Consider the following 144,179-nt stretch of genomic DNA (forward strand, 5'->3'; position numbering starts at 1 on the left):
GGCAACGTACAGACATCCACAGGACTTACAGCATACCACCGAGGTACCCCTTTGGAACTAGCGGGACGCCACTAGATCTCCCTGACTAAACACTATACTTTAACCATCTATCATATTGACTATTCAGTTGGCGGCATCTAAGGTTGAGACCAGTACCAGTGCCTATTCACAAATAGATCGGCACATTTGCTATTTATATTTTGTCTACATTTGTCTATATTTTGTTTATTTTTGTTTATATTTGTTTACTTTTCCTTCTGACAATTTTGACATATTGCAGCATTGTCCATTGTGTTTATTTGTTTGTTTAATCTGTTGGTGTATAACCAATGGTTTACAGGCACCATATTATATTGCATTACAATTGTAGTGACTATTATTGTGAAACTTTTATCAGTAAAAGCAACATTTGTTTCTTAGTTGGTACCCTCTCATCATTTTGGGTTCTACTGCTTTAGAATATATTTAGAATATACAGAGTTCAGGAAATATGGTGACACTGATGAAATGTTGGCAAAATGTACCTGGTTATCCAGTGATCACTTACCTGGATCAGTGGGTGCTGCAGCTCCAGCTATGTCTTCTGGGTCAGCGGTCAGCTTACAGTGACACCCGACTGTTCCTGCAGCGATACCGTCGGTAAGTATCACTAATACCTAACCCTTCCTTTAGTGCCTGACCCTAACCTCCACTCCCGCACCCTAACCATAACCTTCCTCTTCCAAAGCCAGTTTGTTTTATGAAACTCACATATATCGCACGAAATGTGAGATCCAAGAATGCCAGTCTGAGGTACTTGCAGTAAGGTTTTGCGACTTTTCCACAAAAAAATTAAATGGGAGAAGTACATGAAAAGTGGGGAAGCCATTCTGGACCTCATAAAAGTGACAACTGAGATACTCTAGCAGAACCATATACACTGAAGTGCCAAAAGTCATGTTATAGCAGTATGTAAAGGTAATGGTAGGTGGCGTCACCATACTGTGACTTCTTAGAAATGCCCAGACCTGTATAAATTGTAATCTGACATCTCGTGAGTCAGTTTGAAAACCAACTAAGCTGCTCATGGCATAGAAACGTGAATTATCGGAGTTCGAAAGGATCATAATAGTGGGTGCCCAACGGATGGTACATTTTATTTCCGTAGCTGTGTGGACATTTAACATTCCTCGTTCTATGGTGTCACGTGTGTACCGAGAATACCTCATGGAAAGCATTACCACCCACCGTGGACAGTGCAGTGGCCGATCACGGGTTCTTATTGATTGTGACCAGTGGCATCTGGCCAGAATTGTCTGTGGTAACAGACAAGCAACACTGGCTCAAATCACATCCACATCCAATGCAGGAGGTACCAGACGTATATCCAGCAGGTCAGTGCAGCGTTCTTTAGCTTCCATGGGATATGGGAGCAGAAGACCCACCACAGTGCCCCTATTAACACTATGACGCCAGACACAATGGCTCACCATGGCTAGTGATGTCACTAATTGGACCCTGGAGGACTAGCAGCATGTGGGATGGTCTGATGAGCCATGGTTCCAGTTGTCCGCTGGACATCATCATCACCTGACTGCTGGTATGTGAAGACCCACCCACATACTTACCAACATTTGTTATCTGCTCCCCGGGAGAAGCCCAGAGAGCAGACAAAGCAGGCCACTTTGCGGGGCTGGGCCGGGTTTCTATGTAATTAGGCCCCACCCCCAAAGTGACCTGCTGTGTTTGCTCTGGACATTTTTGCATCATTTAGCCCCACACTCTTCATACGGAGTTGCAATTTCCGGCAATCATCTCCCTAATCTTCCCACTTCACTAGGAAGTGGACGGGATGTGGGAGATCTGGATCCTCTTCCGGGGGTGCAGGGGGCTCCCCGAAAATTCAGGAGCCTCCCACAACTTCTGGGAGCGTAGATAAGTATGCCGTACCTGTTGTAGAACCAACACAAGAAAAAGAAAGTATTGTTGTAGGTGCACTTGAGACTACTTTATAAATTAAAAATGATGGTTTTATTGGTATACATTAAAAGATATCACAAAGATATCAATAAAGCAATGGTGAAATATTTAAAATTGAAAAGTGTATTAAAGTATTATTCAAAACTCCTTGGCTGCTGTGTAAGAGGGGCAAGGGGTGGACTGCTGTGTGCGCCTGCTGCCGTGCAGGTGTGGCGGGGCACTTACCTCTCACACCCCGTGGCTCTCACCTTCAGGCAGCCTTGGTTTCTCCTACCGACGGTCCTGGGTCTTTCCGGTTCGACACAGCCGGGGACGGTCTAATCTGTAAGATAGGTCGGACACGCTGAGCCTATGGACCGGACCTTGGTGCCACAGGACGGACTGACGGACAGGTGTGCGGGGATTAGAGGATGGTCATCATTGGCACTTGTGGCCTCAGACTGGTATACACCCGCGTGCCAGGCACATGGGTGCAACCCGAACGGAAACGTCCGAAAAGGGGAGAGGGGATGACACACGACAATGATACGACACACAAACACAGAATGCGCTCACCGGGTATACCCCTTGTCTCTTTGCTGGGCGAGTAGTCCTGGTCTCCGCTCCTATAAGAGAGCATGGCTGCCTGGCGCCGCGTGAGAACAACACCTGCAGCCTAACACCATACGGTGATGGTGCAGTGGATATGTAGTAACCTAGCACAGATACAGTGGTCTCGACCTAGCGCCGCACGGTGGTGGTACAGTGGGTACACAATAACCTAACACAAGGGTACAGTGGTCTTGGCCTAGCGCCGCACGGTGGTGATACAGTGGGTACACAATAACCTAACACAAGGGGACAGTGGTCTCGGCCTAGCGTCGCACGGTGGTGGTACAGTGGGTACACAATAACCTAACACAAGGGTACAGTGGTCTCGGCCTAGCTCCGCACGGTGGTGGTACAGTGGGTACACAATAACCTAACACAAGGGTACACAATAACTTAACACAAGGGTACAGTGGTCTCGGCCTAGCACCGCATGGTGGTGGTACAGTGGGTACACAATAACCTAACACAAGGGTATAGTAGTCTCGGCCTAGCGCCGCACGGTGGTGGTACAGTGGGTACACAATAACCTAACACAAGGGTACAGTGGTCTCGGTCTAGCGCCGCACGGTGGTGGTACAGTGGGTACACAATAACCTAACACAAGGGTACACAATAACTTAACACAAGGGTACAGTGGTCTCGGCCTAGCACCGCATGGTGGTGGTACAGTGGGTACACAATAACCTAACACAAGGGTACAGTGGTCTTGGCCTAGCGCCGCACGGTGGTGATACAGTGGGTACACAATAACCTAACACAAGGGGACAGTGGTCTCGGCCTAGCGTCGCACGGTGGTGGTACAGTGGGTACACAATAACCTAACACAAGGGTACAGTGGTCTCGGCCTAGCTCCGCACGGTGGTGGTACAGTGGGTACACAATAACCTAACACAAGGGTACACAATAACTTAACACAAGGGTACAGTGGTCTCGGCCTAGCACCGCATGGTGGTGGTACAGTGGGTACACAATAACCTAACACAAGGGTATAGTAGTCTCGGCCTAGCGCCGCACGGTGGTGGTACAGTGGGTACACAATAACCTAACACAAGGGTACAGTGGTCTCGGTCTAGCGCCGCACAGTGGTGGTACAGTGGGTACACAATAACCTAACACAAGGGTACAGTGGTCTCGGACTAGCTCCGCATGGTGGTGGTACAGTGGTTACACAATAACCTAACACAAGGGTACACAATAACCAAACACAAGGGTAAAGTGGTCTCGGCCTAGCGCCGCATGGTGGTGGTACAGTGGGTACACAATAACCTAACACAAGGGTACAGTGGTCTCGGCCTAGCTCCGCATGGTGGTGGTACAGTGGGTACACAATAACCTAACACAAGGGTACACAATAACCTAACACAAGGGTACAGTGGTCTCGGCCTAGCGCTGCACGGTGGTGGTACAGTGGGTACACAATAACCTAACACAAGGGTACACAATAACCTAACACAAGGGTACAGTGGTCTCGGCCTAGCGCCGCACGGTGGTGGTACAGTGGGTACACAATAACCTAACACAAGGGTACAGTGGTCTAATACCAAGATACAAGGGCCTCACTGAGGGCTTACCTGGACTGCCAGCTCGCGTTTGGGACTCCCTCAAGCGACGATCTGCCTGCTCCGAAGGCTCCTCTGCGCTCCCTCTCCTGGCCGCGTGCGGGGGTTTTAAATATCCCCCCGCGCGGGCTTCTGGGCTTGATGACATGGCGGGCCAATGAGGGGTCCGGTCCTTACCGGCGTCATGGCCCCGCCGCGTCGCTTGGTGATGACGCGCCACAACACGTGGGCGCGTCCGGCAATGAGGGGTCCGGTCCTTACCGGCGTTTTCGTGGGAGGGGGGTGCACAGCCCCGGACCTACCACAGCTGCCTCATTCATTCGTCGTTATTTTCACTTAATAAAGGCTATATTGCCAGTATGCATCTCCTAAATGTCACTTCGGGGTCTGGGAACCGTGGTGGTGGCACTCCCAAGGTCGACCTCATGGATCTCCGGACTGGAGCCTCGAGGGACAGGGTGGCTGGTTCGGCCAGTGGTGGGCTGTCCTGGGGTCCGGGCGGTGGTGTTCCTGACGCTCGCGTTTCTGGTAGGGGTAGTTCGGTCCGATCCGACTCCTCTGCGACGATGAGGGGGCTGTGCGCCCAGGAGGGGGGTGCCTACCAAGTGAATGGGGTGAACCCCGGTGTCCCCGGTCCTGCCAGGGGGTTTGGGGGCTCCCTGCTCTGTCCACCAGGCTTCATGCTGCAGCACGGCTCCTGTGCCTCCGATGGGTCTCCCGACTCCCAGGGTCGCAACATGTCTCGGTGCAGGGTGCGGGTGTGACCGCTGTCGTCCTCGGCACGCACCTCGTATACTGGGTTGTTGCGCAAAACTTGTCGCTGTACGATGTAGGGCAGCACCTCCCATCACGGGCTTAGCTTGTTCTTCAGGCGTCTCTCACGGACAAATACTCTTTGTCCAACTGGGATGGGCTCCCCCACGGCCCCTCCGGGCTGGGGGTGCCTGGTGGTCCCGATGTTGCGCTCCGCCACCTCCCGTGCAGTCCTCAGCCGTCACCTTTGCTCCTCGACCCACCCACCATGGGTCCACTCGTCTTCCCCCTGGGGTAGAGAGAGGTCAAGGTCCTGCAGTTCCCTTCCTGCTCTACCGAACAGTAGGAAGTAGGACGACGCGCCCGTGGTCCGGTGCACGTGGTTGTTGTACACCCACATCAGTTCTTGGACGAATTCTGGCCAACGGCATTTCTTTTCAGCTTCCAAGGTTCTCAACATTTGCAACAGGGTCCGATTGAATCGTTCGTAGGCCCCATTCCCCTGGGGATGGTAGGGCGTGGTCCTGGATTTTTGCATGCCGTAGGTCTGACAAAGTCGTTCCATCACGCGGCCCTGGAAACATGCTCCTTGGTCTGAGTGGACATGCTCGGGGCAGCCATACCTTCAGATGAAGTGTTCCACAATGGCCTTGGCGGCTGTTTTCGCTGTCTGGTCACGGGTAGGCACCACCGCAGTGAACTAAGTGAAGTGATCCGTCATCACTAGGGCGTACTGGTGCCCGCTCGTCGACTCCCCTATTAGCACGTAGTCCACCATCAACAGCTCCAAGGCTCGCCTGGTCTGGATGGTCTGCACCGGGGCTCTCTGTTCAGTGGGCTTGGTGACACCGCACATCGGGCATGCCCGACACACGGCCTCCACCAACTCTTGTAGTCCTGGAATAAAGTACTGATGGCGTATCCACTGAAGTGTCTTGGCCACCCCGAGGTGGGTCCCTGCCTTGTGGGCCTCCACTACCAAGCCTCGGGCCAAGCCTTCCGGGAGCACGACCTACCTGACTTTGTGGAGTTCTTGTTCCAGGCAGGTGTGTCAGCACAACACCCCGTCATGGACAGTCAGCCGATCCCATTGGTGAAGCATCCTCTGGCCCATCCCGCCGAGTCGGCCCCTCTCGAGGGCCAATGCCCCTGTTCCTTCCAGCTGTGGATGGCCCTCAGGTCCGGGTCTTGTTTCTGCTGCACGGCCCACTCGAGGGCGGTTCTCTGCAGCTGGAGGCCGCAACTGGTGGCTTCCAGGGGTCTTGGAGGTGGCCTAACCTTGGCAAGATCAGGGATTTCTAGGCCTTCCTGGTCCTCGCCGGAGGGGCCCTTGGATGCCTCCATGGGAAAACGGGACAGGGCTTCGGCGTTGGTGTTGTACTTTCCCGGACGATACTTGATCTTGGGGGAAAATTTTGCCAACCGGGCAACCCAACGCTGCTCCAGGGCCCCCAACTTGGCCGTGTCAAGGTGCGCCAGAGGGTTGATGTCTGTGATGACCTCGAACTCCGTTGCAGTCAAGTACTCGGCAAACTTCTCAGTCACAGCCCACACCATTGCTAACTGCTCGAGTTTGAAGGAGCTGTAGTTTTCGGGGTTCCTCTCGGAGTCCCACAGACTCTGGCTCCCATAGGCAATCACCCGTTCCTGCCCCCCTTGGATCTGGGAAAGGACTGCCCCCAGCCCTTTGTGACTGCCGTCGGTGTAGACCAGGAAGGGTTTGTCGAAGTCGGTGTAGGTGAGTACCAGGGCTTGGGTGAGGGCGTCTTTCAGCTGGTTGAAGGAGTCGTCTTGGGCGCGGCCCCACGCCACAGTCCTCTTTCATGCATCTGTTGCCACACCTCTCAGCAGCTCATGCAGAGGTCCGGCTATCTTAGCGAAACCCCGAATGAACCGGCGGTAATAGCTGACTAGTCCAAGAAAGGCTCGTACCTCCGTCACGGTGGTGGGTGTTTTCCATCCCTGAATTGCGGCGATTTTGTCGGGTGTAGGTTTCACCCCGTCTTGGGATACTATGTGCCCCAAGTACTCAAGGCTGGGTTGGAGGAGGTGGCACTTCCTTGGCTTCAGTTTGAGCCCGTATTGCTCCAAACGCTGTAGTACTTGATCCAGCCTATGGAAATGCTCGTCCAGCGTTGAGGCGAACACGATGATATCATAAAGATAGATCAAAATCGAGTCGAAGTTTAGATCCCTTAGGCAATGTTCCATGAGTCGTTGGAAGGGCATCCGGCAGAAATCGAATAGGCCCATGGGGGTGATGAAGGCAGTCTTAGCTTGGTCCCTTTCGGCCACCGGCACTTGCCAATAGCCGCTGGCCAGGTCCAAGGCGGAGAAGAATCGTGACTTCCCAAGGGCTGCCAATGATTCTTCGATGCGGGGAAGAGGGTATGCATCTCGCACAGTACAGTTGTTCAGCTTCCGATAGTCCACACAGAAGCGTAGGGCCCCATCTTTCTTCTTAATTAGGACAATCGGCGCCGCCCACGGGCTTACAATTTTGGTGGAATGGGTCTGTATCGCTCCCGGATGGGGGGCTGGTCCCTGGTGTTGATCTCGTGTTCTAATGCCCGGGTGTAACCGAAGTCTTCCTCGCTGCGGGAGAACGCCTGTTGTCTCCTCCACAGAAGCCGTTCGAGCTTCTTGACCTCGGCGGGGCCGAGTTATCCTAGGGGCACGTCCATTTGTTTGAGTATTATTCGCCCATTCCAGTCTTCCGTGGGCTCTACCTGCTCCTCCACCCTCATGGCCAGCGTCCATGGTTTCCGCACGTCGGGCTCTAGGAGGACGTTCTGTCCTGACTCGATGCCGCCCTCGGGCACAGCCTCTACCTGTGCCAAGATGGTCCTGGGGGGAACCTGGGCTGGGACGTCCCCCAGGTTACAGATCCGGATGGGCACCACCCCATGCTTGACTACTGCCAAGGCCCGGGCCACGATCAATCCGGCGTCAGTGTGGCCAAACCAGCAGGGTTCTATCATGACTTCCCTGCCCTCCAGGGGCCGTTGCGCCCACACGGGCAGGTCCACGACCACCTCTTGCCTGGTGGGAATCCTCACCCGTTGGTTATGGCCTGTCTTGATCCGTCCCAGGGGGCCTGTGTCAGCGGCTGGAGATGGTCCCTTGCACAGCCGCATCACCCTTTGCAGGGCCTGCTGTACGAACTTCTGCACCCCTAGGTGTATCCAATACCAGGGGCCCTTCTCCAGGACTAGGGCTTGGTCCAAGCAGCGGAGTATATTCATCCCCAAGATGACAGGCCCATGCTTCAAGTCCTCCCCTGCGACAACCATGATGCCTTTCTTCCCCAGGGACTGGGCGTACAGCTCCACCTCGACCCAAACCACCCCCAGGAAGGGAATCAGCAGGTTGTTTGCAGCCATGAGGGTTACCCAATCTCTCACGTTGGTCCGCTGCAGGTGGGCGTAGTTCTCCTGGAAGCTGGGACATGGTTGACACTTGGGAGCCGGTATCCAGAAGACAGTGCTGGCTCTTTCCCGCCAGCTGGGCTATTACTGTAGGGCACTCTCCAATGAGATCCGACGAGTGGGTAATGTCCACCTGGTCATCTCCCCTCCTCGTGGTTTGGGCCGCAACCGCGAGTGACGCTAGTTTAAAGGTCTACGGCGGGTGTCTCGGCTGGGTCGTGCCTCAGGACATTCGCGGGCGAAATGGCCAGATTGATCGCACTCCCAGCAGACTGGACCCCTGGTGTCCCGTCGGTGCATTCCTGTTGACTCCCAGCGCCGGGGCGGGTCTTGCTCGTGAGGCTTCCGACGTGGGGCCTCGGCCCGCTCTCCTTTGGCACGGGTCTCCGCCCCGGCCCGCCGGTCTTCTGCCTGCTCCACTCGCTGTTTTAGCTGGGATACTTCCTGCTGGACCAGCAGGAGCGCATTGGTCAACTCCTTGACGTAATTCTCCAGTGGGTTTAGGGGTGGGTTGGGGGTGCGGGAGTCTGGGTGTGTCGGTTGGAGAGACACAGAGCAGGAGCCAAACTCCTCGTCCTGATCCTTGGCCAATACTTCTCCAGCACCTCGTGGAACAGAAGGCGGGGGTCCCCTTCGATCTTATCTTGGAAATGGTGGCGTAGGGGCCTACTCTTCAGACCCGCCGCGAATAGGTCTCGTAAGACCAAGTCTGGGTTTCCGGCCAGCCAGTCGGCATCCTGCCGAGCCTGTATCTGATCGGCGCAACTTTGGAGGGCGTTGGCAAATTGGGAGATCGAATCGAACGAACAGCCGTTTCCGGAGGTTGGTCGGTGTGGACCGGTCTCCATAAGTGGCCTTCAAGATTTTGAACACCCCCTGGAGGTCCTTCCTCTGCCCGAGAGGGCGGTTGATGACAGATTTTTTTGCTTCCCCCAGGATGACCTGCAGCACCAAGTCTACCTGTACCGGCGCGGGGAGGTGATACAGACGGATCACCGACTCCACCTGGTCCATCCAGTCGTCCAGTTCCATGTTCTGTCCATCGTACTTCTGGATGAGTTGTACAGCGGCTCCGATGGCCGGGGTGACCCGCCGGTCAAAAATCGGGTCTGTCGTCTCGGATGGTGGTACCGCGGCGGTGGAGGCGGTGGTAGGGTCCGTCATCTTCGTGGGGGATCCTGCCAGCTACGCCAAATGTAAGAGGGGCAAGGGGTGGACTGCTGTGTGCGCCTGCTGCCGTGCAGGTGTGGCGGGGCACTTACCTCTCACACCCCGTGGCTCTCACCTTCAGGCCGCCTTGGTTTCTCCTACCGACGGTCCTGGGTCTTTCCGGTTCGACACAGCCGGGGACGGTCTAACCTGTAAGATAGGTCGGACACGCTGAGCCTATGGACCGGTCCTTGGTGCCACAGGACGGACTGACGGACATGTGTGCGGGGACTAGAGGATGGTCATCATTGGCACTTGTGGCCTCAGACTGGTTTACACCCGCGTGCCAGGCACATGGGTGCAACCCGAACGGAAATGCCTGAAAAGGGGAGAGGGGATGACACACGACAATGATACGACACACAAACACAAAATGCGCTCACCGGGTATACCCCTTGTCTCTTTGCTGGGCGAGTAGTCCTGGTCTCCGCTCCTATAAGAGAGCACGGCTGCCTGGCGCCGCGCGAGAACAACACCTGCAGCCTAACACCATACGGTGATGGTGCAGTGGATATGTAGTAACCTAGCACAGATACAGTGGTCTCGACCTAGCGCCACACGGTGGTGGTACAGTGGGTACACAATAACCTAACACAAGGGTACAGTGGTCTTGGCCTAGCTCCGCACGGTGGTGGTACAGTGGGTACACAATAACCTAACACAAGGGTACAGCGACGATCCGTCTGCCCCGAAGGCTCCTCCGCGCTCCCTCTCCTGGCCGCATGCAGGGGTTTTAAATATACCGCCGTGCGGGCTTCTGGGCTTGATGACGCGGCGGGCCCTCATTGGCCCGCCACGCCGCCGGGTGATGACGCGCAGCAACACGTGGGCGCGTCCGGCAATGCGGGGTCCGGTCCTTATCGGCATAATGGCCCCGCTGCGTCGCCAGGTGATGACGCACCACAACACGTGGGCGCGTCCGGCGACGCGGGGTCCAGTCCTTACCGGCGTCTTCGTGGGAGGGGGGGTGCACGGCCCCGGACCTACCACTGCTGCCTCATTCATTCGTCATTATTTTCACTTAATAAAGGCTATATTGCCAGTATGCATCTCCTAAATGTCACTTCTGGGTTTTGGATACCCTCAGATTCTCTAGTATTACAAAATGTATGATCCCATAATCCTTCCATATATTATTAATGCAGTAATATTGGGTTACATGAATCAGAAATATAATCCAGTGCAAATATTAAATACATTTCTCTATCCACTTTCATTCATTATTACGATGATGTGAGACACTTTGTTTATAATACTGTGTTCTGAAGATAAAAGACACACTGTGGTATATTCATCATAACGTAATTTCTATAAAAGCAGCTGACAATTTAAATTTTCACCTGCTTTTGTAGAAATTAAGTGTTCAGGACATTCATCAAAAAGATAAAGCAGGAGATCTCACAGATATCTCATGCTTACCTGTTACCATACACTAGTATCACAGATATCTCCTGCTTACCTTTCTCTCCCGGCATGGCCCCCTGTCACCATACACTAGTATCACAGATATCTCCTGCTTACCTTTCTCTCCCGGAATGGCCCTGTTACCATAAACTAGTATCACAGATATCTCCTGCTTACCTTTCTCTCCCAGAATAGCCCCGTTACCACACACTAGTATCACAGATATCTCCTGCTTACCTTTCTCTCCCGGAATAGCCCCCTGTTACCACACACTAGTATCACAGATATCTCCTGCTTACCTTTCTCTCCCGGAATAGCCCCCTGTTACCACACACTAGTATCACAGATATCTCCTGCTTACTTTTCTCTCCCGGAATAGCCCCCTGTTACCACACACTAGTATCACAGATATCTCCTGCTTACCTTTCTCTCCTGGAATAGCCCCGTTACCATACACTAGTATCACAGATATCTCCTGCTTACCTTTCTCTCCCGGAATAGTCCCGTTACCATACACTAGTATCACAGATATCTCCTGCTTACCTTTCTCTCCCAGAATAGCCCCCTGTTACCATACACTAGTATCACAGATATCTCCTGCTTACCTTTCTCTCCCAGAATAGCCCCCTGTTACCATACACTAGTATCACAGATATCTCCTGCTTACCTTTCTCTTCCAGAATAGCCCCCTGTTACCATACACTAGTATCACAGATATCTCCTGCTTACCTTTCTCTCCCGGAATAGCCCCCTGTTACCATACACTAGTATCACAGATATCTCCTGCTTACCTTTCTCTCCCGGAATAGTCCCCTGTTACCATACACTAGTATCACAGATATCTCCTGCTTACCTTTCTCTCCCGGAATAGTCCCCTGTTACCATACACTAGTATCACAGATATCTCCTGCTTACCTTTCTCTCCCGGAATAGACCCCTGTTACCATACACTAGTATCACAGATATCTCCTGCTTACCTTTCTCTCCCGGAATAGCCCCCTGTTACTATACACTAGTATCACAGATATCTCCTGCTTACATTTCTCTCCCGGAATGGCCCCCTGTCACCATACACTAGTATCACAGATATCTCCTGCTTACCTTTCTCTCCCGGAATAGCCCCCTGTTACCATACACTAGTATCACAGATATCTCCTGCTTACCTTTCTCTCCCGGAATGGCCTGCTGTCACCATAAACTAGTATCACAGATCTCTCCTGCTTACCTTTCTCTCCCGGAATGGCCCCCTGTCACCGTACACTAGTATCACAGATATCTCCTGCTTACCTTTCTCTCCCGGAATGGCCCCCTGTCACCATACACTAGTATCACAGATATCTCCTGCTTACCTTTCTCTCCCGGAATGGCTCCCTGTCACCATACACTAGTATCACAGATATCTCCTGCTTACCTTTCTGTCCCGGAATGGCCCCCTGTTACCATACACTAGTAATCAGATGGCATTTGTAACCGCTCGCGGCTCACAGCCTGCTACTTCCCTATGAGAAGGAATCCCGGGTTGCAAAGAGGGATCCTTTTGGATCCTTCCACCCCTGTCCGATTCCTTCCGCCGGACATTGGGGCTTCTGTATGCATGCGTGACCTGTAGGTCGCGAATGCACATTAGTGTCACTGCTCCAAATGGAAATTATGAATCAGGCTGCAGCGGTTTGGGGGTTATGATGGACAGCATTCCCGTCTCCAGTGTCTGGGAGTACCAAAGCCCGTGTCTGCGTCTTCCGATGGTCACTGTGGTGATCTGATGCTGCGTCTTCCGATGGTCATTATGATGAGCTGATGCTGCATCTTCGGACACAGCACTCGGATCTGCGTTGCCGGCAGGAGGCGTCTCTTCTAACACACCTCCGGCAGCATATTTGCTGTGTGCATAGCATACATCTCTGAATCAGGCCCTTTGTTTCCATTCTGTGGGTTGAGTCATTTGTTCACTAATTGGTGCCATAAGGAACAATATAATCGTTCAGTTTCCCATGAGTTTGGTAACTACTGGTTTATTATATAAATTGGATTAGTGAAAAATGAAGCATAAAAGAATGTACCCCATACAGAGAAGATAGGCATATTATAATTTTATTCTACAATATTTTATCTTACTCTCTAATAACAAATGTTACATTTTTGAATTTTTACATACAGTACATTATTTCCTATTACACTGTTTCCCAAGTTTACTACCCTTAAATATAACACATCTTAAGACATGATTGGTGCTAATTCAGCTCTCTAAATAGTGCATCCTATTTTTTAATTAATTAAGTGTTACAAGATGTAAAAAATAGTTTATGGGATATAATTGAATGGGTTGTAGTATTGTACCAGTTACTGGAATCCTGCAAATGTAAAATTACCAACATGAAATATCCTACATTGGGCTAACTGTATAGTACATGAGCTATTTCCATTATTTTACAAATACATTTACAAAAATATTAAACGGTGATAAGACTTTGAAAAATCTATTCCCATGGTATACAATTAAAACCATCAGTGTTACGATTCTCACTCGATGATGAGATCGCAGGACTGCTGACAATGGACAAGACTGGGTAGAGGTGTGGCAGTCCTTCCACAAACGGAGCTAGCCGGAGTGAGGCTGCAGAAAGATAACACAACACAAGCAGCAGCAGGTCACTATGGTATGACAAATGTTTAGGGACTATAATGCAGCTAGAATGCTAGACAGGGACTGACTAGACACAGGACAGTAAGGCAGGAGTGACCAGGACTATGATATGCAGGTTTAGAGACAAAACTGGACTGGCAGGGCAAGGCTAGACTGACAAGGACAAAACAGGCGTGACTGGACTGACAAGGACAAGACAGGCAAAACAGGACTAAAGGGCTGAGGTGTGAATTGAGACAAGACAGAATGGCCGGGAGGGCCGTGGTGAGACAAGAACTAGGTGATACAGCCTTGAGGGCCAATGTGCGACCTGAAACAGGATGGAGCGGCCTTGAGGGCCATGATGACTAGAACTTGGTAATGCGGTCTTGAAGGACAATGTGCAACTTGAAACAAGACGGAGTGGCCCCGAGGGCCGTGACAACTGGAACTAGGCGCAGAGACCAAGACAGGACGGAGAGGCCTGGAGGGCCGTGGCAACTGGAACTTGGTGATGCCCACTTGAGGGCCGAAGCGCGACTTGAAACAGGATGGAACGGACTTGAGGGCAGTGACGAATGGAACTAGGTGCTGTGACTGAGACAGGATGGAGTGGCCTTGAGGGCCATGGCGTAACTGGAACAAGGTGATGTGGCTGAGACAGGACGGAGCGGCTTTAAGGGCCGTGACATGACTGGAACTAGATGATGCGACTGAGACAGGATAGTAAACAGATGAACTTTAGACACAGCAGGAACAGTGACTGGAAGCAGTGTGGATGAGAACACTGCAAACTTGACACTGGTGAACATAAACAGACATGGCTAGATAGTCAATGGATATGCAGGCTGTGATGCAGCCTAGCAGGCTGAGATGCAGGAACCAGATGGCAGACAGGTGCACTCAGACACGCCAGGAATACAGGCTGGATGACACACAGGCAGATTCAGATCAGACAAACAGGCACTGGGAACTGCAACAGCAGAACATGGCAAACCGGCTAGAATCCAAGTTTCTGAGTACATGACAACATACTCTGGAAGTCAGGCAGTATAACTGGCATGGAGTGAAGGGCTGGCTGTAACTTAAAAGATGTAGGATCCAATCAGAGCAAATCCCTGCAAGCCTCCCTAATGACAGACTAGTGTGCACCTGGCCTGTGCACACAGATAAGACTATTAACTAGTGTGCAGCTGATTCTGCACACAGACAGACAGAATTTCCAGCTGCCTGCAACAGCCAGAACAAAGGCAAGAGATAATGCAGTGTACCAGTCACAACTATGACCGGGAACTGCCACCAAGATGATCTGCTAACAGCAGATCCTAACAATCAACTCATCTCCAATGTCCCCTTTACAATAAGTGGATATGTAATAAATAAGATTGCCACTCTTACATTGTTTGATTCACCTTTCCCATCTATAGAGTTTTGCACAGAGAGGATTAGGATCACACTTTAGTCTATTCCCACCTACGGTACATTGATGTTTTCATGCAAAGTAATTTCGACTAATATTTTACTGGAAATTAGGTAATTTCAGCAAACAATAGCTTCCATTTTTAGGTTCACAAATGAAAAGTTTTTGAACATATTTTGGTCCATGCTATTAATCAATGTCCTGTCTGTACTCGATAATCTTGTTTTCTCATTCAAAAATTCTTTGTCAAAGTTACTGCAATCACTGGCAGATTTCTGGTGAGAGAAAAAAAAATATGAATAACTAATAAATATACAGTATTTTATGTAGAATGTTAATTTTGAATATGGAAGAGATTGAGAAGAGAAAGAGAACAATTGATATCAAGGGGCCTGATTCAGACCCACTCGCGAGCGGCTGTCCGCTCGCAAGTGGGTTGATGGTGTGCACTGAGCATGCGCACGACGGAGGGAGCTCCGTCGTGCGCATGCGCCAGACGCGACGAGCGAAGGACTTTCCTTCGCTCGTTGTGTCTGATCAAAGGGGGCGTGCTGTCGATGTTGATTGACAGCACGCCCCCTTTGGTGGGCGTGCCGGGGGCGTGCCTCCCAGACGGGGGCGTTCCCAAGGGAACGCCTACCGTCAGAAGCCGGCCCACTGACATCACTAGTGATGTCAGTGGGAGTGATTTTGGCTCTGATAGAGCCAAAATCACTCCGGGCCTTGCGGTTGAGAAACTCAACCGCAGGCTCCGGCTCGCAGTGGCGATGGTCGCGATGGTCAAGACCATCGTGACCATCAACCTGCACGCTCGTATAGTCTGTGGGTGGTGACCCACAGCTATACGAGCATCCAGGAGGACGCTCCATTTTTATGGAGGACGGCCCTCATTCAGAGCGAGCGCACTGCTCAGAGCGTCCGGCTCTGAATGAGGGCCAAGGTCTTTATCATGTCTGAGAAAGTGAAAATTAAGATATATTCAGCTGCCTGTTAGACTGGGGCCCCCATTTATTAATGATTGCTTTTGTAACGCGATCAGGGCATATGCGATCATAACGGCCGGATGTATCATCCGGGACATTGAGGTCTCTGCGATGTCTCTGGAGAGCTGCCGGCCATTGCAGGGGGTGCTGCGCTTGCGCAATCCCGTGGACTGCACATGCACAGCTGCCATAGCCGGGGACCAATATCTGGAATGCATCGCATTCCGGATATGGGGGATGCGTCTGCCAGCGGTAATGGAGGGATCACAGCAGGTATCGGAGATACCTGTGCGGTCCCGCCTTAATACATATGGGGGATACTTAATATTTGAGGTAAACCCCCGAAAAAGGGTGTTTTCGGGGATTATACCTCAAATATACTTTGATAAATGGGTCCCCTAGTGTTAGGAGATGGCAGGGCCAAAACATAAGGGCACTCATGCAAAGTTGAACAAGTGTTTTTTGTGTGTAAGATACAGTAAGTTTTTTTGTACTGCATACATGCAAATAAAAGTATACCTACATCAGTATGCAGATTGTGCCACATCTTACACTTACAGCAACTGGGGAGGGAGAACTGGGTAGGGAATGAGCGGGTAAGCATAGGCCAAGTACCAATAGGTTGTTTTCATGTAGACCTGGGCATAGGCGGGTGCTGGAGGGCTTGTGTGATGATAAGCAGTGATGATGATTATGCTGACAATAGAAGATAGATATCCGCTTCTGATGACTGAGTGTGTATTCACTTCTCTAGCTAATAGCACCTAAAGGTCTGATTCTAAGTTGAGAATAAAGCAATAAAGAGCAAGGTGGGGCAGATGTAAAATGTGTAGAAAGAGTCAGATTTGGGAGGGGTGTGTCCAAATTGAAATCTTAAATTGCAGTGTAAAAATAAAGCTGAGTAGTTTTTGTGGGCTACATGCAAACCAGACAGTATTTACCTCACATACACAAAATGTATATATTTTCAGCCTTTGCATTGTAACTAGGGATGAGCAGGTTCGGTTCCCTGAGAACCGAACCCACCCGAACTTCGGGGATCTGGGGCGATCCGAGCCCAAGCTCGGATCTCCCTGTCTGCCCCGGATCCCTCTCCCGAGGCAAAACCTCGAGATCTGCTGTCGGATCTCGAGGTTTTGCCTCGAGCGGCCATTTTAAAAAAAATGCCTTTGCCTTTAATGGGCAAAGTGCTGATTGGCTGACAGAGCCGTCTGTCACGGCTCTCAGCCAATCAGCATTATGGTGCTCATTTGCATGTAGCACGGACTCGTGAGATCCGTGCTACATGCATCTGTGTGACTGACAGTGACACAGAGCACAGATGGGTCAGTGAGAACCGTCTGTGCTGCTGTGTATTTCAATGACACAGATGCACGCACGGACCAGGAGATCCGTGCTACATAGGTGAGTATGTGTACATGTGTGTGTGTGTGTATGTATGTTTAATAAACTTATACTGTCACGGTGTGTGTGTCCTGTGTTTTTTTAAACATTTTTTTTACAGGTGAACTACAGGTACTAGTGGGCCCTTAATGCCCTGCATGCTGGTACTTGTGGTTCTCCAAGTACCAGCATGCGGGGCAGGCTAGCTGGGACTTGCAGTTCTACTTGTAAAGACAATGTTTGATATTTTTTATTTACACCACACCACACAATCAACCCGCCACCCACCGCCACCAGGGGTGGCGGGGATAGCCCCGGGCTATCAGCCTGGGGTGCCCTGGAGAGGGTGACCCCTTTATTGGGGGGGTCCCCAGCTCTCCAGGGATCCCCGGCCTGGGCTGACTAGCGGTCAGGGCTGATGCTGCGGCTGGGGGGCCCGGTGAAAGGGCTCCCCTGGCTGTGGCATCAGCCCCCCGCTAGAAAAAGTCCAGTGCTGGTCCTGGAACATACAGGGGAACCCTACTAATTTTTTTCCCCTGTATTTCCAGAACCAGGACCGGATCAGAGCCCAGAGCTGGTTGCGCAGAATACGGGGGACCCCTACGTCGTTTGTCCCCCGTATTTTGGCAACCAGCACTGGTTCTGACTAGCCCGGTGCTGGTTGTGCTTAAGTACAGGGGACCCCTACGTCGTTTGTCCCCTGTATTTAAGCACACCCAGCACTGGGTTACTAATGCCCGGGGCTGGTTGCTCTTTTTTGGGGGGGTGCACGCCATTTTTTTCTTTTTTTACACAGGTTTTTTTTTTTTTTTTTTACCACAGCAGCAAAGACGGGTCTCACGGACCTGTCATTGCTCTGTGCCAATCACACAGATGCATGTAGCACGGATCTCCCGGGTTCGTGCTACATGCAAATGGGCACCATAACGCTGATTGGCTTCCTGTCTGCCACTGCAGTGCCACTCCTAGATGGGCCATGTGTTTGTGCCGCCCACTTGTGTCGCTTAGCATAGTCATCCAGCTACCTCGGTGCAACCTTTTGGCCTAAAAACAATATTGTGAGGTGTGAGGTGTTCAGAATAGAGTGGAAATGAGTGGAAATTAATGTTATTGGGGTTATTAATAGCGTAGGAACAAAAAAAGGCCCATTTTATGTGATTTTAGCGGTTTTTTTTATTTTTTAAGAAAAAATCCAGATCCAAAACACAAAACCCAGAACCCAAAACACGGAAGGGTGGTTTTGGCAAAACCAATCCAGATCCAAAACACGAAGAAAGATCCAGATCCAAAACCAAAACACGAAAAGTGGCCGGTGCACACCCCTAATTGTAACATGGTTTGTCGGAATTGGTATGAAATACAGACAGAGGAGATGCCGGTTGTCAATACACTGACAGCAACATTCCGATAGTTCTCTCAGTGACTGGGATTCCGGCAGCCGGCATCCCGATTGTCTGGATATTAACTGTATCCCGGTGTGTCTAGGGACACAGTTACTTTCTCTTTCTTGCTTTACTCACAACTCAGTATCAGGACCTAAATCACTAGTGTGGCTGTTGTAGGAAGCTGCTGCCATCTATTTGCGTTGCTTTATTGATGTTTAAATCTGGATTATGGCAGTAAAGAAGATTCTGTTTGATTTTTTTTTTTTAGTAATATAGAGGTCTGTACTTAATTTGAATTTGTATATGTATTTGTGTTGATATGCAACTACTTCTAATCCTCCCTACTCTCTGTGCAGAAGATGACTGGTATAGCTTCTTTAGATTGTGGGGATGTTCTTTTTTCCATTATACAAATTTGTTGTTTCATTTCACAAAAGTGACAAAACTTAGTTAGAATGCAGCAGGAGATTGTTTGTAGCAATTCAGTAGGTCATTACTACTATATTTTTAACATATATATGATAACAGTAGAACATATATTTTATATATCACAATAAAAATCCCTCTGGTGAGGGTATTGGATTTATCTGTCTCTGAGTGCTGTCTGTATATCTGGATTGTATATATATTTGGGGGTGCTGACACTGGAGCAAGCTGTGGCTGTACGCCTGTATTCATGTATGGAGTGCCGGAGCATTGGGAATATATATATATATTTATATTTATATATATATATATATATATATATATATACACACACACGCATACATCAAACAGAAAACAAAACAACAAGTACCTAGCCATCACTCAGGGCAACTATCTCACTTCTTGAGCCCTCATTATCCTTAGGTAGCTAATCTGCAAACATAAAGTTTCTCAAAGTCTCTCCAGTCCTGTCTCTCACAGGTACTGTATATCACACTCTCCAGCCTAGCTTGGCTTTGGCTGCAACAGCTGCTCACATGTACAGCCTCACAATCTGGCCTGCTTCTGTGCAGGTAACTTAGGCTCCGGTCTACTCACATTCACACAGGTCTAGGATCAGGCCACCCACAGCCTTAGCGAGTGGCCAGGTGATGGTCGCGATGGTCACAACCATCGCGGCTTGCGACGAGACCCTTGTGGTAAGGTCTCGTTCCCGCAAGCCCCCTAGCCGGGTCTCGCGCATGCGCATGACGGAACCGGCTCCGTCGTGCGCAGGCTCTGTGGGGACCATCGACCCGGTTGCGAGCGAATCTGCTGTTCACTAGTGCCATCTCTGGTGATACTGTCACAATAATATGTATATACAATACTGTGCAAAAGTTTTAGGCAGGTGTGGAAAAAATGCAGCAAAGTAAGAATGCTTTCAAAACTAAAAGTGCTAATAGTTTATTTTTATCAATTAACAAAATGCAAAGTGAATGAACAGTAAAGAAATCTAAATAAAATCAATATTTGGTGTGTACACACTTTGCCTTCAAAACAGCATCAATTCTTCTAGGTACATTTACACAAAGTCAGAATTTTGTAGGTTTATAGTTAGGTGTATAATTAACCAATCATGCCAAACAGGTCATAATGATCATCATTTTCATATGTAGGTTGACAGGTTCACAGTCATTAACTGACAGCTGTGTAGGAGGCTTAAAACTGGGTGAAAAACAGCCAAACTCTACTACAAAGGTGAGGTTGTGAAAGACTGTATTGTGTCACAGGCCATACACCATTGCAAGATTGAGCACAGCAAAAATACACAAAGTAGTTATACTGCATCAGCAAGGTATCTCCCAGGGAAAGATTTCAAAGCAGACTGTGGTTTCAAGATGTGCTGTTCAAGCTCCTTTGAAGAAGCACAAAGAAACGGGTAGCGTTGAGGTCCATAGATGCAGTGTTTGGCCAAGGAAATAGTGCATCAGATGAAAGACACATCATGCTTACTTCCCTTCAAATTTAGAAGATGTCCAGCAGTGCCATCAGCTCAGAGCTGGCAGAAACCAGTGAGACCCAGGTACACCAATCTACTGTTCGAAGAAGTGTGGCCAGAAGTGGTCTTCATGGAAGAATTGTGGCCAAAAAGCCATACTTCGACATGGAAACAAAGCCAAGCGACTCAACTATGCATGAAAACATAGGAACTGGGGTGAAGAAAAATGGCAGCAGGTACTCTGGACTGATAAGTCAAACTTTAAATATTTGGCTGTAACAAAAGGTAGTTTGTTCGCTGAAGGGCTGGAGAGCAGAATAATAATGAGTGTCTGCATGCAACCGTGAAGCATGGTGGAGGTTCCTTACAAGTTTGGGGCTGCATTTCAGCAATTGGAGTTGGGGATTTGATCAGGATTAATGGTGTCTTCAATGCTGAGAAATACAGGCAGGTACTTTTTCGTCATGCAATACCATCAGGGAGGCATCTGATTGGCTCCAAATTAATTCTGCATCAGGACAATGACCTCAAACATACAGCTAATGTCATTAAGAACTATCTGCAGCATAAAGAAGAACAAGGAGTCCTGGAAGTGATGAAATGGCCCCCACAGAGCCAACATCGTCGAGTCTGTCTGTGATTACATGAAAAGACAAAAGAATTTGAGCAAGCCTACATCCACAGAAGATCTGTGGTTAGTTCTTCAAGATGTTTGGAATTGGAACAACTTCCCTGTCAAGTTTCTTCAAAAATTGTGTGCAAGTGTACCTAGAAGAATTATTGATTTGATTTAGAATTCTCCTCTGTTTATTCACTTTGCATTTTGTTGATTGATAAAATCAAATTATTAGCATAGTAGTCTTATTTTGCAGCATTTTTTCAACAAATGCCTAAAACTTTTGCACAGTACTGTGTGTATATATATATATATATATATATATATATAAAAATAAAAAAACAGCTTATCTGGCACTCTATTGGTTCCCTTAGTTTTTCTTGCCCCGTTGCCCTCCGTAGAGTCAGCTGTAGAGGCTGACACAATGTATCATAGGGTGATCAGTGGCACTCTGGTCTCATGGTAATAAATGACAATAGCGCTATTGTCATTTATTACCATGAGACTGGAGTGCCGCTGATCACCCTATGATAAATATATATATATATATATATATATATACACACATACACAAAAGATGCAGGCACTCCTGTAACAAAGGGCATACGATATACAGTCAGGTGCATAAATATTGGGACATTGACAGAATTTTCATATTTTGGCCTCTATTCACCACCACAATGGCTTTTGAAATTAAACAAACAAGATGTGCTTTAACTGCAGACTTTCAGATTTAATTTGAGGGTAATTACATCCAAATCAGGTGAACGGTGTAGGAATTACAACGGTTTCTATACGTGCCTCCCACTTTTTAAGGGGCCAAAAGTAATGGGACAAACTAAACAATCCTAAATCTATCTTTCACTTTTTAATACTTTGTTGCAAATCCTTTGCAGGCAATTACAGCCTGAAGTCTGGAATGCATAGACATCACCAGACGCTGGGTTTCATCCCTGGGGATGCTCTGCCAGGCCTCTACTGCAAATGTCTTCAGTTCCTGCTTGTTCTTGGGGCATTTTCCCTTCAGTTTTGTCTTCATCAAGTGAAATGCATGCTCAATCGGATTCAGGTCAGGGGATTGACTTGGCCATTGCATAGCATTCCACTTTTTAGCCTTAAAAAACTCTTTGGTTGCTTTTACAGTATGCTTCGGGTCATTGTCCATCTGCACTGTGAAGCGCCGTCCAATGAGTTCTGAAGCATTTGACTGAATATGAGCATATAATATTGCCCGAAACACTTCAGAATTCATTCTGCTGCTTTTGTCAGCAGTCACATCATCAATAAATACAAGGGAACCAGTTCCATTGGCAGCCATACATGCCCACGCCATGACACTACCACCACCATGCTTCACTGATGAGGTGGTATGTTTTGGATCATGAGCAGTTCCTTTCCTTCTCCATACTCTTCTCTTCCCATCACTCTGGTACAAGTTGATCTTTGTCTCATCTGTCCATAGGATGTTGTTCCAGAACTGTAATGGCTTTTTTAGATGTTGTTTGGCAAACTCTAATCTGGTCTTCCTGTTTTTGAGGCTCACCAATGGTTCACATCTTGTGGTGAACCCTCTATATTCACTCTTGTGAAGTCTTCTCTTGATTGTTGACTTTGACACATATACACTTACCTCCTGGAGAGTGTTCTTGATTTGGCCAACTGTTGTGAAGAGGTTTTTCTTCACCAGGGAAATAATTCTTCTGTCATCCACCACAGTTGTTTTCTGTGGTCTTCCGGGTCTTTTGGTGTTGCTGAGTTCTCTGGTGCGTTCTTTCTTTTTAAGAATGTTCCAAACAGTTGATTTGGCCACACCTAATGTTTTTGCTATCTCTCTGATGGGTTTGTTTTGATTTTTCAACCCAATGATGGCTTGCTTTATTGATAGTAACAGCTCTTTGAATCTCATATTGAGTCGACAGCAACTGATTCCAAATGCAAATGTCACACCTAGAATCAACTCCAGACCTTTTACCCGCTTAATTGATAATGAAATAATGAGGGAATAGCCCACACCTGTCCATGAAATAGCTTTTGAGTTGATAGTCCCATTACTTTTGGCCCCTTAAAAAGTGGGAGGCACATATAGAAACCGTTGTAATTCCTACACCGTTCACCTGGATGTAATTACCCTCAAATTAAATCTGAAAGTCTGCAGTTAAAGCACATCTTGTTTGTTTCATTTCAAAGCAATTGTGGTGGTGAATAGAGGCCAAAATATGAAAATTCTGTCAATGCCCCAATATTTATGCACCTGACTGTATATTAGTGCTTCTAATCCATTAACTAGATGGGATTTGCTTGACATGGTCGCATCAATTGCCATCATGATGCGTCCCACGGGGATTTAAATAGTGATGTAAATGGAAATCAGTTTTGCACAAGTACAGAACTGAATTCTTGCTGCTACTTCAGCCACGCGGTAGTGATGTAGAGGTCTCTGAAAGCTGACATCACTGTCGATTTTTCACCCCAGAATGCTTTGTGAAATACATTCTGGAGCTCATGCTCTGGAAAGCAAATTTTAAATCAGGAACAAAGAGGCAAACTGAAGTTCACCACGGGGAACTGTTGATGATCTCTAAACTCCAAGTCCTGAAATCAGCTGAAAGGCTGATGATCAATTTTTACTTGAGAGCAACTTCGCTGTGATTTGCATGAGAGTGAAGGGGAAACTCTAATAGGGTTTTTTGGCCACTAGGGGAATCTATGGTCACTGTACGGGTTTATTGCCACTGGGAGGGTTGGCAGTCCAATTGATAGGGAATTTAGTAATTGTCAAGTTAAGGACAAGTTGATTTTACTCCTGTACTCTAGTAAGGGTTATTACATAGGTATACTTGCACTGAATATTAGGGGTCATTGTTTTATAAATACCATATCATGTAAGCACAGTAAACACTCCTAGAAACAATGTCTCCATAAGATTTCTGTCTTACCACTTTAGGCTTAAATGGTGGTTCAATTCCTCTCTTTTCCAGTCTTTCCCAGTCAATGTGTTGGAAGAAGCTATGCTGCCGGATGTTGCCTTTCACTCCAAGTCTTCTTTCTGGTTCTCTAACAAAGAGCTAAATTGTGCAAATTAGATTGATGCAGGTTTGTAAATGGATAGAGTGCCATAATTAGTTGCAATTAGTACATAACAAAATATATACATGCAATCACATAAGAATTACCTTCAAATGCTAAGTCAAGTATAGGCTTGAGTGTAATGTATTAAAACATCTCACAGCAGGATATCAATTGAAGTTGCAAATTATACTAATATATATCATAGGAACCTAATCCTCTAGACCAGCGGATCTCCACCACACCTCTCAAGTTTTTCCGGTCAGTGTTTGAGTATGTCTGTCTATGGGAACAGGTGGGATAATTACTGACCCAGCTAAGTCGATGAACTCACCTGTGCATGATTAAAGACATCCACAAGCATGACCTGTTAGTAGTACTTGAGGGCTGCAGATGACAATCACTGCTGTAGTGTTAAACTTTTTGCTGTGTTGTGTTATTAAATATACCATTTCAAGCAAATATTGTGAGTTCATGTGATTTTCCTCTCTTCTATGAATGGAATATCAATGGGTTTTAAAAAAATAATAAGATTAGGATATTGGGCATAAAACATTTGGTTTTGAACTTTTTGGGGGTGATTCAATTCCCTGAGATGCGGCCCTGTAACAGTCATGAAGACACTCCTTGGCAATGTATCTTCACTCTTTTTTTCCCATAGAGGTATTCAGGAAAATGAGCAAAAATTATTCACCATAATAAGCTTAATGTGTGCAGATGTACAGTGCATCCGGAAAACGCATCACTTTTTCCACATTTTGTTATGTTACAGCCTTAATCCAAAATGGAATAAATTAATTTTTGTCCTCAAAATTCTACACACAATACCCCATAATGACAATGTGTAAAAAGTTTTTTTGAGATTTTTGCAAATTTAATTAAAAAACAAACTAAGAAATCACATGTACATAAGTATTCACAGCCTTTGATCAATACTTTGTTGATGCACCTTTGGCAGCAATTACAGCCTCAAGTCTTTTTGAATATGATGCCACAAGCTTGACACACCTATCTTTTGGCAGTTTCGCCCATTCCTCTTTGCAGCGCCTCTCAAAATCCATCAGGTTGGATGGGAAGCGTCGCTGCACAGCCATTTTCAGATCTCTCCAGAGATGTTCAATTTGATTCAAGTCTGGGCTCTGGCTGGGCCACTCAAGGGCATTCACAGAGTTGTCCTGAAGCCACTCCTTTGATATCTTGGCGGCGTTGTCCTGCTGAAAGATTAACCGTCACCCCATTCTGAGGTCAAGAGCTCTCTGGAGCAGGTTTCATCCAGGATGTCTCTGTACATTGCTGCATTCATCTTTCCCTATATCCTGACTAGTCTCCCAGTTCCTTTCGCTGAAAAATATCGCCACAGCATGATGCTGTGACCACCATGCTTCACTGTAGGGATATTGGCCTGGTGATGAGCGGTTCCAGGTTTCCTCCAAATATAATGCCTGGCATTCACTCCAAAGAGTTCAATCTTTGTCTCATCAGACCAGAGAATTTTGTTTCTCATGGTCTGAGAGTCCTTCAGGTGCATTTTGGCAAACTCCAGGCGGGCTGCCATGTGCTTTTTACTAAGAAGTGGCTTCCGTCTGGACACCCTACCATACAGGCCTGATTGGTGGATTGCTGCAGAGGTGGTTGTCATTCTGGATGATTCTCCCCTCTCCACAGTGGATTGCTGTAGCTCTGACAGAGTGACCATCGGGTTCTTGGTCACCTCCCTGACTAGGGCCCTTCTCCCACAATCGCTCAGTTTAAACGGCCGGCCAACTCTAGGAAGAGTCCTGGTGGTTCCGAACTTCTTCCATTTACGGATGATGGAGGCCACTGTGCTCATTGTGACCTTCAAATCGGCAGATATTTTTCTGTACACTTCCCCAGATTTGTGCCTTGAGACAATCCTGTCTCGGATGTCTACAGACAATTCCTTGAACTTCATGCTTGGTTTGTGCTCTGACATGCACTGTCAAGTGTGGGACCTTATACAGACAGGTGTATGCCTTTCAAAATCATGTCCAAAGAACTGAATTTACCACAGTTAGACCACAATTAAGCGGTAGGAACATCTCAAGGATGATCAGTGGAAACAGGATGCGCCTGAGCTCAATTTTGAGCTTCATGGCAAAGGCTGTGAATACTTATGTACATGTGATTTCTTATTTTTTTTTTTATTAAATTTGCAAAAATCTCTAACAAACTGTTTACACATTGCCATTATGGTGTATTGTGTGTAGAATTTTGAGGACAAAAATGAATTTATTCCATTTTGGAATAAGGCTGTAACATAACAAAATGTGGAAAAAGTGAAGCGTTGTCAATACTTTCCGGATGCACTGTACATCGCAGATAATTTATTACCCCCTTTTGTATTTATTTGTTATGTAGTTTGGTATGGATAATTTATATTTGAAGAGCGTAATATATTAATGATGGTTTTTAATCCAAAAGTGGTACCATTCATTTCAAAACTTCAGTCATTCAATCATAGGGTTATGCTTGTGTGGTCCAGAAGGGCTGTTTGACCAATAAATATTTGCATGTTTTACCTGTAAAATATGTAGTTCCACCCAATTAAACAACCATCAGAGCTATATAACATTCTAAGGATGTCACATAATTCAACCAAGAGCTTTATAACTTAAGGGCCACGAGTGCTGTTAACTTTCACCATAAGGGTAAGTAATAAAATATGCATACTTCTGGTAACAGAGAAGTTGCACACAAATAGACTGCCTTGAAGATTCCAATTTAGAGTGCCTGTAATTCCCACAGTACAGTCCATCTCTTAAGTAAATTTTCACAGGGACAGCACTCTGAGAGAATTGGTTTCATCTGCTTGAATATTAACATTGTGTGTGTTAAATTATATGTATTTACTTATTTACATGCATAAACTGAATTTATTTTAAAATAAATTGCGCAAACTACTAACAAGGCTTACAAAAAAACACTAACACTGTAATTCCATGATTAGACACTTCTTTAACATAAAGTTAGCTACATAGTGTTTAGTGTATACTATTTCATAAAATGCCATAAGTTTAATAAGGTATTCCTATTATAGAGGTGACTGCAAAAATTACACCTTTATATGGAATCGGTATGTAAAGCCGGCTGTCGGGATGCCTCCTGTCACAATTCCGACAGCGGCATCCCGATGGTTGGTATCCCGACAGGGGTCGGGTAAGTATTCTTACCCTTCTCCCCCTAACCCTCCCTTCTTGTAGCCTAACACTAACCCTCCCCATCCCGCACTCTAACCCTCCCCGTTAGTGCTTAAAGCTAAGTCTCCTCCCTTCGTGCCTAAACCTAACCCTCCCCCCTTAGTGCCTAACCCTAATCCCCCCAGTGGTACCTAACCCTAACCCTCCCCCTCATATTAAACCTATGTATATTTTCATATTGTTCAAGTTAAAGGCTTTGACACTGGGTGTCTAATCTGAACTAGGCAACGGGGGACCCCAGGAATACTAACTTTAGCTAAGTATATCTGTATCATTTGAGAACCTTCATATTTTATATCTTCTAGGTATATACATACATTACATACATATATAAATGTGTGTTAATAAGGTGTTAAAGTTCCAAATGATTACACAGACCTACTGTATATTTAGGAAACAATAAAACCTTTTAGTATATTATATGATGCAGCAATATTAATAACCTATAAAAGGATGCATTCTCAAGTGATATCTTGTACTTGACCAATACCTTTTATTTTGATGCGCTAGCCACATACAAGCTACTTATGCATTAGTGTCGACAATGTTTTGCTGGGTAGCGCGGGCATCATTAACAATGCTATTGTTGTATAAGAGAACATACTCTGGCTGCCAGGCTGTCTGTCTGCCACCATCCCTCCCAGCCGCCAGGCATGTGTATGCACTGTATGGCAGCTTGAAGTCCCAAAACAATAAAATTATACCAGCCTGGGGGACAGATGCCACTCCGCCTCCGCCACCGTCTGCGCATGCTCAGAAATCATACAGACTATACGTAGGGTGTCATACTACATTTGAAATAAGTTATTATCAGACCTGATTGAATGTGTTTATATTCTACATGTTGACAATTATTTTTAAATTGTTGCAAGATCTGCTCTTCTTTCAGCCTCTAGCATTGCTCTTTTGTGCAAACATCCCTCTGTCCCTATTTTTCTCAAAGCTGTAAATCTATTGGGTTTCATGCATAGTTTATTATGGCTGAGCTCCTTTTTGGTTTGAAAAACTGCTTGTTTGACTCCAAAATGTCTAAAAGCATTAATTCTGTATATTTTATATTATTTCTGGTGCGTTGTGTGCTGCTATGTGATATTTGTAGATGTGGTCAGTACACTGCAAGTTGCTGTCATAGAGCTCTATAATATTTTTTCATGCTGTTGTGAACTAAAAAAACTACAGAAATTTGCAAGGCATTTACATTTTCTACTTTGCAGTGCACAGTAAATAAACAAGAAAAAAACAATATATTAGTTATAGGCCCTATTTGTTATCATTTTGCTGTCAACGTTTGACGGATGAGAGACTGCTCCTGATTGGCTAACTATGTAATAATTAGGCGGCATCTGGACATTAACCCATCTTGCATTGGGGATCTCTATAGCCATCCATCGAATTTTGCAGGGTTTTATTTTTATTTTATTGGATAATGCTGGATTAAGGCAAGAAGAGGAGTGTAGGTAAGTATATATTACAACCACAACACTATAAAAAATATTATGACAATAGGTGCTGGATGGCAACAGTATTTAAAAAAATAGGGGGGGGGGGGGCAATAAAAAATATTTAATATACATTGGAGGGAGACATTTTAAATATTACATAAGTGAGACAATGATAACTATTTAATATAGAAAGGATGTCATAATAGATGTTACTATATAAACAAGGCCATTATAAACATTTTATATAAAGAGGCCATAATTTCTATTTTAAATATAATGCAGACACATATTACATCTGCAAACATCGCTTCCCCCCTCAAAAAAAAATTTAAATAAAAAAAGAAATAAAAAGTGCACATGTTAGTTTTGTACCCGTTCCCAGAGCCATTGTTAATATTTGTTTGGAAAAGTATAAATTAAGTGCTCTGAGTTTACTTTGCACTGGAACATCACTTATAATGATCGAGAGTACAAAACTTGAGCATTTCCCAGCAGAGAACCTTTGTAATTTAATAAACATACTGAGCAACATCATATGACCAATACATAATGCCACATTATTTTTATTATCTGATATTGTACATACATGCTGGGCACTAGGAGGACCCAGAGTCTGCAGGAGGTCTGTCCTCTATCCTGATGTGCTCCTGCATAAGTGACTGCAGCCATCTTATGCCCTGATTCAGAGCTGAACGCTCTGAGCAGGACGCTCGCTCTGAATCAGGGCCGTCCTATTTAAATGTGGAGCGGCCTTATGGACGCTCGCATAGCTGTGGGTTACCACCCACAGCTTATACGAGCGTCCATGATGATGGTCGCGATGGTCAAGACCATCGCGACCATCGGGCTTGCGACGAGACCCTGCGATACGGTCTCGCTGCCGCAAGCCCAGGAGTGATTTTGGCTCTATCAGAGCCAAAGTCACTCCCACTGACATCATTACTGATGTCAGTGGGGCCGGACTCAGACGGTAGGCGTTCCCATGGGAACGCCTCCATCTGGCCGCCACGCCCACTAAAGGGGGCGTGCTGTCAGTCACCATTGACAGCACGCCCCCTTTGGTGCGAGACCCCGAGCGTCGTATTTCTCGTCGCTCGCCGGGTCTCGCGCATGCGCACGACGGAGCTCCCTCCGTCGTGCGCATGCGCATTCTCACAACATCGACCCGCTTGCGAGCGAACTTTGCTCGCGAGCGGGTCTGAATGACCCCCTTAGTACTTTGTGTAGAAAGACATGGTGGGAGATAGAAGTGTCCTACTTAGCTGCCGTATGGGAAACCTGGCTATTACTAGTGATGTATGCCGGACCATTTTTGCCGGATTTGGTTCTAATTCGTTGGCCGGCTTTGGATTTGGATTTGCCAAACTGCGGTGACTGGTTTTGGATTTGGATTTGGATTTTTTTTACAAAAATTGACAAAAAAGCTAAAATCACATAAATTGGGCTTTTTTTTCTTCTTAGTGTATCATTAACCTCAATAACATTAATTTCCAGTAAGGTATAGTCAATTTAGTACACCTCACAGCTTATAATATTGTTTTCAACATTATTGGCGAAAGGTTGCAGTGAGCTGACTGGTTACCAAGCGACAAAGCAGTGGCGCAGCGGCACAGACACCACAATTTAAAGCACATCTATGACACATTGCCACACAGCAGTGGCAGAAATGAAAAGTAGTGCACCCACCCAGTGGGGTACGGCCAGCAGAATCACAGTACTTGTTAACAAAGTGGGCTACGGCCCAAGGGGTCACAGTGCACAATCTTATTCACATTCCAAAACATAGTGCCCCTGATTCACATTACACCATAAAGTAGTGTCTCTTATTTATGTTATGACACACAGTAGTGCCCATTTTTACACAATGCCCACAGTAGTGCCCCTTTTACACAATGCCCACAGTAGTGACCCTTTTACACAATGCCCACAGTAGTGACCCTTATACACAAAGCCACAGTAGTAATGCCCCTTATACAATGCCCACAGTAGTAGTGCCACTTATACAATGCCCCCAGCAGTGGTGTCCCTTACACAATGGCCCCAGTAGTGGTGCCCCCTATGCAGTCCCCTTAGTAGTAGGGCCCCCTATGCAGTGCCCCCAGTAGTAGTATGCCCCCCATTAGCATGCCCCCAGTAGTATGCCCCCCAGTAGTATGCCCCCCAGTAGCAGTGCCCCCATTAGCAGGCCCCCATTAGTAGTGCCCCATTAGCATGCCCCAAGTAGTATGCCCCCAGTAGTATGCCCCCAAGTAGTAGTGCCCCAGTAGTAGTACCTCCATTAACATGCCCCCAGTAGTAGTGCCCCCATTAAAATACCCCCAGTAATAGTATGCCCCCCATTAGCAGGCCCCCAGTAGTAGTATGCCCCCCTTAGCAGGCCCCCAGTAGTAGAAAGCCCCCCCCTTAGCAGGCCCCCAGTAGTAGTATGCCCCCCCTTAGCAGGCCCCCAGTAGTAGTATGCCTCCCCTTAGCAGGCCCCCAGTAGTAGTATTTCCCCCCTTAGCAGGCCCCCAGTAGTAGTAGTGCCTCCCCTTAGCAGGCCCCCAGTAGTAGTATGCCTCCCCTTAGCAGGCCCCCAGTAGTAGTAGTGCCTCCCCTTAGCAGGCCCCCAGTAATAGTATGCCCCCCTTAGCAGGCCCCCAGTAGTAGTAGTGCCTCCCCTTAGCAGGCCCCCAGTAGTAGTAGTGCCTCCCCTTAGCAGGCCCCCAGTAGTAGTAGTGCCTCCCCTTAGCAGGCCCCCAGTAATAGTATGCCCCCCCTTAGCAGGCCCCCAGTAGTAGTATGCCTCCCTTTAGCAGGCCCCCAGTAGTAGTATGCCCCCCCTTAGCAGGCCCCCAGTAGTAGTATGCCTCCCCTTAGCAGGCCTCCAGTAGTAGTAGTGCCTCCCCTTAGCAGGCCCCCAGTAGTAGTATGCCCCCCCTTAGCAGGCCCCCAGTAGTAGTAGTGTCCCCCATTAGCAGGCCCCCAGTAGTAGTAGTGCCCCTATTAGCAGGCCCCCAGTAGTAGTATGCCCCCCCTTAGCAGGCCCCAAGTAGTAGTATGCCCCCCTTAGCAGGCCCCCAGTAGTAGTATGTCCCCCACTAGCAGGCCCCCAATAGTAGTATGCCCCCCATTAGCAGGCCCCCAGTAGTAGTATGCCCCCCCTTAGAGGCCCCCAGTAGTAGTAGTGTCCTCCCTTAGCAGGCCCCCAGTAGTAGTAGTATGCCCCCCTTTAGCAGGCCCCCACTTAGCAGGCCCCCAGTGGCAGTATGCCCCCCAGTAATGCCCCCTTACACACACACATACACATAAAAAAACCAAAAAAACTTACCTGAATCACCGCTCCCGCCGCTGTCCGCTCTGCTCTGCTGTATAATGCGCTGAGGGAGCCGGAAGACGGAGCTCATGAGTGAGCTCCAACCGGCTCCCTCCGTGCAGCAGCCAATGAGAGTCTGTGTGACTCTCATTGGCTGCTATTACAAACACACAGCTGCCGCCGGCGGCTGTGTGTTTGATCTGTGTAGGGCAGACCACTATCAAGCGGTCTGCCCAACACTAGAGTAGCCCTGACGTCGGATTCTCTTGCGAGAATCCGACATCAGGAGGCTGCGGCTCGGCCTCGAACGGGGATCCGAGTCAGGCAGGGAACACCCAGCGTTTGGGTGGACTTGGATCCCCAATGTTTGGAGTGGTTTGGATTCCACAGAATCCGAACTGCTTATCTTTAGTTATTACCTGCTAGAAAGCTGTCCCAGCATCCCTGCACCACTACTAGTTTGCAGCATACACTTGCTGGCTAGTAAACTGTATAGAACCCTGCTCAAACTATGCTCAATCTGTCAGTGTGTATAACAGTGAGTGCGGCTGTACTTGTTATCCTTCAATAAACCAACACCACTGGTTAAGTAAATGGGCTGTTCATAGATTCAGTCATCTACTGGTGTGTGCTTACAGTACATTACTATATCAACACCTGCACTCACATCATTTCCAACACAATATTGCCAGGACAGGCTTATGCTTATTTGGTACATTATGTGGCATATCTTCATGTAAAATAACTAAGGGCCCTCCCACAGACCTTTCCACCTAAACCTCTCTCCCCAGTATTTCCCCTTCTCCCCCTGTCAGTAATTGCTCTTCTTAATTTGACATAACATCAGATCGGATGAATAGTGAAGTAAATGATTTGTATGTGCCATGCCTCCTTCCTCTTGTATTCAGTGTATGAGAAGCACAGTGATTGGCATTGCTAGTAGGAGATGGTGCTAGGGAATGATGAGAATTATCCTGGCATGCAGCCACTGGGGGAAAGTCTTCTTCATACAGACACCACGTGGATAACATAATAATTGGTTTTGTGCAAAAATAAGATAATAAAGATTCCCTCTGCTGTAAGTTCAACATTCATGCCATCTGGGCTAAAGTTAATAAGAGTCTCTTGAGAAAGTTTTGTTAGCAGTAAAACACAAGTGAGGGGAATAAGCATCAGCTGATAAATATTGTAATAAATGTCTGGGGACATAGCTTTGTATTCTGTAAGAAAAAAGTGTTCTATGTACAGTCCCCATTTATTTGGCATTGCTGAAAACACCCCTAGGATAATATGCTTCCCAGATGTTTTCGGGTGGTCTTCAGTCAGGAGAAGTTCTGTACTAGAACCATATATTATATTCTCCTTATAAAAATGAATGAATAGGGACTTATAATGATCTGTCTTGGGCTGCTTGAAATATATTAGCTGTCAATATATTGTGATTTACAAAATTTGCATTTGAATGATTCTCAAGGAAAAAGTCACTTTTTAATTAATGTATTTTCTTGTACTGTCTTATGGAGCAGGAAGAATAAGAGGATATAAAAAGTTCTGTTTAGTTTCTAGATTGCACTTCAATAGTAAAGCTGGTCACTTACAGTCTGATCCTACCAATTGTCTGTCCAATTTAGCTGCACTCTGCAGAGCCTGGTTAAGGTGCCATGGGGCCCTAGACAAGATACTGGTTTGGGCCCCCCTTCCCTCTGATTTGTCCCTGAAAAGATTCCTTTTCTAGAAACGCCACCACCTACTTTCAACTATAAAAAATACAATTATCTATATCTATACTAATATTATACAAACACTGTGTGTGTCTGTTTGTTCCAAGTTGGTGCAAAAACTACTGAACAGATTTTCATGATAACTGCGTTATTTGTAATGGAAACTCTTAGAAATAACTTTCACTTTGTTTCATCTCGATCCATCACGTTAAAGCTGAGCAATAACAAAAACAAAATGTATTGACATAATCAATGCAAGAGATAGGTGTGGCACCTTGCATGCGGCCAGTAATGGGTGAGGGGAGGTGCTTTGGGCCCACCTTCACTTGAATAGGATAGGCTACATAGCAGCCTGTACACAGGGCACACAATGATTAAAACCTTACAACCTTAAAGTTGCCCCAGTGCCTGAGTGTTTAAAGACTCTTGAGAACTTCAAAACCCACGCACACTTCCTTAAAAAAATAATATCAACTGGAAAAACTGCAATATGTCAATCAGTTAATTATCTATCTATCTATCTATCTATCTATCTACCTCTAGCTAACTATCTATATATATATATATATATATATATATATATATATATATATAGTGATAGAAGCACTGGTAAAGTGGTCAATGGCAGGTACATTTGTCCTAGGTTTTTGGCCTATGTGTTATAAAAAAACCCAGGAGAAGTCTGTTTTGTAAGCAGACCAGAGTATCGGCTTTTGGAAAAGCCGGTTTGGGTCCTGGGGGTGTGGATGTGAGGAGAGGGAGGGCTCCATCCACAGGCCAATCCAGGTTTTGGGCCTTTCAGCTTGGTAGCAGGCTCATTGGGGCTTACAGCTGGAACTGCCTGATATAAGCTGTGTTCAGTTGTAGCTGAGTGTCTCACACCTGGGGAAGTAGGCATGCAGGCTAGCATGTCCAGAGACACTGTTGTGACAACCCTGTAAGTACTGTGCATGTGCTGTTGTTGATGGTGTGGGCAGTAGGCCCTACCGTCCTGGTAGTGAGGGTACCTACTGTTTAGTTATTGCCCAGATGGGCTAGGATTTTGGTTTATGATTTGTTATATCCATTTGGCACAATACAGACTGGCGCCGACCAGTTTGTACGAGAACCCCAGACTTGTGTCCTGTTTCTACGGCTGCTGTGTGGGTAAAGAGGGAGTCCATCTACCCCAGGAGAGGGACCCCTATCCCGACTGTGTCACAAGATATATATATATATATTTTTTTTTTTTAAGTTTTTTGGTTTTGGTTTAGGGTAATATATGTAATATTATGTAATTATATATTGTATTTTTTGTATTTATGAGGGTTTGGGATGTGTACATCCCTATGGTATAGGTTTCTGGATACCCCCATTGATGAGCGCAGTGTCGCTATAAACAAAATATTTCTTTATCGTTTGCTACTTCCATGGGTTACCCTATATTGGACTGTTCTCTAGGATGTATTAAGTATATGTATGCCAACAGGTAAATTCTTGTGTGGTATTCAATTATTTTCTATAATATTATCCCATAGTAATGGGTTACCATGGTGATGACTCCAACACCGATAGTGGCTAGTCACTGTTACGTCCCGTGGGTGTGGCTAATAACACTGGAGGGTGCTGGTTGTTGTAGTCTGTAGACTAGTGGAACCTGTGATGCGCTTGGCGGAAGTGACGTGTGCGTTCCACGTGGTCGTTCCTTACATGCGGCTCACACACAGGAAGCGTCGGTGTGATTATGCCGCCCTACACTCGTGGACCACATGTGGTAAGTGCCGCTTGTTAGGTCCATTTGTGTCTGGTGTTTGTGATATGTTTGGGCGCCATTTAGCTGATTGGTGGGGGTATTTATGACCCTAGTGGGAGATGCACAGTATAATTTGGGATCCATAAGGATTGGTTGGATATTGCTGTGGAGGCTGCATTGATGTATCTCTTGAAAATGGTCCAGATGGGACCGAAATGTTGAGGAGAATTATTCACTTATGGACTATGTGAGGAATAAAGTTTGATTTTTTATATGTGCAATACTGGTGAGTGCCCCTCATTTTTATATATATATATATATATATATATATAATATTATAAAATTCCTACATATTTTAATAACTTAATGTCTGGCGCTTAGAGCATTAAAGTTGCAAACAATGTATAATTAAAATCTCTATCTATTAAAGATTTGAATTATACATTGTGTGGAACATTAATGCTCTAAGCGCCAGACATTTTGTTCCTTCTGCTTCTTTGGTGTGAGTGTGCCGTTCCTTTCTTGTTCTTTGGCTGCTGGTTCATTTTCCATACAGTATCCACAGGTGTTTCAGATCAGCGCCAGGGGTTTATTTGCACATTTTACTAACTTGCATGCAATTTAAAATACAATTTTTTTAAATTTATTATTTTTGAGATTTTCTATTATTATTAACTTGAAGTTGTTGCTCCCAAACGCACGGTGAATTACAGAAACTGTACTCTTGTTCACAGTAATATAAATATAAATGTGTAAATGATAAAAAATGTGCATACCATGACTAATATATCTTTAGCTTCTTTACTAAGAAAACGGGGATATAATGGGTCATCCATACGTATAGACTGAAACAATTGTTCTTCATCTAAGCCACGGAATGGAGATTGACCAATTAACATTTCATAGAGAAGTACTCCAAACGACCACCAATCCACCGAATAATTGTATTTTTGTCCGAGTAAAATCTACAATAGAAAAACATAAATGCCTGGTTACTAAAGAGTCTCTGCAAAACACAACTACTTGTATTGATACCTTTCTACAAAAGCATTATGAATACTTTTAGGGCCGGCCGGACCATTACACATAGGGCCTGATTCATTACGGATCGCAACTGCGATTATGCACGCAGACGGGCGATTGTTGCATACTGCGCATGCATCGCTGTGCAAAGGCTCTACAGCGATCACTCTGCAATTGAAGTGTCCATGCAGACCCATCGCAGAATGATTGGCAGGAAATTACCATTTGGGGGTGGTGACGAGGGGGTGATGGGCGAAACGCAGGCATGTCTGTGCATTTCAATGCTGTTACAAGGTCGTGCATAAATTAGCCACTGCGATGGCATCCGCAGCTTGAGCTCTCAATGCGTGCGATGAGGTTAGCAAATTTTGAGCAAGGTCAGACCTTGTGCAAGTGTGCATGAGGCTCCGATTGTACTCAATGTTACCGATGGTTTAGCAGACTTGCAATGTATTATGGATGTGAGTAAGGGGAAGTGGGCGTACTTATGTTGGGCTGCGAAGGCATAGCAATTGCAAACATTGGCATATTTTCGCAGTGGGTCTGCGTGCGTAATCGCAGCTGCAATAGTGATCCATAATGAATCTGGCCCATAATACGCTGATGCATAGGGCGCCATGCTCCATGCACAGTCGCCCAGCCAGCAATACACGCTGTGCTCCCTGCATGGAAAGCTATTCCCACCCACCCATCCCTACGGATCGTTGTGGAGTGAGGTGAGCTGGTGGAAGAGCAGGGCGGAGGTAAGAGGTAGGGAAGGGGCAATCGGGTGATGTACTGCTTACCAGCTGTACTTGGGATGGTCCACCCCTGAATACTTCACCTATGTACTATGCAGTTTATGCTCCTGCTTCTGTCACCACAGACCACCAGAAGAAAAGTGTGTATGTTCAGCACACAAATATATCATATTTTCCCTATTAACAATTAAACTTTCAATCAAAATGTTGTTCCCCAAATCAATGTCTGACAACAACAAAATAATTACAAGACATACGAGTATATAATATATGTGTGTTTTCTCAGAAAGCAGATCTCTGATAGCTGGAATTGGTAACAGCAATGGCATATTAATGGGAGGTTTAGACTACAATTAAAGCCAAAAAATAATGTCAAAGGGTTGGATGCATCAATCATTGCATCTTGAATGCGATATATCCCGTCACAGATCACATGCATAGTGGCGTTTAGTAATGCTGTATACATGTACAATTGCGATTAAAATCCCAAAGGACAGCTGTTCTGATCAGATGTGTCCTTTCCTTTGCAGTGTGAGGACTTCAGGGAGTCCTTCTGTGCATGCGTGGACATCTCCCAGCACACACATGTTCCACGGGGGACACTGGGAGGAATCCCATTTTACAGGCGGACTACAGGTGCCAGCAGGCCCTTAATATCCGGGCATGCTGGCACTAGTTGTTCCACAAGTGCCAGCATGCTGGGACAGGTTTGCTGCTACCTGTAGTTTGCTTGTAAAGAACAATATTTTATCTATGTTCACACAATATCCCACTCCCCACCACCGCTCCCTGTAACTCTCTACTACAGCAGCTCCTCGGAACTCTCACAAAATATGGCAGCTCCCTTTAACTCTCACAAACTACAAAAAATCCCTGTAACTCTCACATACTCAATCAGCTCTTGTAAATCTCACAAACTACAACAGCTCTCCCAAACTAGACCAGTTCCTGGTAAATCTCACAAACTACAGCAGCTCCCCAAACTAGACCAGTTCCTGGTAAATCTCACAAACTACAGCAGCTCCCCAAAACTGTCATATACTACACCAGCTCCCTGTAACTCTCACAAACTGCAGCAACTCTCGGGAATGCTCACAAACTACAGCAACTCCCTGTAACTCTCACAAACTACAGCAGCTCCCTGTAACTTTCACAAATTACACCAGCTCTTGTAAATCTCACAAACTACAGCAGCTCTCCCAAACTAGACCAGTTCCTGGTAAATCTCACAAACTACAGCAGCTCCCCAAAACGGTCATATACTACACCAACTCTCACAAATTGCAGCAACTCCCTGGAATGTTCACAAACTACAGCAGCTCCCTGGAACTCTCACAAACTACAGCAGCTCTTGTAAATCTCACAAACTACAGCAGCTCCCTGTAACTCTCACAAACTACAGCAGCTCCCTGTAACTCTCACAAACTACAGCAGCTCATGTAAATCTCACAAACTACAGCAGCTCCCTGTAACTCTCACAAACTACAGCAGCTCCCTGGAACTCTCACAAACTACAGCAGCTCCCTGGAACTCTCACAAACTACACCAGCTCTTGTAAATGTCACAAAGTACACCAGCTCTCCCAAAATAGACCAGTTCCTGGTAAATCTCACAAACTACAGCAGCTCCCCAAAACTGTCATATACTACACCAGCTCCTTGTAACTCTCACAAACTGCAGCAACTCTCGGGAATGCTCACAAACTACAGCAACTCCCTGTAACTCTCACAAACTACAGCAGCTCCCTGTAACTTTCACAAATTACAGCAGCTCTTGTAAATCTCACAAACTACAGCAGCTCCCTGTAACTCTCACAAACTACAGCAGCTCCCTGGAACTCTCACAAACTACACCAGCTCTTGTAAATCTCACAAAGTACAACAGCTCTCCCAAAATAGACCAGTTCCTGGTAAATCTCACAAACTACAGCAGCTCCCCAAAACTGTCATATACTACACCAGCTCCTTGTAACTCTCACTAACTGCAGCAACTCTCGGGAATGCTCACAAACTACAGCAACTCCCTGTAACTCTCACAAACTACAGCAGCTCCCTGTAACTTTCACAAACTACAGCAGCTCTTGTAAATCTCACAAACTACAGCAACTCCCTGTAACTCTCACAAACTACAGCAGCTCCCTGTAACTTTCACAAACTACAGCAGCTCCCTGTAACTCTCACAAACTACAGCAGCTCCCTGGAACTCTCACAAACTACAGCAGCTCCCTGGAACTCTCACATACTACACCAGCTCTTGTAAATCTCACAAACTACAACAGCTCTCCCAAACTAGACCAGTTCCTGGTAAATCTCACAAACTACAGCAGCTCCCCAAAACGGTCATATACTACACCAGCTCCCTGTAACTCTCACAAATTGAAGCAACTCCCTGGAATGCTCACAAACTACAGCAGCTCCCTTAACTCTCATAAACTAGAGCAGCTCCCTGGAACTCTCACAAACTACAGCAGCTCCCTGGAACTCTCACAAACTACAGCAGCTCCCTGTAACTTTCACAAACTACAGCAGCTCCCTGTAACGTTCACAAACTACACCAGCTCTTGTAAATCTCACAAACTACAACAGCTCTCCCAAACTAGACAGTTCCTGGTAAATCTCACAAACTACAGCAGCTCCCCAAAACTGTCATATACTACACCAGCTCCTTGTAACTCTCACAAACTGCAGCAGCTCCCTGTAACTTTCACAAACTACAGCAGCTCCCTGTAACTCTCACAAACTACAGCAACTCCCAGGAACTCTCACAAACTACAGCAGCTCCCTGGAACTCTCACAAACTACAGCAGCTCCCTGGAACTCTCACAAACTACAGCAGCTCCCTGTAACTTTCACAAACTACAGCAGCTCTTGTAAAACTCACAAACTACAGCAGCTCCCTGTAACTCTCACAAACTACAGCAGCTCCCTGGAACTCTCACAAACTACACCAGCTCTTGTAAATGTCACAAAGTACAACAGCTCTCCCAAAATAGACCAGTTCCTGGTAAATCTCACAAACTACAGCAGCTCCCCAAAACTGTCATATACTACACCAGCTCCTTGTAACTCTCACTAACTGCAGCAACTCTCGGGAATGCTCACAAACTACAGCAACTCCCTGTAACTCTCACAAACTACAGCAGCTCCCTGTAACTTTCACAAACTACAGCAGCTCTTGTAAATCTCACAAACTACAGCAACTCCCTGTAACTCTCACAAACTACAGCAGCTCCCTGTAACTTTCACAAACTACAGCAGCTCCCTGTAACTTTCACAAACTACAGCAGCTCCCTGTAACTCTCACAAACTACAGCAGCTCCCTGGAATGTTCACAAACTACAGCAGCTCCCTGGAACTCTCACAAACTACACCAGCTCTTGTAAATCTCACAAACTACAACAGCTCTCCCAAACTAGACCAGTTCCTGGTAAATCTCACAAACTACAGCAGCTCCCCAAAACGGTCATATACTACACCAGCTCCTTGTAACTCTCACAAACTGCAGCAGCTCCCTGTAACTTTCACAAACTACAGCAGCTCCCTGTAACTCTCACAAACTACAGCAGCTCCCTGGAACTCTCACAAACTACAGCAGCTCCCTGGAACTCTCACAAACTACAGCAGCTCCCTGGAACTCTCACAAACTACAGCAGCTCCCTGGAACTCTCACAAACTACAGCAGCTCCCTGGAACTCTCACAAACTACAGCAGCTCCCTGGAACTCTCACAAACTACAGCAGCTCTTGTAAATCTCACAAACTATACCAGCTCCCTGTAACTCTCACAAACTACAGCAGCTCCCTGGAACTCTCACAAACTACAGCAGCTCTTGTAAATCTCACAAACTACAGCAGCTCCCTGTAACTCTCACAAACTACAGCAGCTCCCTGTAACTCTCACAAACTACAGCAGCTCCCTGGAACTCTCACAAACTACACCAGCTCTTGTAAATCTCACAAACTACAACAGCTCTCCCAAAATAGACCAGTTCCTGGTAAATCTCACAAACTACAGCAGCTCCCCAAAACGGTCATATACTACACCAGCTCCTTGTAACTCTCACAAACTGCAGCAGCTTCCTGTAACTTTCACAAACTACAGCAGCTCCCTGTAACTTTCACAAACTACAGCAGCTCCCTGGAACTCTCACAAACTGCAGCAAATCCCCAGAATGCTCACAAACTACAGCAGCTCCCTGGAACTCTCACAAACTACAGCAGCTCCCTGTAACTCTCACAAACTACAGCAGCTCTCTGTAACTTTCACAAACTACAGCAGCTCCCTGTAACTTTCACAAACTACAGCAGCTCCCTGGAACTCTCACAAACTGCAGCAAATCCCCAGAATGCTCACAAACTACAGCAGCTCCCTGGAACTCTCACAAACTACAGCAGCTCTCTGTAACTTTCACAAACTACAGTAGCTCCCTGTAACTTTCACAAACTACAGCAGCTCCCTGGAACTCTCACAAACTACACCAGCTCTTGTAAATCTCACAAACTACAACAGCTCTCCCAAACTAGACCAGTTCCTGGTAAATCTCACAAACTACAGCAGCTCCCCAAAACGGTCATATACTACACCAGCTCCCTGTAACTCTCACAAACTGCAGCAACTCCCTGGAATGCTCACAAACTACAGCAGCTCCCTGGAACTCTCACAAATTACAGCAGCTCCCTGGAACTCTCACAAATTACAGCAGCTCCCTGGAACTCTCACAAACCACAGCAGCTCCCTGGAACTCTCACAAATTACAGCAGCTCCCTGGAATTCTCACAAACTACAGCAGCTCCCTGGAACTCTCACAAATTACAGCAGCTCCCTGGAACTCTCACAAACTACAGCAGCTCCCTGGAACTCTCACAAACTACAGCAGCTCCCTGGAACTCTCACAAACTACAGCAGCTCCCTGGAACTCTCACAAACTACAACAGCTCTCCAGAACTGTCACAAACTACAGCAGATCTGCATAAATCTCACAAACTACAGCAGCTCTCCAGAGTTCTCACAAACTAGACCAGTTCCCGGTAAATCTCACAAACTAATAGGGCCCATACACTGCACGACCAGCATAAGATCCGATTCATCATACGATTTCCCTCCGACTCCCCGGAGCTCCCTGGCAGTCCTGGCAGCATGTTTGTTGTTTTTCTTAGCACAGGATCTGTCGTAAGATCGATCCTGTTTCATTGAAATGACTTGAATTACTGCACGATGGATCGCATGAATAAAATAAACGGCACGATCTGCACACAATACGATGGAACATAAGTGCTGCACATATGATCATAAGATCCTATTGAAGGAGCAGTGGGAGCGCGCATCGTATCATATCACAGTTAAAAAATACACAATTTCTACAAGATTGATCGTATGGCGAGTCGAAAAACGTCTAATCGTCCAAAAATTGCGTAGGTGTATGGGGGCCTTAAAGCAGCACCCCAAAACTCTCACATACTACAGCAGCAGCCCAAAACGCTCACATACTACAGCAGCTCCATCAACAGTTTTATATGTTCACATTAACAAGGAAAATTTATGATACCTTCATGTTCAACAGCATGACAATTATGGGTATGACAATAATCTATTCTGTAGTCTTGTGAGAAAATCTGCTCTGTTAAGCAAAACTAGGGATGGCCATCAACAATTAATGGTTAGCATTCATCGACAGTCTGCCACCGATGGTCATGGTTTTGCAATCAATGGCAGAGGTCTGATGGCTCTCTGGCATAAATGTTGAAGAGTGTGGTGATGGTATTTTTATAACCGATGCATGGGGAATGTCATATAGGTTCGCTCTCCCATTGTGCCACTTAACCCTCACCGCCCTTCTCTGATTTGCCTGCTAACCACCGAATAGCACAAGCAGGAATGTTCATTGATGGTGCAAACCATTGATAGTTTCTTGCCAATAAAAGTAAAAAACAGATACTACCATCAATGGTTAACCAATGACCATCCCTAAAGCAAATCAATAGCTTCCCTCAGTGATGGTCTTAAGACTTTTTTCTATACAAATTAGAACCATCTACCAACCTTCCCCTATTTTCACTGTATTATTATATGTTTACAACAAGTATATGCCAATGCCATAGAATAGGATCTTGTGTAGCCCAGCAGAGAATACACACCTCTGGAGCAATGTAATCAGGAGTTCCACAAAAAGTGCTGGTTTTCACATCTCCAAACATGTTCTCTTTACACATTCCAAAGTCTGCTATCTTTATATGTCCTTCCATGTCTAGAAGCACATTATCTAACTTCAGGTCTCTGAAAAATAGTCCAATAGCTTAAAGTTAAATAAATATACTTTATAATTTGATGGAATGCTATTTCTATTTTTTTCAAATATGAATGAGTTGTTACAAAGTGTTATTTCATTCACTACAATCAAATGAAAAGCAGAACAGAAAGTTGCCAAAAAAGTGAAAGAAATGATCAATCCATGAAATAACATGAAGTTGGAGTAGCCTGCAATCTATGTATTGTAAACCCATTCATTGTAATCCATTATCAATGTCTGAATCCCCAAACTAGTGTAGGACTCATATTTGTAATGTTAGGATATTTTGATCTTTTGGAATCAGCTAAGTACATCACAAACAAAATGACACCCAACCCATGTACAGTAATTTAACTCTATTCTCTGATTGCAACTCGTTTATCATGCATCTAGCTTAAAGCCAAATCTTTTGATATGTGCAAGGGATATTTTAAACTGATTAACAAAACCCCAAGGTTTTGACAAATGCAACCGTACTTATTTGTCCATTTTCTTCACTTCCTTACCATACGCTGCTATATCCAGCATTTCATATTCTTGTTGCAATCTATAACTTGTATTTTATATTAAAATGACATGTAAATATAAACAAGACTCTCTAGATATTACCTGTATACCACTTGCTTCGAATGGAGAAATTGGAGACCACAAACAATTTCAGCAGCATAAAATCTGAAAAGCAATGAATAAATATCACATTCATCAAAAGGCAATGGAAAAAACAACATATTAAAATCATGTCTACCTTGAATGTATATGTTACTAAACAATCCCATAACAATGAGAGATGCTGAAATGTGAAATGAAACAAAGAATCACAAAGAATTAAAATCTAAGGTACCATGAGAATTTGATAATGTAACTATCACAATCAAACAGATTAAAAAAAAAACAACGTAAAAAGTTGTGATGTTTTTCTGTTTGTCCATCTTTACACCCAGGGGATATTTACCTGTAATATGTATTAGTCATCATTAACTGTTTTTAAACCATTTGACACAGATGGATAGAATTGTAGAGTAAGGGTGGCAGCTCTGTCTTGTGTTAACCACAGCATGTAGATGGAACTCAACTTATTTTGGCCCTTCCTACTGTATACTGGGGATACAATACTTCATATGGGCCCAAATTATATAGATATGATACAATACCCATGATGTACACTATAACAATGTGCTCTACAAACTAAAAGTACTTAGAGATTATTCTAAAGTGTTTGTTCTATCATATCTGTATGCTGCATGAGCACAAAGAAAGGATAAAGTAGTCAACAATATAAGATGTGTGTGGCCAGTATAACTGATCTAATAAGGTACCTAATATAAGTTATTAGAATTGTTTTTCTTTTCAATACTAAAGCTCTCTGGCTTTAAACAACATAAAGGGCCACTCAGCATCATATATAACCTATTAGGCTAAACTGTATTGTTTAGCCGTTTCCAGACATTCCACTGCAGTTTTATAAAACGTTGTCATTTTTTACCTTCCCTTTCAGGCAGTTGATCCCCTCCCACATATTCAGGACAATGTCTTAATGGGAACGGTTACACATTACATTGTTTTCACTACAGTAATTTCAGATGACCATGACCATGCTCCACAAGTGCATTTCTGCAGAACAACCAGCTGAAGAGGAGTGAAACAGATTAAATAGTTGTGTTTAGTTCCTGAAAGCTCCATGTGTTTGTGAGGTTCTGGTTTTGTTGTGAACCCGGGGTGGTGATAGGAGAAGACACAGAAGCAGATTTAAATGAAAATGTGGAACTTTTAATGAGTGGTTTAGTAGACATGAATATGGCAAAAGTAAAAGTCCAGGCTAAGCGATGAAGTGCACTTGGGAACTGTAATGAAGCAAATGGGAGAATGTCCAGCTAGTGACAGGCAGGCAACAGTCCAGTATGCAGGTTTGGTGAGCTGAAATGATATGCAGGCGGAGATTTAATCCAGCAGAGTGTAAGTGGAGGCAAGGTGTAGGGTGACAGCAGACTCAGGTACTCAGGCAGGAAGAAGGTAAATGGAGGGTGCAGGTAAGTCCAGCGGTTGGAGCAAGCAAGGTAAGCAGGCTAGGTAGCGTTTCCAAGTAGGCAGGTAACGAGCACAGGAACTCTCTCTCAGCTGTCGCTGAGAAACACGTTGCACTGGCAATGAAGGAAGGCTCTGGACCTCCCTAAATACCAAGTGCCACACCGTGACTGGCCCGGAGTGAGCACATGACCCACCAGGATTGGACAACTGAATCACATGGCCGGAGGCAAGATGGCGGCGCCCATGCTGGGAGGAACGGAAACACCACCAGGCCTTACCAGCCCAGAGTGACAATGTGCCCGCACAGAACCACGCGCAGCCAATGCCCCTCACCAAACACCAGCGCCACCACCAGACGCCCCCCGCCACAGTGACCTCACAGGTATTACCCGTTGACCACCATGCCGAGAAACCTTGGTCGTGACAGTGGTATGCTTCAATAAATTAAGTCTGATTGACCTAGAACACTATACAGTAGTTTCAGATGCATTCACAGCTTTAACTGACATATCATTTGCTTGAGTAAGTGTGTTTGCATGTAGCATATATTTGTAAATGTAAACAGTAGCTATTGTATACCAAGACATTTGCAATATTTTTATAAAGATGGAGCATGCTCAAATGATAGCAAAAGCTCTGGCACAGGGCTACTCAATACCTGCATCTCTGCTATCTTTCCGAAAGTATTACATAAAAGTGATGCCACCAGCAGAATACACAGGGGAAACCCGCTGCATGGCACACAGTGGGGTCTGTTCTGGGTGTACGGTATGCAAGGCTGGCCCCCCTTTACCCTTGCTCCCATTATAGACACACAACAGATTTAAGACTTAATATACAATAAATCCTAAGGCTGGACATCAGACATTTACAAAGTAGATTTAGTAATCTCCTTACGTTGCTCTGGCAAGATCAAACTTATGACAGCTTTGAATATGGAACATAAGATCTCCACCGTTGAGATACTCCATGACAAAAAATAGGTTCTCCTGTTAGAGAGAAAGAAAGAATGGTGCAAATATTCTAGGACTGTATGTTCCACAAGTATGGGTTTTTATATGGTATGAATGTTTATGATGTTCTGTATAAAATATGTAATTTACATAGTTATGAACATTTCTGATTTTTAAAAATCTACTGCATATTTTTGTCTCTAACAATGGCTTTAGTTTTTAATATGAGTCAAGAACATAGAACATGGATTTATTATTTATTAAAATGTATTTATATAGTTACAGCATACGCTGCGCCGCTTTACAATTGGACTATACTATATATGGGATGGGTACGGAATGCCGGTGGTCGGTATCATGGTGTTCAAAATCCTGACGCTGGCATCCCGACAGGGTTAGGACACTGATACCTGTCGGCCGGTATCCTCACCCTGGTCCTTCTCTACGTTAACCCTCCCTCCCCGGTGCCCGAACCTAACCTCCCCCTCTAGTGCCTAAACCTAACTTCGCCCTCCTCGCGCCTAAAACCTAACCTCGCACTCCCCGCACCCTAAACCTAACTCTCCCGCTAGTGCCTAACCCCTAACCCTCCCCCTAACCCTGCTACTTACCTTTGGGTGCCGGCGCCGTGATTATGACTAGTGTCGGGATTCCAGCGCTGGCATTCTGACCGCCGGAATCCCATGTGCCGGGATATTGAAAGTGGTGATTGCAGCAAGTATATATATATATTTGCTGCAATCACCAGTATTTACTCTTATTCTACATTCAGCTTATGTTAAGTTTTATTCAATGTGCATATTTAAATGAGTTTCCCACATTCTGATCATTTTAATTATTGACTTGCACATGTCCTCATTCAACTATTGTGATAAACATCACTTCATCTTACTAGATTTCTTCTGCCTCCAAATTATATAATCAGGCTCTTTTGTTTTATCACCCTTTTGCTATATTGTGCTATCTGCATTAGATACAGTTGCACCCAAAGAACAGTTTTGTGTTGTATCAAATGGCAAAATACATAAAAAACTAGAGATGTGCGGGTTTGGTTTTGACTGTGCTTATACCAAATTAGCGTAAGTTCAGATTTATCTTATTGTCTATCCAAAACACGTGAGAGCCGGATAGCCATTATGATGCCATTTTTTAAATCCGAACATAACTGAGTAGAACTGAACTGCTCATCTCTTTTAAAAACGCTGTCTAATACAAAAATACTGCTAAAAAGGCACATAACAACTGTAGATGTACATTAAGTAGTTAGCAAAATACTGAAGAGGGCTTGTGCAAAATAATACATTACAGTCACTTTAACATGGACTACCCCTTAAAAAAATACTAATATCATCTTGACAGTATATTATGAATGCTGGGGTTGTGGTGAGGTTCATTTACGATTATAGTGTAGTAAAAATGATATGCATAACTGTAACTGTCCAAAAACAAAAGATCACTGGAATCTGTACCTAGATGGGGCTGGTGATAGTGCTGATACTAAAAATGATAACGTTTGTGGCTGCCAGAGTAAATACAATGGATGGCATTGGTTCTCGCTTGCAAACAAACAATCGATCCCATGCATCAGTCGAACGGATATTCGGCTTTGCATAAAGTAGTAAAACAGCATTCTGCGATGGCCCACAATTACATACATGTGTTACTCAGAATCAGTGTCCAAATGCTGGAAACCATATACATACAAGTAAAACAGCAAAGTTACGTACTATTCACCTATGAGCGTATTGCTATATAAAGTATAATAACCAATACAAACTTCTTACATTTAAAATGCAAAGACATCAATCTCTTTTCAGATGGATAACTGCCACCTTGCTGAGACCTTATACATGCACATTCCCAGTACACTTGCTGATCTTTCATACAGCCTTAAATGTAATGATATACAGTAGAAATGCTACCATTCTCCTCTGCATGAAAGCTTTATTGACTGTGGGAATCTTTCATCTTGTCCAAGGCTTTCATGTTCAGAATGACCAGCAAGCTGAGAGAAAGGTCACAGAGAACCAAAAGTCAATTCTTAACCAGCACCACACTTGAATTTATAGGTGGCAGAAAAATCTTGACACTTTCTCTGCGCCTTACTTATTCCATTTGACTTTGAATTGCGTTTGATGGCAAAGGGACAAAGCAGTAACTGGATGTTAAATGAAGCACAAAATGCTCTGTGATTTTTAAAGCCAGGTTCTGTAGTTTGCGCAGTGATTCACATTATGGGCAAATGTATTACTGACACTGTGGGCATGTTTTGATAATAGGAAACACATCTTGTCATTCACGTTATTTGTACAAATCTGCACCTTGCATTCAATAAATGATATAGCCAGCAAAGGCCATTCTCATAAATAAGAACTTACATTTATAAAGCATTTTATTTTTTAATTTTATGTGAAATCTTGAGCACATTTCATGGAAATAAGAGCAAAGGTTTGCCATGTACTTTCACACTACAACATGGGGCCTATGTACAAAGTTTATCGGCTCTTTATATCATGCATTCTTTGCATACTTTAAATATACCTGGAATTTACCAAAGGCTGAATGAAAGAGATATCAAATATATCTCCTATGTTCAGCTAGATAACACAGGATATCACAGACCCATTATTCAAAATAGAGACTGTGGTCTGGAGCAATTTACCAAGCTCCCAAAAGCTTAGCTTTTTAGGGCTTGACCATGTTAGTAAATACCATTTTCAGATAACATTAGTCGCTTTATCCTTATGGAAGCATTATTGCCGAAGAGGGAACTTATGGTCCATCCCACAGGCAGCCTTCAGAAAAGGCAGCAAAGTGATAGTGTATCTCTGCTTGTTTAAATAGGTGACAACTTGCTTCACCATGCAAAAGGGCCATACTCGCCACCAGCCACCGCCAGCAGAGGCCTTTAATAAATATGTAAATTCCTATAGGTTTGCTCTAGTGGAAAAAAACAAGCAAGTGTCTAAAACTCTTTTAAAAGCGTGCCATAAAGCATGTAATGGAAAAATAGGTGTGGTGAAATAAATGCATGGCCGTGGGAGAGCTATAAAGATTTACAACAACTAACAGTCCCATCTGAGTAGTAGGCAAATAATTTACTAGTTACATTTCTAAAATGCATTTAGCATTCTAATGTTTGATACTGTGTAGCTCATAGAATTCTAGTGAGTTCTATACAATACAGAGATAATTCTAGTAGCCTCTATACAATACAGAGTACGTTTTACTTTTAAGTGAATGACATAAAATGCAGAGAATATTGTAGTAACATCTATAAAATCAAGTGAACAATCCTATAATATACATATAGTATAGATAGCATTCCAGTGACCTACATACAATACAACAAGTATTCAAGTAACCTACATGCAACACAGAAAGCATCCTCTTAACTGATATACAATACAAAGGACATCCCAGGGACTGATATATAATACAGAAATAATTCTAGCTGCCTCTTTACAATAAAGTGACCACTGTAATCTCCCTGAATTAATTCATTGTTCATATTAATCAAATATAAACAATATTGATAACATCTTAATACACAATATACAATACAGAGGTATGTTGGTGAATTTTACCATCAATAGGGATAAGCCCTGTAATGCATCTGGTGAAGCAATAACAAGCCCTATCACCGCCAATAATATTGTTCACCCATTGCTAAATATGCCAATAAATTACATAGTCATATATGTCACTAGATAATATATGTGCAAACTATATAGGTATATTGGCTATAAGGTACCATATTGATATATTATACTGGCTTATAATAAATAGGGGTATTTGTATATAGTGTGCATACTGGCTATATTGTATCCCAAGAAGAGTATAATGCTTAATTGTTTATGGTGTTTATATACCGAACATATATAAAGTATAAGCATTTGCTATGTGCATCATATAGGTAGTGGGCAAAAAATGTGAGTGAGTTTTAAACATGGCAGATGAGCAGGAGGACTAATAAACAGCAACAGTGACGGGCATTGCGGCCTCAAATTGGTTCCCTTATTACAGCCATCATGGTGAAGGAATAGGTTTTGGTGGTAGTGCAGTTCTGAAAGGAATCAGTACATTAATCCTATCTGTTTTTCAATATGATGTACATAGTTTTTACTGTAATGCTAAGATATTTATCAGAAGACTCTACAGGATATTTATGACCTCATATGAAGGCCTAAAGTCTTCGCTGGTGATCTACGAGGGAATACATAGCTGTACCTAACAGTGGCTTAACAATTCCAAACAGCTTCTGAATTTTAGACTCTATCGATGCCACACAGCTCATGGCAGCTCATATGACAGTGCAGTCCATCTTCCTATCATAATCTAATGACTGGACAAAAGTATAGTACATTTCTGTTGCACTGTAAATGATTAGCTTTATTATGCTTGCAGAACAAGAAGATATACTTTGAATGGCTCCACTAAACCAAGTAAGAAAAGTGGTACCATGTAGTGATCTGCACTTAAAAGCAAGAAAACATACTGGTCATGTGGTGTGCTGCTGTTTAAAATAAAAATTGGAGGTGGCCAGTGTAAGGAACAAAAACTTACAAGGAAACATTTTTAAAACTGTGATGATCCCTGGAATCTATAGAATATTAACAACTTTGTGATACTGGAGGGACAAATCTATTGTATATACACCAGGACCACGTCATAAAGCAAACGTTACTGATGCTACACTAAAACATTAGTGGGCATATTTATTAATCAATTCTGCCCTTAAATTATGCATAAATTGCTGCACATGTTTAAGGGCAGAATTAAGTATCCTGTACATGTACTTATACAGAAAGCAGGAGATATCTTGTGGATCTTGTCTGCATGTGCTAAAGCCATTTTCAGATGACTTCAATGGGGCTGCCCTGCCGGAGGGCTGCAGGAGGTTCTGCTGTGCATCGGGGCTTTGTCTGCATGTGCAGCTGGAAAGCCGTGCATGTGCAGTAGCCATGATGGGGCCGTAGGTGGAAGTAAAGTGATCATGCATGCAGTCACTTTATGTCTTCCTTATAGGCAGGAAGGGCTCTTATTATTCGTATTAATACATTTAAGCAATGTGCGGTGATAAGGGTTCTTAATATCCAGTGGCAGACTGCAATAAATATGTCACTAATACCACTTTTCCACCAAAATCCCGGTTCCAGGCCTTCGGGGTATCAGCGTCAGCATTATGCCGGGTGGTGGGATTACGGCGTCGGTATTTTGACTGCCTGCATCCATCTGCCGGCATATGAAATGCATTCCCGTCAGACGATCCAGGTTTTTTTCCTAGGAGACATTTCCACTGAGCCACAACTCTGGGGTTATATGGCAATAACCCGGGTTTTTGCGGTGGTGAAAAAGGGTATCAGTGTTACATTCTAGGTTTGTGGGACTGTAAACAATTTGCAGCTACATTATATTCCCTGGTAATGTTGGTTTAGTAAACTTTTGTTACCTTTGTTTGAAATGTACAGTAAAGATGTGTCAGGAAAGGGTTTTCCCAGGCGAGGGAGAGGACTCGTCTCTCAACCATGGTGCATTCAACATCATCATCCATGAGCACAACTTCTTTCTTCAAAACTTTCATTGCAAAAAACTGATTTGTCTCCTTCAATTCCGCTAGGAAGACCTACAAATAAAGTGGTTATTTGTTTGTAAAATAATTTCACTAGAATATGGCAAACAGATGCTTTCCTAAAGTGCAGAAATACACATCTAGCGCTATACATCTGTCTGCCATGTTTTCTTAATACTGGAAATATGCTCCAACCATCTCTGTTCTATAACATTTTTAAAACATTTGTTCCCCTCTGTACCACATTTGTGCGGTAAAACACACCTTAATGAGAATCCCAACTGAAAATAAACCTGGTTCTTACATGCAAGCAATATTGATCTGGTACATGATGATGTTAGATGAATAGAAGGAGAGGATGAAGACGTTTAAAAGATTGTATTTTGTTTTTTTAATCCATTTCCTTTCTTGCACAGTCATACAAGTCTTGCATTGTTGAGGATTCATCTAGAACAGGGATGGGGATACCCTGGGGGCCATATAAGGCCCCTGGAATTATTTGGTCTGGCCCTCTGAGCTTTTTTCTGCTAGCCTCATCTGGCTAGCAGGGTGCCTAGAATGAAGGCTTGCCTACCCTCCCAATTTGGTCGGGAGCCTCCCGAATATCGGGTGCCGTTCCCGACCCCCCGGAAAGGCAGGCAAGCCTCCCGGCTGCCGCCTACCCCCCGGACTACTAGTAAAAATTTGTGCTCAATCGCGTCATCGTGGCTTCGCCCCTGCTTCACAATGCCTTTTTTCGGCATTGTGAAAAGGTGGCAGGGCCACAATGACGTGATCGTGCTGTCACGCCCCTGGCCCCGCCCCAAAACAGCATCATTGCCCAGCCACGCCCCCCGCAGAATGCAGGCATTTAGCTCCTTCCCGGAAGGAGGGAGCTGAATGTCGGCAAGTATGCTAGAATGGCACCCTGAAGCCAGAATCTATGCAGCAGTGCGGCCTGGCTAGTCCTTAGGATGCTTCAGAGGGTCACACTGCTGCCCTTGCAGATCCCTGGAGCATCCTCAGGATGATCCGGGCATTGTTGTAATCACCGGCGATTGTGGTCCCGCTCCCGTGTGACGTTACATGGAGGAGTGTGGCCTGCACCAGGCCTGAAAATAATGTTATATATATCAAAATGGCCCTCGGCAGAAAAAAGGTTCCCCACCCCTGATCTAGAATTACGTACTAATGAAGTTGGTAAACAGTGAGTAAAAAATTTGAGTTTGTTAATATTTTGGTAAATATTAGAATTAAATATGATGGAGCTTTGCAGATCATTTGCAGTGTGATATAAATCAGATTTTTTGGGTTGTTCCATCTGCCATAACATAAACTAACTAGAGAAAAATACATTTTCATATGAATTTAATCATTTCAACTTGGTTTTATCTAGGGGTGAGCGGATTCGGTTCTACTCGGTTCCATTCGGTTTTAAAAAACGAATCTTATTGGCTATCCAAAACTCGTGACAGCTGATACCCAATAAGATTCGGTTTTTACATCCGAACGGAACCGAGTAGAACCGAATCTGCTCACTGGCAAGTAGGAGTTATGGGGCTCATACATCAGCAATAAAAAACAGATTCACAGATTCAGTATCTTTTTTACGTGATTTAACAATTTTCCAGTTCACTAATCTGCGCCCATACATTGCCGATATGTACCAGCGCTTCGCAGATCATTTGCACCAAAGAACAAATCTATCAATCATGAAAGGCTCATCATTTTGCTAGTAACGGTCCGCAAATCTCCTGATTGTTACCATACACTAGCCATCTACAGCCCTGATTTGTCAGTGGAATCCAACATGTTGGACTACCTGATTTACCAATACCGATCACTTTTTGGCTCGAAATTGGCATTGCTAATTTTATTTTACACAATCATCTGTGAAACACAGAATTGCCCTAATTGATTGCTGATTTATGGGCCCCATAAATCAGAGGGCAAGAGCACAGCTGAATATAGCTATAGATATAGGATAAAACAAGGAAATCCCGAAGTGCTGTATTATTGCTAAACTAGATGTTCTTCATTATAAAGACACCAAATACTGGACTATTGCCATTTTACTGACACTGACAGACTACAAGCAATCACCATAGAAACATATAGGGGGGAATTCAATTAGCACCGGTAATTTTTCAAGGGTGAAAAGGGGGACTTTTCCCCATTTGTTTAGCTTTGGGCATTTCAATTAGAGCCTGTTTTTTGCACCCGAAAAAATATCTGTTTTTGGGCAAAGACACATAGGTCCATGATCTATGTGTTTTCGCGGCAGCTTCCCGAAAACAGGCTAATTATCAGGGATGTTTTTTTGGGCCCTGCTGTGTTCCCGTAAAAAACTCTCCGATAAGTACTGCAGGCGGCCACTTTTCGTGGCTAATTGGATAGTCCTGAGGGATCAATTAGCGCAAATTGATTTTCCCCCATACTATGATAACTATGCTAACATGTGTAGAACAAGTAGTCATATGCACTATATTCATTGCAAATAGTTTGATATCCAATTCAATCACAGTATGGTGAAGATTTATTTATTATCTTTTTATTTATATACAGCCTACATAACACTTAGCATTGTACATTTAATAATTTGCATACGTTCCTGCCCCTTTTTGTCAGAAGCCAGCTGACATACCAGTGCATTTTTGTACATTGGTATGAAACCGGAGCACACAGATAACATATTCCATAGCGATAGTGCCTAGGTCAGAACAGAACCCCTGGCTCCAGAGCTGTGAGCCAGTAAAATGAATCTCTGTGCCAATATGCCGCTGGCCACTGGTTATTTACCTCAATGGTTTATACATTTCTGAAGTGCTAATGATAAAATCTCAGGGACCGCTAAATGTCAATAATACAGTGGTGCTCAAATCAATAAATCAAGAGCTAGATTATTGTATCATAAGGTGTGTGTAGGGTTGGTTATGATATGACGGTGCATGAGATGCTGACGGTTGAAATACCGATGCTGGAATCCTGATGGTGCAGAATCCCGACAGGGCCCTGTAAGTACCCTAACCCCCTTTCCTGCATCCTAAACCTAACCCTAATCTTCCCCCAGTGGTACCTAACCCTAACCCTTCCTGGGGGGTGTCTAACCCTAACCCTTCCCGGGGGTGTCTAACCCTAACCCACCCGGGGAGGTTCCTAAACTTAACCCCACCATCCTAAGTGTAATACTTACCCTCATCATTACGGTCGTGATGACGGCAGTCGGCATGCCGGACGTCGGTATCCTTATGTGTTCGGCATGACGTTGTCTGCATATTGCCGGGAGTCGGGATTCCGGCGTCGGTATATCGACGTCCGGGATCCCGTCCACCGGCATTTTAAATGTGGGTACACTAGTCGACTCCTAACACAGAAATACACCATTGCTTGCAAAACAGTATATTTTAGAATCTTCCTTTACATTAATAAAAATGAGATACATACTAGGTAAATGTCAAATGTTACCTTTCCAAAGCTCCCTTTCCCCAACATTTTATGCAGGACAAAGTCAGTAAATGTCAATTTGATGTGACTGCATGGCTCTTCTATCCTCAGCCCCACTTCAGCTGTAGTGTCTGCAGATTTGATTTCTTCTACTGGTGACTCCCAAGAAATACCTTGGCACTCTGATATAGGCAGAATACATACAGAGATAATTCACTTAGCAATTGTGTCATTACTGGAGCACAATGGGTGCTAGGACAATCATGCATAGTTAGAAACCGGCATATATACAAATCCCACAGGCAGTGTTTCTGTCAGGTCACCACCATACCATGCCTAGATGGCAGGGGGGTGGGGGGGGGCCTTCTGCCAGGCCATCATACTCACCCTTAAGGTATCCAAACTCCCCTCTCAAAGACACACAAAAGACCCAACAGAACCAGTAGGATACCTATCTCTTGTATTGGTGGTGAGAACACCTCTAGACCTAACAGCATGACAGCCGCTGTTACCGTACTTTCCTTCATATAAGGCCTACAATCAAGCCAAAATATCAGGCAGGGCGGGAGGGAAAGAACAAAACCACCCATACCCAGAATCAACCAGTATAACAACACAAACTGCACCCACAAACACACCCCTAAACACTTGACAGGATAAAATAAAAACTGGCCATATTACTAAACCTCCCAACGACATGTAACCCTAGCTTGGTGGCTATGGGCCTGATTCAGAGAAATTGCACAGCTGCACACAAGCAGCTGTCCATCTAAAATGCCAATACTGAAGGAGGCGTCTGAAGAGATGCCTCCTGTCAGCATCTGCGAACCCAGCGCTGTGACCATGGTCGCTGCCTGGGAATACGTTCCCCAGCATCGGCCAGCTGAGTAAGCCTCAGCTTACGCAGGCTGGCCGGCTCCTGACTGCTTGCAAGGCCAGGAAGTCTGCGTCCATGAATGCAGACCCTGGCCTCAGCACTCCTAGAAATCAGGGGCGATGTGCCCCCATTTCAGGGCATGCAGGCTGTCCCTGCCACCGCTCCGCCCCACTTCCCAAATGCTTCTGCTTGTGAATCGGGCAGAGGCTTAGGTAAACTGTGTGCACATGCACAGACCAGGAAACATTGGAGATGTGTGCTAACCATCGGGTTAGCGTACATATCTGAATTAAGCCCTATGTACAGATAGTATATGTATTACAAGTCAGGTTACTAGAATTGTATTATACATCTGATAGTGCATCCACCCAAGCTCTAACTCTTCCAATCAATGTAAACAGTTAAACTCAGTCAGGATATACTGTAGGTCACAGTGGATGGATGGTAAGTATTTAATATTTATACCTGTTCCTTTTTGCTTGTTCTTACAGGAATACCTAACATACAGATGAATGCAGAAAGCACAAGTTTCTTGCACATTGCCTGATTATTTCATTATTATTTCTTTTATTATTCTTTCTGAACCACTATAATTGCTGTAGTTTTGGCTATTTGGATTATTTCTCTCTTTCCATAGTAGATTTAGCCTTTCTGAACAATGCATATTCCTTAATGCTCAATCCCTTTGTTTGGATAGTACTTGACTTGAAGTTTTTAATTGAATCTATAATGCCACTATTGCTCAATTCTGTGTGTGTACATTTACTTTATAATGTACCGTGGAGTTTACAATAGTCAGTTTACAATAGGCTGATTACACTGCCGTGTTAGCTTCTGGTAAATCCAAATAAGTATGAGCAGTCTTGGAGTATTAATTTAATTAGTTCCGGTATGGTGCAAGCTGCTTAAATACTCTGTATCAGCCATCAATGATTAATCACCCAGGTACCTGTCTGTTTTGTTCCTTTTTCAGGCTCACCCTGTGAATTCCTTTGCAATTTTTCACCTGAGGGGACTGCACCTACCTCCACTTCCTGAGAGCACAATGTGAACAGCAGGAGTAGAGAGGGGGGGGGGGGGTCAGGGGGAGGGACCTCTGGTCAATGACCATTCCTCCAGTCTACACTTTCACAAATCATCAGCGACTGGGTGGCACTTCACATCCCTATCCAGTTCACTTCCGGCTCCTTGCTCATCATCCACAGAAGAGAAAGTATTTCCTCCCAGGTTATAGGAGTCCACTACATGCTGATCTGTTTCTCTCTGGCCACTCTTCTCTGCCCCATCAAGGTCACAAACTTCTTTTTTATCCTTACTCTAACAAATTGTGAATATGGGATATTCTGAACCCATTTTCTGAGATGGCAACACTCATAATGCACATAACTGTTAATATCCACAGTTTTAATATGTGTATAAGTATGCAGGGGTCTATTTATTAAGCCTTGGATGGAGATAAAGTGGATGGAGATAAAGTGCCAAACAATCAGGTCTTTTTTTTAAAATCTGTTTATTGAACAGCAAAAAGAAAATGTACATCATACATCTCAAGAATAAAAAGACATACAACATTTGAACTGTAGTATGTGTTGCTTCCTGACATGAAACAAACATAAAAGTTGCTGTTACAACCAACCAGCTCTTAACTGTGAAACACAGCCTGTGACATGGCAGTTAGGAGCTGATTTGGCTGGTACTTTATCTCCATTCACTTTATCTTCATCCAAGGCTTAGTAAATAGATGCCCAACTTTCATTCCTTCACTCCATTTGCTAATGTCAAGTACAGGATCCAGAAATTAAATGTTTTCCATTTGGAAATTGTATGTGAACCTTAAATTTAGATAATTGGTATTGATATTCCATACATTCTCCAAATGAGCTCTTCTCGTCTTCCCACACAATTAGTATATCATCTACTGCATATAACTTTCATAGATTTTGATGTATTTTTTATATGGGTTATTGTTTTTAATGTAAATGTACTGCCATCTCCCATGACAAAGATTAGCGAAACTTGGCACATATGATGATCCCATTGCTGTTCCGCGCCACTGATTGTAAAACTGACCCTGAAATTTAAAATAGTTGGGCATGACTAAACTACATAGACGCACTGACGTCATCAAGAGAATCCCACAGCTACGAACGACAGATACTGCTGCTGGGACTGAGCAGCTTTATCTGTGCCATGCTATGCGGTGACACACTGATGAATTTCTACTTTGATGTATGTAGCTTTAACACTTTTTTTATGTTTTTAACTGCTCAAATATCAATATATATATATATATATATATATATATATCCTAGACCTGGGGTCACAAGATTTTAACTCCTAAACCACAAATATAGTATATATGTTTATTCCATGACAGGCATATATAATGCCTTCTGTTCTTCTTTTTTGAGCAGGACTCAGCCTGGACTGAAATTCTGCGGGGACCAAAGAGTGATAGTTAGGCTATGGGAGTGGAGGGTTAGGTCCTAAGATGAGGGTTAGGTTACTGGAAGGGAAATCATGGTTAGGCACTACGGGAAAGCTCTGCAGGATTTGCCAGAAGTCATCAGGATGTCACTGCAGAACCTGGAAGACACCACTAGAGCCAGGGGTGTAACTAGGTACAGACATTCCTCACTTAACGTCCGAGTTCCGTTCCTATGACTTGGTTGTTAAATGAAACGGTCACTAATGAAGATATATAGTGGGCGAGATGCAGCAGGACCCAGGCAGAGGGTTACATGTGCCTGTGTGTGCCCCACCTCCACCGAGAGCACGCTGCATCCTCGTCCAAACCTTTCCCTCATGGGAGGTAAGATCTCCTGTGTGTCTTGCGCCCAGCCATGCCTTCCTCTAGTGGCAAGGTCTGTCTTCTTATGTGTTTTGTATCCTGCAAGCCACAGTTAGCTGGTCAGAGTGCCAGTCGTAAGTCTGATCACTTGCTAAACAGGTAGGTCGTTAAGTGAGGAACATCTGTATTTGTTGGCCCATAGCAATATTTTGTAAGGACGCCTAAGTACTACCCAATGGTGAAAAATTTATATAACACATGTAACTTTGACAAGGAAGATGTGCCTCTCTAAGCTCTAGGCCCCATAGCAGCTGCACCCCTTTCATTTATAGTATTTATGCCCATGGCTATAGCCTCCAAACCCGCCGTACCAGGTACAGTAAGATACTAATAAACTAACAGGGATGTTTTGATGACATTTCATCAGTGGTGATGTGGTCAATGTCGACATGCTGCATGTTAACAATATGACCTTGTTGACGTTAGCATGTTGACATTATAAATGTTGACATTATGAATGACATTATGAACTCCCAGGGGAAGACATGAAGCAACAGCATCCAGCAGCTTCTTGCATATGAGACTACTGCTTTTTCATGTCAGTATTTCACTGAGAGTGTGGCACTATTATGTCCTAGTCAAGAGCAATACTTCCAGACTCAGGAAAGAAGAATGCCCACCTCATTTGTTAGAATAAGCAGCAGTGGTGGGGTCATAATGCAGGAGGGAGGGCACCCACATATCTTAACAGATCATCTTAATAGTGTTTCTTATATGCAAATATTCTAGTATTTTTATCATGCTTTATTAATATACCTTTCCTGGCAGATAGTAAAGCCTGGTCTTGCGTTATGGTTCTGGAGCCAACTTCCACGGGGCCTTCTCTGTAAATGTCTTCGGAATCTCGTTGTCTTCTACCCTGGGATCAGGAAACAGCATAATTGGTAGCTACTGGTAAAACATTGCAAGAGTCATTAATGATTAAATGGCACAGAGAAAGACATTTGCAGATGTAGCAGATAAGTATGTACTTGGCATAAAAGAGGGTGTAGCAATGCAAAATTAAATAAATTAATATTCAATAGTAAATTATATTTACATAAATTAATGCAATGGCATTAAGGCTGGAATATCGTAGAACCGACAAGTCAGATGCTTGTTGTAGACAATTTAGATTTTTACTGTATACTTATTATCAAATTAATTAAATAAATTGGGAGAATAAATGGCTTTTTATTTTATTTTGTCTTTTATATTTAATCTCAATTTAGGAAACTTATCACATTATCATTTATTAGTTGTATACATTATACGGAGTGTATTATATAAGTGCATAAAAAGTCAGCCTAGGAAAACACAAAAGCACACTGTTGCACTCTCAGTTGCTGACTCTGGGCCTGATTCAGTACGGATCGCTATTGCGATCGCGGCTGTGTAATCGCATGCAGTTCTGCTGTGAAAATATGGTAATGTCTGCAACCGCTCAGCCAGCATAGAGACGCCCACTACTGTTTTCTCACATCCATAATACCTCGCAGTCCTGCGTACGCAGTATTACAGCAGCTCTGACCTGTCTCAGAAATTGTAAGTCTCGTTGCACGCAGTAAGTACTCAAGCTGCGAATGCCGTTGCAGTGGCTAATTTTTGCATGCCCATGTAATGACGTTCAAACGGACAGGTACGTCTGCATTTCTCCGATCACTCCCCCGTCACCAACCCTAAATGCTGACGTCACTCACTCTGCAATGGCTTTCTATCTATTTGCATGATCGCAGTGCGTTCGCAATGCTAACCTGCACACTTGCACTACAGTGCATACGCATATGCAATACGCACTATTGGCCGATCTGCGTACACAATTGCAATCCATACTGAATTGGGCCCTCTGCTCAGGTTCCCTGTCTCATGATAGCTCCAGAAGCAGGGGGCTTTGCCATAAGAAGCAGTGCATAGCAGTGAGTATGAGGATAATTTATGCTGACTCTTTAGATTTCCTGCAAATAGACCACAACATGCAGATGTCCAAACCAGGACCAGGTTTACCCAAATGATCCACATTTTAGCGACATATACAGGAGTATAGCTTTTTTATCACCTCTCCTGCAGTAGGCAAACAACCAATGGCCGTATTGTGACTTGTCCATAAAGTCTCTCCCTACTATATAAAAAGTAAACAGTTTTTTTTTTTAAACTTTAATAAATGACCCATGAAACCTTCATTTACCACATTATTAAATACTAAAAAATATTTTCTACTTACTTGATCCAAGGTGGTCCCCCCGAAAAGAACCTCTCCCATAAACATAAGGAGTTACAAAGAAGACCCACCTGCATGCTACTGATCAAATCTGTGAATCATTGGAACCAGCCAATCACATGTATTTTTGCACACTGGCTGCTTGGGATTGGCTCACTGTGGTAAAGCATTTGTATTCGCTGGCCAGTGAAGTGGAGACTCCTGGCTATAATCATTTAGGCTCAAATACATAGTTGAAAGTACATTACAATAGAAAAGTACATGAAAAAAAGGAATACATATGGGAGACAGACAATCGGGGTGCCGGCGATCAGAAGACAGACAGCGGCATTCCGATGCTCAGAATCCCAACAGGGGCTCAGAAAATATCCTAACCCTCTCCCCTGCACCCCCTAACCCTCCCTTCCTGCATCCTAACCCTAACCCCCCCAGCAGCCTAACCGTCTCCATTAACGACTAAACCTAACCCTTACCCCTTGGTGTCTAAACCTAACCCTACCCCCTTAGTGCCTAACCCCCCCCCCCCGGTGGCACCTAAACCTAACCCCCCTGCACGCAGCCTAACCCTAACCCACCTACACAGTCTAACCCTCACACCCCCGGTGGTGCCTAAACCTATCCGCTATATTTACGTTCGGGATGCCGGCCGTTGGGGATTCCGGCATCGGCATCTCAAGTGATGTTGGGATTCCTGCGCTGGTATTCTGGCCACGGGCTGGGATTCTGGCGCCGGGATTTCGACCGCCAGCATCCCGACCGCCGGCATCTTAACTGCATCCCGAAAAAGACAATGTATTTATGCACAGTTATTTGTAGTATAATAACGCATTTAATTATTAATTTTTTGGAGACTTTATGTGATGAAATCTTCAAAATCTGCTACATATCCCATATAAAAAAGAGACTGCGAGAGCAAAACTAAAAAGTGAGGGGATTAAACAGCTGTGAACACAGGAGAATGTGTGTATACTATTGGAAAGATATAAAGCAGTCAGACTCAGTATACATTGGTAAAACTAGTCATATTTACCTGTTGTCTACTCTCTATCAGGGCAAGAGCTTCTGCCATCAACTTCTGATTAACCCCACATAGATTTGCTACTTTATTTTCACACTTGTGATGGACATTCATTCCACATTCTTTATAAAGAAAGAGGGAAGACAAATATTTGCATATGTACAGTAGGGCATTTGTACCATTTATTTCAGTTAGTTACCAAGAAAAGTAATATTTTACTTTATACAAGTTGTGTTTATCAATTAACTTCATTTAGTATAATTTATAATTATAAACATCATCAGACATACTGAATACATTAAGATTTTCTATGACAGTATGCACATCACTGACAGATAAAAATTTTCTGTATTGGTTATTAAAGATATCTGAAATTAACTTAACACAGATTATTTAAATATTAATTTGCGCTGGTTGGCTGGGATTAGGATAGATGCTAGATAAGATAACCTGTGTATAGGCAAGATCAAGCCCTTTGGTGATCTTGCAGAAAGTCAGGATTCTGTGTGGCCAAATTAGCTCAATTAGACAATCGATTTAATAAAGTTTTTCATAATCTGACTGCGTTTTACAGCTCTTTGCTGTGTGACTCCTCTTGGCTGTCATTCACAATCACCAATTAATACTGAGTCACACACAATGTCGATATCGGACACAGTTGGGAGTTTATTTTCTACTGTGCAAGCATCTAAGTTACACTGTGCATGCATCCGTGCGCAGAGTTGCATTTGCAGAAATGTATTGAAATTGTACTGGGGGTTCCTGGGCGGTGACTGAGAGGTGACAGGGAGCTAGCTATGCGGACGGAGATAGTCCGTCGCATATGTGTCACGAAAGTGGTTGCAAACTCAGATGCATAATGGTTCTCATTGGAGGCCATAGTCTGATGAAGATACTGCACCTAGCATGCGGCTGGTGCAAGTTTCCATGGTGCGACTGATGGTTGTGTCTAACGATGCACCAAGCGGTATTACAGCATCTAAGGATTGCACAGTCTCATGTATGGCTGTAAACCAGGGAAGGGCAAAAGAAGCAGACATTGATTCTGCAGCATCCGACCCAGAATCAGCCCCTTCATGTTATTATTATTTATTTATTATATCATTATCCTTTACTTTTATGGTACCACAAGGGTTCTACAGCGCCTTACAAATGAGCAAAACAAGAAAACAGTGACTAAAGCTGGCCACACATCTAAAGATTATCTGTATAACCAGCCAACTAGTTGATTGGTTGGAATGAAAATCTGGTAAGGGATGAAAGCAAATGACAATCGGTAATTTGCTCCCAAACGCCGGAAAATGGACAAAAACTGATCTAAACAATTTGTTCAAACAACAAACATTTAACAAACTTGTCTGACGACCATTTTCATCTGTTTTCTGGCATTTAGGAGCAAATTGCTGATCATCATTTACTCCCATACATTACCAGATTTTCATTCCAACCAATCAACTAGTTGGATGGTTGGATGCAAGTTGGTCTAGTGTGTGGCCAGCTTAACAGTACAAAACAATGCAGGACAAATATATTATTTATAAACATTGCTGCATCCACGATCATAACACTCAAACAAGCAGCATGGCGGCAGCAACCAAGGGTTAGGAGCCATTGTAGAGAGTATATTATAGTGTAAGAAGGGAAAGGAGAAGCACACATGACATCTAAATAGAGAAATGAATATGAAAGAACTTTTACTGCACATCTGTACTGTTTATCATATCAGACATAACCGGTCTGGCTGTAGGAGAGGCACAGGTATACTGGGAGGATGACATTGTATTTGGTTCCCAGTAAAACATTAAGAATAGCCAAAACCACAGGGAGCATTTCTCTGTCAGTGCAAAACCTCTTCAATGCTATACATAGGATTCCTGCACTTCTCTACTGATGCCAGTAAAAAGACTCCAGTACTTACCTGCACACTTCAATCCTTGCTTTGCCAAGCCCCAGAGAAGTGTCCCGCAGTGTTCACAGAAGGTTGGACTTTTATAATTGTATGCTTTAAATCTGTGCGGCATGTCTATCTTAAATCTTTCTTTGTGGAGCTGTAAGAAAATAGGTCATGGGATGCAATTTATACAATTGCTTCATGAAACTTTAGAAAAAGACATTTTAGAATTATGCAGATATTATTATGGGTATAGGAATTCCAAGATTTTCAGGTTTAGTTTTTTTTTATAATTATTATTGGCGATTTATTTACTTAATTTACTTTAATTATCGGCACTTTATTTACTTTTTGGTACTGTCCACTATATAAGGAAGTTCATTCATATAAGAAACAAACATAATATATTTTCCATGTGGTTCATCAAGCTTAAGCTTGTAAAGACATATCGCTATTTTGTCCTGCGTTAGGTATCTAATGGTGATCTTAGTTTTATAGTACTCAGCACCTTATCCAGCCTTGTCTTCTCCTTTGTGGTTGCTCTTGAAAATAATGTATTTAGGAAGACAGCTATCTGTTGTTAATTACTGCCTCTGTAGGCGATTCCCTAACACTTTAACAGTTTCTTTTTTGTTATCATGTATAACTTTTTATAAAATTCTTATTTAGCTGTATTGATTTTTTTTTATTATTTCTAGATCTTTTGTTGATATAAAATGTATACTGCACTTGCAACAGAAATTGTTTAATATATTTGCTTTTTTTTTGTAATGGGACATTCTGGATTCTAGGTTTTTGTTTAAAAGAACAGTATCCCAGTCTAGGTACATTACTGCTTCCCTAAGTTGGTTAAATTTGACCTTTATGAAATTCATGGTTTTGGAGAACATAAACTATGTCCTACAAATTTGCTTCTTAACTTGCAGGTTAAATTTGATCATATTATGATCACTATTACCTAAATGACCTCCAGCTGTATATAACTTATAATATCATTACTATTAAAGACAAGTTTTCTACTTGTCATTTGTTCTTTCATCAACTTCAAAATGTAATTACAGCATATTTTAATATAGGTAAAAATCTTATTTCTTTTCTAGAACTTCCAGCACATAAGGGTGATCAATCTAAAGTAAATTTTGGCCAAATATCTTATTGTTTACTGATCAACAAGGAGATTTGCAAATCACCTAATTCTCTAAAGGTAAATCGACATGTAAATCTACACTTCTCACAGTTACAGAAATATTGAATTCAATTTGTTAAGTGCAGGGGGATGTATGAAAGGGCATTTTGCAAAATTGCCTGGGCAATCCCAAAAAAATCATCTCACTGATTTCAGACAGTCGAAACTGACAAAAACAGTGTGATGAGTGAGATTTATTTTTTTCATTCAATAGACAATGCACTAAATTGGTGCAGAAAACCTACAGAAAAACATTGCCTTTTGAATGGCAGTGGCCATGCTGCTGCTGCTGGGAGAGCAGTTGTTGGCGTCGGCTGGGACACCGAGATGGGGGGAGTGGGTACTAATTACCTGGGCCCAGGCTTGTTGGAGGGGTCCAGTGGGGGCCCAGGTCCTACGCTGCCCCCCCTCCCTCTTACCTATCAGCAGCCCAGCACATGCTGCTGTGTTTTGGGCTGCAGTTGAAGACCAGGGAGACTGCTCACTGCTGCTGCTGAGCTGAGCAGCAGCACAGCAGTCTCCTCTCCTCTTCCTGTGAGGGGGAGCGATCACACTGATCATGCCCCCCCTGGATTTGCACCGAGCCAAGAGGCTCACAGCACCCCCTCCTACAAATAGGGTTATTAAAAAAATAATAATTCTAAGGGGGTGTGACCATGCCTCCTGCAATTAGGACATGCCCCCTCTATAGTAATGGGACTTGGGACAGCTCTCTACGGCCCTGGGCGGCGGAGGCTGGAGACTAGCAGAATTGGTCCTCATGCTGCCCGGTAGGAGGCTCTAGAGTCTGCCACCGCTGCAAGAATGCAGGTAAGACCTGTGCTGCTGTTGCCTCATGGAGGGGTGGAGGAGACATACACATAATAGGCACAACCAGGGGGTGGTGATGACAAGAGGGGGAGGGCCCCTCTGTCTTAAGTGCCCCTGGCCTCCCAAAGGCTTAATCCAGCCCTGCCCTACATTTTTATGCATTTTGTGTGCTTGATATCTGACAAAGAGCAGATTCAAAATGTATATTTTATATTATGATCATGGTGACTGTAGAAATTATGTATATTCCAATAAAACCACTTAACTTAATTTCCCAATTATCAGATAACTTCTTTACACTTCATATTTTATTATTAAAAAATTATTCTATTTGTGTTTAATTTACTTACAGATTTTTCGTGGGATATCCTGTAAAGTAGCATTATGAAAGAAATGAAGAGTCATATCCTATATCACAAGACAGACATTAATTTAAGAGCTAGAGATGAAAAGCGAAAGTATTGCAATCGTCATTGAGATGTCCTAAAAATGCATTTGGGGACTTTATCCCTATTTTTTTAAGACTGTGCATGGCTGTGCATAGGAAGAGTGATCATGTATAGTCCTGGCTGTATGGTAGCATTCGTCACTGGTGTAACATAGGCACAGCGGTGGATCTGACTATGCGTCTGATCAGCAGAGAGATTATGTTTTGTGGGGTAAGATAATTCTATCATCAGGAAATTATACTGTAGATATATGGGCATATATGAAGATATTACTATTTAGGTCTCCCCCTCTTATCATCACCGCCCGCCTGGCTGTGCCCGCCGATATATCTGAAAGACATATCGGTTATCTGAAAGATATATCGTTATCTGCTAGTGTGTACGGATGACCTGCTGATCGCCCGTGCACATTCTGCAGAGACCCGAAGGTGATTGACAGCTCAACTGGGCGGGCAATTTAAATGCCCGCCCAGTTGACCTATCAAGCCTGGCACATCGCCAGATAGATCGGCCGAATGGCTGACCTGTCGACCTAGTGTGTACCCAGCTTTAGCACTTTTTTTCATCTTAAATTTAATTCTAATGATCCCCAATAACATGGAAAATGTCTTAGATCAATATTGCATCAAAGCATAAGTGGAAATGCTTAGAACACCATGACTTCTCTATGTATTTACATCTGTAAGACATGAATGATGGACCTACCACTGTATCTTTGCTGTTGACTGCAGATCCTGTGCACTTAGCGATGACTTTTTCAATACATTTCTTGTGGATTGCTGCATTGCACTCTAAATATTGTTAGAGAGTAACATTTTTAAGTCTTATATCTCATTATCTGAAGGTTACCTATAGCCTAATATAGTAACTTAAATAATACTTACCTCGGCATTGGTAACCTTGCTTGTTAAGACCCCTGAAAAAGAGTAAAATATCCTGAAAGGTGTTGATAAGTGTACATTCTAACATAAAAATGTAACAGTTTAACATAAAAAATATTGCAGAGGAAGCTGAGAGATACGCAGCTGCCCGACCGGCGATACTCGTTCAGAGCTTGAAAAGTTCACATAACGCAGTAGAAAGAAAGACCACATAGATAATATCTATATTCTAAAATAATTTTTAAACAGCTGTGTATTAAATATGTGCTTCCCTATACAAAATCATGGAGACGCTTTCACCATCAAAACCTACCATCAGTATGGTAATCACTGGCGATAGCAATACTACACTTTGATGAATAGAGCAAAGTGATAAAAAAGCCATCCTGCCAACAAAAACTCACTGGCAATATGGCTTTTCCCTCTTCACTAACACTGGACCTGATTCAGACCCACTCGCTAGATGCGTTCGCTCGCACGATGCATATGCAAATTGTGTAGGCAGGGCGATCGCACAGCAAGGCATTACCACGCCCACTATGTCTTAGAGTGCGATCACATTGTGTATGCAGACGCCCACCACCCTGTCTTAAGATGCCCACTTGCACGTCATCTCCAGGAAGTGTATGCAACCATCGGTACATCGGGAAACATAGTATGCGATCGCAGCGCTTGAGGTGGACCATACCCTGCCGCAAGCACTGCGATACTTCTGTGTAAAAACCAGTCAGGTGACGTGTACAATGACGCTCCCTCTAAATTATGCATGCCTCTAAAATGGCGTTAGGACGCTCAGGCACGCCTGCATTCGCACCTTCACTCCCCAGTTTCTAGTGGCCAGCCCCTGTCACCACACTCAAACGGCTTCTCCTGTCACTCACTCTTCTGGGTTGTCTATGTGCAGCGAGCAAACGCATTCTGATCTTTCGCAGTGGTTCGAGCACACGCACTGCTATGCATGCGCAGAATGCGAAATCGTTAGCGGGTCTGAATCAGGTCCTCTGAACCTGAATCCAGAGGAATTTTCTACTCCTTTACAACTACAATGGCTTGCCAGTTTGTAAGTTGTAATAGTGAAACTCTCAGATAGTAGCTTTCCTATCAGTGCCCCATGAATGGGTGCCAATATAGGGCCTTAAGCCAGCAAACTTTTCAATAAGCAAACCAGAATGGTTCCTCTATTCAGGGCACTGCCTGACTTCTGAACGCCTTCTAACATGTGTGCAGATAATCCGCTTACCAGCAGCCTTTCTCTGGACTTTTAGGCTTGGCTGGGATTCTTCTCTGGTCTTACTTTGGGCCCCGTGTTTTAGCTCCAAGCCGAGCATCTACCCCAGGGCCATATAAATAATGGAGCTGATGAGTCCACAGCACCAGCCCTCAACATTAAAACAGGCCCGCCACAAGCAGGCTCAGATTTGCTATAAAATGACACGTGTCCTAATTAGGTCACCCAGAGGCCACCTGTTCTAATTTTATTTTTCTTAGATTTTTAATTTTTAATTTTAATTATTTATTTGGTGTAGGGGATATCGAATGTCACATGTATTGTACTGTCCAGCAGCCACTTAATAATTTATTTTTTAGTTGTTATTTAAAAAAAAAATGCTATTCACCACTGGGGCTGAGCAACAGAAGTCTTTTGCCACTTGAAGATGGCAATGTTAAGTGTGGGATTGGCAACCTGGAGTCCGTTGCTTAATAATAATAATAATATTATTATTATTATTATTATTATTATTATTATTATTATTATGTCATGTAATTACATATCTTTGTGTGTATTTATTTATTTATTGTATATATGTAATTATTGCTAAGAACATGTTATGGCATTATTATAGTGTTTTGCATGCTATTGTCTGTCACAGTGGTTCTCAACTCCAGTCCATAAGTACCACCAACAGGTAATGTTTTGTGAATTTCTTTAATAATGCACAATTGAGTTACTCAATTTATTGTTATTATTATTATTATTATTATTATTATTATTTCTTCATAAACACTGCACTCAAGCACCTTGGATCCTGACGTAACATTGGACCACCTGAAATATCAACATTTTACAGCAGCACATTTTGGACTTTGCTACATGAGTTCCAGCCCCACCTATCATCACCCAGTCCGTTCTCCTGCGTTGGATTAACCTCTGTGTGGGACCATCTCTAATTCAGGACATTGGGGACTACTTCAGTGGGTAAATCAATTACAGTGCCATCTGTTGGACTATCTATTATAAATGAGTGCCGCTGTTTTGAACTTTTGATTCATCAAATCAGGATACCAGGTCCTTTCTATCTTTTCAGTGCTCCAGGGCATGTCATCTTTTTATGTCGTTTGCAGCCATTTATGCTCTCATTTTAAATGCTTATGCATTAACTTATTAATGTGATTTTATTTGTGTTTTTTCTCTTTCATATGTTTTTATTGCATGTTACATGTCCATTAAATTGTACTAAGGAATTGAGTGAACAGCACTGCTTTTTGATATTTCTATAATTAAAATGTTGCATAGGATACCACTCATTTAATAGAAGGTATAAAAAATATTCTAAAATTAAAAAAAATGAATGCATTAAGTGTAAATGTCATTTGATAATGTTTTGGTTTCTCTTTGTTTTGCTGCTTGTCCATACATTCAATATTACTGTAATTAAATTATTCTTATTATGGGCAAGATTACAAAGATCAGTATCCCCACAAAATTTTAGTCTGTATACTAGGCATTTTAACAAATATAAGTTATTATTTACTTACAAAAATAAAAATTAGGCAGGGCAAAATCTGTTTTGCCCAAGTTTTAATGGTAGGTGGCAGATTTTACAAGGCCTGTGACTGGTTTTGCACTGCTGAGCACTCATTTGGGGTAGATTGAGGCATGCCAACAGTTTGTGATTTGGTCATAATTTTGAGACCTGTGCATCTAAATTGCTAATATAAACTTTTTGTTTTAATAAATAGCAGATTTTTCTTTAGATATTTTACATTTAATGGGGTTTATGGTGAAGAAGGATCCAAAACTCTACAAGTAGGCAGTATCAGATGTTTTTACCTTTTCAAACACATTGGTCTTACAGATCACTAAGCAGGAAAAATGACGAGAATAACTGCACAGAGTTTTGTGGACACAACCACACTCAGACATGCCCACTGAGATACCTGTAACTTACCAAACAAATTCGTGACAAACAGAGCAAAATGTTGGCTGTGGGAAGAAGGTTGCTGTGAACTCGTGACACTTCACATTATGAACCTTGGCCTGTTTAATGGCTCCACGTCGTTGATGTAAAGCAAACTGGCTTTCTGAATTTGATTCATAATGACTTTTAGGGTCTGCAAAAAACACAGCAAAAGAAATGATCTTATATTTCACAAATAAAATCACTCTCATATTGCAATATAATATACTGACAGTGAAGATGAAACATTATTGCTGTGCATTAATATGTAATAAGTAAGGAATACATTTTTATTAGAAATAGATATTAAGCCTTTATAATTTATACATCAGTTAGGTTTGTTAACTAACACTTCTAGTTTACAGATTACATTTGGCTAACAAAAATATGTACATTCAATTTAAAATGTAGGTGTCAATCCAATTAGGTGAGAGCTGGCTTGTTCGAGCTGTTTTCACGTCAAAATCGCACTGCAATTTGCAGTTGCAATCCAATTCCAAACTTGCAATGCTTTTCCAGAGGAAATTTGCATTTTTCTGTGTGCACCTCCCTGAGGGTGTGAGATGGTAGGGAAAATCCTTATTTTAAAGGTAAAAATGTCGAGATACAGTGCAGAACCCATTGTACTACCCACCCCCCTAATTACTAATTAAGCATTTGGAAGTTTTCAGTTAGCTTAATTGGCCCAATTTGGGTACCCCAAATTAATTAAACTAATTTTTTAAATTAAAAAAATAAATTGCTTGTTATATTTTTTTACATTTCTTTGAAAAAAAACTTAGTCACCTTTTTTTCTACTTTTTTGATTTTTCCTTTATGATTAAATGAAAAAAGTCTGCTTTTTGATATTTTTTTTCCTTTTAAAAAAAATAAATAAAAATGCATAAATCAGCCATATTACACCATCTATAAACCTCCAATACTTTCCTTATGCCCACTAACAGCCTTTTATATGATTCTGCTAATGAAGTTGTCACTTTTTTGGGGTCCAGGTTGGTCTTCCCACTTTTTCAGGCACTTTCTCCAAGGTCGCAGTTTGTAGAAAAATCGCACACACTTGCAGTGATTACCACGAATAGGCATTTCTAATTGGATCTTGCATTTCTTGGGAGTGCGTATTCATGTGATGTTTTGTGAGTTTCATGAAACAAACTCACACCTAATTGGATAGACCCCGTAGTTTGTTTCAAAGTAAAATAGCCTGTCTTTCTTGGTGGCTAATTACCAAAAATGGCCAAGGATCAGTGGACAAACCTATTATTCTATTAAATGGAGACTGGCAGTACTGTAAATGGCCAAATTCCATTGTTTCTACAGACCTCCCTCAGCCTGGTAATTAACCACTGTGATCATTTATTGGTCATCTTTATATCTATCTGCCTTGGGAATCCCTATCTCAATCTATCTAACTTGATAAACTCTGTTTCAATGCATTTACCTTTGGACTTCTTTCTACTGATGGACCATTTGTTAGAAAGCAGTATGTTCCTGCACTGCATACATGCTGGGCACTAGGACCCAGAGTCTGCAGGGAGGTTCTGTCCACCAACCTTGTGTGCTACCATATATGCATACCTCCCAACTGTCTCTATTTCAGTGGGACAGGCCCGCTTCCTGGGCACTGACGCTGTCCCACCCTTGGTCCGCAGTGTCTCACAGGCAGGGCGGAGGTCGGGGAGGCACTCTGACACTGCTGCTCTGCTATGCTATGGTGAATAGAAGACTTGCGCATGCACACACACTGTTCCAGCTCTAGGAGAGGCTGGGGGCTTTCCAGCAGCTACCGGAGCACTGGACAAGCCCCCAGCATGCCAAAAACGGGGTATGGCTAGCGGTTTGGCATTTTCCATGAGGCCACATCCCATGATCCTAAGCCATGCTCCTCATTTCAGGCCTGTGCCTCCAGCACGCACTACTGTCTCAACCTCATCCACGCAAATGTTGGGAGGTACTGTATGTACATGTGACTGCAGCCATCTTAGTACTGTGTATAAAGACATGGTGGTAGACAGTGGTCTCCTTTATTAGCTCCATGTGAGAGACCCCAGTGTATACCTGCATAAAGCTGTTCCATCATCCTGCACCACTACCTGCCAGCAGCATACACTCACTGACTGGTGAGCTGTATATGACCCCGCTTTGCTAAAGCTTCAATCCATCCATCAGTGTGTACAACAGTAAGTACAACTGTGTCTATTTATCAATAAACCAACACCAATTATTAAGTAACTGGGATGTGCATAGTTATGCTGCCCATCGACCGTCGTTATCGCTCAATCGCTTGGTAATTGCCCGCAAATCAGGCAGTAAAATGTTAAAAATGACCAGCAATGCGCGCGCCCGCTGGTCATTTTTAACATCTATCATTACCCGAACATGACGGTCAACCTGACGACTGCCATCAGGTTGCCATGTTCGAGGATGATTGATCTGCATACACTGAACGTCTGAACGTTCAGTGTATGCACTTCACCCCTAGGGGGACGACGGCACGATTATGATGTCGTAATCATGCCGTCGTCCCCGCATCTAGTAGTGGATGGGTAGCATTAGAATCATCTTATGTGTGCCTACATAACTCTGCAGTATCAACAATTGCACACACATTATTTCCAAAACCACTGTCTTTCTGTTGCATAAAAACAAATATTTTCAAACACAAAGCTCTTCTCCAAACATAGTCAGGCTTGTGGACATACATCTACACAACACAGTTTTAGTTTTTCCTGAAATGTTACAGCTCCCTTGTCTGAGAGGAGCTGTAAGAGAAAGCAGAAGAGAGTATACAGCAAAAATAAGCCCAACTTGTGATCCTAGCCAGGCTACAAGCGTGCTCCCACCAAATAAAAGGGATCATGACAGCAACATTTTAGCAAAGCCTTTAAAAGTACATTTGACACCAAAGACCGTGTCATTACCACTAATATAATACAATCTATTTTGAGATGTCAGAGATTATTTTTCACTATGTAATCACCATCAGTATTTTAACTAAAATGATACAGAATTTTCCGTTCATTGTTTCTTTCCAGCAAATTATTTTATAACTTTGCTAATTCTATCTACAAAAGTTTATTAGACACTTAAATACAAATACACATAAAACACATGCTGTTAAAAAATTAGAATTGATCTACAGTAGTCACATATGTCACTGTGAATGAGTACATTTACATAGAAAATGGACTTGCCAGTCTGTTCCAGGAAGTATCTTGCATTCATTATCATTCTGCCTTGTGGTTTGAGTTCTATCTGTACAGAAGCAAATAATATTATGCATTTTTCAAAAATTTGTTCTCAACATAAGCAAGTTGTACAAAAAAAGGAAATTGTAGATTTGCATTACAATTTTTTTAAATGTTCATTTTATTTTGTAAATATAAGGCATAAATGCTGCTAAAGTAGAATGGAAATAAGCCCTCTTGTATAGGAAGTTGGAAAAGGAGGCAAAGGGGTGAGAAAGTCCCATATTATGTTCCATGGGTTGTTTGAGACATTAGGGGCCAAATGTAATAGGGTCCGAGTTTTTTGTGCAGGACAAGCTCGGATCTTCACGCACATTTGGAAGTTACGAGTTTGTCCCAAAACTCGCAAATGTAATAGGGTACAAGTTTCAGTGTCACGGTTTAACTCTCATGCGAGTACATGCGAGTTAAACTGCCAGTAAACTCGCACCTTGCAATGCGACTTTCATTACAAGGTGCGAGTTATACAGAAGCCTTCACAGATCATTCAGATCTGTGAAGTCTTCTGTGTTACAAAAAAATAGTAAACTGTTGAAAAAAAAAAAACGACATGGGGTCTCCCCTAAAAGCCTAACCAGTACCAGGATTTTCAGACCCGGTCCTGATTGAGAAAATACAGGGGGAGGGGAAACATAGGGCTCCCCTATATTTTCATCAACCAGCACTGGGCTAAGTGAGCCATTCCTGGTTGTGGAAATACAGGGGACAAAATGAGTAGGGGTCCCCTGTATTTTCCCCTGTAAATCAGTCATAGTATCTATCAAGTAATGCCCTGGAACTCAATGATACATAGGTCTTTCACCTTGGCATGATATTGCTATGTGATGCCAATTTATGTAACCCTGCCATTTTTCTAAATTGAAAACTAAATATACAAGAAAAAGAAAAGAATATGGCATCTTACCCATATCTCCATCGTGCCATTGTTTTTTTTACAACGCTCCGCCAAAGAATTCAATTCAATTGTGGTCTCTGATACCGCCCCTTCAGGCTTCCCCTCCACGATGATATGCATTACTCTTCCCATGTTAATGTGAGCATCGAAAGTGCTTTCCCAAGGAGGGTACATGGTTGGCTTCTTCTGGATATACATCTTGCCATTTTCTGCAGTGCAAGAAATATTAATTTGATGACATCCATAACTTTCAAAAGTACAGGGATCTATGATGCAGGCAAAAAGGTTAAGCCATAAGTAAGGCCCTATTGCTAGTCTTCTTGTCGGTTTTAAACACAAAATTTAAAATGGCAACAACATTGACTGCAAAACACTTCTGGTTTGGCATTTAATATTACTACCATCATAAATGTCAGTATCAAAACCTCCGAAACACCTTTATTTATTTTTTTCTTTCCAGCACAGTTCTTAGGTATATAAAAAAGGAGTCAGTAGGCTGTGGGAGGGGAGGGTTAGTGCTAGGCTGCGGGAAAGGTTGGTTAGGGTTCGGGGAGGGTTAGGGTGAGGCTTAGTATGCTTACAAAATTCTGTCAGGATTCTGATTGTCGGTATTCTGACCGTCGGCATCCAACCCCTTATTGACTTCAGAGTACGGGCATTTTAAGACAGGAGGGGACGTGTGTGCAGATTTCCATTTGGCCCCCTCTTCCCTAAAAAAATGGCACTGGCACATACACATTAGATAACAGACTCTGGCACTTTGTCAGTGTCTTCTGTGCATGCCCCATATTTCCACTGCTGGTGCCAGAACCATATTGCATAAGGAATGGGTATGTAATGGCTGTCTGTGACAATACCGACAGTGGCATCCCGATGGTTGGTATCCTGACAGGGGTCGGGTAAGTATACTTATCCTTCCCCCTTCTCCCCCTAACCCTCCCTTCTTGTAGCGTAACCCTAACCCATCCTAACCCACCCCGTTAGTGCCTAAACCTAAGTCTCCCCCCTTTGTACCTAAACCTAACCCTCCCCCTTAGAGCCTAACCTTAAACCCCCCAATGGTGCCTAACCCTCCCCCCTAGGGGTGCCTAACACTAACCCCCCCACCTCAAAACCCAACCCTGACCCCACTACACTGCCTAACCCTAATACTCGCCCCCCATGGCTAATGCTAAGGGTGCCCCAGTTTTACCTCATTCGGACTGGCGTCCTTCTGGATTCCAGCATCGATATTAAGATAGGCGTCGGTATTTCAACGCCTATCTTAAGTCCCGTGTCGGGCTTCCCCTGTTGGGATTCAGACTGGCGGCATGCCATCCGCCAGAATGATAACTACATCCCTTGCTGAATAGATCACCAGAATCATAGCAATATGTGCAATGTGTGTTTTTGCGGGTCTTCTTACCTTAGAGGCCCATGTCCTTAGCCTGCATCCATTATAGATATACCACTGCTCTGGAGTTCCCACTGCCACTTACAGCAGTTTCTCCAACTTCCCTCTCTATACTTATCCTTTGCTCCTCAAATTTCCACTGTCACCATTTCTAGCTCAGGGAGCCTCTCTTGAATTATGGTTGACAATTTTCTCTATTATCTCTGACCCCAAATCTATTCAGGAAGGCTTTAAAGGACACAATAATTTGAAGATCTGAGAGTTAGGGTTTCTCCTTTCTGTCGCCTGGGAATTTTATTTCCTGAACTAAGATCTCTTTTCCTGGACTGTGCAGAATTTCCTTGCATCAAGGAAGTATTTTATTTCCTGTCCCTACCAATACCTTTAGATACACTGCAGTGATGGGACTATCATTAACACATCACTCAGGGGTGACACTCATATCCATGCATTCAAGGGGCTGTGACATGATATATCATTGTTACTGACCACATAAACACAAATGTACCTTTCCTCAGGGATTGGTATAGAGTACTATTTCAGAGAGAGTGGATCCAATGCCAGTTACCGTATGTAGTTTATTTGGAAGGAGCAAGTTCTATTCTGATCAGGTATCGGATATGGATATATTTCTTACCCACTATAGGTGCCAATCAGTCTGAAACATAAACCATTAAGTGGAAATATTTTGGCTGCAGTACATTTGATAGACAGATAGAAGTCACCAGGTGTTTGCAAGTGGTGGTATTAAATTCTTGGTGTACAGCATTTGTTTATCTTTACGCAGTAATATTTGTTGTATGTGTGTTCTCTGAATTTATAGAGCTGTACTTTTTATAGACATACTGTAATGCTGGGAAATAAAAATAAAATGAACAATTATTTTCTTCCTAAGATGGTGGGAAAAAATCCTTAAACCGTGGATACCATGGACAGTCTTCATATTAGCGTTGTGTTGGATTGGGGTATAAAGAACCTGCCAACGAAAGTATGGAACGGTAAAATATTGCATTGTAGGTTGGACTGGTCCACTGTGGGGAGAGCTGAACTGAGGAGCTAGTGTGGCAAGTCCATGGAGGACACAGCAGGCATGACCAGCACTTATCTAATCAGACACCCAACTCCCACTCCATTATACCTGTGTATGTCACACACACCAGTGTTTTGTTAAGCTCTGCTGGCTAGATTCAAGGTTAATTTGAGAAGGTCAGGAGTAGTTGTAATGTATGGTAGGGCCCAATGGAAGCATGATAAGTAATGATATAAAAAAATGATCTTTTTCATAAAAGTGGGGAGGGTGACCTATTTCCTGTCCCCTCATCTCCAGGCGTGGCCGCACCCTTCTCCCTGGAATTCTGCTCTAGCCTGATGTGCTTTGATGCATAAGTAGATATTTTCTTGCTCCCATAGTAATGTTTGGAAGGAACCCTGCTACTAAACAACTGCTAATCTGAGAGTTAGGGTTTCTCCTTTCTGTCGCCTGGGAATTTTATTTCCTGAACTAAGATCTCTTTTCCTGGACTGTGCAGAATTTCCTTGCATCAAGGAAGTATTTTATTTCCTGGCCCTACCAATACCTTTAGATACACTGCAGTGATGGGACTATCATTAACACATCACTCAGGGGTGACACTCATATCCATGCATTCAAGGGGCTGTGACATGGTATATCATTGTTACTGACCACATAAACACAAATGTACCTTTCCTCAGGGATTGGTATAGAGTACTATTTCAGAGAGAGTGGATCCAATGCCAGTTACCGTATGTAGTTTATTTGGAAGGAGCAAGTTCTATTCTGATCAGGTATCGGATATGGATATATTTCTTACCCACTATAGGTGCCAATCAGTCTGAAACATAAACCATTAAGTGGAAATATTTTGGCTGCAGTACATTTGATAGACAGATAGAAGTCACCAGGTGTTTGCAAGTGGTGGTATTAAATTCTTGGTGTACAGCATTTGTTTATCTTTACGCAGTAATATTTGTTGTATGTGTGTTCTCTGAATTTATAGAGCTGTACTTTTTATAGACATACTGCAATGCTGGGAGATAAAAAAAAAATAAAATGAACAATTATTTTCTTCCTAAGATGATGGGAAAATATCCTTAAACCGTGGATACCATGGACAGTCTTCATATTAGCGTTGTGTTGGATTGGGGTATAAAGATAGCCGAACGAAAGTATGGAACGGTAAAATATTGCATTGTAGGTTGGACTGGTCCACTGAGGGGAGAGCTGAACTGAGGAGCTAGTGTGGCAAGTCCATGGAGGACACAGCAGGCATGACCAGCACTTATCTAATCAGACACCCAACTCCCACTCCATTATACCTGTGTATGTCACACACACCAGTGTTTTGTTAAGCTCTGCTGGCTAGATTCAAGGTTAATTTGAGAAGGTCAGGAGTAGTTGTAATGTATGGTAGGGCCCAATGGAAGCATGATAAGTAATGATATAAAAAAATGATCTTTTTCATAAAAGTGGGGAGGGTGACCTATTTCCTGTCCCCTCATCTCCAGGCGTGGCCGCACCCTTCTCCCTGGAATTCTGCTCTTGCCTGATGTGCTTTGATGCGTAAGTAGATATTTTCTTGCTCCCATAGTAATGTTTGGAAGGAACCCTGCTACTACACAACTGCTAATGTCACACACAAAGTAAATAGGTTTACAAGCTTTTTATTTTCAGATTTCTGGACAGGGGGCAGGAATAATAGACATAACTTGGTGGCGTGGCCATATAATCCCTACAGTGATTTCATGGTGTCTCTGAGTATGGATGGGACACATCTCACCTACTTTAAGTGGTTCCGCTCTGCACTCCGCAGGGTTCTGCAACACAACCCAGAACACTAGCTACCAGTGTCATTAAAGTCACATGACGGAGAAAATATCTTTTGAGTATCTGTGCAGTATTCGAAACAAGTTGTCGAAATGTAACATGTAGATAGTAATGTTATGATACATGAAATTACTGCAACATATAATTTTCAATCTCTGGGGTATTGAATACACAAACCTCATTACAGGTCTTTTATATATAAGATTTAAAAAAGTAATAAAATATTTCACCATATTTTTTGGAATAAGTTTTTATTTAAGAATTAATAAAAGTTATATTTTATGAGTTCATATAAATGTGATTGGTGCTCCATACAACTATCTCTTTCTTTCTATATTTTTCAATCACAACTTTCTTTTACAACTTGTAACATGACAGTTAGGAGCTGTTTGGCTGGTAGTTTATCACTTTCCAGAGCTTAGTACATCTCCCCCTTTGTGTGAATATAGGCATTGCATCCGACTCAGGCCCCATATGTGCTAGGGACACAGAGTGTCAGGGGCCAGCCCATGGCTTGGAAGTGCCCTGACATGGCACTGCTTGCTGCTAAGCTTAATACCAATTACATGGATATAGGTAAATTCTAGGTACTATTTTAACTAAGGCCAGGGGCCTAATTATAGTTGGTGCAGGGGTACAATTGCTATGAGGCCCAAAGACTTAGAGGGCATGCTTTCCCTGCACCCAGCTCCCAACAGCGGTGGAACCAGAGGAGGGTGTTCAGGTATATACTGCCTACTTACTTACTCACTTGTTAGAGCAACCAATCATGTCGGACCTAAGAACACCCTGCCACATTAAAATTGGCTTGCTGGAAGGGGTGTGGTATGATATGTTGACAGCCACAATGTCGACATTCATCATGTACACACTGATGAAATGTTGACATGTTAGAGTGTTGACATATTGTCCCTTGTGACCCAGTGGTGACTTACCTTGCTCCAGGTGGCTGCAGCGAGTGCAGAGCGGCTTCCAGGTCCCTGGCAGCCATGTGACTGTGACTTCCGGGTCAGAGCTCTGATTCTCCTTCGTTCCAATGAGTATCCCTCCCCTATCCTAGCTGTAACCCTTATCCCTAATCCTTACCTCTGCCTAACCGATCCCTGCAGCCTAACCTTAACCCTCTTGTCCACAGCCTAACCCTAATGTTGACATTCTGAGAATATCGACTTTAACAGTCGTCATTGTGGTGTTAAAATTATCATTGTCAACCTTTTGACTACATCTTGTTAGACGACTCTGCCTTCATACAGCAGTCTGCTGGCTGAAGTGCTTCTTTTAGATCAAGTTCTGCGACATTATTGGAGCATGTGCGAACCAGTCATTGAGATCAGGACTGCGATCGCAGTGAATATGCAGACTCATCGCAGAGTGATTGACAGGAAGCACTGTTTGTAGGTGGTGATAGGTGGTGGTCGGCCGAACGCAGGCGTGCCAGTGCGTTTGAATGCCGTTGCAGGGGCATGCATAAATTACCTACTGCGATCAGTGGCGTAACTATAAATTTTGCTCCCCCATGCCAAAAAAGTTTCAGCCCCCCCCTCCCCCCGCCTAAAAATCAAATACACCCAAAGATGATGTTTAAGGTGTGTGGTTACATGATACAGCAACGTGCCTTACACATTATGACACACTAAGTAATGCCACTTATAACACAGTGTGCCACACCGGAATGCCCCTTGCAACACATTATGCCACACCGGAATGCCCCTTACAACACAGTATGCCACACAGCAATACTCCTTACACATGCCACACAATAATGCCATGTATAACACATAACATACAGTAAAGCCCTTATAACAAATTTATGCCATGCTCTAATGCCCCTATTCAACACATTATGCCACAGAGTAATGCCACATTCAACACATTATGCCACACAGTAATGCCCCTTACACATTATGCCACACAGTAATGCCCCTAATAGCACATTGTGCACACAGTAATGCCAAATACACATTATGCCAAACAGTAATGCCCATTACATCCCACCCTGACAGATCTACTTCACCAACCGTCCTCTCTGCTCCTGCCACTCTGTAACCTCAGCTCAAGACAGGTTGCATAGTTTTTATGTCGTGTAGAACCAGATTATTGGGAACATAGTTTATAACCTGTAAACTGTGTATATCAAGTTAGTGCCCCTTATACAGCACACCCTGTAGTTGTGCCCCAAAATGCAATGCCCCCTATACTAGTGCCCCTTATGCAATGCCCCCTGTTATAGTGCCCCTTATGCAATGTCCACTGTAGTAGTTCCCATTATGCAGGGCCCCCTGTAGTTGTGCCCATTAAAGTAGTGCCCCTTGTAGTTGTGCCCCATATGCAAACCCCCTATACTAGTATCCCTTATGCAATTCCCCCTGTAATAGTGCCCCTTATGCAATGCCCCCTGTAGTAGTTCCCATTATGCAGGACCCCCTGTAATTGTGCCCATTAAAGTAGTGCCCCCTTGTAGTTGTGCCCATATGCAGTGTCCCTTGTAGTTGTGCCCCTTCAAGTAGTGCCCCCTGTAGTTGTGCCCCTTCTAGTAGTGCCTCCTGTAGTTGTGCCCATTTTAGTAGTGCCCCCTGTAGTTGTGCCCATTTTAGTAGTGCCCCCTGTAGTTGTGCCCAGTAGTTGCCCTCTTTAGTTGCCCTCAGTAGTGAGCCCCCTGTAATGAGCCCCCTGTAGTTGCACCCAGTAGTTGCCCCTTGTAGTTGCCCCTTGTAGTGAGCCCCCAGTAGTTAGCCCCCTGTAGTTGCCCCAGTAGTGAGCCCCCTGTGGTTGCCCCCAGTAGTGAGCCCCCTGTAGTTGCCCCCAGTAGTGAGCCCCCAGTAGTTGCCCCCTGTAGTGAGCCCCATGTAGTTGCCCCCAGTAGTGAGCCCCCTGTAGATGCACCTAGTTGATCCCAATAGTGAGCCCCCTGTAGTTGCCCCCAGTAGTGAGCCCCCTGTAGTTGCCCCCAGTAGTGAGTCCCCTGTAGTTGCCCCCAGTAGTTAGCCTCCTGTAGTTGCTCCCCCCCCGCGTGCACACAAACACACACAAAAAAAACCACTTACCTTTATCCCCGCTCCAGTGCTGCTGCCGTCCATACCCCGGCGTACGCTCCTCGGCACTATGGGAGTGACGTCATGACGTCAATCCCATAGTGCCCTGCAGGACCCGGAAGACGGAGGGAGCTCCATCCTCCAGCTGCCGCCGGGGGTTTGAATAGGAGCCGGGCGCCCGCTGGTAACACTCAGCGGGCGCCCGGCAGATGGAGGGTGCAGGGGGTGCGACTGCACCCCTTGCACTCTCCATAGTTACGGGAGTTCCGCCACTGAGTGGCGTAACTACTGCCCCCGTCGCCCCCAAGCTACCCAGCGCCTCCAAGCCACCGCGGGGGCTGCGGGGGCAGTAGTTACGCCACTGACTGCGATACAATATGCAGCCTGAGGCCTTATAGCATGCACTAAAGTGAGAACTTCCTGAGTGAGGTCTGACCTGCCTTAACTGTGCATGAGGCTTCGAATTTACTTGATTGTACCAATGTTTTTGCAGTCTTGCTAAACAATATGGATATGAAGTGCTGCGGCGGCATAGCGATCGCTTTAGATTAGCATCAATTTGTAGTGAAACTGCGTGTGTATGCTATATTGCGATCCATAGTGAATCAGGCCCAGGGACCAGAATCGGGATAATCTTTCGGCGAATTCCTGCACCTACAGAACAGCGAGTGATCTTGTTACTTTCATCAGAACTCTTACCATTTCTTACCTCATATTTGTTCTTATTAAGCTGAGATAGAAGTAAGTGACAGTGCTATTGAATGTACAATTGGTGTGTTTGCACACATTAATAAATGCACAAACAAATGATCATCAATCTACTGAAGAGCTGTGTTGCTTTTATCATTTGCATTTCTTCCACTTCCTCTGTTTCCTCTATTCTCTTTATTGTCCATCTCTTCCCTCACAACCCCCCACCCCCCTTTCATTCATCCCCCTGCTCACACATAAAGACATTGGTATATACATTTGGTTTAATAAAATGTCTTCTTTAATACTTAGTTATATATAGTGGGCCTGACTCAGAGGTGCACACAGTCAGAATGCAATGCCGCTGCTCACATAGGCCCTCATTCAGAGCCGTACGCTATTTGCGGTCGTTCGTTTAAAAACAAGGGGTGGCTATTCAAATGATCCGTACGCACATTGCAGTCTGTTCACGCCTCTAAGTCTGAACGAGCGAGCAAAACATACGCTCGTTTATTTGTTAAAAACGCCCCCTGGCCGCACGCATCCTACGTCATGTCCGCTATTTATTAGATTAATCGAGTACATCGACCAGCGTATGAACTGCTCGCTATTCTTGTGGTTGGTGTTTGCTACCACAAATTTGCGTGCAGTTCGGGCTATAAAATAACCCAGTGACGTGGTCAATGACGCTGCTGTTTTAAATATACACACCCATAAAACGCCCGTTTTGACCTTTAAGCACGCCTGCGTTCGGATCTCCACTCCCCATTTTCAAGCACCTTCCCCTGTTACCACCCACATACGCCTCATTCTGTCACTCAAAATAGCCGGCACTCGCTATATAGCGTACAAAGGATTTTCGGCCGCACTGACTGGTTCGCGCATGCGCACTAAAAAGCGTACGCATGCGCAGATGTGCAAACATCGCTCGGAACGAGCGTACTGTTGTTAACGTGCGGCTCTGAATGAGGGCCATAGTTCAGAAATTATTTGTAACTGCACATGTGCGTAAAGTCCTGAAAACCCCTATGGCGCATGCGTTACACAGAGTGTGCGCAGAGAGATGCTGTTGCGTTTGGGACAGATGGTATCAGAAATAGGGAGGCAAAGCGATGTTTGTTCCCTGGTGGTGACCTGAAGTGAACGCAATATAGTCAGTATCAAGGGCCTGTAATGGGAGAGTGAAAGAAGCTGCGTTCTCAGACGCACAGCAGATGCAAGTGTTGATGGTGCGCTGATGGTGGCGTGTGGAGAATCACCGGTGGTGTTACAGTGTGCAGAGATGCAGGAAGTGGCTGTTTCCGGGCTTGCTCATTCAGGCGCTGGCTACTACACCAGGGGAAGGCAGACATTAGCATGTGCATGTTATCACAGCCGCTACCACGGCAACAGACGCAAGAGCACACGCGGCAGCTTCCACTTCTGATTCGGGCCCAGTGTGTATAATTCATGTTTACACAATATGTGTGAGCTCTGTATGATGTGTGACCATATTTAATAATATGATAGGTGGCAGTAAGCATGTCGTCTGGGCACCGCTAGGCATGCTAACAACAGGGGAGCGCATCAGAGGGAAGAGACTCTCTAGAAGAATTGGTCGCCCCACAAAGATCTATTTATTCCCCTACTGAGGCTTCCTATTCTCTACAGAATAATAAGCATAACATAATAAAATGCATACCTGTGTCAATAGCTTCTTTCACTAGAACAGCACAATACGGTCTCTGCAATACATCCCCATTAGACGGCAGATATGGTCCAGCTTCAAAATTGGAGAGGCTTATGCGCAGAAATGGAGACATAGCTTTTCCTGTGTAACAGTAGAAAGAGAGCAGAAAGTTGCTTCTTAATAAATGGTAGTGTAGTTTTCCTTATGTAGCTTATCTATAGCAGTCAGGAGGACAGAGAAATGAGCAGTCTATCAGAATAACGAGAGCTATTAATCCTCTGTGGGAGGAAGTTGTACAGTGGTCTGTGTGTTGGCAATCATATGTCACCAACTCTAGCTTCAATACTGTCTTTCCTGATTTAGCTGGTTAGTTACAAATGTCAGCAGCACCTGTTGTCTTCAGTTTCCAGCAGTACACATGTATTAGAGTAACGACAGTGACAGTAGGTCATTAGTTATTTAAACCACACTACAGTGGCAGGGACATGTTATAAAGAGGTGCTTTGAGGTGGAACTCTACTTAGTTTCCTTAACTGTTGTAGCTGTGCTTACAATATCCTGCATGCCTTTTACTCTTCATAAGTCTATTAATGGCATTTCAGGCATTTTGTCTTATGTTGTTTTCTGTTGTAATAGGGACATTGCAATAAATAGACCTGCTAAATCCTTCATGTGTCCCCATATAACACACTCTCTTACAAAGTGTTTTTCTCTTAGCACTTACTACATCACTGTGGTCCCAGCCAGATATATGCATTTAAATTGAGTGAAAACAAGCAAATAAAAAATAAATAAGTAAATAGTAAATACATATATTTATGATGCATATCTTCCAGCTCTCCCTATTGGGATCTGTGTCCCATTTTGGCGGGTAGGATGGGATGCATATTCCGTTCACACCTGCCATGGTTTGTGTGGCATTCATAAAGTATTATGGAAGGGGAAAAGGATTGGCATGTCAGACGTACATGTGCCCACACCCCATTCTCAAAGCATTGGTGCGAACACATTTACCCTGATTCCCCAATTTGAAAGTTGGAAGGTATGTGATAAGAAAACACAAGCATGTCTTGCTGTATATGTCATATAGTGTACGCAGTATGGTTTGCTGATCATCTAAGCAGATCAACATAAACAATGTGCTATAATCATTATTATTAGATTTAAAACAATTCACAACCTATGAATTTAGATCGTTGCAACAAAATATAATATAAATAACTTCATATCTGCTGCCTAAGGCCCTCATTCAGAGCCACTCGCTAGCGGCAGTACGCTCGTTCCGAGCGATGTTCGCACATCTGCGCATGCGTACGGTTTTTAGTACGCATGCGCGAACCAGTCAGTGCGGCCGAAAATCGTTTGTACGCAATATAGCGAGTGCCTGCTATTTTGAGTGACAGAATGAGGCGTATGTGGGTGGTAACAGGGGAAGGTGCTTGAAAACAGGGAGTGGAGATCCGAACGCAGGCGTGCTTAAAGGTCAAAACGGGCGTTTTATGGGTGTGCATAATTAACATAGCAGCGTCAATGACCACGTCATTTGGTTTTTTTTAACTCAGAACTGCTCGCAAAATAGCGGTTGAAAAAACCAACCACAAGAATAGCGAGCAGTTCATATCCTGTTCGATGTACTCGATTAATCTAATAAATAGCGGACATGACGTATGGTGCGAGCGGCCAGGGGGCGTTTTTAAGAAAAAAAAGAGCGTATGTTTTGCTCGCTCGTTCAGACTTAGAGGTGTGAACAGACTGCAATGTGCGAATGGATCATTTGAATAGCCACCCCTTGTTTTTGAACGAACGCAAATAGCGAACGGCTCTGAATGAGGGCCTAAGTCCCCATATTACTTCTGAGTACTCCTTGTGTAAAGGTGGCCACACAAACTTCAGTGTATACGGAGGTCATTATGTACCTAATTGGTTGGAACAGCAGCTTACATGTGCCCAATAAGAGAGGGCTATCACAGTTGAGGATTACTTACTTTGGCGCATGCGCAGTCTGCTGAAATCCGCCAGATCTTTCCAAATTTCCACTTGCATCCAACTCCGAATCAGGCCCTCTGTTGGCCAGATCACTATTTTCAGGGGGAATTAAATTAGCCGCAATAATATTTAATGAGCTAAGTTTTCGCACCCTTTGCATGCAAATTCCGCTTATCGCATCTATGCGCACACCCGTTTTTCGAACAATTCAATTCCAAAAGTTGCGATGCTGCATTCGCGTGAAAATTCTTCCTGATTTATACTTATCCTTCCTGATAAGTATAGGTGAAAATGGGGAAATCTGCAAGTACCCCCAAAAAAGGCAAAGTGAAATAAGTTAACAATATAGAAGTATATTAGTGGCCCTAAAAAAGTATTTGGAGTTCTTAAATTGTGTCAAATGGCTGTTTTACTGGGATGTAGTTATATTACCGCCGCCCGGAATGCTGGCCGTTGAAATGCTGGCTGTCGGAATGCCGATGTTGGAAGGCTGACCCGGGATCAAAGATAGACATCGAAATCCCGACACCTATCTTTAGCCCGACGACGATATCCAACGGCCGGCATCCCGAACAAAGGTAGGCAGGAATTGTTAACTCTTAGCCGTGCGGGGGGGGGGCATCTAGGCTTAGGCACCCCCGGGAGGATTTAGGATTAGGCCCCCCCGGGAGGGTTAGGCTAGGGGGTGGGGAGTTAGGGTTAAGCAACCCTTGGGGAGGGTTAGGTTTAGGGTGTGGGGAGTGGGGGTTAAGGTTAGGCATCACCGGGGGGAGGGTTAGGGTTAGGCACCCCCAGCAAGGTTAGGGATAGGCACCACCAAGGGAGGGTTAGGGGGGGAGGGGGAGGGGAGGGTTAGGGTACTTATGTGCCCCTGCCAGGATATGTCTTCATGAGAACGGCGGTTCCGTTTACTGTATGCATATTTCTAAAACAGTCAAATAATAATAGAAAGCAAGTGTTTTTTGGCAAAATAAATGTGCATTTTAAATTCAAAATATGCCTCTAACACCCACATGAAATCTTAGAAACACCTATCCTATTCCTAGAGCACCCCTATATACCTGTCCCACGTCAATTAACCCATTTTCCGTCACTTTGTACTTTATCACCCCAAAAATTACGTCATTATTGGCCAAATTAAGCTAATTAAAAATTATTTTTGCCTAATTAGTTATTAAGGAGAGAATCCCAATGGTTCTAAACCAAGTCCCGATATTTTTACTTTGAAATATGCATTTTCCCCAACTTTTCACATGCCCAGCAGGTGGTGAAAACTAATTAGCGCACAATGCATGTCAAAATTCTCACCCACGAAAACCACAGCTAATAGGATTGCATAATAAGTATAAATTCGCCAGATAAGCCGTTTTTCGCTTATTGCACCTAATTGAATTCCCCCCATGTCTAGTACTGTAATGAACTCTGCTGCTATAGAATTCTCTGTAAACATTTAGAACATGATGCAGAGTTGGCTGCAAAATTAGAATAATTAAGACAGGAAAAGTTGCCCTCATAGGCACAGCTTGAGATGCATTACTAATGGCAACTTTGGCATATGCATCTTGTTTTCACCAGGCACATGTCACAGACACTTATATCACTTGCACCCATGTTCTAATCCATTTAATTTCTTTGCAAAACACTCACACTCTAATACAGCAGAAACAATACCCGACTTGTGTGCAGGGTTGGATTAAGCATACCTCCCAACATGAATATATTCTGTTGCATGGGGAAGGGGGCATGGCTTTGTGCCCGCTAGACCAAGCCCTCAGTACATGATGTTTTGGGGGAGTGACAGGGTGTCAGGCCACAATTTCTCATTAAACTAAGGGCAAGACCTACCACTCTGGAGGCTGCCCCCAGCCTCCCAAGGCACTAGACACCGCGCGCATGCATCCAGCATTCATTCACCAGAGCAGTGATGACAGAGTATGCCCCCCCAACCTCCCTTCCACTACCTCAGGACACTGCGGCCCTTGGATAGGAAGCTGAGACAGTGCCTGAAAAGGGGAAATGTGTTACCAAAATTGGGACATTGGGGGGTATGGATCACAGGCCACATGGTCCTGGAGCTGAAAATGTTCAAGGGCCTATATTGAGGAGGAGCTGTGACAATGACTGTGTGGGTGTGGCCAGTGCCATGTGGGCCTGTACACCCCTACACTATTAACCACACTGTCTGCTTAAAATTAAATACATAATAGGAAATACTACATCATTTTGTTAGAAAACTAGAATCTTAATTTTAATACTTATGATTTATCGTTGACTGTGTGGCCAGTTAAACAGCTTGTCATTCATGCTACTATGATGAAGGACCTTTTTTATATGGAGGCCTGGAGCTGTAGCTCCATCCGCCCCATTATTAATCTGGCCCTGCATGTGTATGTACACAAAAAGAAAAAGAAAATATGCTTAAGTATGCGTACAATAACATTATCTATGCCCAAGCAGCAAATAAATCTGAGAAAGGTACAGCTTGTACCAAAACACATTGACAATTTGTTCTGTTACCCTGATTGCAGACCTACTAAGATTTCCAGCTTAACCGAATAGAGCCAGCCACACAGGCTCCTACCATTACTTTTTGGTCCTAACTTGCAATATGAAATAGCTGGGCTCTTCTGCTGCTGGGCAACAGGCATATCCAACGGCCTCTCTGTCTACCAGCAGATGGAACTAGTTCCCTCATACCACATTTCTGAGGAATTCTGGCCCTGGGATGACAAGTTTGGGGCTGGTTGACTGTATGGCAGGGTGAGCTATGTGTCTCCCTGTTATAGGGTCAGCCCCCCGGCTGGTTCAGCTTATTGCTGGTTATTGGAGAATAGGGGGAACCCCATGTCATTTTCCCCCTAATTTTCCAAAATCATACCAGGCTCAGAGGTCCATGGCTGTTTATTGATTTGGGAAGGACCCCATACTTTTTTTTGTTTTAAATTAACAATTTTTTTTTTTTACACATAACTAAGCCTGCACAGATCAGACTGATCTGTGCAGTGCTTTCAGACCACCCACAAATGTGGAGCTGCTTCAAGGAGGAATAGGAATCAGGAAGTAGACAGGGATGGATTTTATGCAATCCAAAACATGCAAGATCCAACATTTCTGGAATTATGACGTTATGCCTTGATTTGAGACCCAGATTTAGCTGGAGGAACTGAGGCATGCCTCGGAACCCTGAGGTTTGGGTTTGCTCGGTTTTCAACTAAACCGATTTGCTCATCTCTAGTAAATTTGGGTATTTGATATGAAAGCGGTAGCAAATGAACTGATAAGCTTGAAGTGATAAGATGTCATTGCAGATGGATTCTATTTTGAAGGTGAAGTGGGTGACAAAATCATGTGTACTGAGGAAGGAGTGAAGAGGGAAGGGAGTGGGGGTGGTGAGGAAGAGGTGTAAGGTACTGAAGAAGCAATGAGGGTTGGAAGCCTGGGAGGAGTTGGAGGCTCTGAAGTAAAGAATAGAATAAGAGAATGAACTTGAAGTTGAGGAAGCCGGCAAGAGAGTTTGGCCTCCCGTTGATGCGTCCAGCAGAGTGAGAGCAAATTTAGAGAAAGGGGGGGTCATGGAAGAGAGTAAGGTTTGGGGAGAAAATACAGTGGGAAAAGTAGAGGGTGGAGAACAGATCACTTCACTAAACAGTATTTGATTTATGGCATTCACATGTATGTTTTTTTGCTGAGGGAAAACTTCTAATGTAATACCAGTCTAGTGAGAGTTATGAGCATTGACATAGAAGAAATCATTGACATAGAAGTCAGTGTTATAGCGAGCAGAGCGCTCACCAGATCTATTCAAAATCTTACATCAAGCCATTTACAAACTGGTAGTGCTAAAGATTAGGGACAGGTGAAAAAAGCACATAAACTAGAAATGAGCAGTTTGGTTTTCCCGGAAACCGAACTCACCCGAACTTAAAGGTACAGAGTGAATCCGAGTTCTGGCTCGGGTCTTCCTGCCAAGCTCAGATACTAGAACAAGGCAAAACACCATCATCATGGCGTCGGATCTCACGTGTGTTGGTTGCATAAAAAAGTCCCTCTCTCATGACTGTGTGTCATTTCACACAGGAGAGCAGAGGGAGAGAGAGGGTGTGGGACTGTTGGCTGTGCATAAAAAACGCCATTAGGAGGACGCCAATTATAGTGGAGGGAGAGGGTATGGGACTGTGGGCTGTGTACTGTGTAGTTATTGTTGAAGTACTGTAGTTAGATGCAGTGCGTGTGGGAAGCGTAACTGCAGGCATCACTCAGTGCATGTGTGTTTGTTTGTCACACACTATCGCTCACTGCAACAAACAGGCTACAGTGTGTGGTGTTTTTGATTGTTTCTTGTATGTTAAAGTGAATCTGCACTTTTTTTTGTCAAGGAAATCTATCACTGCAGTATATTGTTATCTGTCCAAAAATACTCTGCTGCAACCTAATAAGACCTCATTGTTTTGAATTTTTCTCCTGTTGTATAAATAAAATTAGCAAAAAGTTTTTTCCTGTTGTCTAAAAAAAACAACTGCATTCTTTTATAATTAAATTTAAAAATATGGTGCAGTTAAAGAAGTGTGTGCTGAGACAAGTGACGCAGCATGTATTACTGTTCTGTGTGCATTGGTTTACCCCCCATTATCTGCACCCCATAACAATTCTCACAAAAGGAGACCTGTTCTCCCAAGTGTGTTAAAACAATTGCCAGTATATATATATATATATATATATATATATATGTATTTATATATATATAAATATATACAAAATTGCATAGTTTGTTTTCCTTCCAGTGTAAGCGACGGTGGGCCTGATTCATGTTTGTACTTAATGCCGCTGCGATCGCACTGAGCATGCGTCAAGGTACCTTTGCGATGTTGCTCGCAGTGAGGATGTAATCACAAAGTTATTGACAGAAGGGACCATTTGGATGTGTTAGCGGGAGTGGTTGGAAAAACGCAGGCATGTCATGACCGTTTTCGAGGCGTGTATCTGCCTTCAGGTGCAATCGTGTACATTGTGAAACATGGCGCCTGCACCCCTACTGCCATGGCCAGTCTGCGATTCCGTAGGGCTACCCTAGCAGTCAATGTTCTTTGTTCTTGCGCATAGGCTGCATATGTGTATGCAGTTGTGAGTGAGTTTGTGTTGGCTCCTGTGGGCGACTATCTTCTTTTCTGGATGCCAACTTCACTTGCTAAGGTTAGCAGTTCCAAAGCGTATTACGTACAAACATGAATAAGGCCCCATGTGCAGTGGCACCCACCCATCAATAGTTATATTAACGCTCTAATCAATCAATTAATCAATCAATCAATGCTTTACCTGGTTTCCACTAAGTACTCCACCTCCATTTACTTGTGCTGGACTTGGGCCTCTAATCTATGTCTTGATTAGTAAACTATACAATGCCATAGCATGTTTTCATTAAACTGCCATCCTGCCTGCCACTACAGTCCAGCTAGGTTTCATAAATGTGCTATATTCTTTTTTAAACTGCCATGTGTTTGTGCTGCTGCTCTGTCACTTAGTTTAGAAAGCTAGCTCGCTGCAGAATTTGGCCAATATGGGTGAATACAATATTGTGAGCTGTGAGGTGGTCAAACTGATTGGAAATTACTGGAAATAAATGTTCTTGTTGTGAGTAATACTATATGAACAAAAACAAGCCCAAATGTAATACTGTAGGAACAAAAACAGGCCTAAATTACATGATTTAGCTGTTTTTCTGAAGAGATTCAAAACAATACTAAAAAGAATCAATAACACTTGAGGGTGGTTTTGCCAAAAACAAATCCTTGACAGTGGTTTACCAAAACACGGGGATCCGCGCAAATCTCTAGTGTGACTTATCAAGTCAAGAGATGTAGTTTCACAAAGCAGCACCAGTTAACAATGCTCAGGATATGTACCACCACAAAAGTTTGTGGTGCTAGATATGCCACCAACTGGAATTATGAATAAGAGTGAAATGCTAACTACAGTCTGTGGTGGGCATACCCAAATACAAAGCAGAACTTCTATGAGGGACAACTAAGGAAATATTACGAGGGGTACACAAACTTTGTATTTTGTGACCCCCAAAATATGCATGAAGCAAAGTTAAGCAGCGACTGGGAGGAGTTAAATCTGCAAGTAGATAAAGAGCTGACAGCTCTGAATGACAATGACAAATGGACTATTGTTGACAGGTCCAGTAATCACAAAACTGTCAGAAACAAGTGGGTCTTATGTAAAAAAACTCAACACAGATGGGACTTTTGCCAAGGGTTACACCCAGTAATACAGCATTGACTACAGAGAGATCTTCTTATCTATTGAAATGTACAGTACACTGTGTCTAGTCACTGCCATATCAACCATGCATGATTTACTGCTGTACCAAAGACTTTGATTCATGGTTTCCTAAACAGAGAGTTAGTTGAAGAGATCTAGAAAGAGCATTCTGAACATTACAATAGTTATGTGTTCCCAGAGGGAAAAGTGTGCTTACTAAAAAAGTAATTGTATGGACTTAAGCACAGCAGGCGCTACTGGTGAATAAAAAGAAAAAACAATTACCCAAGGCACTGAAATGAAACCATAAATAAATATGGACAAAGCTGCTGTTAAATGGTTGCAAACCAAAAAAAGGAATAAGAAAAGGAAAAAGAGTGCTGCGTGCATTCAAAAAATATAAAACCAATAACAATAAACTACATAATGCAAAGAAAATAATGCTGCAGATATGCTAAAATGAATACATTAAAAAATATATGAATACATACAGAAATACGAAAATATATATTAAATGTATAACACAAAAAAGATATATACGTATACAGAAAAAATGTAAACAACTTAAAAATATTAGCATATATATCAACACCTATAATTATAGCAACTGTCTATCAAGATAGACAACATTGCCATAACAAATGGTAAATACAATAATACAAAATCAAATATAATAAAAAAAACAACAACAATGTATCAGAACCCTTTGTATTAGTAGTAGTCATAAAAGTCAAAGGAAGTTTACGTGGATATAACTTGCTAAAAGACTTGTGCTGTATCAAACAAGTATGTAAAATTGCAGAAATTGAAAAATCCCTATTGCATCTGACATGGATAATCAATGTATTATGCAGATCTCTCCCAAGTCCAAAGATGTGTAAAACAATATAGTATATTCATGTACATCAGGATAAACATTAGATTTAATGTTACAAGCACCAACTCTGTAAGCCAGAAGATTAAATCATAAATACTTCAGTATATTGTATTTGCTAGTCCTTCCTGCTTTCAGTTCCCAAATTGGGCTAGCTATCTTCAAATAAATAACCTGAATTGCACATTAATTCATCCATTTTTAGCTCACCACTAATTAGAAACCTCATTTCACTTCCATCCGAATGACTTTAGCATCTGCTTGGTACAGTCAGGTGATATTTGTGGGTGGTGTTATAAAATGGACTTGCTTCTTTGGCTCACATTTTGTTTGCTTCACCTGGGGCGTTTGTGTGTGCGGGTCACTGCGTCGCGTTCTATCTATAGTTCTATACACTGGATCTGTCTCTACTTTTGTGCCATGATATACTATCTTCAAATTAGGGATGAGCGGGTTCGGACTTCTGAAATCCGAACCCCCCGATCCGAGTCGGGTCCGAGGCAGGCTCGAGTTTTCCCATCTGACTCGGATCTGAAATCAAGGCAAAACATCATCATCCCACTTCCAGATCTCGCGGGTTTTGGATTCTATAAAAGGTCTCCGCATCGGCGCCATTTCTCACTCCGGCTCTGGACAGTGAAGAGGGAGGGCGGGAGCTAGGGCTGGCTGGGCTGTGTTGTGCTGCTGTTGTCCATAGGGGCTGTGTCCACTCAGTCCATAGGGGCTGACTGGGCTGTGTTGTGCTGCTGTTGTCCATAGGGGCTGTGTCCACTCCTCCATAGGGGCTGGCTGGGCTGTGTTGTGCTGCTGTTGTCCATAGGGGCTTGCTGGGCTGTGTTGTGCTGCTGTTGTCCATAGGGGCTGGCTGGGCTGAGTTGTGCAGTCAGTTGTCCATAGGGGCTGTGTCCAGGGGCAGAACTTTGGGAGACCTGCCACCGGGCGCTAGCACTGAAGGGGCACCTCCTCCATTGCCCACAATATATTCACCCCACTTAGGGCTGTAAATATGTACCTAGAGTGTACCATCACGGCCACCCAATACATGGTATTCTCTTTTTTTAGGGGGGGACGACAAATTATAACTTGGCTCCGGGCGTCTGGGATGAACTTACGCCACTGGCTGTGTCCACTCCAAAAGTCTATAGGGGCTGGCTGGGCTGTGTTGTGCAGTGTCCCATAAAGGCTGTAGTCCTAAAGGGGTGCTGTAGTGTTGTCCAGGGGGTGATCTGTCCATCAGGGGTGCTCCCACCAAGTGCAAAAAAATCTTTTTATTTCTGTGTTTGTGAATTGTGTGCGCTGTAGCTGCACATGCATCAACAAAGGAGCAGCGCCAAGCGTGCGCCTGTGTCATAAGTAAAGGGCCGGCTGGCTCATCTCTTAAAGGGTGGTGTAACCCCCAAAATGCACTCCAAAAAAAAATTCTTCTTTTCTGTGTTGTAAATTGTGTGCACTGTAGCCGCACGTGCATCAACAAATGAGAAGCGCCAAGCGTGGCCCAGTGTCATAAGTCTGTTAAAGGGTGGTGTAACCCCCAAAGTGCTCTCCAAAAAATATTAAAAATTCTTCTTTTCTGTTTTGTGAATTAGTTTGCGCTGTAGCCGCACGTGCATTAACAAAGGAGCAGTGCCAAGTGTGCGTCTGTGTCATAAGTAAAGGGCCGGCTGGCTCATCTCTTAAATGGTGGTGTAACCCCCAAAGTGCACTCCAAAATTTTTTTTTAATTCTTCTTTTCTGTGTTTGTGTGCGCCTTAGCCGCACGTATATATCAATATAACATAAATGGAGGACAAAACTTTGTCTGATAAAAATAAAATAGGGAAAGATCAAGAACCACTTCCTCCTAGTGCTGAAGCTGCTGCCACTAGTCATGGCATAGGCGATAAAATGCCATCAACGTCGTCTGCCAAGGCCAATGCCCAATGTCATAGTAGAGGGCATATAAAATCCCAAAGGACAAAGTTCAGGAAAATGACCTTAACAAAAACATTTAAATCATCTGAGGAGAAACGTAAACTTGCCAATATGCCATTTGCGACACGGAGTGGCAAGGAACGGCTAAGGTCTTTCCCTATGTTCATGACTAGTGGTTCAGCTTCACATGACGATGGAAGCCCTCCTCCCGCAATAAAAATCAAATGAGTTAAGCTGGCAAAAGCACAGCAAAGAACTGTGTGTTCTAAGAAGATATCACAAATCCCCAAGGAGAGTCCAAGTGTGGCGGAGGTTGCGATGCCTGACCTTCCCAGCACTGGATGGGAAGAGGTGGCTCTTTCCACCATTTGCACGCCCTCTGCAAGTGCTGGAAGGAGCACCCACAGTCCACTTGCTGATATTCAAATTGAAGATGTCACTGTTGAAGTACAACAGGATGAGGATATTGGTGTAGAGGAGGAAGTTGACGAGGAGGAGTCTGATGGTGATGTGGTTTGTTTAAATTAGGCTCCAGGGGAGACAGTTGTTGTCCGTGGGATGAAAAAGCCCATCACGATCATGCCTGGGCAGAAGACTAAACATTCCACCTCTTTGGTCTGGCAATATTTCTATCCAAATCCGGACAACAACTGTCTTGCCATATGTACCATATGTAAAGCTGAAATAAGCAGGGGTAGGGACGTTAACCACCTAAGAACATCCTCCCTTATACGTTACCTGCAGCGCAATCATAAAAAGTTACTGTCAAGTTTAGAAACTTTGGCTAAGACCGTAAGCAGTCCAGGGACACCTAAATCCCTTTGTCCTGTTGTATCCAAGCGCCTGCAAACCACACCCTCAACTCCCTCCTCATCAATTTCCTCCTTAGTCATGATCGGAAGTAGTCCTGCAGGCCATGTCACTGGCATGACTGACTCTCCTATCCGGGATTCCTCCGGAGGATCCTGCATTGCTACGCATACTGCTGCCGCTGTTGCTGCTGGGAGTCGTTCATCATCCCAGAATGGAAGTAGGAACACCACTACTTGTACTAACAATTGACCCTCCAACAGTCCTTAGCGAGGAGGATGAAGTACAACAGCAGTCATCCTGAAGCAAAATGGATAACTGAGGCCTTGACTGCTATGTTGGTGTTAGACGTGCATCCTGTATCCGCCATTAGTGCAGTGGGATTTAGACAATTTATGGAGGTAGTGTGTCCCCGGTACCAAATCCCATCTAGATTCCACTTCACTAGGCAGGCGATACCGAGAATGTACAGAGATGTCAGAAAAAGTGTCCTCAGTGTCCTAAAAAATGCGGTTGTACCCAATGTCCACTTAACCACGGACGTGTGGACAAGTGGAACAGGGCAGACTAAGGACTATGGCCCTCATTCAGAGTCGATCGCTAGATACAAGCGGTCGCTCTGAATGAGGGTGGCCTGTTGTGGTGTGAAGTGCAGCCTCTTGGTCACTAGCTAAGCTGTGGGTTACCACCCACAGCTCTAGCGAGCGACCAGGTTGATGGTCGCGATGGTCAGGACCATTGCGACCATCGGGGCTTGCAACGAGACCCTAAGGTTGGGTCTCGGCAAGCGCAAGCCTCAGAGAGCTTCCTGCTCTGATCGAGCAGACAACTCCCCACTGACATCATTGCTGATGTCAGTGGGGCAGCCCCCAAACGGCAAGCGTTCTGTCGGGAATGCCTCCATTTGACCGGCCACCCCCCCTGCCTGCCTCCCAAACTGGACAAGCTGTCAATCACCATCGACAGCTCGCCCCCTTTGGTGCGAGACCCGTAGCGACAGAGCACCCGTCGATAGCCGGGTCTCGCGCATGCACACGTTGGAGCCGGCTCTGACATGCGCATGCCCAGTGGGCAAATATCGACCCGGTTGCGAGCGCTCAGCATTTGCGACCGGGTCTGAATAAGGCCCTATATATACAGTAGCAGCATCTCAGAAACGCCAGCTCGTTCCAAGGCAGGCTATGCTGTGTATCACCGGTTTCAGTAAGAGGCACACTGCCGACAATCTCTTAGAGAAACTGAGGGAAGTCATCGCCCAGTGGCTTACCCCACTTAGACTCTCCTGGGGATTTGTTATATCTGACAACGCCACCAATATTGTGCGGGCATTACATCTGGGCAAATTCCATCACGTCCCATGTTTTGCTCACACAATAAATTTGGTGGTGTAGAATTTGACAGGGGCATGCAGGAGACGCTTTGGGTGGCCCGAAAAATTTCTGGCCACTTTTGCCATTCAGCAACTGCATGCCGAAGACTGGAGCGCCAACAAACACTCTTGAACCTGCCCCGCCATCACCTGAAGCAAGGTTGTGATGCGGTGGAACTCAACCCTCTATATGCTTCAGAGGATGGAGAGTAGCAAAAGGCCATTCAAGCCTATACATCCACCTATGACATAGGCAAAGGAGGGGGTATGCACCTGACTCAAGCGCAGTGGAGAATGATTTCCATGTTGTGCAAGGTTCTCCATCCCTTCGAACTTGCCACACGTGAAGTCAATGCAGGCACTGCCAGCTTGAGTCAGGTCATTCCCCTCATCAGTCTTTTGCAGAAGCAGCTGAAGAAAGTGAAGGAGGAGCTAAGATGGAGCGATACCGCTCGGCATGTGGGACTTGTGGAAGAAACCCTTCATTCGCTTTGCCAGGATTTGAGGGTGCTCAATCTTTTGAAATCAGACCACTACATTTTGGCCACCGTGCTCGATCCTAGGTTTAAAGCCTACGTGGTGTCTCTCTTTCCGGCCAACACAAGCCTGCAGAGGTGCAAAGACCTGCTGGTGAAAACACTGTCAGCTGAAGCGGAACGTGACACGTCAACAGCTCCTTCTTCATTTTCTCCCGCAACTGGGGCTGCCAGGAAACAACTTAGGTATCCTAAGCAACCTGCTGGCAGTGATGCAGGGCAGGCAGGACCAAGTTTGGACATCTGGTCTGGACTGAAGGACCTGCAACAATTTCTGACATGTCTACTGTCACTGCATATGATACTGTCACCATTGACAGAATGGTTTAGGATTACATTGGTGACAGGATCTAAGTAGGCATGTTAGACAGTCCGTACCTGTACTGGCAGGAAAAAGAGGCAATTTGGAGGAGCCCATACAAACTGGCTCTATTTTACCTAAGTTGCCCCCCCTCCAGTGTGTACTCTGAAAGAGTGTTTAGTGCAGCCGGGAACCTTGTCAGCGAAATGTGTAGTAGGTTGCTTCCACAAAATGTGGAGAAGATGATGTTCATCAAAATGAATTATCAATTCTTCCAGGGAGACCAGCCTCCAGAGTGTACAGAGGGACCTGTGGTGGTGGATTCCAGCGGGGACGAATTAATACTCTGTGAGGATGAGGATGTACACAACACTGAAGAGGGTGAGGAATCGGTAGATGAGGACGACATATTGCCTCCATAGAGCCAGTTTGTGCAGGGACAGATTAATTGCCAGCTTGTTTTGTGGGGGCCCAAACTAAGCAACCATTTCAGCCACAGTCGTGTGGCAGACCCTGGCGCTGAAATGATTGGTTTGTTAAAGTGTGCTTGTCCTGTTTATACAACATAAGGGTGGGTTGGAGGGCCCAAGAACAATTCCATCTTGCACCTCTTTTTTTTCTTTGCATTATGTACTGTTTGGGGGCCTAGTTTTTCAAACTGCCATCCTGTCTGCCACTGCAGTGTCACTCCTTGATGGGCCACGTGTTTGTGCCGCCCACTCGTGTCGCTTAGCATAGTCATCCAGCTACCTCGGTGCAACCTTTTGGACTAAAAACAATATTGCGAGGTGTGAGGTGTTCAGAATAGACTGGAATTGAGTGGAAATTAATGTTCTTGAAGTTAGTAATAGCATAGGAGCAGAAAAACCCACAAATTCTGTGAATTTAGCTCTTTTTATGAACCAATCCAGATCCAAAACATGAAGAAAGATCCAGATCCAAAACCAAAACCAAAACATGAAAAGTGGCTGGTGCACACCCTACTTCAAATACAGTGGCCAGAAGCTGAGTTAGATATGTTTCTTGCCCTCAACTAAGATTACTGAAACATTAATTAACATTTATTTATATGATGCCAGCATATTCCATTGTGCTTTTTAAATGTGGAACAAAACAGTAAAAACACGAGACTGGGTAAAAACAGACAGACAAAGAGGTAAGAGGGCCCTGCACGCAAGCTTACAATCCTCATGTATGAAGTAGGAATTTCATGAGTTAGAATAAGTACTAAGTATTGCAATTGGTCCAGTTAGATTGCAGCAGTTCTTGATAGGCTATATAATCCAGTCACACAGTAATGTTGGCCTGGCGTCAGCAGTTTTCATTAGTGTAGAAATATCATATGTAAATGTATGTGTAGAACAGGGGTAGCCAAACTATGGCCCACATGCCAAACACTGCCTGGCCCCTGCTGGAGTCTGGCCTTCTCTGAAGCTTCGGACATCTCTATCCAGATTAAGGAGATAGTTTAGCAGTGTTATTGTGGCCCGGTGACGTCAGTGCCAGACCAGCCCCCACTACAACTGCATGTGACCGAATGTAGTGCAGACTGTACAATGGCATGCAAGGACTCGGCAGCTGCAACAGCAAAAAAACAGGGTAGCTCCAGATGCAATACTTAGACACAGGAGGGGTAAGTAATATAAGGGGGACTTGGGACTGGCATCTACTGGGGGGAGACTTTGGACTTACACCACCTAATGGGGGGGGGAGACTCTGGGCTGGCACCTAAAGGGGAGGATTCTGGGATGGCACCTAAAGGGGAGGGGGTGACTCTGACCTGACACTTAAGGGGGAAGGGGGAACTCTGGGCTATCACCTAAAGGGAATCTCTGGATGGGCAGCTAAGGGGGGGACTCTGGGTTGTCACCTAAGGAGGGAACTCTGGGCTGGCACCTAAAGGGGTGAATTAACCCAGTGCTGGCACCAAAGGTGGGAAGGGGAACCCTGAGCTGGAACCTAAAAGTGGGAACTCTGGATGGGCACCTAAAGAGGAGAACTCTGGGATTGCACCTAAATGGATGTGGGTGACTCTGGACTGGCACCCAAGACGTAAGGGGAAACTCTGGGATGCCTCCTAAGGGAGGATGACTTTGGGCTGGCACCTAAGGGGGAGATGACTGGCCAGGCACATACTGAAGTGGGAGCTCTGGGCTGGTATTTCAGGACATGACGGGGCTCTGAGCTGGTATATAAGAAAATTAAGGGGCTCTGAGGACTGGGGGCCTGATTCAGATCCGGATGCTCTGACCAGAGCGCTCGCTCTGAATCAGGGCCCTCCTACCTAAAAATGGAGCGGCCTCCTGGCTGCTCGCATAGCTGTGGGTGACCGCCCACAGCTTATGCGAGCGGCCAAAAAGATGGTCACGATGGTCTTGACCATCGCGACCATCGGGCTTGCGACGAGACCCTGCGGTAGGGTCTCGCTGCCGCAAGCCCAGGAGTGCTTTTGGCTCTATCAGAGCCAAAAGCACTCCCACTGACATCACTAGTGATGTCAGTGGGGCCGGCCCCAGACAGTAGGCGTTCCCATGGGAACGCCTCCGTCTGGGCAGCAACGCCCCCGGCACGCCCACCAAAGGGAGCGTGCTGTCACTCACCATCAACAGCACGCCCCCTTTGGTGCGAGACCCATAGCAACAGCTTGGCTGTCGCTATGCGGGTCTCGCGCATGCGCACAACGGAGCTCCCTCCGTCGTGCGCATGCGCACTAGGGCACGATCGACCCGCTTGCAAGCGCTCAGCGCTTGCGAATGGGTCAGAATCAGGCCCAGAGTCATATGCATGACTGAGGGGTCTGAGGCTGGCATATAACAGAGCATTACTGAAGGGGCTCTGTGTGGCATATTACCAGCTGGGGGCATTACTGTGCGGCACATTATCTATTGGGGGTATTACTTGCGGCATATAATCAATTGGGGCATTACTGTGTGATATATTATTAAGTTGAGTATTACTGTGTGGTATATTATCAATTGAGAGCAATACTGTGTGGCATAATATCAATTGGGGACACTGATGGGATATTATGCATCTTATCACAGTAAGCAAAATTGAAATTTAAAATTATTAAAAAATTATTTGTTTATTTCAAGATCTTTTTATTAGTTGTAGTGTTTCTTGGAATAAAATTGCTCAGCAAAGAACCTTTTGCCTAATTGCTGGGAATCAAACTGTGAGAAAATATTTTGTGGCCATCCGTCCAAACTCATTTTCTTTATACGGTACTCATAGAAAAAAGTTTGGATGCCCCTAGTGTAGACGGAGGTAATTAGTAGAATAGCTTAATGTGGTTATGTGGGTGGATGTGGAATTTGATAAGCTTGGCTGAAAAGGTGAGTTTTCAGGAAATACTTACATTTTCTTCTAGCCTAAAAACATTTTTTTTTTTGTAAAGTGACTTGCTTACTGCTCAGATGTTCCATGGTCCTTATACTTTAAAGCAGGGGTGGACAGTTAGCTGCCCTCTAGTTGCTGTGAGACTACACATCCCAGCATGCCCTGACACAGAAATGCTATCAGGGCTTACTAAAACTGTGGCAGGGCATGCTGGGGATATGTAGTTCAACAGCAGCTGGGGGGGTCACTTATTGCCCACCTCTGGTCTAAAGTGTTTTATTACCTGGCATTCGTAAATGGGATGTAGTTATGAGAACGGCGGCCGTGATGCCGCTGGTCTCAATCCCGACGTTAAAAGTCCCGACACGGATTTAAGACAGGCGTCAAAATACCGATGCCTATCTTAATCCCGACGCCGGAATCCAGAAGGACGCCAGCTCGAATGAGGTAAGTCTGGGGCACCCTTAGTGTTAGCCGCAGGGGGGGAGGGTTAGGTAGCATAGTGGGGCAAGCCTTAGGTATTGGGGGGGTTAGGGTTAGGCACCCTTAGGGGGGAGGGTAAGGCATGAAGGGGGGATGGTTAGGTTTAGGCACGAAGGGGGGAGACTTAGATTTAAGCACTAACAGGGAGGGTTAAGGTGTGGGGTGGGGAGGAATAGGGTTAGGCTACAAGAAGAGAGGGTTATGGGGAGAATGGAGGAGGGTATGTATACTTACCCGACCCCTGTCGGGATACCAACCATCGGGATGCCGCTGTCTGTATTTTGACAGTAGGCATCCTGACAGCCGGCATTACATACCCATTCCTCGTAATTACTAGACAATAAAATTTGAGCTTGCACTTAAAATTTTTTAAAATAAAAACAGAATCTCTGAAATTCCGGAAAACAAATTTTTTCAACCACATATAAAACCAGGATTACAGGTTTTAACCATATCACTATAGAGTGCTAATAAGTGGTACATTAATAAACAGCAAAAAATGTAAATAGCTGAAACCCTTCAGTTCCTTTTTATAAAATTTTGAAAAACACAGAAATGCAAGCAGGAGAAAGATTTTAAACGGGATCTCTGTGTCAGTGTGGTACAGACAATAGAGCAATACTATATATTTGGAAACACTCCAATTGGAGGAGCAGTTTTAATTGACATTTGGGGAACCACTCTTTGGGTTATGTGACTTACACAGCAGTTCATCCCTGTGTATGTTATATGTTATAGATTATTTTTATTAGTTATCTAAGTCACAGGTTCTCAAACTCGGTCCTCAGGACCCCAAATTATCTCCTTCAGTGCTTTAAGAAACATGAGGGTCTATTTACTAAGCAGTGTTAGGAGACAGAGTGAAAAGTGATAAGAAAGTGATAAGGTACCAGCCAATCAGCTCCCAACAGTCATCTCACAGGCTGTGTTTTAAAAATGACAGTTGGGACCTGATTGGCTGGCATCTTATCAATTTCTTATCACTTTTCACTCTGTCTCCTAACACTGCTTAGTAAATAGTTCCCATGGTCTTAATAATCATACATTTAAAGTCAATCAAAGACAATCCTAATGAAGAAACAGTCCTTGTCTTATCATATCTCATCTAGCAGAAGAATCCATAATGGACCTCTTGCCATTTGTAGAAAATCCTGGTACCGTGATATTCTGCTACAAGAACCACCAGAATGCCTTCCTTTTTAATCTTATTGAGAATCATTAGTAACATAGCTACTATAGGAACAGGTGAACATGTTGTATGGAAATGTGATGGGATCTAATTGCCTTTGGGTAACCTGTTCATGAATAATAGTAGTCTACTATGTGGTTGCCATCATGTTAGTAGACCTCACATCTCTACTATCTGTAGAAGTACATCTAGAAGGACCATTGTCAGGAATGTAGAGCATTTTTACTGATATTAGTCTTTAATAAAGTCAAGATTGCTGAATGCTCAAGATTCTATTTAGTACTGCCAAATGCAGGAACCCTTTGATTTATTTCATTGTCGAGAAGCTCCTGGTGCATCTCCCATGGCTGATGTATTCCATGGTACTGTCTGTCTTAATTTTTACATATTTTACCTAGGAGAGGTTGGGCTTTGATGAGAACACTTTTGATACCACTCTACCTTTCAGTTTGCTATCCTCTATGTTGATCAGAATATTGTCCCTTAGAATAAGAGAACCAGCACCCCAGACCTTTGATTTTGGAACACTAATGGTGAGAGAATATCCTTCTCCCCATGTTGCTAAGTATTTACTTGCAAATGAAAGTGACTCCAAAGATCTTTTAGTTTCTGGGTCAGCCTTTCATGCACGGATCCATCCACTGCACTCCTAAAATCAAGGCAGAACTACTTCCTGCAATAAGGCCAGCATCCAAGGTTGCATCAACAAGGCACTTGTTTGCCTCCCAGGTGTGTTCAACAATAAGCTAACAATTTTGACTTTGGTACAGGCCTTCAGTGGTTCTGACCACTTACCATTTCCTTTGTTAAGCCATACTATAGTCAGAATCGGTCTAAGGGAGGCTCCAGCAGCTATGAAAATAGATTTTAGCATGGTCTATCCAAGCCATCATTTAGCATTGCAGGACCAATATAGCAGTGGTTGTGTTCTTGCACTATAGGGGCATTTGCTCTGCATGGTGCTGTGGAAATTAGTGGCACCTTATAAATAAATGCTAATAATAGTAATAATAATAACTATCATCATCACCTGCTCTTTTGCCAGAGAATCCCATGTTACCCTATCCCTTTCAGGAAAGGGATAAAATGATAGTAATCTGCGTGAGGGATTGTCTCAAGTGGCTGTAGTTAGAAGAGGACACAAAAGACACTAGATATTTTTTTTCTTCTGGAGGGAGAGACTACACTGTGGGCCTCATTCAGAGTTGGTCATTGCGGCCGCACGGTCGTAAGGTAAAAGGGGCCGGATATGCAAATGAAGCGCTCGCAAGTTGCGTCGTTAAGATGGGATCGTTAGCTGGACGAGCGAGGGGAGGATGCGGTCTTAAGACTAAAAAGACGCCCCCCTTCTCGTTCCCATTACACGTCATCTCCGGGCATATAAGGATTAATCGAGACCATCGGGAACCATCGGAGCTGGTCGTAGAGCTTAAGGTTGACCATACCCTCTCTTAAGCACTACGATCAAGTCAGTGTAAAAACCTCCCATGTCACATGTGCCATGACACTATTTAGTTAATTGTGCACTCCCATAAAATGCCGTTTGCATAGTCAGGCATGCCTGCATTTGGTTCTCCACTCCCCCGTTCACAAGCACCTTCCCCTGTTACCACCCACAAACGCCTCATCCTGTCACTCAAACTAACGACCTGGCCAAGTTGAAGGAGAGAGCAATTTCTGATCGTAATAGCTAGTTTGTGCACGCGCATTGCGAATTGTATGCATGCGCAGTTTAGTGAACATCGGTGGCGTACGACCGTGCAGCCGCAACGACCGACTCTGAATGAGGTCCTGTGTCCTTACTACTGAAGATGTGACACACAGCCTTCACTAAGTAATCCATTCCTTGTTTAGTATAGGAATCCTTGTTAATAGGAGGAAAGGCCAGAACCAGATGTCCTCCGCTGTCCTCTCCATTGACTGGCTCACAGCAAATAAGAGTAATCCTCTGCTAAGCACTGTATAGGTTTAGGCATGCTCTGCACCCAGAGAGCTACTTCTATGGGGATAGTGCATGAAGCCTAAATTCCCCACAGGCCGAGACCAAAGAAACATTCTTATCGCTCTACATCCTAGATAGATTTACACACTGAATGATCTCTGCAATGGATTTGGTTTTGAGTTTAGCCAAGTAGGTTCCCTTGTTTGGCAGCATCGCCTGTTGATGAACAGCCACGGTGTCTGGTCAGATGGACAACATTTAGAATGTCAATACCAGAATGTCGACATTCAGAATACCGACATGGACTTTAGGTTGTCAACGAATATGTTGACATGCAAAACGATTATCATGGTTAAAATGTTGACAAGTTCATAATGTTGACTGCCAGGGACCTCCAACAAAGTATCCCTGACTGGGGGGTACAACTCTACTATAGACAGAGTGCCGTAATACGAATACCTTGCTTACCACACTGCCACCACCAATGGAAGACGGCCACCGGACCTATATTTACTAACAATTTGGTAGGCTCGGCAACAGGATTCCCACTCAGTTAATCTGTTGCCCCCTGCTTCTAGCAATTATAAACAGTTATTACATAACCTCTATCCCAATTGCACAGGCTCAGCATCACAGATTACCACACAGTTTACTGAGACCGCCCCCTTCTTCTGCAATTAACACAGTTATAGCGTAACTTCTATCTCCATTGGGCAGGTTCGGCGTCACAGACGACCACACAGTTCGATGAGACCGCCCCCTGCTTCTAACAATTAACAAAGTTATAGCGTAACCTCTATCTCCATTGCGCAGGCTCGGCGTCACAAATGACCACACAGCTCGCTGAGACGACCCCCCGGTTCTAGCAATTAACAATTAACGTCAGATGCGCTCACTCGTTCGATGCATATGCAAATTCGGGAAGGCAGGCGATCGCATGTCAGGGCATTAGTACGCGGACTATGTCTTGGCGTGCGATCGCTTTGTGTATGCAGACACCCACCAGCCTGTGTTAAGATGCCCACTTGCACACGTCATCTCCAGGAAGTGTATGCAAACATTGGTGCCATCAGATGCATAAGCAGTGCTTGTGGTTGACCATACCCTACCGCAAGCACTGCGAGGACTTCAGTGTAAAATTCAACCAAGTGACAGGTATTATGACGCTGCCTCTTAATTATGCACGCCTCTGCCCCATACACACACTTCAAAAGAATAGTTATCATGTGAGTCATATGAAATTCACATCCTATTGATCTGCGAGGGGCCAGAGTTTTAACAGCAAATTAATAAGAAACAAACTCACTATATCATATGAAATTGAAAACTATAATTCACAATATGTGCCATATCAGTATATTCCTCACATTGACATTTAACATGGTGACACCAGAATGTCGACATATGTTTGTTTGTTTATTTTTAGGGTTAATTTTGATTTAGACTTAGGTTCAGATTTAGGGTAAGGTTAAATAAGCAAAAAAATATCTCTACATTCTGATGTCGACATGTTAAATGTTACATGTCAACATTTTAACCAAGGCAACCATTTTGCATGTCAACATATTGGGTGTCGGCCTAAATTCCATGTCAAAATTCTGACTGTCGACATTCAGAACCTGTCAACATTCTGGTGTTGAAATTCCGAATGTCAACCTTCCGAATGTCAACTTTTCATACCACACCCTCAGCCACACATGATGCGTATAAGGCATATCTGCTCCAGATTGTTTACTAGGTCATTTGGTGTGTCATTTTGAACATGTATAAACTGTCACTGAAGTCGCTAGAGGGGCTCTGGTAATACTCCTTTTACCTTATATGGCAGAAAAAAGTAGTGGACAGGTGTAGAACACAATCACCACAGCTCACCATTGCTCTCTACCTCCAGTGAGGGGAGATAGTGGGGCAGAAAAGTTGTCTAGAAAAGTTTTCTGCTGGTATGGAAAATGATTGTTGTGAGTCAGCATTAGTCATTACTTGTAAATGTGATGTCATTACAATGTTTGATTATAACATTGAACATTTTATGGTGTCCTGAAATAGATACTGTATACATGTATATTAGTAGGGACCCTACTATGCTATGTACATTTTGTTGACATTCTGATAAGTGCAGGAAAGTCAAGTTAAAAAACATAAACAATTTTTTTCATTAACTACAGTTAACTCAAAAACTCTCATTAAATACAATGTAGTTCAGCAGGATTAACTTTGCAAATTAAAGTAATATTTGTAAGATTTAAATAAAGCTTATTGTACGATGAAAGTGCAGAGATACAGTAGAACAGTATATAGTTTGTTGTAGAGCAGTTCGTTAGCATTTAGTTCCTGTGGCTTCTCATTTATGCTGTGGTTTGTACATTTCCTGGTACGGAGTAGAAAATATCACCAGGTGAAGGTATCTCAGTTCATATGCCCGTGGCCTTTACTAGGAACCTATTATGCACATTGGAATTTCTCTATCTTTAGGAGTAGAAATTTATATACGCTTTAGGATAAATTTGTTTAATAAAATATTACATAGAACAATATCATACAACTGTGCACTGAGGGATATGTGAACTGTGCGGGATGTGCTGCCGGTACTAAAAGGTTGGTACAGAAATTGTAGTATTTTGTACTGCGCTCAGCCCCTGTGTTCGATGGGGCGGTTTATCTAAATGTTTTCTATAGAAATGCTCTATAGAAATGCTCACCGTATTCAGATTGTGAATTATCTTTACTTTCGAATAATGTGCAAACAAATATGATGTCATACAATGTCATATAATAAATACAGTACATATGGGATACCTAGTGCAGTTGTGGTAGGCTGCTGGATAGTATGTATCCAGAATATAAATAGTATAAACAAATACAATGCAATTTGATTCGATACTTCAGTATAATATAAAGCAATATCATCTAGAGGGGATATGTTCAGTACCGCGGTGCAGGGGATGTCGGCACTTAGAATACTGGCAGCAGAATCCCAACACCTGTCAGAATCCCGGCGCTGGCATCCCAGCAGCTGGCATCCCGAAGGTAAGCAGTGGGGTTAGGGGGAGGGTTAGGCACTGGGAGGGAGGGTTAGGTTTAGGGTGCGGGAAGGGGGAGGTTAGGTTTAGGCACTAGGGGGGAAGGTTAGGTGCAGGCACCTGGGAGGAAGGGTTAGGGTAGGGAGAGGGGGAGGGTTGGGATACCTACAGACAGGTGTCGGTATCCTAACCGTCGGGATGCCGACCAGGGATTTTGACTGCTGGGATCCTGAGTGCTGGCATCCCATACCCATCCCCATCTAGAGTAGGACTCTGATAGGCTGTTGGGAAGTGCGTTTACAGAAATGAACTTGTATAAACAAATGCAATGCAATTTGATGCAAGTATAACAATACAGTAAAAGTCAAAGCAGTATCATGTGGAGTAAGGATACTTTGATAAACAGATGTAGTGGCCTGTTTCGGAGGTGGAAGTTTTGGAGATTACCGAATAATGGATATAGCTTTCATAAAGGTCTGTGCAATACGAGTACTGATATGCCAAATATATGTACAGTACATTTGATTAATCTTACTTTTATTTGACATTCTTTTTTATCTTGCTTTTTGTTTAAATTTTTTTAAACAGGGAGAACTTTAGTAGTCAGAGACTCCAATAGGTATCTCCTATTTTATTATTAATGGATACAAGGCAAATTGAATCTACTAGTAACTTTAAAAGCAGTTACTATTAGATCCAATTCATGAATGTGTATACTGGTAATGCCTAATATGGGATAGCTACTTTAGCTACCAGCCTACCACACTGGAGGAAATCCCTAGTTACTTGATGTAGAATTTGTTACTACAAAGCTTAAGGGGGCATATTCAATTGGGTGCAAGGTTTAGTGAGGTAAATAAATTTTGATTTCCGTGGGCATGCACACTCCTGATACCCGCAGTATACAATTTAAAAAAAGTGGTTATGGGGTTTTCAGAGCTGAAAATCCTGCGGCACGTGAAAAAAAAATTATACTTACATGTCTGGGAGTCTCCGGGAGTATCCACAGCTCCCGGTGGCCTCCCCTCCATCTTGTCACTGGGGAGGGGGCTGCTGGGAGATTCTGAGGCTGCTGGGAAACTCCACGAGTGCTGGGAGGCACAAGGGTTGCTGGGAGATGTAGTTCTCCCAGCGCCGGCTACAGGAGGGGTATACACTTACATGGGGGGATCACTCACTCATACACACTTACAAACACTGGACATATTCACCCTGCTGCAGAAGACACGGCACCCGATGGAGGAAGAAGACACCACTTCGGAAGGTGAGTAATTAAGGAATAATTAAGCAAATTTACCTTAGTAGGGGTGTCGCCGGGTCCCAGAGCAAGTCCCGCTGATTTTTCCTAAAATTAACGATTTTAGGAAAAATCAGGTGCGAGGAGAACACCTCCCGGCGTTCAAAAATGGAAAAATTGAAAAGCAAAAATCCCGCACATGCAGGGAAAAACCCGCAGGTGTGACATTTTTTGTTATTCTCGCACCTAATTGAAAATGCCCCATGAACTGGAAACTGAATTTCTAACCCCATTGCTTCAGACCAAACTGCTGCCATTGAGCTGGGAGATGGGGTGATCTTTAAAAACATAAATATGCTGTATGGCACTGGTAGATGGGATATTTCTAAATGCCATTTTGCATTACGGTATCAATAAGATGCACCCAGAATACCCATTTAGGAAAATATCTGTCAGTTTGGCTAGAGAAATGAGACATTTTTTCTTCAGTGTGAGCAGTTTCCAAATAATGTATAGTAAAGTCTAACCACTAGACAGTGAAAAGTTTTGAGTCATACAGTGGTTAGTGATAAACTATTTTTCAACTACAGTAGTTTCATGTAATCTATTGCAGCTCAAATACACATTTCTGTACTGAATTATCAGTTTCCCCATCAAATACTGTTGCATCGTGAAATGTAAACTTTGGTCTTAGTTGAGTACCTTCAATAACTCCCTCTAATTCTTCCTCATGGCTGCAAAGTTCATTAATTTTACATTTCACATATAAAATGAATCTACATCATAATGAAGGTATGCCAAGGCTGGAGGTGACCCAAGGTTTTAAAGGGCTCAATATGAAATATTAAACTGAAAAAATATGCTTTGCACCCTCACCCTTTCCCGACTGAGAGAGTACACTTAGAAACCTGTAGACAGAGAGGCAAACACATATGGGGAGACAGAGGCAGACACACCAGGTGGGGAGGGTATGCGGATGGAGAAAAATGCAGAGGGTGGTTCCAGTTGCCCAGTAAACCCCTTAGGCCCAGCTAAAAGCTTCAGTTATGATCACAATAGCAGAAGTATATAATATGATTACAGCATGCAGTATAAGGGACTGAACTGAGCTGTTGTGCAAACACATTGGTAGCAGCTTCTCCAACCAAGGACCAGAGAGCAGCTTAGCAGAGTCTATGCTTAGAAAGCTCAGTTTTGTCTTCTACTGGTTATAATATATATGTATATAATATAATTTAATATAGGATGTCTAACCTTTTCTTGACCACTCTTGTAATTTATATGGCTTAAATATGATTGATAGACTCTCTCCCTTACAGCCTACACTATAGATCCGTGTTTCCCAAACTTGGTCTTCAGAGAACCCTAACAGATTGTTAAGTGCTACAGTAAATATGCCTTCTTCATGGGATGGCAACACTCACTCTAAAATCAAGCATTTTATATCTTCCATCTAGAAATTCTTTGTTTGCCCATTAGGGCACAAACAGAAATTGAGACTAACATGGATAGCAAAATTGAGTCAGCAGTGGACAGTGGAGGAGAGGAGATATCAAGGCAGGAGAGCTAGCTGTGCTATGGTCAGAGGTAGGCAGTGACCATTGGAAAGACTCTCTGAGCACTTCTACTCACAAATTCTCTCTCATATTATTAATCCGTTCTATCACTTTCTCTCACCTACAGTGTATATCTTCTAATATCATTATCCCTACACTCCTGTCTTCATATCTCACACCACCATTCCTTAGTATAAGATCATCTCACTTTCTGTCATCATGTCTCACCATGTATATGGTTAAAAGTAGATATGTGCATAAACCCTCCTGTTTTGGTTATAAACTTCCTCTTAGTTTGTTTTTGCAAAACCACCCTCAAATGTTTTGGTTTTCTTATATAAAAACAGCTAAAATCAATTTTGATCAACTCACAGTTCACAGTATTGATTTCACCCATATGGCAGTTTAAAAGAATATAGCACATCTTTGAAGCCGGGGCCATGGAAGAGGAGGAGGACGGGACCACCGGGGAGGCAGAGGCAGTACCACAGAAGATGAGGGTGGGACCACCATGGAGGAGTAGGCGGCACCATAGTGGAGCAGGACGGAGGTGCTGTGCATTATATGAATAGGGTGCATGGCCCCTGCACTGCCCAGAGGTGTAATGTGCAGTCTTTTAAATTAAAAGACCGCACATTACACCTCCTTCTCCATGCAGTGCAGGGGCCATGCAGCCTATTCCTATAATGCGCAGCCCCTGACCGTCCGTGGCCTCTGCTCTTCCGACTGGCGCCACTCAAATGTTTGGGGGGAGGGATGAGCTGCCCCCTTGCCCCCCCATTCTGTCATCTATGTTTCAGTGACAGGAACTGCCACCATTCTACTGCCGTTTGTGCATGCCACGCCATTTTCCCGGTGTTCTGTGCATGCACAGTAGAATCTGGGCTCAGACTTGTTCCCAGAGTCTACTGCTGCAGCACTGCACTCAGTGTGTTATCGGCCGCCGAAGAGAGAGGAGGGGGCCCCGGACTGAGAATGCACATGGGCTCCCTTCTCTCTTAAAACGCCCCTGCCTACAACCCAAGTTGCTATTGGGCTTAAGGTGGCTAACAGTGTAATTAATTTCATTATCATCCTCCTACGCGATCGCTCACAAGGTTCTCAGCTGATGTAAACACTCTTTCTGAGTAAACACTGAAGGCTGGGCAGCTCAAGTAAAGCAGAGCTAGTTTGTACAAGGGGCTCCAAATTGCCTTTTTTCATTCCAGTCTTGGACTGTGTGTCATGCTAACTTGTACAGTATCATTGAAGTAATCCTCCTCCATTTTATTGATGACAATTGTATCAGATTGAGTCATGGTAGATTCTTTTAAGCCTGACCAGATGTCATAATTTATCACTCTGGTGTGCCAGGTTGACTCCTCATCACTCATCATCATCATCAATAATAGGTCTCTTGGAAAAGGTCAGTTTTTCTTGGCAGCAGCATTTGCAGGAGAAACTGAAGCAGGAAACTTCGTGTCATGTGCCACTTTAGCTGACAACTTGCTCACAATGAGCTGTTTGTATCTGTTAAGATCTGAATCAGTTGGAAAAAAGACATTACATACAACTTAAACCTAGGATCAAGAATGTTTGACAAACTGTAGTGATCCAATTGCAAGATGTTGCAAAGCCTTAGGTCCTGGCAAAGCGAAAAAAAGAACTTGATCTACAAGTCCAACATAGAGAAATCGCTTAGTTTCATCTTTTCCTTCTGCTTCTATAGCTGCTTTTTCAGTAGTTTAATCAAGGGTATGACCTGACTCAGGCTGGCAATGTCTGAACCCTTTTTTTTAAATATTTTCTTTACTACGGGGGTACAGGAGCCACCAGGCACTTGTGGTTCTTCAAGAGATGCCATGCCAGGGCAGGCTTGCTGGGACCTGTAGTCCCAATGTAAAAACATTGTTTTTTAACTATTTAACAAACATTAATTCTGCACTCACCACCACCAGGGGTGCAGAGAAAAGCCCCAGGCTTCACCCCAGCCCTGGTGTATCTTTGGGAGGGGGCACTCCTTTTTTTGGGGTTCCCATTTTCAGAAGAATCCAATGGCTGTTGTGATCAGTTTTGGCAAATAATTGTGATGGCAGGGGCTCACATGATATGGGTTTCCCTGCTATCAAATCACCCCTCAGCTGGTTGAGCCCAGTGCTTTTTACTGGAAATATGAAGGGACCCCAGCCCCAAAATTTTCTGTACCAGAATGGGCTCGGAGGTCTGGGGCTTATTATACCTGTGGGGGGGAGAGGCAGTTCCCAAGTTGACACTGCTTCTAATTTTTAACACTTTGTTTACACTGACACACTAAAAGACTGCACAGATCTGACTGACTTGTGTAGTGCTTTGGGAGAACATGCAGCTCATAGGCAGTTCTATTGATTTCTTCTATTCTGCTCCAAGTTTGCACCTTATTTTATCGTATTTTGAAACACGATTCTTAGTAAATCTGTGAGTTGTATTCCTGTCTATGGAAGAACTGGCAGGTTGGTTCAAAGGTCTATTGACTTCTATTTCAGTGTTTTGTCATCTATTTATGTGCAAGGTCATATTTTTGCATGCATGTTTGCCTCTAGTAAATCTCAAAGTTGAAAATTCAGGGGAAACTTGCACGGGAATGCAAACTCAGCACAACATGATTCTTAGTAAATGACCAAAAAAGCAGTAACAGAAGAAAAGTAGCGCTAAAAGTTAAATATATATATATATATATAACTTTTATTAGGATTACAAATAGTAGAATACTTTTAAAACATATATGTGTACATCCAGGGGTGTATCTATAATGGGTGCACACTGCACACCCTGCACCCATTTTTTCTAATACTTGCACAAAACGCCTGAAAAATGGCCGCCGTGACCATTTTCTCTGTGTTTTGGGCATGCGCAGTAGAAAGATCGCCAGGAAAATGGTGCGGCCTGCGCAATAAATTCTGGCACAGACTAGTGACCAGAGTCTACTGCTGCGGTCAGTCTGCTGTGGGGGAGAGAGAAGGGGGCCCAGGACAGGGAATGCACACAGGCCCCCTCCTCTCTTAATACACCCCTGTGTACATCATTCCAAATGTCACAAACAATACAATAGAACATAAAAAAAATACATAAAAAGCTATTTCAAATCACTATCCCTTTGAATTGTATATGAGTCTGCAGTTTAAGGAGTAATATCAAGTGCTGAATGGGAATTTCCAGGGATTTGTTAAAAGCTTAATTCCAGTAGCTGTTCAATATAGAATAAGCTTCACATATAAAGACTCTCATTTCACCCGTGTCTAGAGCGTGTCCGATCCCAGTCTCCCCTGGTGTACATAGACCCGTCTTATCCTAAAAAAGGGAGCCAGTCACCGGAGGATGTATAGCTGTTAGCAGGTAAGGAGTGTTGGATCTTAATGGAGCATGAGAGCCGCCGCTGTATTAGGTAAATGTGCCGCAGACAGGTTGTAAAAGTAAAGCGGGGATCTCCAACAGCTCCAGGTGTTGTTGGAGATCCTTGCTATTATTAAAAACACATATCTAGGTTTGAAACATTAAACTTCAACTTCACCAAGATCAGGTACTGCTGAGCTCACAGTTCAATGGCAACAGCATGTATATACATTATAAATATGATATATATATATATATATATATATACACAGGTTGAGTCTCCCATATCCAAATATTCCGAAATACAGAATATTTTCAGTATAACTGAGACAGTGAAACCTTTGCTTTTTGATGGTTCAATGTACACAAACTTTGTTTAAGGCACAAAATTATTAAAACTAAAGTATAAAATGACCTATAGGCTTTGTGTATAATGTGTATATGAATGAAACATAAATTAATTTCATGTATGTATACAAACTTTGGGCCTGATTCAGAGCCGTTCGCTATTTGTGGTCGTTCGTTCAAAAACAAGGGGTGGCTATTCAAATGATCCGTTCGCAAATTGCAGTCTGTTCCCACCTCTAAGTCTGAACGAGCGAGCAAAACATACGCTCGTTTTTTTGATAAAAACGCCCCCTGGCCGCACGCACCATACGTCATGTCCGCTATTTATTAGATTAATCGAGTACATCGTACAGCGTATGAACTGCTCGCTATTCTTGTGGTTGGTGTTTTCAACCGCTATTTTGCGAGCAGTTCTGAGTTTAAAAAAACCAAGTGACGTGGTCAATGACGCTGCTGTATTAAATATGCACTCCCTTAAAACGCCCGTTTTGACCTTTAAGCACGCCTGCGTTCGGATCTCCACTCCCCGTTTTCAAGCACCTTCCCCTGTTACCACCCACATACGCCTCATTCTGTCACTCAAAATAGCAGGCCCTCGCTATATTGCGTACCAACGATTTTCGGCCGCACTGACTGGTTCGCGCATGCGTACTAAAAACCGTACGCATGCGCAGATGTGCGAACATCGCTCGGAACGAGCGTACTGCCGCTAGCGAGTGGCTCTGAATGAGGGCCTTTGTTTGAACCACAAATTTATTGAAAATATTGTATAAAATTACTTTCAGGCTGTGTGTACAAAGGGCCTGATTCAGACTCGCGAGCGCTATGCGCTCACAAGCGGGTCGATGGTGGCCCAGTGCACATGTGCACCACGGAGCCGGCTCCGTCGTACGCATGTGCGAGACCCAGATAGCGACGGGCAAACCGTCGCTCCAGGTCTCGTACCAAAGGGTGCGTGGTGTCGATGTTGCGTGACAGCACGCCCCCTTTGGTGGGCGGGCCAGGGGAGTGGCTGCCCAAACTCAGGCGTTTGGGAGCGGCCCCACTGACATCATAAGTGATGTCAGTGGGAGAGATTTCGGCTCTGTGAGAGCCGAAATCTCTCTGGGGCTTGTGGCAATGAGACTCTACCACAAGGGTCTTGTCGCAAGCCCGATGGTCGCATTGGTATTGACCATCGCGACCATCTTCCTGGCCGCTCGCTATAGCTGTGGGTGGTCACCCACAGCTATGCGAGCGGGCAGGAGGCCGCTCTAAAAAACAAGAAGGCCGGCCCTGATTCAGAGCGAGCGCTCTGTCAGAGCGTCCGGCTCTGAATCAGGGCCATAGTGTATATGAATCATAAATGCATTCTGTGTTTAGATTTGGGCCCTATTCCTAAGACATTTCAATACGGTATACAAATATTCTAAAATACGGAATATTCCGATATCCACAATACCCCTAGTCCCAAGCATTTCGGATATGGGAGACTCAACCTGTATGTATATATATTAGGGGTGAGCGGGTTCGGATTTCTGAAATCCGAACCCCCCCGAGCCCCCCCGATCCGAGTCCGATCCGAGTCAGGCTCAACTTTTCCCGCCTGACTCGGATTCTGAAATCGAGGCAAAACGTCATCTTCCCGCCTTCCGAGTCTCGCGGGTTTTGGATCCTATATAAGGTACCCACGTCGGCGCCATTTTCTCACTCGGCTGTGGACAGTGAAGAGGGAGGGTGGGAGTTAGGGCTGTGTAGTGTAGTGTAGTGTAGTGCTGCTGTTGTCCACTACTTCAAAGTCCATAGGGGCTGGCTGTGTTGTGCTGTGCTGCTGTTGTTAATAGAGGCTGTGTCCACTACTTCAAAGTCCATAGGGGCTGGCTGGACTGTGTTGTGCAGTCAGTTCTCCATAGGGGCTGTGTCCACTCCAAAGTCCTGTGCAGTGTCCCAGTCCTAAAGAGGTGCTGTAGTGTTGTCCAGGGGGTGCTCTGTCCATCAGGGGTGCTCCCCCCAAGTGCTAAAAAAATAATATATTTTCTGTGTTTGTGAATTGTGTGCGCAGTAGCCGCACGTGCATCAACAAAGTAGTGCCAAGCGTGCGCCTGTGTCATAAGTAAAGGGCCGGCTGGCTTGACCGTTAAAGGGTGCTGTAACCCCCGAAAGTACACTCCAGTCCAAACCAAAAAAAAATTATTTTCTGTGTTTGTGAATTGTGTGCGCAGTAGCCGCACGTGCATCAACAAAGTAGTGCCAAGCGTGCGCCTGTGTCATAAGTAAAGGGCCGGCTGGCTTGACCGTTAAGGGTGCTGTAACCCCCGAAAGTACACTCCAGTCCAAACCAAAAAAAAAATTATTTTCTGTGTTTGTGAATTGTGTGCGCAGTAGCCGCACGTGCATCAACAAAGTAGTGCCAAGCGTGCGCCTGTGTCATAAGTAAAGGGCCGGCTGGCTTGACCGTTAAGGGTGCTGTAACCCCCGAAAGTACACTCCAGTCCAAACCAAAAAAAAAATTATTTTCTGTGTTTGTGAATTGTGTGCGCAGTAGCCGCACGTGCATCAACAAAGTAGTGCCAAGCGTGCGCCTGTGTCATAAGTAAAGGGCCGGCTGGCTTGACCGTTAAGGGTGCTGTAACCCCCGAAAGTACACTCCAGTCCAAACCAAAAAAAAAATTATTTTCTGTGTTTGTGAATTGTGTGCGCAGTAGCCGCACGTGCATCAACAAAGTAGTGCCAAGCGTGCGCCTGTGTCATAAGTAAAGGGCCGGCTGGCTTGACCGTTAAAGGGTGCTGTAACCCCCAAAGTACACTCCAGTCCAAACCGAAAAAAAATTATTTTCTGTGTTTGTGAATTGTGTGCGCAGTAGCCGCACGTGCATCAACAAAGTAGTGCCAAGTGTGCGCCTGTGTCATAAGTAAAGGGCCGGCTGGCTTGACCGTTAAAGGGTGCTGTAACCCCCGAAAGTACACTCCAGTCCAAACCAAAAAAAAAATTATTTTCTGTGTTTGTGAATTGTGTGCGCAGTAGCCGCACGTGCATCAACAAAGTAGTGCCAAGCGTGCGCCTGTGTCATAAGTAAAGGGCCGGCTGGCTTGACCGTTAAAGGGTTCTGTAACCCCCAAAGTACACTCCAAACCAAAAAAATATATATTTTCTGTGTTTGTGACTTGTGTGCACTGTGGCTGCACGTGCATCAACAAAGGAGCAGCGCCAAGCGTGCGCCTGTGTCCCATAAGTAAAGAGCCGGCTGGCTCATTTCTTAAAGGGTGGTGTAACCCACAAAGTGCACTACTCTCCAGCAAAAATAAAAAAATATTTTCTGTGTTTGTGTGCGCTTTAGCCGCACGTATATATATCAATATAACATAAATGGAGGACCAAACTTTCTCTGATAAAAATAAAATAGGGAAAGATCAAGAACCACTTCCTACTAGTGCTGTTGCTGCTGCTGGGAGTTGTTCATCATCCCAGAGAGGAAGTAGGAACATCACTACTTTTACTAAACAATTGACCCTCCAACAGTCCCTAGCGATGAGGATGAAGTACGACAGCAGTCATCCTGAAGCAAAACGTATAACTGAGGCCTTGACTGCTATGTTGGTGTTAGACGTGCGTCCGGTATCCGACATTAGTGCAGTGGGATTTAGACAATTGATGGAGGTAGTGTGTCCTCGGTTCCAAATCCCGTCTAGATTCCACCTGCATCCTCAAAGCAGCAGCGACAAGCGTGCGTCTGTCTGTTAAAGGGTGGTGACACCCTCAAAGTGTGCTACACAAACAATTAAAATATTGTTCTTTTTTTTTCTGTCTTTGTGAAATGTGTGGGCTGTAGCCGCACCTGCATCCTTAAAGCAGCAGCGACAAGCGTGCGTCTGTCTGTTAAAGGGTGGTGACACCCTCAAAGTGTGCTACACAAACAATTAAAATATTGTTCTTTTTTTTCTGTCTTTGTGAATTGTGTGGGCTGTAGCCGCACTTGCATCCTCAAAGCAGCAGCGACAAGCGTGCGTCTGTCTGTTAAAGGGTGTTGTAACTCTCAAAGTGCTCCAAAAAATCAAAAAATTTTTTTTAATGTGTTTGTGACTTGTGTGCGATGTAGCCACACTTGCATCCTCAAAGCAGCAGCGACAAGCGTGCGTCTGTCTGTTAAAGGGTGGTGACACCCTCAAAGTGTGCTACACAAACAATAAAAATATTCCTCTTCTTTTTTCTGTCTTTGTGAATTGTGTGGGCTGTAGCCGCACCTGCATCCTTAAAGCAGCAGCGACAAGCGTGCGTCTGTCTGTTAAAGGGTGGTGTAACTCACGAAGTGCTCCAAAAAATAAAAAACTATTTTTTTAATGTGTTTGTGACTTGTGTGCGATGTAGCTGCACTTGCATCCTCAAAGCAGCAGCGACAAGCGTGCGTCTGTCTGTTAAAGGGTGGTGACACCCTCAAAGTGTGCTACACAAACAATAAAAATATTCTTCTTTTTTCTGTCTTTGTGAATTGTGTGGGCTGTAGCCGCACCTGCATCCTTAAAGCAGCAGCGACAAGCGTGCGTCTGTCTGTTAAAGGGTGGTGACACCCTCAAAGTGTGCTACACAAACAATTAAAATATTGTTCTTTTTTTTTCGGTCTTTGTGAAATGTGTGGGCTGTAGCCGCACCTGCATCCTTAAAGCAGCAGCGACAAGCGTGCGTCTGTCTGTTAAAGGGTGGTGACACCCTCAAAGTGTGCTACACAAAGAATAAAAATATTCTTCTTCTTTTTTCTGTCTTTGTGAATTGTGTGGGCTGTAGCCGCACTTGCATCCTCAAAGCAGCAGTGACAAGCGTGCGTCTGTCTGTTAGAGGGTGGTGTAACCCTCAAAGTGTGCTCCACAAACAATAAAAATATTCTTTTTTTTTTTCTGTCTTTGTGAATTGTGTGGGCTGTAGCCGCACTTGAATCCTCAAAGCAGCAGCGACAAGCGTGCGTCTGTCTGTTAAAGGATTACATCGGTGACAGCATCCAAGTAGGCATGTCAGACAGTCCGTACCTGTACTGGCAGGAAAAAGAAGCAATTTGGAGGTCCCTGTACAAACTGGCTCTATTTTACCTGAGTTGCCCCCCCTCCAGTGTGTACTCCGAAAGAGTGTTTAGTGCAGCCGGGAACCTTGTTAGCGAAAGGCGTAGGAGGTTGCTTCCACAAAATGTGGAGAAGATGATGTTCATAAAATGAATTATCAACTCTTCCAGGGAGACCAGCCTCCAGAACGTACAGAGGGACCTGTGGTTCCAGCAGGGACGAATTAATACTCTGTGAGGATGAGGATGTACATAACACTGAAGAGGGTGAGGAATCTGTGGATGAGGAGGATGAGGACGACTTCTTGCCTCCGTAGAGCCAGTTTGTGCAGGGACAGATTAATTGCCAGCTTGTTTTGTGGGGGCCCAAACGAACCAATCATTTCAGCCACAGTTGTGTGGCAGACCCTGGCGCTGAAATGATTGGTTTGTTAAAGTGTGCATGTCCTGTTTATACAACATAAGGGTGGGTGGGAGGGCCCAAGGACAATTCCATCTTGCACCTCTTTTTTTTCTTTGCATTATGTACAGTTTGGGGCCTAGTTTTTCAATGCCATCCTGTCTGCCACTGCAGTTTCACGCCTAGATGGGTCACGTGTTTGTGCCGCCCACTCGTGTCGCTTAGCATAGTCATCCAGCTACCTCGGTGCAACCTTTTGGACATAAAAACACTATTGTGAGGTGTGAGGTATTCAGAATAGACTGGAAATGAGTGGAAATTAAGGTTATTGAGGTTAATAATAGCATAGGAGCAGAAAAACCTACAAATTCTGTGATTTTAGCTGTTTTTATGCTTTTTTTCAAAAAAATACAGATCCAAAACACAAAACCCAGAACCCAAAACACGGAAGGGTGGTTTTGGCAAAACCAATCCAGATCCAAAACACGAAGAAAGATCCAGATCCAAAACCAAAACACAAAACACGAAAAGTGGCCGGTGCACACCCCTAATATATATATATATATATATATTAGGGGTGTGCACCGGCCACTTTTCGTGTTTTGTGTTTTGGTTTTGGATCTGGATCTTTCTTCGTGTTTTGGATTTGGATTGGTTTTGCCAAAACCACCCTTCCGTGTTTTGGTTTCTGGGTTTTGTGTTTTGGATCTGTATTTTTTTTAAAAAAAGCATAAAAACAGCTAAAATCACAGAATTTGTGTGTTTTTCTGCTCCTATGCTATTATTAACCTCAATAACCTTAATTTCCACTCATTTCCAGGCTATTCTGAACACCTCACACCTCACAATAGTGTTTTTATATCCAAAAGGTTGCACCGAGGTAGCTGGATGACTATGCTAAGAGATACGAGTGGGCGGCACAAACACGTGGTCCATCTAGGAGTGACACTGCAGTGGCATACAGGATGGCAGTTTGAAAAACTAGGCCCCAAACAGTACATAATTCAAAGAAAAAAAAGAGGTGCAAGATGGAATTGTCCTTGGGCCCTCCCACCCACCCTTATGTTGTATAAACAGGACATGCACACTTTAACAAACCAAACATTTCAGCGCCAGGGTCTGCCACACGACTGTGGCTGAAATGATTGGTTAGTATGGGCCCCCACAAAACAAGCTGGCAATTGATCTGTCCCTGCACAAACTGGCTCTACGGAGGCAAGATGTCGTCCTCATCCTCCTCATCCACCGATTCCTCACCCTCTTCAGTGTTGTGTACATCCTCATCCTCACAGAGTATTAATTCGTCTCCGCTGGAATCCACAACCACAGGTCCCTCTGTACGTTCTGGAGGCTGGTCTCCCTGGAAGAGTTGATAATTCATTTTATGAACATCATCTTCTGCACATTTTGTGGAAGCAACCTCCTACGCCTTTCGCTGACAAGGTTCCCGGCTGCACTAAACACTCTTTCGGAGTACACACTGGAGGGGGGGCAACTCAGGTAAAATAGAGCCAGTTTGTACAGGGACCTCCAAATTGCTTCTTTTTCCTGCCAGTACATGTACAGACTGTCTGACATGCCTACTTGGATGCTGTCACCGATGTAATCCTTTAACAGACAGACGCACGCTTGTCGCTGCTGCTTTAAGGATGCAGGTGCGGCTACAGCCCACACATTTCACAAAGACAGAAAAAAAAAGAAGAATTTTTTTATTGTTTGTGGAGCGCACTTTGAGGGTTACACCACCCTTTAACAGACAGACGCACGCTTGTCGCTGCTGCTTTAAGGATGCAGGTGCGGCTACAGCCCACACATTTCACAAAGACAGAAAAAAAAAGAATTTTTTTATTGTTTGTGGAGCGCACTTTGAGGGTTACACCACCCTTTAACAGACAGACGCACGCTTGTCGCTGCTGCTTTAAGGATGCAGGTGCAGCTACAGCCCACACATTTCACAAAGACAGAAAAAAAAGAAGAATTTTTTTATTGTTTGTGGAGCGCACTTTGAGGGTTACACCACCCTTTAACAGACAGACGCACGCTTGTCGCTGCTGCTTTAAGGATGCAGGTGCGGCTACAGTCCACACATTTCACAAAGACAGAAAAAAAAGAAGAATATTTTTATTGTTTGTGGAGCACACTTTGAGGGTGTCACCACCCTTTAACAGACAGACACATGCTTGTCGCTGCTGCTTTGAGGACAGTATCATATGCAATGACAGTAGACTTGTCAGAAATTGTTGGCACATCCTTCAGTCCGGACCAGATGTCCAAACCGGCCCTTGACTTATGACACAGGTGCACGCTTGGCGCTGCTACTGTGTTGATGCACGTGTGGCTACATCGCACACAAGTCACAAACACATTAAAAAAATAGTTTTTTATTTTTTGGAGCACTTTGAGGGTTACACCACCCTTTAACAGACAGACGCACGCTTGCCGCTGCTGCTTTGAGGATGCAAGTGCAGCTACAGCCCACACAATTCACAAAGACAGAAAAAAAAGAAGAATTTTTTTATTGTTTGTGGAGCGCACTTTGAGGGTTACACCACCCTTTAACAGACAGACGCACGCTTGTCGCTGCTGCTTTGAGGATGCAGGTGGAATCTAGACGGGATTTGGAACCGGGGACACACTACCTCCATCAATTGTCTAAATCCCACTGCACTAATGGCGGATACCGGACGCACGTCTAACACCAACATAGCAGTCAAGGCCTCAGTTATACGTTTTGCTTCAGGATGACTGCTGTCGTACTTCATCCTCATTGCTAGGGACTGTTGGAGGGTCAATTGTTTAGTAAAAGTAGTGGTGTTCCTACTTCCTCTCTGGGATGATGAACAACTCCCAGCAGCAGCAACAGCACTAGGAGGAAGTGGTTCTTGATCTTTCCCTATTTTATTTTTACCTGAGAAAGTTTGGTCCTCCATTTATGTTATATTGATATATACGTGCGGCTAAGGCGCACACAAACACAGAAAATATTTTTTTATTTTTGCTGGAGAGTAGTGCACTTTGTGGGTTACACCACCCTTTAAGAAATGAGCCAGCCGGCTCTTTACTTATGGGACACAGGCGCACGCTTGGCGCTGCTCCTTTGTTGATGCACGTGCAGCCACAGTGCACACAATTCACAAACACAGAAAATATTTTTTTATTTGGTTTGGAGTGTACTTTGGGGGTTACAGAACCCTTTAACGGTCAAGCCAGCCGGCCCTTTACTTATGACACAGGCGCACGCTTGGCACTACTTTGTTGATGCACGTGCGGCTACTGCGCACACAATTCACAAACACAGAAAATATTTTTTTATTTGGTTTGGAGTGTACTTTGGGAGTTACAGCACCCTTTAATGGTCAAGCCAGCCGGCCCTTTACTTATGACACAGGCGCATGCTTGGCCCTACTTTGTTGATGCACGTGCGGCTACTGCGCACACAATTCACAAACACAGAAAAAATATATTTCTTTTTAGCACTTGGGGGGAGCACCCCTGACGGACAGAGCACCGCCTGGACAACAGTACAGCACCCCTTTAGGACTGGGACACTGCACAGGACTTTGGAGTGGACACAGCCCCTATGGACAACTGACTGCACAACACAGTCCAGCCAGCCCCTATGGACTTTGAAGTAGTGGACACAGCCCCTATGGACAACAGCAGCACAGCACAACACAGCCAGCCCCTATGGACTTTGAAGTAGTGGACACAGCCCCTATGGACAACAGCAGCACAGCACAACACAGCCAGCCCCTATGGACTTTGAAGTAGTGGACACAGCCCCTATGGACAACAGCAGCACAGCGCAGCACAGCACAGCACAGCACAGCACAACACTACTCTGCACTACACTACACTACACAGCCCAGCCAGCCCTAACTCCCACCCTCCCTCTTCACTGTCCACAGCCGAGTGAGAAAATGGTGCCGACGCGGGTACCTTATATAGGATCCAAAACCCGCAAGACCCGGAAGGCGGGATGATGACGTTTTGCCTCGATTTCAGATCCGAGTCAGGCGGGAAAAGTCGAGCCTGACTCGGATCGGCCTCGGATCTGGGGGGCTCGGGGGGGTTCGGATTTCAGAAATCCGAATCCGCTCACCCCTAATATATATATATATATATATATATAATAAATTCCGTGGGTGCACTCACCAGTCTTCATAGGAAAAAGTATTTTTTATTTCATACAAGCATATAATTTACAGCAGCATCAATGTTCTGGTCCGGTGCCTGGACCTTTGTCAGGATACACCACAAATGGAAATATTTTTGGGGCCCGGGACTGACAGAATAGGCAGCCCCCCCCCCCCGCTACCTTTTTCATACACACACGAAAAAAAAATTGTCAAATGTCTGCCAGGCTTCACTAAAGGGGCCTATCCATTAGCAGATCTTTTCAAAAGACAAAAGATTTATCTTTTGAAAATTCCTGGGGCTGCTGTGACAGATATCTGTAATGTACATGACAGATTTTTTCGAACGACGAACGATATTGCATGACATCATTCTGGGAGTGGATTTTTTGAATGTTTCTATTCATTTTCATTAAAAAATCAATCGTCGTTTACCGCGACAGATATTTCTAATATCTGTCAACGATAAACGATAATTCACCAACATGTTGGAGAGACAAAAAACCAAATTTGACGGTCGCGGGAGTGCGCATTTTGATCATTCAGAGCCTATCCATTAGCAGATAAATCGTTTCTCGTTCAAATTTATCTGCTAATGGATAGGCCCCTTAAGAATCGCTGCTTCAATGGTGTTTAAGTGATTAGTGCACTTTAACTGAAATTAAAAAAAAAATGTTTTAGCATGTCACATATCAGTACAAGTGATTATAGTTAGCCTAAATTGTTTAGGATAAATATAATCACATGTACGTCAAATGCTGAAATAAATTATCCATAAATTACAAGTCTCATGATTTAACAAAGTTATGTATAGTGTTTATGCATATAACTTAACATTTATTGATATATTGTAAAATAAACTATGGAGGTCTCAAGAGGGCAAACCTCAATCAAACAGGCATAACGTAGAGGGTTATGTACTACGGATCATAGATTAAAATAATAATGAGCCTAAGATGCTGACAATATGCACTCATAGGTTAATAGCACATACACCCAGTCTTGCACCCTGCTGCCAGCCTTTTTTTTCCCCCATCACCTCACTCCCACAGTTATTAAACACAGTCTTGCACCCTGCTGCCAAAAAATTTTTTTATCCACCTCACTGCCCCCCTCCCCCGGTTATTAATTTCAGTGTCTGCGCAGGCTTTTTTTTTTTTTATCTCCTCACTCCCCAAGGTTACTGAATGCAGTCTGTGCCCTTCCTTTTTTTTTTTTTTTAAACACCCCACTTAATTCCCCCTGCAGTCTGTGCCATTGCTTTTATATTTAAACAGCCCACTTCACTCCCCCTGCAGTCTGTGCCCTTCCTTTTATTTTTAAACACCCCACTTCACTCCCCCTGCAGTCTGTGCCCTTCCTTTGTTTTTAAACACCCCACTTCACTCCTCCTGCAGTCTGTGCCCTTCCTTTGTTTTTAAACACCCCACTTCACTCCTCCTGCAGTCTGTGCCCTTCCTTTTATTTTAAACACCCCACTTCACTCCCCCTGCAGTCTGTGCCATTCCTTTTAATTTTAAACACCCCACCTCACTCCCCCTGCAGTCTGTGCCATTCCTTTTTTTTAAACACCTCACCACACTCCCCCTGCAGTCTGTGCCCTTTCACTTTTTAAACACCCCACTTCACTCACCCTGCAGTCTGTGACCTTCCTTTTATTTTTAAACACCCCACTTCACTCCTCCTGCAGTCTGTGCCCTTCCTTTTATTTTAAACACCCCACTTCACTCCCCCTGCAGTCTGTGCCCTTCCTTTTACTTTTAAACACCCCACTTCACTCCCCCTGCTGTCTGTGCCATTCCTTTTTTTTAAACATCCCACTTCACTCCTCATGCAGTCTGTGCCATTCCTTTTATTTTAAACACCCCACTTCACTCCCCCTGCAGTCTGTGCCCTTCCTTTTATTTTTAAACACCCCACTTCACTCCCCCTGCAGTCTGTGCCATTCCATTTTTTGAAACACTCCACCTCACTCCACCTGCAGTCTGTGCCCTTCCTTTTATTTTTAAACACCCCACTTCACTCCCCCTGCAGTCTGTGCCCTTCCTTTTATTTTTAAACACCCCACTTCACTCCTCCTGCAGTCTGTGCCCTTCCTTTTATTTTTAGACACCCCACTTCACTCCCCCTGCAGTCTGTGCCCTTCCTTTGTTTTTAAACACCCCACTTCACTCCTCCTGCAATCTGTGCCATTCCTTTTTTTTAAACACCCCCACTTCACTCCCCCTGCAGTCTGTGCCATTCCTTTTAATTTTAAACACCCCACCTCACTCCCCCTGCAGTCTGTGCCATTCCCTTTTTTTAAACACCCCACCACACTCCCCCTGCAGTCTGTGCCCTTCCTTTGTTTTTAAACACCCCACTTCACTCCTCCTGCAGTCTGTGCCCTTCCTTTGTTTTTAAACACCCCACTTCACTCCTCCTGCAGTCTGTGCCCTTCCTTTTATTTTAAACACCCCACTTCACTCCCCCTGCAGTCTGTGCCATTCCTTTTAATTTTAAACACCCCACCTCACTCCCCCTGCAGTCTGTGCCATTCCTTTTTTTTAAACACCTCACCACACTCCCCCTGCAGTCTGTGCCCTTCCTTTTTTTAAACACCCCACTTCACTCACCCTGCAGTCTGTGACCATCCTTTTATTTTTAAACACCCCACTTCACTCCTCCTGCAGTCTGTGCCCTTCCTTTTATTTTAAACACCCCACTTCACTCCCCCTGCAGTCTGTGCCCTTCCTTTTATTTTTAAACACCCCACTTCACTCCCCCTGCTGTCTGTGCCATTTATTTTTTTTAAACATCCACTTCACTCCTCATGCAGTCTGTGCCATTCCTTTTATTTTAAACTCCCCACTTCACTCCCCCTGCAGTCTGTGCCCTTCCTTTTATTTTTAAACACCCCACTTCACTCCCCCTGCAGTCTGTGCCCTTCCTTTTATTTTTAAACACCCCACTTCACTCCTCCTGCAGTCTGTGCCCTTCCTTTTATTTTTAGACACCCCACTTCACTCCCCCTGCAGTCTGTGCCCTTCCTTTGTTTTTAAACACCCCACTTCACTCCTCCTGCAGTCTGTGCCATTCCTTTTTTTTAAACACCCCCACTTCACTCCCCCTGCAGTCTGTGCCATTCTTTTTAATTTTAAACACCCCACCTCACTCCCCCTGCAGTCTGTGCCATTCCTTTTTTTTAAACACCCCACCACACTCCCCCTGCAGTCTGTGCCCTTCCTTTTATTTTTAAACACCCCACTTCACTCCCCCTGCAGTCTGTGCCCTTCCTTTGTTTTTAAACACCCCACCTCACTCCCCCTGCAGTCTGTGCCATTCCTTTTTTTAAACACCCTACCACAGTCCCCCTGCAGTCTGTGCCCTTCCTTTTATTTTAAACACCCCACTTCACTCCCCCTGCAGTCTGTGCCATTCCTTTTTTTGAAACACTCCACCTCACTCCACCTGCAGTCTGTGCCCTTCCTTTTATTTTTAAACACCCCACTTCACTCCCCCTGCAGTCTGTGCCCTTCCTTTTATTTTTAAACACCCCACTTCACTCCCCCTGCAGTGTGCCCTTCCTTTTATTTTTAAACACCCCACTTAACTCCCCCTGCAGTCTGTGCCCTTCCTTTATTTTTAAACACCCCACTTCACTCCTCCTGCAGTCTGTGCCCTTCCTTTTATTTTAAACACCCCACTTCACTCCCCATGCAGTCTGTGCCCTTCCTCTTATTTTTAAACACCCCACTTCACTCCCCCTGCAGTCTGTGCCATTCCTTTTTTTTAAACACCCCACTTCACTCCCCCTGCAGTCTGTGCCCTTCCTTTTATTTGTAAACACCCCACTTCACTCCCACTGCAGTCTGTGCCATTCCTTTTTTTTAAACACTCCACCTCACTCCACCTGCAGTCTGTGCCCTTCCTTTTATTTTTAAACACCCCACTTCACTCCCACTGCAGTCTGTGCCATTCCTTTTTTTTAAACACTCCACCTCACTCCACCTGCAGTCTGTGCCCTTCCTTTTATTTTTAAACACCCCACTTCACTCCCCCTGCAGTCTGTGCCCTTTCTTTTAATTTTTAAACACCCCACTTCACTCCCCCTGCAGTCTGTGCCCTTCCTTTGTTTTTAAACACCCCACTTCACTCCTCCTGTAGTCTGTGCCCTTCCTTTGTTTTTAAACACCCCACTTCACTCCTCCTGCAGTCTGTGCCATTCCTTTTATTTTAAACACCCCACTTCACTCCCCCTGCAGTCTGTGGCCTTCCTTTTATTTTTAAACACCCCACTTCACTCCCCCTGCAGTCTGTGCCCTTCCTTTGTTTTCAAACACCCCACTTCACTCCTCCTGCAGTCTGTGCCCTGCCTTTGTTTTTAAACACCCCACTTCACTCCTCCTGCAGTCTGTGCCATTCCTTTTATTTTAAACACCCCACTTCACTCCCTCTGCAGTCTGTGCCCTTCCTTTTATTTTTAAACACCCCACTTCACTCCCCCTGCAGTCCGTGCCATTCCTTTTTTTTAAACACTCCACCTCACTCCACCTGCAGTCTGTGCCCTTCCTTTTATTTTTAAACACCCCACTTCACTCCCCCTGCAGTTTGTGCCATTCCTTTTATTTTTAAACACCCCACTTCACTCCCCCTGCAGTCTGTGCCCTTCCTTTTATTTTTAAACACCCCACTTCACTCCCCCTGCAGTCTGTGCCCTTCCTTTGTTTTTAAACACCCCACTTCACTCCTCCTGCAGTCTGTGCCCTTCCTTTTATTTTTAAACACCCCACCTCACTCCCCCTGCAGTCTGTGCCATTCTTTTTTTTTGAACATCCCACTTCACTCCTCCTGCAGTCTGTGCCCTTCCTTTTATTATAAACACCCCACTTCACTCCCCCTGCAGTCTGTGCCCTTCCTTTTATTTTCAAACACCCCACTTCACTCCCCCTGCAGTCTGTGCCATTCCTTTTTTTAAACACTCCACCTCACTCCACCTGCAGTCTGTGCCCTTCCTTTTATTTTTAAACACCCCACTTCACTGCCCCTGCAGTCTGTGCCCTTCCTTTTATTTTTAAACACCCCACTTCACTCCCCCTGCAGTCTGTGCCCTTCCTTTGTTTTTAAACACCCCACTTCACTCCTCCTGCAGTCTGTGCCCTTCCTTTGGTTTTAAACACCCCACTTCACTCCTCCTGCAGTCTGTGCCATTCCTTTTATTTTAAACACCCCACTTCACTCCCCCTGCAGTCTGTGCCCTTCCTTTTATTTTTAAACACCCCACTTCACTCCCCCTGCAGTCTGTGCCCTTCCTTTGTTTTCAAATACCCCACTTCACTCCTCCTGCAGTCTGTGCCCTTCCTTTGTTTTTAAACACCCCACTTCACTCCTCCTGCAGTCTGTGCCATTCCTTTTATTTTAAACACCCCACTTCACTCCCCCTGCAGTCTGTGCCCTTCCTTTTATTTTTAAACACCCCACTTCACTCCCCCTGCAGTCTGTGCCATTCCTTTTTTTAAACACTCCACCTCACTCCACCTGCAGTCTGTGCCCTTCCTTTTATTTTTAAACACCCCACTTCACTCCCCCTGCAGTCTGTGCCATTCCTTTTATTTTTAAACACCCCACTTCACTCCCCCTGCAGTCTGTGCCCTTCCTTTTATTTTTAAACACCCCACTTCACTCCCCCTGCAGTCTGTGCCCTTCCTTTGTTTTTAAACACCCCACCTCACTCCTCCTGCAGTCTGTGCAATTCCTTTGTTTTTAAACACCCCACTTCACTCCCCCTGCAGTCTGTACCATTCTTTTTTTTTTTAAACACCCCACTTCACTCCCCCTGCAGTCTGTGCCATTCCTTTTATTTTGAAACACCCCACCTCACTCCCCCTGCAGTCTGTGCCCTTCCTTTTTTTTAAACACCCCACTTCACTCCCCTTGCAGTCTGTGCCCTTCATTTGTTTTTAAACACCCCACTTCACTCCTCCTGCAGTCTGTGCCCTTCCTTTTATTTTTAAACACCCCACCTCACTCCCCCTGCAGTCTGTGCCATTCCTTTTTTTTAAACACCCCACTTCACTCCCCCTGAAGTCTGTGCCCTTCCTTTATTTTTAAACACCCCACTTCACTCCTCCTGCAGTCTGTGCCCTTCCTTTTATTTTTAAACACCCCACCTCACTCCCCCTGCAGTCTGTGCCATTCCTTTTTTTTAAACATCCCACTTCACTCCCCATGCAGTCTGTGCCATTCCTTTTATTTTTAAACACCCCACCTCACTCCCCCTGCAGTCTGTGCCATTCCTTTTTTTTAAACATCCCACTTCACTCCCCCTGCAGTCTGTGCCCTTCCTTTTATTTTAAACACCCCACCACTCCCCCTGCAGTCTGTGCCCTTCCTTTTATTTTTAAACACCCCACTTCACTCCTCCTGCAGTCTGTGCCCTTCCTTTTATTTTTAAACACCCCACTTCACTCCCCCTGCAGTCTGTGCCATTCCTTTTTTTTTTAAATACCCCACCTCACTCCCCCTGCAGTCTGTTCCCTTCCGTTTATTTTTAAACACCCCAATTCACTCCCCCTGCAGTCTGTGCCATTCCTTTGTTTTTAAACACCCCACTTCACTCCTCCTGCAGTCTGTGCTATTCCTTTGTTTTTAAACACCCCACTTCTCTCCCCCTGCAGTCTGTGCCATTCCTTTGTTTTTAAACACCCCACCTCACTCCCCCTGCAGTCTGTGCCATTCCTTTTATTTTTAATCACCCCACCTCACTCCCCCATGCAGTCTGTGCCCTTCCTTTTATTTTTAATCACCCCACCTCACTCCCCCTGCAGTCTGTGCCATTCCTTTTTTTTTTAATCACCCCACTTCACTCCCAAAAGCCAAACTCCCCAGCATGCTTTTTTTTTTTTATTAACTCCCTCTCCCCCCCGGTTGTTGTGCACCGCTTACCTTATTTATCATAAGAATGATCCCGCTTCTTCCTCCACGGTCCACTGCAGCTTGCTCCTCTTGATCTGCGGCTCCTCCGACGTCGATCTTGCCCTTCAGTGGCGGTCCGTGACGTCATGACGTCACGCGCGCTGACTCCCAAACAAGCTTTATTGAAAGCTTGTTTTGGAGTCTGTCGCTCTGTAAGCTGGTGGAGGAGCGGCCAGGCAGCCTCCTCCAGCTCTATCATATAGTAACTAGGACCGGGTCGGCGGGCAGCAGCAGCGACAGCCGGGTCCCCTTTCCTCTCTTCAAGGGGGTAGTTCAGGCTGCAGGCTCTGCAAAGATTAGGTGGTAGTAGCGGGCCCCGGCGGGCCCCCTCCATTTCAGCCAGAGGCCGGGCCCGGGACTCCAGTCTCGGCAGTCCCCCCCTGATGGCGGCCCTGTTTATACCCCTTCATACATTAAACACCACCCCCTAATTAGTATAAAGAACCATGCATATCATGCAACCTTAAGAACAAATATTATATATATATATATATATTTATTAGAGATGTGCGGTTCGGTCCTCCAGAAATCCGAATCCACTCGAATTTCGTGAATCCAGGTAAATCTGAGTGGCGGTTCTGATCTCCTGAGGAGACCCTGGTAAATCGGGTCGGGGTTCTGATCTTTTTGCGGTTCAGAATTCGGATTTACATGATCTTAGCCGTTTTTAAAACTTATCTATTTTTTTTTTAAAATCCAGAACACTGATATCTCCTGGTTACATTTCTCACTCGATAAATTCTACAGTCCCCAGTGTGGAAATTGTGTAATTCATCAAGTTCCGAAAGAGCATTTTTTCGGAACTTGTGAAGTTATGAGTGTTACTGTACGCCACTCTGAAATGGCGTATAGCATCCGATGCCATGCACAAGCTGCCAATTAGATGGCAGCTTGTGCAAGAGAAGGGATCTTTTCAGATCCCTCCCATTGGAATAGACCTCCATTCCCACCTTCTCCTCAGACACTGAGGAAAGAAGAGTAGCAGGTACCATGGGGAGGTCCGCGGCTGCGTGGGGAAGCATCCGACCTGACAGAAAGGGATGTCCCAAAGATGGATGTGTACCGGGTGCAGACATACCACTAGCCCATGCATGCAGCCTGGATGGGCACCTTTTCCCTCAGTAGCCCCGGATAGGTAGAGAATGATAAAAGATGACTTTAGAAAATAAAAAATACTTTCTTGAGAAAAGAAAGAATACAGTAGCCTCTTTAAGAACAGTACCTGCATGGAACAAGCAGCAAGGGGTGAGGAGTGTTAAGTGTCTGCGGCTGCAGCATGTTTACAACCAGGTAGATCCCTGCACTCAGTGGCCAGTACTAAGTAGGTGATGGAGTGGGAAGAGGGCAGGGGAGAAGCAGGTGCAGAGTCAGCCCTAACCTATTTGATGCTGTAGGCAAGATTTTGGCTTGTGTCCCCTAGCACTGCTGCTAGTTCCACCTCCGACCCGGCACCCCTCTGCCAGCACAGCACCCAGCAGCTCCCATCACCCCTCACTCATAGCAATCCTCATCCACAGAGGTGTATCAAGACATTTTGGTGTCCTGTGCCAAGAGCATTGGTGCCCCCTTCCCATATTTTAAATAGGGACAGTGCACACTCAAAATAGAGGCATGGCACACAATAGTTCCCCTAATTCAAATTACGCCACACAGTAGTGCAACCTTATTCACATTACATCACAGGATAGTGGGCCTGATTCAGAGCCGGACGCTCTGACAAGAGCGCTCGCTCTGAATTAGGGACGTCCTACCTATTATTGGAGCGGCCTCCTGGGGTAGACCTTAGATATTTTAATTTCCTTCATGCCATCTGAACTTAACTTATATGCTTAGTTTGTTTTATGCCTCTGGTGTAAAGGAGTGCGCTAGTATCAAGATTAAGTAAATGAAATCTTTTTTATTTTTTGCATACAATTTTTATTTGCATTAAGAGAAAAAAAAAGAAAGAAACACATTTGTACAAAGGTGTGTTGGTTGGAACATGTCAATGAGGTACTCAGCAGAGTTGGTGTAGTTGTCCCTCTTGCTGTCGTGGAACCTGATGGAGAAGACTTCCCAGTTGTCCACCACGTGCCTCACAATTAGTTCACGCACCTCCTTAGCCATTAGCTGACTGTCATACATGAGATAGGAGATGGACCAGAACAGACAGGCTACTTCTCCTGTGATGGGGACAATGGTGTGAGGCACCATCTCCCCTTTAGTTAAAAGACCTCACACCACATTTACCTGTTAGCAGATAATGTGGGTTCTCCTCTGTTGGCTGGAAATTTCTAGGTGCTGCTTTGCTGTAAGTACAGGTCCTGCTGAGACCATGCATGCAGTTGCCAAAATATGGAGAAGTAGTAGGGGTGCTGGGAATACGCACACAGCTACAGTAGATGAGTCTGCGGCTTGGGTGCTGCTGACAATGTAAATGGACATGCTTTGTTTCTAAGGCTAAGGCAGCACATATCCCAGCCTTCAAAGGTGCAGCCTATTCAAAAAATTTAATTTGGAACCAGCCTGGGGAACAAACTTCACTGCCCCCTGGAACAGCCCAATCCTTCTGTCTGTGTGTGCATAGCCGGGAGTGGTCACCCATGATGAGTGCCGGCTGCACTGTGCATCCCACCTCTCTCACCCACCGCTAGAAAGAAAGATTGCAGATCTGGGTGGTAGCAGGCCCCTTAATCCCTAGGGACCTCTGGGCCTGATTCAGAGCCGGACGCTCTTTCAGAGGGCTCGCTCTGAATAGTGCCCTCCCTCTCTTTTTTTAGAGCGGCCAGGATGGGTGACCACCACAGCTATAGCGAGCGGCCAAAAAGATGGTCACGATGGTCAAGACCATCGCGACCATCGGGCTTGCGACGAGACCCTTGTGGTAGGGTCTCGTTTCCGCGAGCCCTGGAGTGCTTTTGGCTCATTTGTGATGTCAGTGGGGCCGGCCCCAGACGGTAGGCGTTCCCATGGGAACGCCTCCATCTGGGCAGCAACGCCCCTGGCACGCCCACCAAAAGGGGGCGTGCTGTCACTCAACATCGACAGCATGCCCCCTTTGTAGCGAGACCCATAGCGACGGCTTGCCCGTAGCTATGCGGGTCTCGTGCATAAGCATGACAGAGCCGGCTCCCTCGTGCGCATGCACACTTGGCCAACATTGACCCGCTTGCGAGCACTCAGTGCTCGCGAGCGGGTCTGAATCAGGCCCCCTGTGCGGTGCACCATCGATAGACCTGCCCCTGGGTCCCATGAAACAATGTCACATTACAAAAATTATAATTTGATGTTACTCCTTTGTATCTAATTTATCATTTCCTTATCCAATATGATCTAAAAATCCTTCTCCCACCCTCTGGGGGTCATTCAGACCCGGTCGTTAGCGCCGATGCGCTCGGACCGGGTCGATGGCCCCCCACAGAGCTTGCGCACAACAGCGCCATCGCCGTCGTGCGCATGCGTGAGACCCGCTACGACCGACAGCGCACCCGTAGCGGGTCTCGATCCAAAGGGGGCGAGCTGTCGATGTTGATTGACAGCTCGCCACGTTTGGAAGGCGGGCCGGGGGGGTGGCAGCCCAAACGGGGGCGTTCCCATGGGAACGCCTGCCGTTTGGGGGAGGCCCCACTGACATCACTAGTGATGTCAGTGGAGAGAGCCAGAAACTCTCCGGGGCTTACGACAAGTGAGACCCTACCCTAGGGTCTCGTCGTAAGCCCCGATGGTCGCGATGGTCTCTGACCATCGCGACCATCACCCGAGCGGTCGTTAGAGCTGTGGGTGTTAACCCACAGCCTAACGACCGCAACAGAGGCGGGTGGTCAGGATGCAAGTGGCCGCCCAGTTTCTGAGCGACCGCTTGCATCCTCCGACCGCCTCTGAATGAGGCCCACTGTGTGTATAAAATTCATTACTTTGTGGTCACTACTTAATTGCAAACTAAGGGGCCTATTTATCAAGGTTTGTTGTATAAAATTGTGTAGAAACTACAGTTATTGCATAATTTTAGGTTTCCCTACCATGTACTAACAGCCTAATGCAGACTAAAGAAGACTAATACTAATCTGTACTGATTATCACAGTCCTTCCCCTTGTGTAGGTAAATCAACTACTTACTCGACTGTAGCAAACTTTGCATTGTGTGGCAATGTCCTAGTGCCAGTTACAGGGAGTACACTTGATTATTCTAGCATTCAAGTGAGTGCTAGAGCAATAACCTGGAGAGGGATAGAGCTCAATGTGTTGCTTCCCCCTCACTACACCACAGAACAAAATGAATTAACAGTGTCATCCCAGCTAATGTAATGGACTATAAATTCTGAAATATTTCTATAATCAGACTGAAAGATATGACTTTTTCAGTAGCTAGGTGACTTCAGATCATGTTCATGTGCTGGAGGCAACAACCCTGCCAGCATCTTCCGGTCTACACTGACCTATATCATAGGCAAACGCAGGGGGGGTTTCCGTCTGCCTGGAAACCCCCCTCTCCAGCACGCACATGACCACAGTAAAAATAGTAATATAATAGAATTTTACTAGTGTTGAATGTTCTTCTCAGTATCACAAATGAAATAATTAGCACCACCTGTGGATCTTTTAACATGTATCAGCCAGTCAGGGCTGTAGCTAGGGTAGTGCGGCCGGTGCCATCGCACAGGGCACCACAGGTCAGGGGGCACTGTTTGGGCCTGTCAAATTTCTGTTTATTATCATTCTCACTTATAACTTCCTCTTATTTCATCCCCAGCATCTCCTGGCCTCTCCTATCTCTTCCCTGGTCCTTCCCCATGAGGCCATTCCTTTTTTTTGGGTGCATTATGTCCCTTTGAAAAATGATGGGGGCGCCAATGCTCTTTCTGGCACAGGGCACCAAAAAGTCTAGCTATGGCTCTGCATCCAGTAATAATAACCTGTGCACCAATTAGGAAATCTGGAAAACATGCACTATTAGGGATTCACTGCTATAGAGCCCAATATGTACATATATGTCCAGACTCCAGGGCAGTGCTAGGTTCTTCTGTTGCTCCTCCAGGACTTGCTGCAATGGTCTGGAATGGTGCCCATATCCAGGGGCAGATTGGGATGGAAAACCAGCCCGGGAATTTATGGAAGCAGCCCTAATGGGGCGAGGCCTGTCGAGGGGGTGGGGTTCCTTCTCATAGGACCTGATTTTGAGTTGGACATAGTTGCAGCTGTCCTTGCATCTTTTGCTGCAGTTGCATCTGACTTTAAGCTAATATGCAAGAACTGAGACGCCCGCTTTCAGTGTCTAAGGAGTTGATTCACTAATTCATGGAGAGAGAGAAAATGAAGAAAGATAAACCCCCGCCAATCAGCTCCTAACTGTCAGTTTACAGGCTGTGTTTGAAAAATGACAGGAGCTGATTGGCTGAGACTTATCTTTCTTCATTTATCTCTCTCCAAGGATTAGTGAATATACGCCGAAGACTTTAGACACCACCATCGGTCGCACCATTGGAAACTTCAAGAGCCCTATGCTAGGTGCAGATCATCCATCTATGACCTCCAATCTGAGCAATTCAGTGTCTCTATAGCCAACCTCCTGTAACCACCTAGGAACACCCAACACATTTATTATACAGGTTGAGTCTCCCATATCCAAAATGCTTGGGACCAGGAACATTTTGGATAACGGAATATTCCGTATTTTGGAATATTTGCATATCATAATGAAATATCTTAGGAATGGGACCCCGATATACACACAGAATGCATTTATGTGTTATATACACCTTATACACACAGCCTGCAGCTCATTTTATACAATATTTTCAATAATTTTGTGGCTCAAGCAAAGGCCCTCATTCAGAGCCGTTCGCTATTTGCGGTCGTTCGTTCAAAAACAAGGGGTGGCTATTCAAATGATCCGTTCGCACATTGCAGTCTGTTCACACCTCTAAGTCTGAACGAGCGAGCAAAACATACGCTCGTTTATTTGATAAAAAAGCCCCCTGGTCGCTCGCACCATACGTCATGTCCGCTATTTATTAGATTAATCGAGTACATCGAACAGGATATGAACTGCTCGCTATTCTTGTGGTTGGTTTTTTCAACCGCTATTTTGCGAGCAGTTCTGAGTTTAAAAAAACCAAGTGACGTGGTCAATGACGCTGCTGGATTAATTATGCACACCCTTAAAATGCCCGTTTTGACCTTTAAGCACGCCTGCGTTCGAATTCCACTCCCCCGTTTACAAGCACCTTCCCCTGTTACCACCCACATACGCCTCATTCTGTCACTCAAAATAGCAGGCACTCGCTATTTAGCGTACAAACGATTTTCGGCCGCACTGACTGGTTCGCGCATGCGTACTAAAAAACGTACGCATGCGCAGATGTGCGAACATCGCTCGGAACGAGCGTACTGCCGCTAACGAGCGGCTCTGAATGAGGGCCAAAGTTTGTGTTCAGAAATTAAATTCATTTATGTTTCATATACACCTTATACACACACAGCCTGAAGGAAATGTTATACAATATTTTTAATAATTTGTGCCTTAGGCAAAGTTTGTGCACATTGAAAAAAATGAAAACACTTAGTCCTCCACAATAAAAAAAAAAAGGGGTGCACAGTGTACCACCTGAACTAGAATCTGGAGCACAAACTTCATAAACTAGACCACCGCTGGGGTCGGTATGGGAGTAGCAGTAGTGGGAAGCAGGATGGGAGTAATAATAGTAGTGGGACGCATGGGGCAGGATGAGACTGGGAGTAGTAGTAGTCTGAGGGCAGGCTGGGAGTAGTAGTAGTTCACAATAGGAGTCATAGTGGAAAGCAGAGGCAGGATGGGAGTCATAGGGCAGGATGGGAGTCATAGTGGAAAGCAGGGGCAGTTTGGGAGTCATAGGGCAGGATGGGAGTCATAGTGGAAAGCAGGGGCAGGATGGGAGTCATAGTGGAAAGCAGGGGCAGGATGGGAGTCATAGTGGAAAGCAGGATCATTTTGTAAACAGCTGAAATGCAAACTACTTTGCAGGCTTTAGTAAAACATGTATAGCTTACATTACATGTGTAGAAAGCCACTTAATACTACAATTGAATGTACCAATTGAGCATTGAGCATTACCTTTCAACAATATCACAGCTGCACACAACCCGACCCCCTGCGTGGTGGCGCTGACGGCCGGTGACGGAGGTTGAGGAAAGGCGGGGACACCGCACATAGTGGTGCCAGGAACTTCCGGTTTGCTGCCTGTGTACTGTAGGAGGCTGGAAGCGGGCCGCGGAGGGGATGGAGGCGGGGCCGTCAGTATTGACTGATGGCTCCTCAAAGACTAATGGGAGGAGCTGCTGTGGCTGGGCGTGCGCAGCAGCTCCCCCGTCAGCCATTTTTTTTTAATGTCCTTAACATTTGTGCAGCCGAGCTGCCAGATCGGAGCTAATCTCCGATCGCGGCAGCGGAAGCCCAGGAGAGGGGGGGTTAGACTATTGAAGGGCGGGCCCGGGGGCCGCCGTCACTAAGCTTTTGCACTCTGCAGCTGCCCAATTGGAGGATCGCGGCATCGGGACGGGGGTCAGTTATTGAAGGGCAGGGTGGGCAGGGCGGCTGCCGGCCACCAAGGAGACCAGCCCAGCGGGAACTGGCCCGGCCTCCCGGTGGCCCAATCCGCCCCTGCCCATATCTAATATAAAAACATCCAGCTCAGGAAGGATGGCCCTAGTGCTGCATATAATGGCTTGTTGTGATTGCTGGTCCTGTGTATGCTGGAATTATGATACACAATACACTTTGTATGATGCATATTAAAGCTGGCTAAGTACTAATGCTGCCCTCTTCATGGACCGGCCACACTCGCTCTAAAATCAAGCATTTGGAAACCCCCTCTAGAAATCCTGCGTTTTCCACTGTATATTATCCACTTTTGTCTAAATTCCCTTCAATCCTGGCTTCTATTCCTGACATGGAAAAGGTTTTTGTTCATATCTTTTTGCTTAAAGTTGAATACTTTGATTGCCATCTGATTCCACACTGAGGTTTTGTAGAAACAAATAGATACCTGCTGTGCTCCTACATTTTGTGTTGCTACCTTTCAGAGAAAGAGACAGACATTCATTATTTTGTATTATTCGTTTGAATCCCAAACAAGACAAGATAAGAAACGAGATTACCAAAAGTATAATGTACAATTTCGGTGTGTCATTTTATCATTTCTTTTCTTGCATTTATTAATATATATTTCTATTGAATAGGACAGTTTATCCAATATATTTGCTACATTTTGGAACATAGGCCCTAATTCAGAGCCGGACGCTCTGACCAGAGCGCTCGCTCTGAATCAGGGCCCTCCTCCATTAAAATGGAGCGTCCTCTTGGACGCTCGTATAGCTGTGGGTCACCACCCACAGCATATACAAGCGTCCAACAAGATGGTGACCATCGCGACCATCGGACTTGCGAGTGAAACCCTGTGGTCGGGTTTCTCAACCACAAGCCCTGGAGTGATTTTGGCTCTATCAGAGCCAAAATCACTCCCACTGACATCACTAGTGATGTCAGTGGAGCCGGCTTGAGACGGTAGGCGTTCCCATGGGAACGCCTCCGTCTGGCAGGCACGCCCCCGGCACGCCCACCAAAGGGGGTGTGCTGTCAATCAACATCGACAGCACGCCCCCTTTGGTGCGAGACCCGGAGCGATGGAAAGTCCTTCGCTCGCCGGGTCTCGTCCATGCGCACGACGGAGCTCCCTCCGTCATGCGCATGCGCAGTGGGGACCATCGACCCACTTGCGAGCGTACTGCCGCTCGCGAGTGGGTCTGAATGACCCCCATAATCAATTAAAAAAAATCATATTCATTTTAGCAGACCCATCCGCAGCAAATACATTTTGTTAATAGCCAAGATTCCATTTTTATACTTTACAGATTTATTCTGAAATAGCCATATGAATTGCATGTTTTGCTGACAATCATTTACTTATAGACATGGTTCCCAAACATTTTTGAATCATGGTGCCCTAGACTTTTAGTATTGTATTCACGGCATCCCCAGGCCAAACATTTTCTGTGAGAAATTATTCAATTTAAATGAATTGTGTTTACATGACACCCTTTGGTTCAGTTATGTGGTAGTGGACTGGTGTGCACCACTGTTTCCCCATATATTATATGACTGGCAGCCACCAGCACTGGCAATTTCTGGCTACTGGTATGCTTCTTTAGCGTGTCTTCTCTAGGGATCGCCAGAGATGCTGAATACCAGCAGCAAGAAACTCGACAACAACAGAATTCCTTTCATCAATTAATTTTCCATGGCCAGCAAGAGGATTGTCAAAACCGGCAAACATTATTGACCCATTGTCAGTCATGAACCTGACTTACCATTTTCCAAGGACTCTAAAATAATGTCCTGCTACAAAGTGGCAAGAGTATTAGAGACCAAGGGGTCTGTTTACTAAGCAGTGTTAGGAGGTAGAGTGAAAAGTAATAAGAAAGTGATAAGATGCCAGCCAATCGGCTCCCAATTGTCATCTCACAGGCTGTGTTTGAAAAATGACAGTTGGGAGCTGATTGGCTGGTACCTTATCACTTTCTTATGACTTTTCACTATCTCCTAACACTGCTTAGTAAATAGACCCCCTAGTTATCCATACTGATATCTCACGCCTCAAAAGTCATCCTCCTGGTTAATTTCTATCAAAAAAAGGTAACTACAGGTGCACTGGTTGTGTTACTTGTGGTTTCCTGGAGGTAGGTGACACGTTCTCCCATCCTCATTCAGAAGTTATGTTTATGATCCGTTCTGTATTCTCCTGTACCAGAAGGTAAGGCATTTATATCTTACGGTGTCCTTGTGGTCTCCTCTATGGCCCATATTCAATTGCCGGTGAAAAGTCTGCTAAGTTTCGCTTGCCAGACTTTTCGCCTACGTGTGTTTTTGGAGAAAACACTTTTCATGTGCGCGGATGCTTTTCGCCCTATTCAATTCCAAAGGATGTGAAAACGAGCCCCGGCGAAACTCAAACAGCCGAAAAGTGCTGTCAGATTTTGGGAATTCAGTCTGACACCCCCCAAAAGATGCACTGACATGGGGGATCACTTTGGATACCCCTGAATAGCCCTGCTGAAGCTATTTGTTGTGCTTAAATGCTCTTAATAGCTGCTATTTATTTATATACTTGATGTATGTATCCCTGAAGACGGGGGCTGACCCTGAAACGTCGGAATAAAGGATTTTGACCTACACTAAAAGTCTGTCGTGTGCCACCTTATCTACCTATATATATATATTATATACAGTATATATATGTTTTGCTTAGTCCCTTTGTCCGGAGTGCTCTTTGAATTTGAATATCTCAAAGACTAATTAAGATATTAATGTGATTCTTTTGCGACAGATTTCAATCAGCAATTATAGAATTTGGAATAAACCTGTATAAAATTTGATAAGAAAAAAAAAATCAACAAAAACCATAATATATGCTTTGGTACTGTATATCTAACATGAAAATGTAAAAAAACTACCAGAACACAGAGCCGACACAGTGACCCGGGGGAAGCGGGATAGGGGTGACCGCTGCCAGCTGCTGTTCTCATGCACTACTGGTGGTCTGTGCTCTCACATAGACCCGGCGCCCTAGCCATGTGCGGATACTGTTTACGTTCTGCCCAGTTTGTCTCCTGATTGGCCGTTTGGCTGCGTGACATAGCTATTACACAAGGATGGAGGACGCGTGGGCAGCAAAACACTTGAGACTGCTGCCATAGAGGGCGTTCTTCCCTCATCTTCTTTCTCCAACGCGTCGATTCCAGGTTCGCAACTCCCCGCCAATCAGAGCCACGTCCAGGAGGAAGCCGGCACCGCACACCTTGCAGTTGCACCCATATTTTACTTACCTCTCTGGAGTCCCATATCAGCGCTGGTGTTTCACACACATCTTCTATTATCTGATTCCGTCGTATTAACATATGATCAGGCCATTATCTAGCGAAGCATTTACCGTATGTACAGTATGTTGTCAAGGCGGCTGATACTTGCCCAGCTATCTCAGTGATAATGGACTGGAGCAGTGAGAGTTAAACTTACAAAAATTTTAAAAAAGATTAAAAAAAGAAAAATGTTAACTAATATTAAAATATTGAAAATGTTTATTCATTAAAAAAATGCTTTATTCCAAGGTAACGCCGGTATGCATGACCAGCACCGCAAATAACCGCTCTCTCGGTAAGAGCGGCCCTTTGCAATGGAGGAACTTCTGGGTCTATGACCCTGAAGCCCCTCTGGCATCCTTCTGCGCATGCGAAGGGGGGGGGGTGCTGGGAGTGATCCGTTTGGATCCCTCTCACAGCACTCTCCTGATATAATCCCTTAATTAGCTTTTAAAATGTGTCAGTGAGTAATGACTACACCTGTGCACCTGCTGGGTGACCTGAAAAATGTGACCTGTGTGGGGTCCTGAGGACTGAGTTTGAGAACCACTGGAGTAGTACACAATAAAGTACAGGTGTGCAGCTAAAAATTGCATAAATAGGTGTTTATCCAGTTACACCAAAATACATCAAACAAAGCAGACAATTATATGCAACGTTAGAGTGCTATCTGCATAACAAATCCCTTTAAACACCAGGTGCCACAATTTATGTGAAAGACAAAATAAAATTAGATAAATCATCCTGCAGCAATCCAATGGTGACCAGCAACAATCAATGCAATAAGGAAGCAGATTTATATGGATAATTCCAATCCAATGAATGTATCTCATATTAATATATCTGAAATGACATGCGCCTCCTTTCCCCTGTGATTTAACACTGCAGTTGGGGAGCACACATAAAACAAACAGAGTAGTACAGAGATCCTTTAAAAAATTGGAACATTAAATAATTCAGTGCACTTACAAACATAAACGGTTAGAAGCATGTACTCTCCCATATGGCAATACAGGAACAAAATGGTCATCTCTGGTGGTTCCAAAATGAAGATGGTATTGGAACAGGTAAGAACCTCTGTCCCTGACACCGTGTCTGCCACGCACAGAAGCCCAATGTTACCAGATGTTATCCTGAGACAAAACATAATTTCCAAATTCTGGCGTCAGCAGACTAAATAGCACATCGATTTGAGAATATCCAAATTCATGACAACAGCTCTATATAGGGCAATTCTATTGACACAACCACATGTATAGTATTTTCCACTTTTATATACCTTCTCTCTGCCTGCATTGAGTTTAAACCAATGTACTGTATTATACATTGAAATTGTGATTTCTGCAGTTTAAACATTCATAAACACAATGTGGTAATTTTTTATCATCCACCATGGATAAGGTAAGTGAAAAATCGCAGCACTACTAACACCGCGTTGCATCTGCTTTTCTGCAACTT

The 144,179-nt window shown here is 44.4% G+C and overlaps 1 protein-coding gene across 1 annotated transcript; it reads right to left on the bottom strand.

Annotated features, from left to right (window-relative positions):
* Positions 1-12,997: 12,997 nt before the first annotated feature.
* Positions 12,998-85,112, bottom strand: PRKCQ (protein kinase C theta). Its single transcript, XM_088468905.1, has 17 exons — positions 84,835-85,112; positions 75,203-75,402; positions 74,245-74,305; positions 71,045-71,207; positions 67,878-67,909; positions 67,699-67,784; positions 64,576-64,705; positions 62,670-62,779; positions 60,199-60,301; positions 55,736-55,896; positions 52,172-52,345; positions 46,664-46,755; positions 44,351-44,413; positions 43,590-43,728; positions 36,470-36,658; positions 24,156-24,284; positions 12,998-15,221 (listed from the first exon to the last, which is right to left on the bottom strand). Exons 1-17 carry the CDS (start codon positions 84,953-84,955, stop codon positions 15,066-15,068), a joined length of 2,109 nt encoding a protein of 702 aa, XP_088325031.1. The 5' UTR covers positions 84,956-85,112; the 3' UTR covers positions 12,998-15,065.
* Positions 85,113-144,179: the final 59,067 nt, after the last annotated feature.

Source organism: Taudactylus pleione, unplaced genomic scaffold, assembly GCF_031769625.1.
Source record: "Taudactylus pleione unplaced genomic scaffold, aTauple2 ptg000086l, whole genome shotgun sequence".
Taxonomy (NCBI): Eukaryota; Metazoa; Chordata; class Amphibia; order Anura; family Myobatrachidae; genus Taudactylus; species Taudactylus pleione.

Coding starts and splice junctions, on each gene's coding strand:
- PRKCQ (XM_088468905.1), bottom strand. CDS start 84,955: ATGTCTCCATTTCTGCGCATAAGCCTCTCCAATTTTGAAGCTGGACCA. Junction 75,403..84,834: donor GAAAGAAGCTATTGACACAG/GTATGCATTTTA, acceptor CTTGCACTGCAG/AAAATGGCAAGATGTATATC. Junction 43,729..44,350: donor TCGAAGCAAGTGGTATACAG/GTAATATCTAGA, acceptor ACTATTTTTCAG/AGACCTGAAGTTAGATAATG.